This window comes from Mus musculus, chromosome 10 (assembly GCF_000001635.26).
Source record: "Mus musculus strain C57BL/6J chromosome 10, GRCm38.p6 C57BL/6J".
Lineage (NCBI taxonomy): Eukaryota > Metazoa > Chordata > Mammalia > Rodentia > Muridae > Mus > Mus musculus.
Genome location: NC_000076.6, coordinates 100,282,091 through 100,419,320, shown reverse-complemented (window position 1 = coordinate 100,419,320; position 137,230 = coordinate 100,282,091). Strand labels below are relative to the sequence as shown.

At 40.0% G+C, this 137,230-nt stretch overlaps 6 protein-coding genes and 9 pseudogenes across 6 annotated transcripts; 6 read left to right on the top strand and 9 right to left on the bottom strand.

Moving 5' to 3' along the window:
• On the top strand, positions 22,258-22,908 carry Gm4781 (predicted gene 4781; annotated as a pseudogene).
• Positions 36,761-37,674, top strand: Gm4312 (predicted gene 4312). The gene has a single exon (NM_001166636.1). The coding sequence runs from the start codon at positions 36,782-36,784 to the stop codon at positions 37,649-37,651; it is 870 nt and encodes a 289-aa protein (NP_001160108.1). The 5' UTR covers positions 36,761-36,781; the 3' UTR covers positions 37,652-37,674.
• Gm8723 (predicted gene 8723) lies at positions 41,995-42,637 on the top strand (annotated as a pseudogene).
• Gm4310 (predicted gene 4310) lies at positions 47,197-47,841 on the top strand (annotated as a pseudogene).
• On the bottom strand, positions 52,148-52,792 carry Gm4308 (predicted gene 4308; annotated as a pseudogene).
• On the bottom strand, positions 57,074-57,983 carry Gm4307 (predicted gene 4307). Its single transcript, NM_001166641.1, has one exon. It carries the CDS (start codon positions 57,963-57,965, stop codon positions 57,096-57,098), a length of 870 nt encoding a protein of 289 aa, NP_001160113.1. The 5' UTR covers positions 57,966-57,983; the 3' UTR covers positions 57,074-57,095.
• Positions 62,433-63,075, bottom strand: Gm8711 (predicted gene 8711; annotated as a pseudogene).
• Gm4305 (predicted gene 4305) lies at positions 67,319-68,228 on the bottom strand. The gene has a single exon (NM_001166639.1). The coding sequence runs from the start codon at positions 68,208-68,210 to the stop codon at positions 67,341-67,343; it is 870 nt and encodes a 289-aa protein (NP_001160111.1). The 5' UTR covers positions 68,211-68,228; the 3' UTR covers positions 67,319-67,340.
• A 4,211-nt stretch (positions 68,229-72,439) lies between these two features.
• On the bottom strand, positions 72,440-73,349 carry Gm4303 (predicted gene 4303). The gene has a single exon (NM_001166638.1). It carries the CDS (start codon positions 73,329-73,331, stop codon positions 72,462-72,464), a length of 870 nt encoding a protein of 289 aa, NP_001160110.1. The 5' UTR covers positions 73,332-73,349; the 3' UTR covers positions 72,440-72,461.
• A 4,209-nt stretch (positions 73,350-77,558) lies between these two features.
• Gm4302 (predicted gene 4302) lies at positions 77,559-78,485 on the bottom strand. The gene has a single exon (NM_001166634.1). The coding sequence runs from the start codon at positions 78,463-78,465 to the stop codon at positions 77,581-77,583; it is 885 nt and encodes a 294-aa protein (NP_001160106.1). The 5' UTR covers positions 78,466-78,485; the 3' UTR covers positions 77,559-77,580.
• Positions 78,486-82,731: 4,246 nt separating this feature from the next.
• On the bottom strand, positions 82,732-83,645 carry Gm4301 (predicted gene 4301). Its single transcript, NM_001166637.1, has one exon. It carries the CDS (start codon positions 83,622-83,624, stop codon positions 82,755-82,757), a length of 870 nt encoding a protein of 289 aa, NP_001160109.1. The 5' UTR covers positions 83,625-83,645; the 3' UTR covers positions 82,732-82,754.
• Positions 88,130-88,772, bottom strand: Gm8701 (predicted gene 8701; annotated as a pseudogene).
• On the bottom strand, positions 93,235-93,866 carry Gm4898 (predicted gene 4898; annotated as a pseudogene).
• On the top strand, positions 112,136-112,786 carry Gm9476 (predicted gene 9476; annotated as a pseudogene).
• On the top strand, positions 120,678-121,322 carry Gm8689 (predicted gene 8689; annotated as a pseudogene).

Genomic DNA, 137,230 nt, shown 5'->3' with positions numbered 1-137,230 from the left:
AATCACTATTTTATTTCCCCTTCTGAGTGAGATTCTAGTATCCTCCCTTGGGCCCTCCTTGTTATTTGGCTTCTTTGGTTCTGTAGATTGTAGCATGAGTATCATGTACTTTATGTGTAATGTCCACTTATCAGTGAGTACATACCATGCATGTCCTTTTGGGTCTGGGTTCCCTCGCTCAGGATGATATTTTCTAGTTCCATCCATTTGCCTGCAAATTTCATGATGTCCTTGTCTTTTAATAACTGAGTAGTAATACATTCTTACCCTTTTATTTTTATTCACATTTCTATTTCTCTCTCTCTCTCTCTCTCTCTCTCTCTCTCTCTCTCTCTCTCTCTCTCTCTCTCTCTCTCTCTCTCTCTCTCTCTCTCTCTCTCTCTCTGCCCCTATAGGTTCTTTGAGTCCATGTCATGTCTTTCAGTTTTATGTTTTTTATGAGATTCTTGAATGTGGACAAATGGTACTCTGCAACTATATCTGTCTCGTGTTCTTTTTCTTGGGGCTTTTCTCTTCTATTTGTTAATTTTGTCCTATTCTAGTGAGTGAGCTCTTGTTTTCTCTCATTATATTTAATTATCATCCCTTAAAAGCCTGTTTGTTTTCAAATGAGAGACAGAAAAAGGGGGATCCAAATGGAAATGAAAATGGGGAGGAACTGTGAAGAAAAAGAAGGGAAATCCTAATCTGGATATATTATATGAAGAAAAATCTATTTTCAGTTGAAGGAAAAATTTGTGAAAAGACAATTCGGAATAGCTAAAACAATCTTGAGAATTGACAAAACCTGGAGGCACTCTACTTTCTGCCTCCCAATTATAGTGCAAATCTGAAATCACCAAAATAGTAAAATAATGGTACAGAAGCAGATACGCAGATCAATGGGACAGAATGGAGAGGCAACACATACACACATGCGCACACACACACACACACACACACACACACACACACACACACACACACGGTCCAATACTCTGACAATGGCACCCTCTCCCTGGCTCTCCCTAAGCCTGATCATTAAGAAATGAAAATCTCTTCCATGAATGAAACCAAGAAGTCTGGAAATGCACCAGCAAAGAATGAAATTAATGCTAGTTTAATGATTTAGTGATTTAGGTTAATGGCAGTGAGCTCACCTAGCGTGTGTTCATTATCAAACACTGAGGAAAAAAAAGGAATCTGTTCATGGCACACACCACATACAACAATAACTTGAAATAGAGTAAAATATTAACTATAAAGCCTGAAGATTCTACAAGGTAGCATGGTATAAAAAAAAAAAAAAGATCCTTGGCACTAGTCTTGGCAAAGGGCACAAAAGTAAGAACAAAGCAATGTGACTAATCCTAGAATTCAATAGCAAAACATACAAAAATGCAATTTAAAATTAAGTAAAGGAACAGAAGAGACCCACTTTCAAAGAAAAGTATACAAATAGCCAAGACATTTATGAAAAGGTACTGACCATCATAAATCAACATGGCAGGTAAACAAAAACTAAATCACAACGAATCACACATGTTATTGTGGCCTTTTTAAAAATACAAAGAAACCAAGTCCTGGTGCTAGTTTGGAGAAAACAGACCCCTCTTATGTTGATACTAGGAATGTAAATTATCCAACCATTATTGAAATCAGTATGGAAGTTACTCGGAAAATTACAAATAGAGTTGCCATTCAACCTAGAAACCCTACTTTTTAGTATATGTCCTGTTGGAGTGACCTTTCTTCACCTTTTGTTAAGGTCTGACTGTATTCTCAATGGTTAATTCTGTACTTGTAAAGTGCTAAGTAGTGGCAGAATTGTGGTATTGTAATTTCTATGGCTTGTCACTGGGTTTTCTATTTGCAAAAGCTTGCCCTTCCAGATCTACCCAAAAGATGAAGGTCAGGCAGCCCTCAATGCCTTAGGCAACCAAGGGAATGGATCTGGCATTGCCTTACTGCTGATTGGTTATAATAAAGATCTGGCAGCCAATAGCTACTGCAGGAAGTAAGAGAGTAGAACTTCTGGGCATATGAGGACACAAGGGGAGGCAGAAGAATCAAAATAGATGTGGAAGGGAAGAGAAAGATGGCCAGCAGAGCAGAGCAGAAAGGTAAAGAGCTAGCCACACGGTAGGCCGCATGCCTGAAAGTCAGGTTAACTTAGAAGTCAGCTGAGAGTCTGTCCCAGCAAAAGGCCTAATGTTTAAACTATATAGAAGTCTTGTGTGTTTTAAACTGCAAGTGGGTCCATGCAATCCCCAGTAATAATATCCAAAGGAATTGGATTATAAGTGCGAAGAAATATCTACACTCTGATGCTAACTGAAGCAGTCTTTGTAATAACCAAAATAATGAAATCAGTCTAAGTGTCTGTCAACAGATAATGGTTTAAGAATGCATGATAAGTATACACAGAATGTTATTGAGCTGTCAAAATGAAAAAATAATATTGCTATTGACAAGAGCATGAATAAGCCTGGAGGGCATTCTGCTAACTGTGTCACCTAGAAATGTGTTGAAACAGAGAGTAAAACGGTGGTTTCCAGGGCTGAGAGCTAAGAGAGATGGGGAGATGTTGATGTTGGCCAAAGTATAATAATTCTGTTCTAAGGTAAGTTCCAGAGACCTAATATATACATGGTAAGTGTAATTAATGACACCTTAATAGATTACTAAGACTTGCTAAGAACATCAATCTAAACCGTTCTTGCCACAAAAAGTAACTCTATGAGTTAATGGATCTGTCAAGTAGGTTGATTATGGTAATCACCTTGTAATGTATGCATACTTTGTATTAGCACATTGTAGAAACTCACATATTTATAGTTTTTATTTGTCAATTAACTCCCCAATGAAACTGGGGAAAAATAAAAGATGAATTTTAAAAAGAAGGAGTGTTTCTCTGTGCCCTGGGGAAATATTCATGCTATCAGCCTGATTGGTTCCTTGTTGCTGTCATTGGGATATGCATAAGTAAGGTAGACTCTTGAAAAATGTCAATCACACTTTACAGCATGTATTTACCTTTTCAAGCAATATTATTTATTTTAAAGGAGTTTCTGTATGTGTAGCTTTCTGGAATTTTCAATAGTACTTGTTTGAAAAATGTATCTTTACTACTTGATCCTGTCAATATATTCAAATTACAAAAGAAAATGTGGTAAAATAAATAATGTATTTGTAACTCTCTGACAAAAAAATATTGCTTTATCATCTCTCTCCCTCTCATCTTTATGCCTGTACTATCGTTTATCATTTATTTACTTATTTACTTATATGTCTGGACACACATGCATATACACAGTTATACACTGTGAAGGTGACATTAGGAAGAGTGTGACGAGTGTTGAAAATGTTTTTTCATCTTGATAATTTCTTTTTTTGTTCCAGACTTAGAACTTAAATACATTTTCATTTGAACAAATGAACAGTACATTCATTTTTCCAAGGTTTCTTTGCAGGGTTTGACGTCCTTGGGGACCGAAGCAGATAGCAAAACAAAATACTGCGAATTTTTAGCCCTCGTCAAGGACTTTTTGGTGGAAGCTTGCCTGGAGGTCTGAAGACAGTCTCATGCACATGACTTTTTAGTCTACTGACAAAGATAAAGTGCCGCACCCGCAGTCTAGGTGTGTGGGAGGGGTCATTTGCAAAGCCATAGAAAGTAAAAGTTCATAATAATCCCCTTCTTCTGTAACATTAAAAAGCTTACCTGTTGGGTGTGGTGGCCCATATCTAAAATCCCCACACGTAGGATGAGGCAGAAGAATTGCAGTAACTTCAAGGCCCTCCAGACTACACAGTGAAGTCACATCACACTAAGGTGAAGAATGAGACTTGTCTCAGAACGGCAGAAGGCTGCGGTGGCTATAACTCTCCCTTTTTCCTTTCCCCTGGCATTCACAGAATCTTTCAACATGCCCAGGTAAGCTGGTGGATACCTCTGAGTGCAGTACTAGTAGAGATGCTTTTGAATACAGAAGAAAGATACCATAGACTCAAAGTAGGCTGCTCTCCAAAAGGAGCCTTAGAATCTAATTCCTCCTTTCTGTCTCTGGCATTATCCGTCTTCTGCTAGGGACTTTCAAGCTGTCTTTATACCACATACTAAGTAGAATATATTCATTTTACACAGTATGTACATATACATACATGTGTGTGTGCTAGAGCTGTATATGCATCCTGTTCAAAAATAACACAAGCAATGGTGCTTTCAAACACTGAACTCTTCAGGAATACAAGATATTATGGATACTAAGTTGTATTATTATCACATGATATGTTCTTGTGAAATATTAAATACTTGAAAGAACAGGAACAAAAAAAAGTTACACCTGGGGTTGGAGAGATGGCTCAGTGGTTAAGAGCACTGACTGCTCTTCTAGAGGTTCTGAGTTCAATTCCCAGCAACCACATGGTGGCTCACAATCATCTGTAATGGGCTCCAATGCACCCTTCTGATGTGTGTCTGAAGACAGCGACAGTGTACTCATACACATAAAATAAATAAACCATTAAAAAAGTTACACCTATGAAATAAGAATAATAATTTAATTTAAATATATTTTATTTTATTGACACAGGAAGTACATATAAATAACATATGGGGGAAACTGTGATATTTTAATACATGTATATTATGTAACAATAAGATGAAAGTTGCTAACATCTATCACCTATGACATTTATCAGTTCTTTGTATGGGAAACATTCAAAGACCTTTCTGCTAGCTCTTTTGAAATAGTCAAGTTATCTTTGTCAATCATGGTTCTGCTCTGTGCTATAAAATATTAGAAGCAAACACGGCTACACTTTACACATCCATTCATCAAGATCTACTATCTCCTGGTATGCAATGAACTTTTCAGATCATACATACATTTGAGAACATATAGCACTTGTCTTTTATTTGTTAGAATATAATATAACATGAATATCACTTAACAACATTCTCCCATTCACTCCATGTTGCTATCAATGATAGCATTTGATTATTTTCCCCATTGGTAGATTAGAAAGCCATAAAGTAATTGCTGCAAAATTGCTGAGAAAAACACTTATTACAAAGCATTCCTGATTCATACATTGAATGTCTGAATGAAATATATCAACTTATTTCTCCTTGGGTTTTGACAGATTGCTTCCTGGGACCTTCCTACACATTACACAAGGTTAATTCTATTCTTCCTCTCTTGATGAAGTACAATAATATTGCATATTTTAAATTTTATATGTTATCTTTATTTTGTATTACTATGTTGAAATATATAAGCATTCCTCATTTTCTTATTTCATAAAGTTTTCTATTTGTTAAAACCATTTTCACATTTTGGCTGAGAAAAATAACGTATCATAATTTCCCCACCGAAACAAATATAATCTTTTAATGTGTCTTTGAGTGTATGTGAATGGTATGTGTGAGTGTATGTATATGTGTGTCTATGAGTGCATGTGAGTGGTGTGTATGTGTGTGTGTGTGTGAAAGAGAGAGAGTGTATGTGAGTGTTGTCTGCTCATTGTGAATGTGTGATTGTGATTGTGTGTGTGTGTGTGTGTGTGTGTGTGTGTGATTAATGAGAATTACATTCAGGTGTCTTTTTCTGTCAATCTCAGCCTTATCACTGAACTTAACAACCTGTCATATGGCAAAAGGATTTTTAGAATCAAATAAACATCCAGTTTAAAATATACTGCACTTCACAAGCTGGGCAACCTTAGTTTGATCCCTGGAGTGCATAAGAAAGTGGAAGGAGAGGACTGACTCAGCATTGTTCTTGGACTTCTATGCACCACTATGGCATGCACACAAAGCCCTCCCACCCATACATGCAATAACACATGCATGTAAACTTACATGCTAATTGTTGAAACATGGTTCAAGAATGGTGTCATTTAAGGAGAATTCTGAGTGCTTGTGAGAAAACTCCAAGAAGACAAGAGTCTTGTGACCTTAATTTCCTCTAAACATGAAGTTGTTCTTGGATTATGTTTTTATTTTATTTTATTTTATTTTATTTTTTATTTTTAAAATTTTTATTAGATATATTCTTCATTTACATTTCAAATGCTATCCAAAATGTCCCCTATACCCTCCCCCCGCCCTGCTCCCCCACCCACCCACTCCCAATTCTTGGCCCTGGCATTCCCCTGTACTGGGGCATATAAAGTTTGCTAGACCAAGGGGCCTCTCTTCCCAATGATGGCTGACTAGGCCATCTTCTGCTACATATGCAGCTAGAGACAGGAGCTCTAGGGGTGCTGGTTAGTTCATATTGTTGTTCCACCTATAGGATTGCAGACCCCTTCAGCTCCTTGGGTGCTTTCTCTAGCTCCTCCATTGGGGGCCCTATGTTCCATCCTATAGATGACTGTGAGCATCCATTTCTGTATTTGCCAGGCACTGGCAAAGCCTCACAGGAGACAGCTATATCAGCGTCCTTTCAGCAAAATCTTGCTGGCATATGCAATTTTGTGCTTCTCCCCAGGCTTAGTGAATAGAAGTAAGTTTACTTCCAACTATTTTTACAACTGGCTCTTGCTGTTTGTCTCTATGGCTCTAGGGAAAAGCATGGCTTTGCTGTGTGGTGTGGCTTTCTTATGTATGACTTGCCCTTGTGATTATACACTTACTCATGTGACTCCCTTTAAATCTCAGAGAATATGTGATGCTCTGAATGAGTTGCTATTACATGGGAGTATAGTCTACCTCATTTATGGGCTCTACTCTTCCACATCCCACCACCAGTTAGAGCAGTAAGTAAGTAGTGCCTGAACAAAGACCAGAAGTCCACTACTAGATAAGAGAGTGGAGACCCTCAAAGAAGGAGAAGAAAATTGGGAAGGGGCATGTATCTGCCATTGCAGGTGGATCCACTGATAAATTATGGAGTCGTCAGATTATTTGTCTCTGGGCCATCAAGAACAAAGTCACTGAGGGTGGGGAAACAGTGAAAGTCACTGGAAAGACATCAAACCTCTAGCTAAAGGATAAACAGAGATAGTGACCATATCATTAGAAGTTGTCTGTCCGCCTGGGACCAAGTTAAGTCTCTATGCACCATAGCAGAAGATAGTCTCTGAAACATGCAGAACCATGTGTCACCTGAGAGCCTTTTTCTGGTGTTGCTTTGACCTGTGCATCTGCAGCGGATGCGTCTGAGCCCATGTATTGGTCTTAGGTTTCTCTTTCTCCTTTGCTTCAACTTGTAGCTTGAATGGATCCAGACCTATTTTCTTTACTAATGGCTCTGTGTTCATGACTGGACCTCAGGACTGTAATAAGACCAATTCACTCTTCTGAAGAAGGGACCACATTTAATTTTTTCTTGGGGATTTGGATCACTTCCCATTTTCACAGAACACCATGACTTTTATATTCCTACTAAAGGACCAATGTGGGTTTACATTCTATAAGAGACAAGAAGTATTAATCATATTGGGGTCTCTTCAAGCTATTCTCTTGATCTTTCTGATAATATAATAATATAACTAATAATACTGGACATAGTTTGGATCTCTATTCTTGGTGGCAGAGTATTATAATGCTTTCACTGTTCTAATGTTATTAATCATTATGTTTATTATTTGCTTGCTCATGGGATACTCATGCATCAAATGACAATTAGATTTATCTACAACATCTCAAATCAAAACCACCCTGGATATCCTGCTATTAAAAAAAAAATGTAAAGGGGGAGATGTCACAATATAATCCAAAAATGGAGTTGTGTGGGAATTCTGAAAGCTTGTGGGAAAACTCCAAGAGAACTTGGGATCTCAGTCTCTTCACAACACAGAACGGTTCTTGGAAAGTGTTTTTGTGTTCTTCCCAGGTACAGCAGATAAAAGTGAATTTGTTTTATTCATTACAGCTGGTTGTTGTTATTTATTTGTATGCCTCTATGGAGACCCGTGGTTTTGCCATGTGGAGCAGCTCACTTGTGTGTTGTTCACCTTGACTCCTGTGGTTCTTCTTAACTCCCAGAATTAAATCGCCCAACAATCTGAATAAATGTGCCCATGTTGTGAAACTTAAATCGACCTCATTTATTGGCTTTGAGAGGGCAAACCTACTCCATCTTGGGTCCAGACTCCAATTTAAAGGAAAAGAGCCTGAGAACTTGGCATGTAGCTGAAGCCAAGCTGCACCCAAGTACCAAGAACTACCCCATAGCATTTCCTAGCTACTCTCTAGCTACTTCCTCGAAACAACCAATCAAGATAAGTCTGATTGTTTCAGATGTTTTTGATTGTTCATGGTTTTGCTTCAGAACTGTTGCTTGCTTTGTTGTAAGGCACCTGTTGGCTTACAATACTCATACTCATTCAATTAGATGCCAGGCTGCTGGACACCCCCTTGCTTGCATGGCTTTCTTTCTTTCTTTCTTTCTTTCTTTCTTTCTTTCTTTCTTTCTTTCTTTCTTTCTTTCTTTCTTTCTTTCTTTCTTTCTTTCTTTCTTTCTTTCTTTCTTTCTTTCTTTCTCTCTCTCTCTCTCTCTTTCTCTCTCTCTTTCTTTCTCTTTCTTTCTCTCCTTCCTTCCTTCCTTTCTTCCTTCCTTTTCTTCCTTTCTTTCCTCTTTATTATTTTTATCGTGTTTTACAGTCCAATTGTTATTCCCCTCCTGTTCTGCCCTCCAACTGTTCCTCATCCCATTCCTCCTCCCCCTATCTCCAAAAGGATGTCCCACATCACCACCACCCCCACACACACACCACCAGATCTCCCCATTGCCTGAGGCCTCAAGTCTCTCAAGAGTTATGTCCATCTTCTCTCATTGAGGCCAGACCAGGTAGTTCTCTGCTGTATATGTGTCAAGGACCTTGGACAAGCTAGTGTATGCTGCCTGGTTGGGGGCTGAGTGTCTGAGAGATCTCAGGGGTCCATGTTTGTTGAGACTGCTGATCTTCCTATGGGGTTGCCCTCCTCTTCAACTTCTTCCAGCCTTTCCCTAATTCGACAACAGGGGTCCCTGGCTTCAGAGTAATGGTTGGGTGTAAATATCTGCTTCTGTCTCAGTCAGTTACTTGTTGGGCTTCTTGGAGGGCAGCCATACTAGGGTCCTGTCTGTAAGTAAATCACAGCATCAGTAATGGTGTCAGGCCTTGGAGCTTCCCCTTGAGATGAGTCCCAAATTGGGCAGGTCACTGGACCTCCTTTCCCTCAATCTCTTCTACATTTTTGTCCCTGCTGTTCTTTTAGACAGGAATAATTCTGGGTCAGAGTTTTTGACTGTGGAATGGCAACCTCATCGCTCCACTTGATGTCTTGTCTTTGTACTAGAGGTGGATTCCACAAGTTCCCTCTCCCCACTGTTGGGAATTTCATCTAAGGTCCCTCCCTTTGAGTCTTGAGATTCTCTCACCTCCCAGGTCTCTGGTATATTCTAGAAGGTCCCACCACCCATCGAGGTGGATCTCTACATCTGTTCCCATCTGCTTCAGGAGGAAGCTTCTCTGATTCTGATGATGGCTGAATAAGGCACTGATCTCTGACTTCAGCAGACTATCATTATCACTACATTTTTAAGACCAGTAGTATTTGGACTATCTAGTCTCTGATTTTTGGTTTCCCAAGCAGTGTTGGATATGGGATCCATCTCATGGAGTGGGCCTTAAGTCATACCAGGTATTGGTTGGGTTAATCCCATAATCTTTAGCCACATTGCCTGAACATACCAGGTAGGACACCCTTGTAAATCAAAAGGTTTGTGGCTCAGTTAATGTTTATGCTTTTCCTTTGGTAGCATCCCTTGGAGTATCCTGTTTTTCATTTTTCTCCCAAAACCATAAAAGTAGCTGGCTAAGAAACTTGACTGTTCCAGTTATTCTAAGAAATTATTTTATGCATTCAAACCTCCATGTCATTCTCCACGGGGACATTTATTAGAACACAAATGACAGTTTATTTCTTCAGGGGTTATCTGTAATGTCCTGGGGCCAATTACATAGCAATAATATCCCAGAGTGTTACAATTGGAATAGTATACAATAATAGTGATTTAATCCAAAGATGGATTTAGAAAGATAGAAACATTCAAAAACCTCTTAGGTTTTAAAAAATAGTTCATTTCAAAGTTTAGATGATGTCTTCAATATGATTTTTTATAATATTCTTTTTACTTTTATGTATTTCTCCAAAGTGCTTCAAGATAAAGAACTAATAGGATAAAATATTTCATGAATTGTTTTGTTTTTACTAATTGGTTATTTGGTTTAGCTTTTGTGGAGATATGGTTAGAATCTTTATTTCAGAGACAGTGTAAGATAAATGCTTATTCAAATATCCAACCAGAGAAGAATCGTTGAGCAAAAGTGCTTGCCATACAACCTGAGGATCTGGATCTAAGTCGGAATGACCAGAACTGACATAAAGCTAAGCATAGCTGTGAGGACCACTATTCCCAGTCCTCTGACAGTGAGATGGAAAGTGGAGACAGAAGAATCCTTGGGACCAAGATATCCTGCTGTATACAGTGGCAAAACAAGAGATGTTCTTTCATATAAATGAAAAGCAAGGTCTACTACCTCTGACCTCCACAAATCTACACATGTATACCTAACACACACACACACACACACACACACACACACACAAAGAGCCAGTAAAGTAAAATAAAATCCACAGGAGCCAGGAATGGTGTATACACTTGAAGTCCCAGCACTTAGGATAATGAGACAGGAACATCACTGCAAACTCAAGACCAGCCTGAACTACAAGGAAAGGTAAAACCAGCTTGGGCTACATAGCAAGACTATATAAAATAATTACATAAGTTTAAAAGAAAAGAAAAGTAAAATCACATGGAAGAAACCATGTATTATTTTCAAAAAGTGCATACCATGAAATGCATTGACAATAAATAATTCTTGTGCAATACTAAAAGATAGTCATTAAATAGCAAATGATATTTTAAAGGAATTATCTTTCATATTATATCTGAAAACTGCATAATAATGTTAAAAACATGTTCTAGCTTCTCTATGGACAAGATGAATTTCTTTTCAAGCAAAATCATCCTGGCCAAATGATAAAATCAGAAAATATTTCCAAGGCAAAATGTGAAAGAAAAAATTCTATTTTGATTCATGCCCATCTTTGTATCAGTCATGATTTCATTAAATTACAACTGTAAAGTGAATTGTCAGAGAATGACTTAGAGAGCTTTATAATGGTGGCATTAATATTCAGGGTACATTCATCAAAGCTATTTAGTTAGTATCATTGTCCTCTCCATTTAAGCCAGTGTTTCCTCAACCTTGATTTTCACTTATAGTAATTATTTACCTGAGTAGCTTTTTAGAAAAAAAAAATATCTCTGTCATCTCAGAAGTCTCTGAGTGTTTCCTGAACCCTATGATTTTCTGTTTGTTTGGTTTTTGTTTTGTTTTGTTTGGTTTGGTTTTGTTTGGTTTGGTTTGGTTTGGTTAGTATTTCTCATGGATATTCAGGAAAAGCTCAGTTAGTCTGAAGGAATAGCTGTGGTAATGGTAACTACACTAGAATGGCAAGGATCTCCTCTATCTGAAATATGGTGCTAAGTGTTTAGTATTCATGCAAATCTATACAATAATAAAAAAAAACTTTCTTTACATTAAAAAAAAAAAAACAAAACCCCTTCTCTCATAGATAGTACCAGGATTCAAATCCCAAGCCATTCTATTGCCATGACACCCCTGTGAGTGCATGCCTCCTTTTCCTCCTATAAAATGTCAGGCATGGTGACACACAGATGCAATCCAGTACTGGGGAGGGAGGAGGAGACAGGAGGGTTCCTGAGATTTGCTGGTCAGTCATATAAGTGCAATCACTGACCCTCGGATTAGTAGAAAGATTCGGTCTCATAAAACAAGGTAGATGGCTTGAAAGGAATGACACCAGAGGTTGGCCTCTGGGTTTTCACATATACACATATGTGCTGACATTCTTAATGACTATGTGTGTGCAAGTGCATGCACGTGCGCTCGCAAACACACACACACACAAAGGGAGAGGGAGAGGGAGAGGGAGAGGGAGGGAGAGAGAGAGAGAGAGAGAGAGAGAGAGAGAGAGAGAGAGAGAGAGAGAGAGAATACAACAACAACTAAACTAATCACTTTATGAATTGTGATATGCAACAACTATGGTGTTTTATTTTCATAAGACTGGGTCTCATTACATTATCCAGGTTGGCCATGAGTTCTTAATTCTGAGTAGCTGGGGTCATAGGAACATGACACTATTAATTCAATTTTATCACTGGCACTCCAGATTCACATTGCTTAGTTATTATAGTTTTAGAGTAATTTAGAAGTCAGATAGGACAAATCTTCCAACTGTAATAACTTCCTTTCTCAGGACTCTGCCGGATATTTTAGATTCTTTCATTTCCCTACATAGTTTAAAATTAGCTTGTCAATTTCTATAAAGAATCCCTTCTGAGACTGAGGTTCGGGAAAGATCACACCCTTGGCCTGCTCTAGCAGATGTAGATTCTGGTTTTTTGTGATGGGAGTAACCATTTAGTTATTAAGCATGACAGAGATTTGCTAAATCAAACTTCGACGAGAACCCAGCATATTTTCTTCATTGCTGTGCTTCATGCTCTCCAACACTATCAATGACAATGTTTTCTTCTGTGTGTGGCCCAGGCTGAAAAGATCAGTGTCATCCTGAATTAACTTTCTTCCATACCTAGCCAGTTTCATAACTTCCATCTAAATAAACACTAGGGAGAATTAAGCAAGAGAACTATAATAAATACATAACAAGCCTTTGTTTAAAAAGTGCCAAGAGTGAAAACTTTGTGTCTGGTGCTCACAATGATTGCTGTTTTCCTTTAAGTGATCTATACATTTGCAAGTTAGAGAACTTCTGAGCTGACCTTGCTCATGAGAAGCCTCCAGGACTCCCTGATTGACACTTTAATCACCATACAAACCTGTTAATACTCAGAAAGGATAAGAAAATCTCCAGTAACTCAGAGCTCTGGAAGCCCTGTGGTGCAATCATAAGATGCTGGAGGAGCTCAGAGCATCTATTTGTCATGAGCTTCTCTGAGTCATACTGTTTTGTTTGAAGATTGAGTCCATTTCTAAATAATTAGTAATAACTTTAGGTAAGTATAGGTGAAAAATTGTTCCAGATACACAATCTGTTCCAACATATTCTGTAACTTCCTACCAAAGATGAATAAAGGCATTGTACCCTTCAATGTACTAAAACATCTCTTGAAGAAAGTATGTTTAATTTCAGTCAGTGGATATTTAAATCTGAACGAAATCCTTAGAGGATTTTGAAAGTAAGATGCATATGGTGTATGACCTCAGAGACCGATGATAAACAGAACTTAGAATTTTTACAGCTTATAATTGTTATTTGTGGCAGTTGCTGGTGTCTTTCATAGTTACTTTACAGTGCAGGTGACTATATAGCCACTCTTTTGTAAGCCCATATTTAATGTGGTCGCTTGATTTTAGACACTGTATTAAATTCCAGGGATACACACATAAATAACAATACTGTCTAATGTCCTAAGGAATACCTAAGCTGGGTAGGAATATGTAACAATGACCAACTGTAACACTAAAGTTAGGCATAGGTGTGAACAAAATATTCTGAGAATTCATACTAGGAACTTGAAAACACAGAACACAGGATTTACTTGGAGAGAGACCAAGGTTTGAGGATGAAAAAGGAACAGAGAAAAAGAATATAAATACCTGAAGCTAAGGCAATTTTATGAAGTGTAACATCTCAGCTCTGTTACCACTGACTGGCTATTTTAGTAAATTGATCCTCTTAAATAAATCTATATTTGTGGGGGTTTATGCTAAATTGTAGTAATGTCTTTTCTAAATGTTTTATTTTAATATTTATTTTTTATATTCATTCTATCCAAACTACACTTTCCTCTCCATTTAGTACTCTCAGTCTTCCCCTACTTCCCCTCTCCCCTTGATATACTCCTTCTCAGTTTCCCTTAAAAAACAGACAAAAAAAAAAAACCAACAATAATAAAAACAAACTAGCACAAACCCTCCTATCAAGGCTGAAGTAATGACCCATTAGGAGACAAAGGTTCCAAGTACAGGTAAAAGGGTCAGAGACACCCTACTGGAATTGTTGGGAGTTGCATAAGATCACCAAGCTACACAGTCATAACGCATATGCAGAGGTCCTAGGTCAGACCCAGGCAGGGTAAACTGTAGTCATTTCTCTTGCTACTCATTCCATCTGCTTCGGTTAGGAAGTAAGAAATGCTTCACAATGATCAAGACACACCATCTCTCTTCATACCAGCTGTCAAAATCACTATACTTCTTATTCTCCTCACCTGACAACTGGAACAGGGACATTGAATGCAGGGTGCCCAGAAAGTGTTGCCCATGTCCCCAAAAATGTGTTACACTGAAGCACTCTTCTCAGAGGCCTCTGTTCCCCTGGTCAATTTGACTCAGGGGTGTTGTAGTCATTTCTTTGTATCTGTTGGATTACATAATTGCTATTTATTTATTTATGTATGGATTCAAATTCTATTTTTTTATTATTTTATTTATTTACATCCCAAATGTTACCACCCTCCTGGTCACCCCTCACAGATTTATTACCACCATCCTTTTTGCTTCTGAGAGAGTGGTACCCACACCCAGGTATCCCTCCACCCTGGGGTATCAAGTCTCTACAGGATTAGGCACATCCTCTACCACTGAAGCCAGGCAAGGAAGCCATCTGCTACATATGTGCCTGGGGACTTCAACTAGCTTATGTGGCTCAATCTCTTAACGCTTCCAGTGGTCCAGGTTAGTTGGCACTGTCTGTCTTTCTATGGGGATGCCATTCCAATATGTTCCTTTAATCCTTCCCCTACTTTTACTTCCATAGAAATCGCAGACCTCAGTCCAATGCTTGGCTGTGAGTATCAGCATCTGTCTCAGTTAGCTGCTGGTAAAGCCTCTCAGAGGACAGCCACTTTAGGCTCTTGTCTGAAAGCACAACATAGCATCAGACTATCTGATGTCAATGATTTTTCCACAGAAACTTACTGTGACAGGGAGGGACCCCTTACATGCAATACTGTACCAATATTTTCCTGAAGTATATAACTACAGTCATATATCCCTGCCATCATTGTTTAAGAAGCCAAGAAATAAACTCACACATGTATGGTCACTTGATCTTTGACAAAGTAGCAAAAACCATCCAGTGGAAAAAAAGACAGCATTTTCAACAAATGATGCTGGCTCAACTGACAGTTAGCATGTAGAAGAATGCAAATTGATCCATTCTCATCTCCTTGTACAAAGCTCAAGTCCAGGTGGGTCAAAGACCTCCACATAAAACCAGATACACTGAAACATATAGAGGAGAAAGTGGGGAAGAACCTCGAACATATGGGCACAAGGGAAAAATTCCTGAACAGAACACCAATGGCTTATGCTCTAAGAACAAGAATCAACAAATGGGACTTCATAAAATTGCAAAGCTTCTGTAAGACAAAGGAAGGACACTGTCAATAAGACAAAAAGGCAACTAACAGATTGGGAAAAAGATCTTTGTTATATTTTGATGATTTATAATGATGTTACCTGTTCTGTTTATGATTCACTGAAAGCATAGTTTCAGAGTTGTAATGCTTGGATGATTTTTTGTGCTTTACTGTGCCAAATGATTTTTGTTAGTATCTGTGATTGTTTCATTAGATGTAGTTTCTAAGAGATGTAATATTTGGTTTTTTAATGTATTAAATCCCCTGCTTGAGAGCTACAAAATACACTCAGATTAAAACTGCCTCTATGTTTGTTTCTGTTTGTCACCGTATCCTTATTCACCTAGGTTCAAGGACCCTCATTCCAGGGACTCCGATACCCAACTGGGGTGGTCAGTGGCACTTCAGCAATACCACTCCTGGGCATATACCCAGAAGATGCTCCAACTGGTAATAAGGACACATGCTCCACTATGTTCATAGCAGCCTTATTTATAATAGCCAGGAGCTGGAAAAAAACCCAGATGTCCCTCAACAGAGGAATGGATACAGAAAATGTGGAATATTTACACAATGGAGTACTACTCAGCTATTAAAAAACAATGAATTTATGAATTTCTTAGGCAAATGGATGGGTCTGGAAGATATCATCTTGAGTGAGGTAACCCAATCACAAAAGAACACACATGGTATACACACACACTGATAAGTGGATATTAGCCCAGAAACTCGGAATATACAAGATCCTATTCACAAACCACATGAAACTCAAGAAGAAAGAAGACCAAAGTGTGGATACTTCCATCCTTCTTAGAAGTGGGAACAAAACAACCATGGAAGAAGTTACAGAGACAAAGTGTGGAGTAGAGACTGAAGAAATGACCAACCAGAGACTGCTCCACCTGGGGATCCATCCCATATACAATCATCAAACCTAGACAGTATTGTGGATGCCAACAAGTGCTTGCTGACAGACACCTGATATAGCAGTTTCCTGAGAGGCTCTGCCAGACAAATACAGAAGTGGATGCTCACAGCCATCCATTGGACAGAGCACAAGGTCCCCAATGAAGGAGCTAGAGAGAGGACCTAAGGAGATGTTGGGAGCTTTTAAGACAACACAATTGTCCTGATCTCTAAATTGGGCCTCTCACCCTGAGAAGAAAAGGGGGTCAAAAGCTGGCCACCAACGCACCATTCTGAGAACAACCACAGAATGTTCTAGCCCTAAGTCAGTGCCAGATGTCCTGACCACACCCTGATACCACCAAGTTCCTGCTTCCCCGTGTAGCTGCCAAAAGAAAAATTTCCACTGCCCCACTCCTCCTGCTGAGAAGTGCTTGTACTTCCCCTTTTACTTGTGCATATCTACTGCCCCACCCCTCCTGCTGAGAAGTACTTCCCCTTTTGCTTGTGCATTTAAGCCTTGAGCCTTTCTGAATACAGTGACATCTTGATGCTTCTCAGACTGTTTACGTGTTGTTTCTCGCACTTGGTGTCCGTCCTTCTCTTTCCCCCATTTGGTTCTTAGGAGAAGGTCCCCTCGAGACCCTTGAATAACTGGACCTGCTGGAGGGGTCAAGGAGCTGAAGGGGTTTGCAACTTTATAGGGGGAACAACAATATGAACTAACCAGTACCCCCAGAGCTCCCAGGGACTAAACCATGGAGTAAAAAGTACACATGGTAGAACTCATGGCCCGAGCTGCATATGTAGCAGAGGATGGCCTAGTTGGACATCAATGGGAGGAGAGGCCCTTAGTCCTGTGAAGGCTCTTTGTCCCAGTGTAGTGGAATGCCAGGGCCAGGAAGCAGGAGTGAATGGGTTGGTGAGCAGAGGGGGAGGGGAAGGGGGTTTCCAGGAGGGGGAAAACAGGGAAAGAGGATAACATTAGAGATATAAATAAAAAATATATTAAAAAATGAATTAAAAAAAAGAAACCAAACCACAGTACACAAATGTAGTCAAAATAGAATAAAATAAAAACTAAGCCTCCAAAACTTGAAAATGTTATTACCAAAGGCAAATAATTCAGTAGATCAGTTGAGATTTAATAGGGATCTCTAAGAGATGATTATCAGTTTATTATCATACATTTTTCTGCTACTTTTTTCTTGTCTCTTAATGATTTTGTAGAAAATTAATGTATTCTCTGTGTTCACTGACAGTACTTTAAGTATAGGAAGTGCCTCTTGGAAGAAGTAAAATGCTCAACTTGTGTAAATATTTTTATTAGAATTCTAATGCCTTTGTAAGTTTATTAGCATACTTTAAAGCCACCTTTATTATAGAAAGCAGTAAGCTATTTAAAAGCACGATGTACATTATGAAATTTTCATATGATTAATAAAAATAGTTTTAAAAAGAAAACAGCAAAGAAGTTAAATTTTTATAATTTTATTGGTATTGCATTGAATTCATAAACAGCTGTTGGAAAATGGTCCTTTTTATAATAACAATTCTACCAAATATGAGCATGGGATATTTCCCGTTATTTCCTTCCTTCCTTCCTTCCTTCCTTCCTTCCTTCCTTCCTTCCTTCCTTCCTTCCTCCCTTCCTTCCTTCCTTCCTTCCTCACTCCCTCCCCTCCCTCCTCCCCTCCCTCCTTCCCTCTCTTTCTTTCTTTCTTTCTTTTGAGTTTTTTTCAATTTTTTATGAGATATTTTCTTCATTTACATTTCAAATGTTATCCTGAAAGTCCCCTATAACCTCCCCCCACCCTGCTCCTCTACCCACCCACTCCTACTTCTTGGCCCTGGCGTTCCCCTGTTCTGGGGCATATAAAGTTTGCAAGACCAAGAGGTCTCTCTTTCCAATGATGGCCGACTAGGCCATCTTCTGCTACATATGCAGCTAGAGACATGAGCTCCAGAAGTACTGGATAGTTTATATTGTTGTTCCACCTATAGGGTTGCAGACCCCTTCAGCTCCTTGTGTACTTTCTCTAGCTTCTCCATTGGGGGCCCTATGTTCCATCCTATAGATGACTGTGAGCATCTACTTCTGTATTTGCCAGGCCCCGGCATAGCCTCACAAGAGACATCTATATTAGGGTCCTTTCAGCATAATCTTGCTGGCATATGCAATAGTGTCTACATTTGGTGAGTGATTATGTGATAGATCCCTGGGTGAGGCAGTCTCTGGATGGTCCATCCTTTCATCTTAGCTCCAAACTCTTTCTCTGTAACTCCTTCCATGGGTATTTTGTTCCCTATTCTAAGGAGGAATGAAGTATCCACGCATTGGTCTTCCTTCTTCTTGATTTTCTTGTGTTCTGCAAATTGTATCTTGGGTATTCTAGGTTTCTGGGCTAATGTCCACTTATCAATGAGTGCATATCAAGTGACTTCTTTTGTGATTGGGTTACCTCACTCAGGATGATATCCTCCAGATCCATCCATTTGCTTAAGAATTTCATAAATTCATTGTTTTTAATACCTGAGTAGTACTCCTTTGTGTAAATGTACCATGTTTTCTGTACCCATTCCTCTGTTGAGGGACATTTGGGTCCTCTCCAGCTTCTGGCTATTATAAATAAGGCTGCTATGAACATAGTGGAGCATCTTCTGTGTATATGTCCAGGAGAGGTATAGCTGGATCTTCTGTTCAATTTTCTGAGGAACCGCCAGACTGATTTCCAGAGTGGTTGTACAAGCCTGCAATCCCACCAACAATGGAGGAGTGTTCCTCTTTCTCCACATCCTCGCCAGCATCTGCTGTCACCTGAAGTTTTGATCTTAGCCATTCTGACTGGTGTGAGGTGGAATCTCAGGTTTGTTTTGATTTGCATTTTCCTGATGATTAAGAATGTTGAACATTTTTTTCAGGTGTTTCTCAGCCATTCGTTATTCCTCAGGTGAGAATTCTTTGTTTAGCTCTGTACCCCATTTTTAATGGGGTTATTTGAACTTCTGGAGTTCAGCTTCTTGTGCTCTTTGTATATATTGGATATTAGTCCCCTATAAGATTTAGGATTGGTAAAAATCCTTTCCCAATCTGTTGGTGACCTTTTTGTCTTATCTTTTGCCTTACAGAGTCTTTGCAATTTTATGAGGTCCCATTTGTCAATTCTTGATCTTACAGTGCAAGCCATTACTATTCTGTTTAGGGATTTTTCCCCTGTGCCCATATCTTTGAGGCTTTTCCCTACTTTCTCCTCTATTAATTTCATTGTCTCTGGTCTTATGTGGAGGTCTTTGATCCACTTAGACTTCAGCTTTGTAAAAGGAGATAAGAATGGATCAATTCACATTCTTCTACATGATAACCGCCAGTTGTGCCAGCATTTGTTGAAAATGCTGTCTTTTTTTTTCCACTGGATGGTTTTTGCTCCCTTGTCAAAGATCAAGTAACCATAGGTGTGTGGGTCCATTTCTTGGTCTTCAATTCTATTCCATTGATCTACCTGTCTGTTGCTGTGCCAGTACCATGCAGTTTTTATCACAATTGCTCTGTAGTACAGCTTGAGTTCAGGCATGTGATTCCACCAGAGGTTCTTTAATTGTTGAGAATAGTTTTTGCTATCCTAGAATTTTGATATTCCAGATGAATTTGCAAATTGCCCTTTCTAACTCAGTGAAGAATTGAGTTGGAATTTTGATGGGGATTGCATTGAATCTGTAGATTGCTTTCAGGTGGAAATTACTATATTAATCCTGCCAATCCATGAGCATGGGAGATCGTTCCATCTTCTGAGATCTTCTTCAATTTCTTTCTTCAGAGACTTGAAGTTCTTGTCATACAGATCTTTCACTTCCTTAGTTAGAGTCACACAAAAGTATTTTATATTTTTTTGGGATTATTGTGAAGGGTGCTGTTTCACTAATTTCTTTATCATCCTGTTTATCCTTTGTGTAGAGAAAACCCACTGATTTGTTTGAATCAATTTTATATCCAGCTACTGCACTGAAGCTGTTTATCAGCTTTAGGAGTTCTCTGGTAGAATTTTTAGGGTCAATATATAAACTGTCATATCATCTGCAAATAGTGATATTTTGACTTCTTTCTTTACAATTTGTATCCCCTTGATCTCCTTTTGTTGTCAAATTGCTATGGCTAGGACTTCAAGTACTATATTGAATAGGTAGGGAGAAAGTGGGCAGCCTTGTCTAGTCCCTGATTTCAGTGAGATTGCTTCCAGCGTCTCTCCATTTAGTTTGATGTTGGCTATAGGTTTGCTGAATATTGCTTTTATTATGTTTAGGTATGGGCCTTGAATTCCTGATCTTTCCAAGACTTTTATCATGAAGGGGTGTTGGATTTTGTCAAATGCTTTCTCAGCCTCTAACGAGATGATCATGTGACTTTTGTCTTTGAGTTTGTTGGTATAATTGATTACGTTGATGGATTTCTGTATATTAAACCATTCCAGCATCCCTGGGATGAAGGATGGTCATGATGGATGATCATTTTTAAGTGTTTTTGGATTCAGTTTGCAAGAATTTTATTGAGTATTTTTGCAAAGATATTCATAAGGGAAGTTGGTCTGAAGATCTCTTTCTTTGTTGGTTTAGGTAACAGAGTAATTGTGGCTTCATAAAATGAATTGGGTAGAGTACCTACTGCTTCTATTTTGTGGAATAGTTTGAGGAGAGTTGGAAGTAGGTCTTCTTTGGAGGTCTAATAGGACTCTGCACTAAACCCATCTGGTCCTGGACTTTTTTTTTTTTTTTTTTTTTTTTTTTTTTTTGGTTTGGGAGACTATTAATGACTGTTTCTATTACTTTGGAGGAAATGGGATATTTAGACCATTAATCTGATCCTGATTTAACTTTGGTACCTGGTTTCTGTCTAGGAAGTTGTCCATTTCATCCAGGCTTTCCATTTTGTTGAGTATAGCCTTTTGTAGTAGGATCTGATGATGTTTGGGATTTCCTCAGGTTCTGTTGTTCTGTCTCCTTTTTCATTGCTGACTTTGTTATTTAGGATAATGTACCTGTGCCCTCTAGTTAGTCTGGCTAACGGTTTATCTATCCTGTTGATTTTCTCAAAGAACCAGCTCCTGGCTTGGTTGATTCTTTGATTAGTTCTTTTTGTTTCCACTTGGTTGATTTCAGGCCTGAGCTTAATTATTTCCTGCAGTCTACTCATCTTGGGTGAATTTGCTTCCTTTAGTTCTAGAGCTTCTAGGTGTGCTGTCAGTCTGATAGTGTATGTTCTCTCTAGTTTCTTTTTGGAGGCACCTAGGGCTATGAGTTTTCCTCTTAGGACTGCCTTCATTGTGTCCCATAAGTTTGGGTATGTTGTGGCTTCATTTTCATTAAACTCTAAAAAGTCTTAATTTCTTTCTGATTTCATCCTTGACCAAGGAATCATTGAGTAGAGTGTTGTTCAGTTTCCACGTGAATGTTGGCTTTCTATTATGTATGTTGTTATTGAATATCAGTCATAGTCCTTGGTGATCAGATAGGATGCATGGGATTCCCTTTTCATTTCTGATTGTGTTCATTTGGATCCTGGTTTTGCTCCTAACAATACTTGCATTCTTTTTAATGAAACTGTGGTGTTAAGGAACTGTGTTTGCATTGGAATCATTCTGAGTAGACCAGGATGGTATTTGACTAGTTCTCTTATTTGCAGTACGGTTAGAAGTTACAGCTACATATACCAGTTAAATTCAATCCTTTGTGGGTCTATATTGATCAAGTTCAAACTTCTTGTTTTTCCTAATCAGGTTCTCAGGATCTCTTCCTTATGCCTTAATGATGTAATATCCTGAAACGAAAGATGTAAATTTACATAAATTAAAATTTTGTTTTCAAATCAGGTACCTTGGATACAAGGGCAAATTCCATGACTACCATGGCAGACAAAATGGACATGTCATTGGAAGACATCATTAAGCTGAACAAGATGCAGCAAGGACATCGTGACAGGCCTGATTCCCGGGTGAAGCGAGGCACTGGGCCTAAGAGGTATCAGCCAGCTTTCACCCATGGTGGAAGGAACAGGCTGGCACCATACTGCAGACAAAAACAACTTCCAGACAAGTGGCAGCATGACCTATTCATTGGAGGCTTCAGGGGTCAAAACGACGTGGATACTGGTGGGAAGCTGTTCCTGTCAAATCTGCACTTCGGAGTGTCAGATGCTGATATTCAGCTACTCTTTGCTGAATTTGGAACGTTAAAAAAATCTGCTGTGCACTATGATCGCTGTGGACGAAGTTTAGGGACAGCACATGTGCACTTTGAAAGGAAAGCAGATGCCCTGAAGGCTATGAGAGAGTACAATGGCACCCCTTTGGATGGCCACCCTATGAACATCCACCTTGTCACCTCACAGTGTGATAGACAAGGAAGACCTGCACAAAGCAAAAATAGGGGCGGCATGACAAGAAACCCTGGCTCTGGAGTATTAAGTGGTGGAGGCACCAAAAGATGGACACTTGGAGGCAGCCAGAGAAGAGGGAGAGGCAGCAGCAGGAACTCAAACCTGCAGCAGCAGCAGCAGCAAGAGGAGCAGAAGCACCAGAAGCAGCAACAGCAGCAGCAACAGCAGCAGAAGCAGGGGCAGTATCACCAGCACCAGCAGCAGCTGCAGCATCAGGAGCAGCAGAAGGAGCAGAAGGAACAGTAGCAGCTATCTACAGAAGAGCTGGATGCCCACCTGGATGGACAATGGACAGATCATGGAAACAGAAACTAAACAGGGACACACTGAAACTAACAGAAGTGATGAAACAAATGGATCTGACAGATATCTACAGAACATTTTATCCTAAAACAAAAGGATATACCTTCTTCTCAGCACCTCATGGTACCTTCTCCAAAATTGACCACATAATAGGTCACAAAACAGGCCTCAACAGATTCAAAAATATTGAAATTGTCCCATGTATCCTATCAGATCACCATGCACTAAGTCTGATCTTCAATAACAAAAAAAAAAATAACAGAAAGCCAACACTCATGTGGAAACTGAACAACACTCTTCTCAATGATACCTTGGTCAAGGAAGGAATAAAGAAAGAAATTAAAGACTTTTTAGAGTTTAATGAAAATGAAGCCACAACGTACTCAAACCTTTGGGACACAATGAAAGCATTTCTAAGAGGGAAACTCATAGCTCTGAGTGCCTCCAAGAAGAAACGGGAGACAGCACATACTAGCAGCTTGACAACACATCTAAATGCTCTAGAAAAAAAGGAAGCAAATTCACCCAAGAGGAGTAGACGGCAGGAAATAATCAAACTCAGGGGTGAAATCAACCAAGTGGAAACAAGAAGAACTATTCAAAGAATTAACCAAACGAGGAGTTGGTTCTTTGAGAAAATCAACAAGATAGATAAACCCTTAGCTAGACTCACTAGAGGGCACAGGGACAAAATCCTAATTAACAAAGTCAGAAATGAAAAGGGAGACATAACAACAGATCCTGAAGAAATCCAAAACACCATCAGATCCTTCTACAAAAGGCTATACTCAACAAAACTGGAAAACCTGGACGAAATGGACAAATTTCTGGACAGATACCAGGTACCAAAGTTGAATCAGGATCAAGTTGACCTTCTAAACAGTCCCATATCCCCTAAAGAAATAGAAGCAGTTATAAATAGTCTCCCAGCCAAAAAAAAGCTCAGGACCAGACGGGTTTAGTGCAGAGTTCTATCAGACCTTCAAAGAAGATCTAATTCCAGTTCTGCACAAACTTTTTCACAAGATAGAAGTAGAAGGTACTCTACCCAACTCATTTTATGAAGCCATTATTACTCTGATACCTAAACCACAGAAAGATCCAACAAAGATAGAGAACTTCAGACCAATTTCTCTTATGAATATCGATGCAAAAATCCTCAATAAAATTCTCGCTAACCGAATCCAAGAACACATTAAAGCAATCATCCATCCTGACCAAGTAGGTTTTATTCCAGGGATGCAGGGATGGTTTAATATACGAAAATCCATCAATGTAATCCACTATATAAACAAACTCAAAAACAAAAACCACATGATCATCTCGTTAGATGCAGAAAAAGCATTTGACAAGATCCAACACCCATTCATGATAAAAGTTCTGGAAAGATCAGGAATTCAAGGCCCATACCTAAACATGATAAAAGCAATCTACAGCAAACCAGTAGCCAACATCAAAGTAAATGGAGAGAAGCTGGAAGCAATCCCACTAAAATCAGGGACTAGACAAGGCTGCCCACTTTCTCCCTACCTTTTCAACATAGTACTTGAAGTATTAGCCAGAGCAATTCGACAACAAAAGGAGATCAAGGGGATACAAATTGGAAAGGAGGAAGTCAAAATATCACTTTTTGCAGATGATATGATAGTATATATAAGTGACCCTAAAAATTCCACCAGAGAACTCCTAAACCTGATAAACAGCTTCGGTGAAGTACCTGGATATAAAATTAACTCAAACAAGTCAATGGCCTTTCTCTACACAAAGAATAAACAGGCTGAGAAAGAAATTAGGGAAACAACACCCTTCTCAATAGTCACAAATAATATAAAATATCTCGGCGTGACTCTAACTAAGGAAATGAAAGATCTGTATGATAAAAACTTCAAGTCTCTGAAGAAAGAAATTAAAGAAGATCTCAGAAGATGGAAGGATCTCCCATGCTCATGGATTGGCAGGATCAACATTGTAAAAATGGCTATCTTGCCAAAAGCAATCTACAGATTCAATGCAATCCCCATCAAAATTCCAACTCAATTCTTCAACGAATTAGAAGGAGCAATTTGCAAATTCATCTGGAATAACAAAAAAACCTAGGATAGCAAAAACTCTTCTCAAGGATAAAAGAACCTCTGGTGGAATCACCATGCCTGACCTAAAGCTTTACTACAGAGCAATTGTGGTAAAAACTGCATGGTACTGGTATAGAGACAGACAAGTAGACCAATGGAATAGAATTGAAGACCCAGAAATGAACCCACACACCTATGGTCACTTGATCTTCGACAAGGGAGCTAAAACCATCCAGTGGAAGAAAGACAGCATTTTCAACAATTGGTGCTGGCACAACTGGTTGTTTTCATGTAGAAGAATGCGAATCGATCCATACTTATCTCCTTGTACTAAGGTCAAATCTAAATGGATCAAAGAACTTCACATAAAACCAGAGACACTTAAACTTATAGAGGAGAAAGTGGGGAAAAGCCTTGAAGATATGGGCACAGGGGAAAAATTCCTGAACAGAACAGCAATGGCGTGTGCTGTAAGATCTAGAATTGACAAATGGGACCTAATGAAACTCCAAAGTTTCTGCAAGGCAAAAGACAACGTCAAGAAGAAAAAGAGACCACCAACAGATTGGGAAAGGATCTTTATCTATCCTAAATCAGATAGGGGACTAATATCCAACATATATAAAGAACTCAAGAAGGTGGACTTCAGAAAATCAAATAACCCCATTAAAAAATGGGGCTCAGAAGTGAACTAAGAATTCTCACCTGAGGAATACCGAATGGCAGAGAAGCACCTGAAAAAATGTTCAACATCCTTAATCATCAGGGAAATGCAAATCAAAACAACCCTGAGATTCCACCTCACACCCGTCAGAATGGCTAAGATCAAAAATTCAGGTGAAAGCAGATGCTGGCGAGGATGTGGAGAAAGAGGAACACTCCTCCATTGTTGATGGGATTGCAGGCTTGTACAACCACTCTGGAAATCAGTCTGGCGGTTCCTCAGAAAATTGGACATAGTACTACCGGAGGATCCAGCAATACCTCTCCTGGGCATATATACAGAAGATGCCCCAACTAGTAAGAAGGACACATGCTCCACTATGTTCATAGCAGCCTTATTTATAATAGCCAGAAGCTGGAAAGAACCCAGATGCCCCTCAACAGAGGAATGGATACAGAAAATGTGGTACATCTACACAATGGAGTACTACACAGCTATTAAAAAGAATGAATTTATGAAATTCCTAGCCAAATGGATGGACCTGGAGGGCATCATCCTGAGTGAGGTAACACATTCACAAAGGAACTCACACAATATGTACTCACTGATATGTGGATATTAGCTCAAAACCTAGGATACCCAAGATATAAGATACAATTTCCTAAACACATGAAACTCAAGAAAAATGAAGACTGAAGTGTGGACACTATGCCCCTCCTTAGAAGTGGGAACAAAACACCCTTGGAAGGAGTTACAGAGACAAAGTTTGGAGCTGAGATGAAAGGATGGACCATGTAGAGACTGCCATATCCAGGAATCAAACCCATAATCAGCATCCAAACGCTGACACCATTGCATACACTAGCAAGATTTTATTTAAAGGACCCAGATGTAGCTGTCTCTTGTGAGATTATGCCGGGGCCTAGCAAACACAGAAGTGGATGCTCACAGTCAGCTAATGGATGGATCACAGGGCTCCCAATGGAGGAGCTAGAGAAAGTACCCAAGGAGCTAAAGGGAACTGCAACCCTATAGGTGGATCAACATTATGAACTAACCAGTACCCCAGAGCTCTTTACTCTAGCTGCATATGTATCAAAAGATGGCCTAGTCGGCCATCACTGGAAAGAGAGGCCCATTGTACACGCAAACTTTATATGCCCCAGAACAGGGGAACGCCAGGGCCAAAAAGGGGGAGTGGGCGGGTAGGGGAGTGGGGGTGGGTGGGTATGGGGGACTTTTGGTATAGCATTGGAAATGTAAATGAGCTAAATACCTAATAATAAATGGAAAGAAAAAAATGGAAGCAGAGAAAAAAAATAAATAAAAAAAAAAAAAAGAAAATTTAGAAACTACAATTCCAAAATCTCCTAAGTTAAACTGATTTTGCTGAGTAGATTTCCAACCTTAAAACAATTCAGGTTTCCTGAATCCCTACCACCATGAGAGGTACAGAAAAGTAGAGAAAGTGAGAGTCCAATATAATGAGATGCTTAGGCAAAGATTATATGTGCCAGACTTAGACTCAAATAACTGTCAAATAGCTAATAAATTCCTCCAAGATAAAGGGTTTGCAAGTTCTTAAGAATTTAGTATTTTTGTTTTAAGAAATAAATGAGTTGTAGTTTAAAAAAAACAATCTCTAAACAGAGTCAACTATAACTACTAACTCCAGAGATTACCAGATGGCGAAAGGTAAACGTAGGAATCTTTCTAACAGGAACCAAGACCACTCACCATCATCAGAACCCAGCACTCCCACTTCGTCCAGTCCAGGACACCTCAACACACCCGAAAACCTAGACCTAGATTTAAAAGCATATCTCATGATGATGGTAGAGGACATCAAGAAGGACTTTAATAAATCACTTAAAGAAATACAGGAGAACACTGCTAAAGAGTTACAAGTCCTTAAAGAAAAACAGGAAAACACAATCAAACAGGTAGAAGTCCTTACAGAAAAAGAGGAAAAAACATACAAACAGGTGATGGAAATGAACAAAACCATACTAGACCTAAAAAGGGAAGTAGACACAATAAAGAAAACTCAAAGTGAGGCAACACTGGAGATAGAAACCCTAGGAAAGAAATCTGGAACCATAGATTTGAGCATCAGCAACAGAATACAAGAGATGGAAGAGAGAATCTCAGGTGCAGAAAATTCCATACAGTACATCGGCACAACAATCAAAGAAAATGGAAAATGCAAAAAGATCCTAACTCAAAATATCCAGGAAATCCAGGACACAATGAGAAGACCAAACCTACGGATAATAGGAGTGGATGAGAATGAAGATTTTCAACTCAAAGGACCAGCAAACATCTTCAACAAAATTATTGAAGAAAATTTCCCAAATCTAAAGAAAGAGATACCTATGAACATACAAGAAGCCTACAGAACTCCAAATAGACTGGACCAGAAAAGAAATTCCTCCCGACACATAATAATCAGAACAACAAATGCACTAAATAAAGATAGAATACTAAAAGCAGTAAGGGAAAAAGGTCAAGTAACATACAAAGGCAAGCCTATCAGAATTACACCAGATTTTTCACCAGAGACTATGAAAGCCAGAAGAGCCTGGACAGATGTTATACAGACACTAAGAGAACACAAATTCCAGCCCAGGCTACTATACCCAGCCAAACTCTCAATTACCATAGATGGAGAAACCAAAGTATTCCACGACAAAACCAAATTCACACATTATCTCTCCACGAATCTAGCCCTTCAAAGGATAATAACAGAAAAAAACCAATACAAGAACGGGAACAATGCCCTAGAAAAAACAGGAAGGTAATCCCTCAACAAACCTAAAAGAAGACAGCCACAAGAACAGAATGCCAACTTTAACAACAAAAATAACAGGAAGCAACAATTACTTTTCCTTAATATCTCTTAACATCAATGGTCTCAACTCCCCAATAAAAAGACATAGACTAACAAACTGGCTACACAAACAAGACCCAACATTTTGCTGCTTACAGGAAATACATCTCAGAGAAAAAGATAGACACTACCTCAGAATGAAAGGCTGGAAAACAATTTTCCAAGCAAATGGTATGAAGAAACAAGCTGGAGTAGCCATCCTAATATCTGATAAGATTGACTTCCAACCCAAAGTCATCAAAAAAGACAAGGAGGGGCACTTCGTTCTCATCAAAGGTAAAATCCTCCAAGAGGAACTCTCAATACTGAATATCTATGCTCCAAATGCAAGGGCAGCCACATTCATTAAAGACACTTTAGTAAAGCTCAAAGCACACATTGCACCTCACACAATAATAGTGGGAGACTTCAACATACCACTTTCACCAATGGACAGATCATGGAAACAGAAACTAAACAGGGACACACTGAAACTAACAGAAGTGATGAAACAAATGGATCTGACAGATATCTACAGAACATTTTATCCTAAAACAAAAGGATATACCTTCTTCTCAGCACCTCATGGTACCTTCTCCAAAATTGACCACATAATAGGTCACAAAACAGGCCTCAACAGATTCAAAAATATTGAAATTGTCCCATGTATCCTATCAGATCACCATGCACTAAGGATGCTCTTCAATAACAAAAAAAAAATAACAGAAAGCCAACACTCATGTGGAAACTGAACAACACTCTTCTCAATGATACCTTGGTCAAGGAAGGAATAAAGAAAGAAATTAAAGACTTTTTAGAGTTTAATGAAAATGAAGCCACAACGTACTCAAACCTTTGGGACACAATGAAAGCATTTCTAAGAGGGAAACTCATAGCTCTGAGTGCCTCCAAGAAGAAACGGGAGACAGCACATACTAGCAGCTTGACAACACATCTAAATGCTCTAGAAAAAAAGGAAGCAAATTCACCCAAGAGGAGTAGACGGCAGGAAATAATCAAACTCAGGGGTGAAATCAACCAAGTGGAAACAAGAAGAACTATTCAAAGAATTAACCAAACGAGGAGTTGGTTCTTTGAGAAAATCAACAAGATAGATAAACCCTTAGCTAGACTCACTAGAGGGCACAGGGACAAAATCCTAATTAACAAAGTCAGAAATGAAAAGGGAGACATAACAACAGATCCTGAAGAAATCCAAAACACCATCAGATCCTTCTACAAAAGGCTATACTCAACAAAACTGGAAAACCTGGACGAAATGGACAAATTTCTGGACAGATACCAGGTACCAAAGTTGAATCAGGATCAAGTTGACCTTCTAAACAGTCCCATATCCCCTAAAGAAATAGAAGCAGTTATAAATAGTCTCCCAGCCAAAAAAAAGCTCAGGACCAGACGGGTTTAGTGCAGAGTTCTATCAGACCTTCAAAGAAGATCTAATTCCAGTTCTGCACAAACTTTTTCACAAGATAGAAGTAGAAGGTACTCTACCCAACTCATTTTATGAAGCCACTATTACTCTGATACCTAAACCACAGAAAGATCCAACAAAGATAGAGAACTTCAGACCAATTTCTCTTATGAATATCGATGCAAAAATCCTCAATAAAATTCTCGCTAACCGAATCCAAGAACACATTAAAGCAATCATCCATCCTGACCAAGTAGGTTTTATTCCAGGGATGCAGGGATGGTTTAATATACGAAAATCCATCAATGTAATCCACTATATAAACAAACTCAAAAACAAAAACCACATGATCATCTCGTTAGATGCAGAAAAAGCATTTGACAAGATCCAACACCCATTCATGATAAAAGTTCTGGAAAGATCAGGAATTCAAGGCCCATACCTAAACATGATAAAAGCAATCTACAGCAAACCAGTAGCCAACATCAAAGTAAATGGAGAGAAGCTGGAAGCAATCCCACTAAAATCAGGGACTAGACAAGGCTGCCCACTTTCTCCCTACCTTTTCAACATAGTACTTGAAGTATTAGCCAGAGCAATTCGACAACAAAAGGAGATCAAGGGGATACAAATTGGAAAGGAGGAAGTCAAAATATCACTTTTTGCAGATGATATGATAGTATATATAAGTGACCCTAAAAATTCCACCAGAGAACTCCTAAACCTGATAAACAGCTTCGGTGAAGTACCTGGATATAAAATTAACTCAAACAAGTCAATGGCCTTTCTCTACACAAAGAATAAACAGGCTGAGAAAGAAATTAGGGAAACAACACCCTTCTCAATAGTCACAAATAATATAAAATATCTCGGCGTGACTCTAACTAAGGAAATGAAAGATCTGTATGATAAAAACTTCAAGTCTCTGAAGAAAGAAATTAAAGAAGATCTCAGAAGATGGAAGGATCTCCCATGCTCATGGATTGGCAGGATCAACATTGTAAAAATGGCTATCTTGCCAAAAGCAATCTACAGATTCAATGCAATCCCCATCAAAATTCCAACTCAATTCTTCAACGAATTAGAAGGAGCAATTTGCAAATTCATCTGGAATAACAAAAAACCTAGGATAGCAAAAACTCTTCTCAAGGATAAAAGAACCTCTGGTGGAATCACCGTGCCTGACCTAAAGCTTTACTACAGAGCAATTGTGATAAAAACTGCATGGTACTGGTATAGAGACAGACAAGTAGACCAATGGAATAGAATTGAAGACCCAGAAATGAACCCACACACCTATGGTCACTTGATCTTCGACAAGGGAGCTAAAACCATCCAGTGGAAGAAAGACAGCATCTTCAACAATTGGTGCTGGCACAACTGGTTTTTATCATGTAGAAGAATGCAAATCGATCCATACTTATCTCCTTGTATTAAGGTCAAATCTAAGTGGATCAAGGAACTTCACTTAAAACCAGAGACACTGAAACTTATAGAGGAGAAAGTGGGGAAAAGCCTTGAAGATATGGGCACAGGGGAAAAATTCCTGAACAGAACAGCAATGGCTTGTGCTGTAAGATCGAGTATTGACAAATGGGACCTAATGAAACTCCAAAGTTTCTGCAAGGTAAAAGACACTGTCAATAAGACAAAAAGACCACCAACAGATTGGGAAAGGATCTTTACCTATCCTAAATCAGATAGGGGACTAATATCCAACATATATAAAGAACTCAACCATTGCATACACTAGCAAGATTTTATTTAAAGGACCCAGATGTAGCTGTCTCTTGTGAGACTATGCCGGGGCCTAGCAAACACAGAAGTGGATGCTCACAGTCAGCTAATGGATGGATCATAGGGCTCCCAATGGAGGAGCTAGAGAAAGTACCCAAGGAGCTAAAGGGATCTGCAACCCTATAGGTGGAACAACATTATGAACTAACCAGTACCCCAGAGCTCTGGACTCTAGCTGCATATATATCAAAAGATGGCCTAGTCGGCCATCACTGGAAAGAGAGGCCCATTGGACTTGCAAACTTTATATGCCCCAGTACAGGGGAACACCAGGGCCAAAAAGGGGGAGAGGGTGGGCAGGGGAGTGGGGGTGGGTGGATATGGGTGACTTTTGGTATAGCATTGGAAATGTAAATGAGCTAAATACCTAATAAAAAATGAAAAAAATAGCTAAATAGAATAGTAGCATGAATAAATCATGAGCATATAAAGATACATGTATCAATTCACAGAAAATAATAATAAATATAATTAAATTTCTAAAAAAAAAAAAAAGAACTCAAGAATGTGGACTTCAGAAAATCAAATAACCCCATTAAAAAATGGGCTCAGAACTGAACTAAGAATTCTCACCTGAGGAATACCGAATGGCAGAGAAGCACCTGAAAAAATGTTCAACATCCTTAATCATCAGGGAAATGCAAATCAAAACAACCCTGAGATTCCACCTCACACCAGTCAGAATGGCTAAGATCAAAAATGCAGGTGACAGCAGATGCTGGCGTGGATGTGGAGAAAGAGGAACACTCCTCCATTGTTGGTGGGATTGCAGGCTCGTACAACCACTCTGGAAATCAGTCTGGCGGTTCCTCAGAAAATTGGACATAGTACTACCGGAGGATCCAGCAATACCTCTCCTGGGCATATATCCAGAAGATGCCCCAACTGGTAAGAAGGACACATGCTCCACTATGTTCATAGCAGCCTTATTTATAATAGCCAAAAGCTGGAAAGAACCCAGATGCCCCTCAACAGATGAATGGATACAGAAAATGTGGTACATCTACACAATGGAGTACTACACAGCTATTAAAAAGAATGAATTTATGAAATTCCTAGCCAAATGGATGGACCTGGAGGGCATCATCCTGAGTGGGGTAACACATTCACAAAGGAACTCACACAATATGTACTCACTGATATGTGGATATTAGCTCAAAACCTAGTATACCCAAGATATAAGATACAATTTCCTAAACACATGAAACTCAAGAAAAATGAAGACTGAAGTGTGGACACTATGCCCCTCCTTAGAAGTGGGAACAAAACACCCTTGGAAGGAGTTACAGAGACAAAGTTTGGAGCTGAGATGAAAGGATGGACCATGTAGAGACTGCCATATCCAGGGATCCACCCCATAATCAGCATCCAAACGCTGACACCATTGCATACACTAGCAAGATTTTATCGAAAGGACCCAGATGCAGCTGTCTCTTGTGAGACTATGCTGGGGCCTAGCAAACACAGAAGTGGATGCTCACAGTCAGCTAATGGATGGATCACAGGGCTCCCAATGGAGGAGCTAGAGAAAGTACCCAAGGAGCTAAAGGGATCTGCAACCCTATAGGTGGAACAACATTTTGAACTAACCAGTACCCCAGAGCTCTTGACTCTAGCTGCATATGTATCAAAAGATGGCCTAGTCGGCCATCACTGGAAAGAGAGGCCCATTGGACACGCAAATTTTATATGCCCCAGTACAGGGAAACGCCAGGGCCAAAAACTGGGAGTGGGTGGATAGGGGAGTGGGGGTGGGTGGGTATGGGGGACTTTTAGTATAGCATTGGAAATGTAAATGAGCTAAATACCTAATTAAAAAAAAAAAGAAGGACTCTCAATATTGAAAACATCTATGCTCCAAATGCAAGGGGACCCACATTCATAAAAGCAACTTTACTGAAGCTAATAGCTCACATTTCAAGTCAAACAATAGTTGTGTGGGACTTCAACACCCAACTTTCATCAATGGACAGATCAGGGAAACACAAACTAAACAGAGACACACAGTGAAAATAACAGAAGTTATGGACCAAATTGATTTAACAGACATCTATACAACATTTCATGCGAAATCAAAGGAATATGCCTTCTCGCTGGCACCTCATGGTATCTTCTCCAGAACTGACCGTACACTTGGCCACAACACAGAACTCAAAAGAAAGAAGATTGAAATAATCCCATGCTTCTATCAGATCACTACTGAACAAGGTTGTTCTTCCATAGCAACAAAAACACAGAAAGCAAACATACACATGGAAGGTGAACAATGCTCTATGATAACTCAATCATAACTTGGTAAAGGAAGACATAAAAGACATTTTAGAATTTAATGAGAATGCAGGTACAACATCCCCAAACTTATGGGACATAATGAAAGTAGGGTAAGAGGAAAACTCATAGCTCTGTGTGCCTCCCAAAAGAAAGCAGAGAGAGCATACAGTAGCAGCTTAACAGCACACCTGAAAGCTCTAGAACAAAAAGAACCAAATAAACCCAGGAGGAGGAGAAGGCAGGAAATAATCAAACTCAGGGCTGAAACCAACCAAGTCAACACAAACAGAACTCTATGAAGAATCCACAAAACTGGGAGCTGGTTCTTTGAGAAAATCTACACGATACAGAAAGTGTTAGCCAGACTAACCTGAGGGCACAGAGACAGGATGCAAATGAACACAATCAGAAATGAAAAGGTAATCCCACGCATCCTATCTGATCACCATGGACTAAGGCTGATCTTCCATAACAACATACAGAATAGAAAGCCAACATTCACGTGGAAACTGAACAACACTCTACTCAATGATTCCTTGGTCAAGGATGAAATCAGAAAGAAATTAAAGACTTTTTAGAGTTTAATGAGAATGAAGCCACAACATACCCAAACTTATGGGACACAATGAAGGCAGTCCTAAGAGGAAAACTCATAGCCCTGAGTGCCTCCACAAAGAAACTAGAGAGAACATACCCTAGCAGACTTACAGCACACCCAGAAGCTCTAGAACTAAAGGAAGCAAGTTCACCCAAGAGGAGTAGACTGCAGGAAATAATTAAGCTCAGGGCTGAAATCAACCAAGTGGAAACAAAAAGAACTATTCAAAGAATCAACCAAGCCAGGAGCTGGTTCTTTGAGAAAATCAACAAGATAGATAAACCCTTACCCAGATTAACTAGAAGGCACGGGGACAGTATTCTCAGTGTGTCTCAGTGGCAGAATACTTGCTTGGCACATGTGCAGCCCTGGGTTAGATGCCCAGGAAAAAACACAGTTAACAGTTGTCTGTCTGTGTGAATCCCCTTTAAAGGACCCTCTATGTTACCCTGTCTGTCACAGTCATTAAATCCTGTCAATTGTGACCATTTGTTGGCTTTGACTTTTGTTCAATTGTTGTTTTCTTTATTTTTGTTTTTATTATCTACTGGGAGGAGATTAGAAATGGTTTACTGGGGTGATTAGGTGTCAAAACCTTTCATTTAAGCCCTTGGAAGGCAGAGGCAGGCAGATCTCTCAATTGGAGGACATCTCTGCTCTACAGAGTTTCAAGGACAGAGATCTCGAAAAAAAAATTTTTTTTTTTTTTGGAGATTTAATCATGTTAAGAAGGATGATCTGAAGTCATTTTAAAATAAAACATTTAGTCTGATGATTGGGTATTACACTGAATTAGCCACAGTCTTTTCTTCTGGCATCTGTTACAGTTGTAAACATTGCTTTCTTTAGTATTCTGTCTCTTTAAGGATTGTAATTCTTTGTGGTGTGAAAACAGATTCAATTATCATAGATAGTAGGCTTATCCAGGGAGGGGGAGGTCCTTATAAAAGGAGTCTGGAGAGGCTTGGACAGCACACTTGAGAGAGCTGAGGCAAGCTACAAAGAGAACCGTCTGCCCTGAGGCAGAAGGCTTGACAGACAGGTGAGTGAACCACACCAACTAGTCTCAAGGAGCCCAATGTCTCCTAAGAGAGTTCCAGGTCTTCAGAGCTATGAAATAGTTCTTTCCCAAGACATAAACTTAAAACTCAACTCTAAATACATTTGATTTTAAATAATCCAGTTTTTAAAATTGGGTGGTCGTTTTCATTCTAATTATGTTTGTTAAAATTTGTTAACTTCTGGTAAAATATAGAGATAGTGTCATTTATCTATGAAGTCCAGAACTTACAAGGCAATGCTGGGCACTTTAGAGCTGACTGTGTGTACCAGGCTATCATGGAAGTTGGAAAGATCCTCCTGCCTCTGCCTCTGCCTCTGCCTCTGCCTCTGCCTCTGCCTCTGCCTCTGCCTCTGCCTCTGCCTCTTGAGGGCTGGGATCAAAAGCATTTGTTTTTATTTTAGTGTATTTTGTTTGTGACAATAACCACTATGTAGAAATGGACAAACAGGTTATATTTTATATTCTGTTCAAGTTCTTTCTGATGTGTTTGGCATTGTCTTTGTACAGCAGACAGGTAGAGCTCAAAAAATCTTTCATGGGTAAATTCTCTCCTCTGACTCTGGCACACAGAGACTGGGCTCAGGTCACTGGTTTTGCTCCTAACAATAATTTCATTTTTTTTTAATGAAATTGTGGTGTTAAGGAACTGTGTTTGCATTGGAATCATTCTGAGTAGACCAGGATGGTATTTGACTAGTTCTCTCATTTGCAATACGGTTAGAAGTTACAGCTACATATACCAGTTAAATTCAATCCTTTGTGGGTCTATAGTGATCAAGTTCAAACTTCTTGTTTTTCCTACTCAGGTTCTCAGGATCTCTTCCTTATGTCCTAATGATGCAATATGCTAAAAGGAAAGATGTAATTTTACATAAAATAAATTTTGTTTTCAAATCAGGTACCTTGGATACAAGGGCAAATTCCATGACTACCATGGCTGACAAAATGGACATGTCATTGGAAGACATCCTTAAGCTGAACAAGATGCAGCAAGGACGTCTTGACAGGCCTGATTCCCGGGTGAAGCGAGGCACTGGGCCTAAGAGGTATCGGCCAGCTTTCACCCATGATGGAAGGAACAGGCTGGCACCATACTGCAGACCAAAACAACTTCCAGACAAGTGGCAGCATGACCTATTCATTGGAGGCTTCAGGGGTCAAAACCACGTGGATACTGGTGGGAAGCTGTTCCTGTCAAATCTGCACTTCGGAGTGTCAGATGCTGATATTCAGCTACTCTTTGCTGAATTTGGAACGTTGAAAAAATCTGCTGTGCACTATGATCGCTGTGGACGAAGTTTAGGGACAGCACATGTGCACTTTGAAAGGAAAGCAGATGCCCTGAAGGCTATGAGAGAGTACAATGGCGCCCCTTTGGATGGCCGCCCTATGAACATCCACCTTGTCACCTCACAGATTGATAGACAAGGAAGACCTGCACTAAACAGTGATAAGGGCGGCATGACAAGAAACCCTGGCTCTGGAGTATTAAGTGGTGGAGGCAACAAGAGATGGACACTTGGAGGCAGCCAGGGAAGAGGGAGAGGCACCAGCAGGAACTCAAAACTGCAGCAGCAGCAGCAGCAGCAGCAGCAGCAGCAGCAGCAGCAGCAGCAGCAAGAGGAGCAGAAGCACCAGAAGCAGCAACAGCAGAAGCAGCAGCAACAGCAGCAGAAGCAGGGACAGAATCACCAGCACCAGCAGCAGCAGAAGGAGAAGGAACTGCAGCAGCTATCTGTAGAGGAGCTGGACGCCCAGCTGGATGCTTATCAGGAAATGATGGACACCAGCTAAACAACTGAGCAAAGCTGCACAACAACGGGACCCAGAGGCTGGTCTCTGATGCCTAGACTGAGGGTTGGCTACTGGACCATGAACACAATGGTGGATTCCTCCTTTGCTTCTTTTGCTTTTCTCCTGTTTTAAAACCCCATGTAAAGTTCTTTCTTTCTCTCCTTTCTTTTATTTACATTCAGAAATACACTTGTTTTGTACTGAGTTATTTTGTGGGTAAATTGTAGTTTTTGCTTTGGTGAAGTAGGCATTTTCACCTTTGCCCTAATAAAATTGTGTGTGAAATAAACAAGTATTCTAGAGTCATAAAGTCTATTCTAGACGTCGTTGATGACTGATTTTTGTGGAGAATGAGTAACTCTCACACATTTTGGGTCTCTCTGTGTCTCTTTGGGTCTATAGACGAAATTTTCCCTAACCTAATGACAGAGATTTGCCCTGAACACAAAAAAGGCCTACAGAACTCCAAATAGTTTGGACCAGAAAAGAAATTCCTTCTGTCACATAATAATCAAAACACTAAATGTATAAAACAAATCAAAACAAAAAACAAAACAAAACAAAAAAAAAACAAAAACAGTTAGGGAAAAATTCAAGTGAGATAAGTAATCAGACCTATCAGAATTACACCAGACTTCTCACCAGAGACTATGAAAGCTAGAAGGTCTTGGTTAGATCTCATTCAGATCCTAAGAGAACATAAATGCTGGCACAGACTAATAGACACATAAAAACTCTCAATGAGCATAGATGAAGAAACAAAAATATTCCATGACAAAATCAAATTTGCACAGTATCTTTCTACTAATCCAGTCCTGCAAAGGTTAATACATAAAAAATGCCAACACAAGGAGGGAAACTACACCCTAGAAAAAGCAAGAAAGTAATCTTCTTCCAACAAACCCAAAAGAAGATCGCCAGACAAACATAAAACTAACATCAATGATAGATAACAGGAAGCACAAATCACTATTCCTTAATATCTCTTAACATCAATGTCCTCATTTCCACAATACAGAGACATAGACTATCAGACTGGATACTTACAGGGCTAAGCATTTTATAGCATATAGGAAACAAATGTCCGTGCCAGACACTTCCTCTGAGTAAAGGGCTGGAAAACAGTTTTCCAAGCAAATGGTCCCAAGAATGAAGCTGGGGTAGCCATTCTAATATCTGATAAAGTTGACTGTTAGTCAAAAGTCATCAAAAATATCAGGAAAGACACTTCATATTCATCAATTTAAAAAATCTACCAAGAAGGACTCTCAATATTGAAAACATCTATGCTCCAAATGCAAGGGGACCCACATTCATAAAAGCAACTTTACTGAAGCTAATAGCTCACATTTCAAGTCAAACAATAGTTGTGTGGGACTTCAACACCCAACTTTCATCAATGGACAGATCAGGGAAACACAAACTAAACAGAGACACACAGTGAAAATAACAGAAGTTATGGACCAAATTGATTTAACAGACATCTATACAACATTTCATGCGAAATCAAAGGAATATGCCTTCTCGCTGGCACCTCATGGTATCTTCTCCAGAACTGACCGTACACTTGGCCACAACACAGAACTCAAAAGAAAGAAGATTGAAATAATCCCATGCTTCTATCAGATCACTACTGAACAAGGTTGTTCTTCAATAGCAACAAAAACACAGAAAGCAAACATACACATGGAAGGTGAACAATGCTCTATGATAACTCAATCATAACTTGGTAAAGGAAGACATAAAAGACATTTTAGAATTTAATGAGAATGCAGGTACAACATCCCCAAACTTATGGGACATAATGAAAGTAGGGTAAGAGGAAAACTCATAGCTCTGTGTGCCTCCCAAAAGAAAGCAGAGAGAGCATACAGTAGCAGCTTAACAGCACACCTGAAAGCTCTAGAACAAAAAGAACCAAATAAACCCAGGAGGAGGAGAAGGCAGGAAATAATCAAACTCAGGGCTGAAACCAACCAAGTCAACACAAACAGAACTCTATGAAGAATCCACAAAACTGGGAGCTGGTTCTTTGAGAAAATCTACACGATACAGAAAGTGTTAGCCAGACTAACCTGAGGGCACAGAGACAGGATGCAAATGAACACAATCAGAAATGAAAAGGTAATCCCACGCATCCTATCTGATCACCATGGACTAAGGCTGATCTTCCATAACAACATACAGAATAGAAAGCCAACATTCACGTGGAAACTGAACAACACTCTACTCAATGATTCCTTGGTCAAGGATGAAATCAGAAAGAAATTAAAGACTTTTTAGAGTTTAATGAGAATGAAGCCACAACATACCCAAACTTATGGGACACAATGAAGGCAGTCCTAAGAGGAAAACTCATAGCCCTGAGTGCCTCCACAAAGAAACTAGAGAGAACATACCCTAGCAGACTTACAGCACACCCAGAAGCTCTAGAACTAAAGGAAGCAAGTTCACCCAAGAGGAGTAGACTGCAGGAAATAATTAAGCTCAGGGGTGAAATCAACCAAGTGGAAACAAAAAGAACTATTCAAAGAATCAACCAAGCCAGGAGGTGGTTCTTTGAGAAAATCAACAAGATAGATAAACCCTTACCCAGATTAACTAGAAGGCAAGGGGACAGTATTCTCAGTGTGTCTCAGTGGCAGAATACTTGCTTGGCACATGTGCAGCCCTGGGTTAGATGCCCAGGAAAAAACACAGTTAACAGTTGTCTGTCTGTGTGAATCCCCTTTAAAGGACCCTCTATGTTACCCTGTCTGTCACAGTCATTAAATCCTGTCAATTGTGACCATTTGTTGGCTTTGACTTTTGTTCAATTGTTGTTTTCTTTATTTTTGTTTTTATTATCTACTGGGAGGAGATTAGAAATGGTTTACTGGGTGATTAGGTGTCAAAACCTTTCATTTAAGCCCTTGGAAGGCAGAGGCAGGCAGATCTCTCAATTGGAGGACATCTCTGCTCTACAGAGTTTCAAGGACAGAGATCTCGAAAAAAAAATTTTTTTTTTTGGAGATTTAATCATGTTAAGAGGGATGATCTGAAGTCATTTTAAAATAAAACATTTAGTCTGATGATTGGGTATTACACTGAATTAGCCACAGCCTTTTCTTCTGGCATCTGTTACAGTTGTAAACATTGCTTTCTTTAGTATTCTGTCTCTTTAAGGATTGTAATTCTTTGTGGTGTGAAAACAGATTCAGTTATCATAGATAGTAGGCTTATCTAGGGAGGGGGAGGTCCTTATAAAAGGAGTCTGGAGAGGCTTGGACAGCACACTTGAGAGAGCTGAGGCAAGCTACAAAGAGAACTGTCTGCCCTGAGACAGAAGGCTTGACAGACAGGTGAGTGAACCACACCAACTAGTCTCAAGGAGCCCAATGTCTCCTAAGAGAGTTCCAGGTCTTCAGAGCTATGAAATAGTTCTTTCCCAAGACATAAACTTAAAACTCAACTCTAAATACATTTGATTTTAAATAATCCAGTTTTTGAAATTGGGTGGTAGTTTTCATTCTAATTATGTTTGTTAAAATTTGTTAACTTCTGGTAAAATATAGAGATAGCGTCATTTATCTCTGAAGTCCAGAACTTACAAGGCAATGCTGGGCACTTTAGAGCTGACTGTGTGTACCAGGCTATCATGGAAGTTGGAAAGATCCTCCTGCCTCTGCCTCTGCCTCTGCCTCTGCCTCTGCCTCTGCCTCTGCCTCTGCCTCTGCCTCTGCCTCTGCCTCTGCCTCTGCCTCTGCCTCTGCCTCTGCCTCTGCCTCTGCCTCTTGAGGGCTGGGATCAAAAGCATTTGTTTTTATTTTAGTGTATTTTGTTTGTGACAATAACCACTATGTAGAAATGGACAAACAGGTTATATTTTATATTCTGTTCAAGTTCTTTCTGATGTGTTTGGCATTGTCTTTGTACAGCAAACAGGTAGAGCTCAAAAAATCTTTCATGGGTAAATTCTCTCCTCTGACTCTGGCACACAGAGACTGGGCTCAGGTCACTGGTTTTGCTCCTAACAATAATTTCATTTTTTTTTAATGAAATTGTGGTGTTAAGGAACTGTGTTTGCATTGGAATCATTCTGAGTAGACCAGGATGGTATTTGACTAGTTCTCTCATTTGCAATACGGTTAGAAGTTACAGCTACATATACCAGTTAAATTCAATCCTTTGTGGGTCTATAGTGATCAAGTTCAAACTTCTTGTTTTTCCTAATCAGGTTCTCAGGATCTCTTCCTTATGTCCTAATGATGCAATATGCTAAAAGGAAAGATGTAATTTTACATAAAATAAATTTTGTTTTCAAATCAGGTACCTTGGATACAAGGGCAAATTCCATGACTACCATGGCTGACAAAATGGACATGTTTGGAAGACATCATTAAGCTGAACAAGATGCAGCAAGGACTTCGTGACAGGCCTGATTCCCGGGTGAAGCGAGGCACTGGGCCTAAGAGATATCGGCCAGCTTTCACCCATGGTGGAAGGAACAGGCTGGCACCATACTGCAGACCAAAACAACTTCCAGACAAGTGGCAGCATGACCTATTCATTGGAGGCTTCAGGGGTCAAAACCATGAGGATACTGGTGGGAAGCTGTTCCTGTCAAATCTGCACATTGGAGTGTCAGATGCTGATATTCAGCTACTCTTTGCTGAATTTGGAACGTTGAAAAAATCTGCTGTGCACTATGATCGCTGTGGACGAAGTTTAGGGACAGCACATGTGCACTTTGAAAGGAAAGCAGATGCCCTGAAGGCTATGAGAGAGTACAATGGCGCCCCTTTGGATGGCCGCCCTATGAACATCCACCTTGTCACCTCACAGATTGATAGACAAGGAAGACCTGCACAAAACAGTGATAGGGGCGGCATGACAAGAAACCCTGGCTCTGGAGTATTAGGTGGTGGAGGCACCAAGAGATGGACACTTGGAGGCAGCCAGGGAAGCGGGAGAGGCACCAGCAGGAACTCAAAACTGCAGCAGCAGCAGCAGCAGCAGCAGCAGCAGGAGCCAGAGGAGCAGAAGCACCAGAAGCAGCAACAGCAGAAGCAGCAGCAACAGCAGCAGAAGCAGGGACAGAATCACCAGCACCAGCAGCAGCAGAAGGAGCAGCAGCAGCAACAGCAGCAGAAGGAACTGCAGCAGCTATCTGTAGAGGAGCTGGACGCCCAGCTGGATTATTATCAGGATATGATGGACACCAGCTAAACAACTGAGCAAAGCTGCCCAACAACGGGACCCAGAGGCTGGTCTCTGATGCCTAGACTGAGGGTTGGCTACTGGACCATGAACACAATGGTGGATTCCTCCTTTGCTTCTTTTGCTTTTCTCCTGTTTTAAAACCCCATGTAAAGTTCTTTCTTTCTCTCCTTCTTTCTTTTATTTACATTCAGAAATACACTTGTTTTGTACTGAGTTATTTTGTGGATAAATTGTAGTTTTTGCTTTGGTGAAGTAGGCATTTTCACCTTTGCCCTAATAAAATTGTGTGTGAAATAAACAAGTATTCTAGAGTCATAAAGTCTATTCTAGACGTCGTTGATGACTGATTTTTGTGGAGAATGAGTAACTCTCACACATTTTGGGTCTCTCTGTGTCTCTTTGGGTCTATAGAAGAAATTTTCCCTAACCTAATGACAGAGATTTGCCCTGAACACAAAAAAGGCCTACAGAACTCTAAATAGTTTGGACCAGAAAAGAAATTCCTTCTGTCACATAATAATCAAAACACTAAATGTATAAAACAAATCAAAACAAACAAACAAAAAAAACCAGAAACAGTTAGGGAAAAATTCAAGTGAGATAAGTAATCAGACCTATCAGAATTACACCAGACTTCTCACCAGTGACTATGAGAGCTAGAAGGTCTTGGTTAGATCTCATACAGATCCTAAGAGAACATAAATGCTGGCACAGACTAATAGACACATAAAAACTCTCAATGAGCATAGATGAAGAAACAAAAATATTCCATGACAAAATCAAATTTGCACAGTATCTTTCTACTAACCCAGTCCTGCAAAAGTTAATACATAAAAAAATGCCAACACAAGGAGGGAAACTACACCCTAGAAAAAGCAAGAAAGTAATCTTCTTCCAACAAACCCAAAAGAAGATAGCCAGACAAACATAAAACTAACATCAATGATAGATAACAGGAAGCACAAATCACTATTCCTTAATATCTCTTAACATCAATGTCCTCAATTCCACAATACAGAGACATAGACTATCAGACTGGATACTTACAGGGCTAAGCATTTTATAGCATATAGGAAACAAATGTCCGTGCCAGACACTTCCTCTGAGTAAAGGGCTGGAAAACAGTTTTCCAAGCAAATGGTCCCAAGAATGAAGCTGGGGTAGCCATTCTAATATCTGATAAAGTTGACTGTTAGTCAAAAGTCATCAAAAATATCAGGAAAGACACTTCATATTCATCAATTTAAAAAATCTACCAAGAAGGACTCTCAATATTGAAAACATCTATGCTCCAAATGCAAGGGGACCCACATTCATAAAAGCAACTTTACTGAAGCTAATAGCTCACATTTCAAGTCAAACAATAGTTGTGTGGGACTTCAACACCCAACTTTCATCAATGGACAGATCAGGGAAACACAAACTAAACAGAGACACACAGTGAAAATAACAGAAGTTATGGACCAAATTGATTTAACAGACATCTATACAACATTTCATGCGAAATCAAAGGAATATGCCTTCTCGCTGGCACCTCATGGTATCTTCTCCAGAACTGACCGTACACTTGGCCACAACACAGAACTCAAAAGAAAGAAGATTGAAATAATCCCATGCTTCTATCAGATCACTACTGAACAAGGTTGTTCTTCAATAGCAACAAAAACACAGAAAGCAAACATACACATGGAAGGTGAACAATGCTCTATGATAACTCAATCATAACTTGGTAAAGGAAGACATAAAAGACATTTTAGAATTTAATGAGAATGCAGGTACAACATCCCCAAACTTATGGGACATAATGAAAGTAGGGTAAGAGGAAAACTCATAGCTCTGTGTGCCTCCCAAAAGAAAGCAGAGAGAGCATACAGTAGCAGCTTAACAGCACACCTGAAAGCTCTAGAACAAAAAGAACCAAATAACCCCAGGAGGAGGAGAAGGCAGGAAATAATCAAACTCAGGGCTGAAACCAACCAAGTCAACACAAACAGAACTCTATGAAGAATCCACAAAACTGGGAGCTGGTTCTTTGAGAAAATCTACACGATACAGAAAGTGTTAGCCAGACTAACCTGAGGGCACAGAGACAGGATGCAAATGAACACAATCAGAAATGAAAAGGTAATCCCACGCATCCTATCTGATCACCATGGACTAAGGCTGATCTTCCATAACAACATACAGAATAGAAAGCCAACATTCACGTGGAAACTGAACAACACTCTACTCAATGATTCCTTGGTCAAGGATGAAATCAGAAAGAAATTAAAGACTTTTTAGAGTTTAATGAGAATGAAGCCACAACATACCCAAACTTATGGGACACAATGAAGGCAGTCCTAAGAGGAAAACTCATAGCCCTGAGTGCCTCCACAAAGAAACTAGAGAGAACATACCCTAGCAGACTTACAGCACACCCAGAAGCTCTAGAACTAAAGGAAGCAAGTTCACCCAAGAGGAGTAGACTGCAGGAAATAATTAAGCTCAGGGGTGAAATCAACCAAGTGGAAACAAAAAGAACTATTCAAAGAATCAACCAAGCCAGGAGGTGGTTCTTTGAGAAAATCAACAAGATAGATAAACCCTTACCCAGATTAACTAGAAGGCAAGGGGACAGTATTCTCAGTGTGTCTCAGTGGCAGAATACTTGCTTGGCACATGTGCAGCCCTGGGTTAGATGCCCAGGAAAAAACACAGTTAACAGTTGTCTGTCTGTGTGAATCCCCTTTAAAGGACCCTCTATGTTACCCTGTCTGTCACAGTCATTAAATCCTGTCAATTGTGACCATTTGTTGGCTTTGACTTTTGTTCAATTGTTGTTTTCTTTATTTTTGTTTTTATTATCTACTGGGAGGAGATTAGAAATGGTTTACTGGGTGATTAGGTGTCAAAACCTTTCATTTAAGCCCTTGGAAGGCAGAGGCAGGCAGATCTCTCAATTGGAGGACATCTCTGCTCTACAGAGTTTCAAGGACAGAGATCTCGAAAAAAAAATTTTTTTTTTTGGAGATTTAATCATGTTAAGAGGGATGATCTGAAGTCATTTTAAAATAAAACATTTAGTCTGATGATTGGGTATTACACTGAATTAGCCACAGCCTTTTCTTCTGGCATCTGTTACAGTTGTAAACATTGCTTTCTTTAGTATTCTGTCTCTTTAAGGATTGTAATTCTTTGTGGTGTGAAAACAGATTCAGTTATCATAGATAGTAGGCTTATCTAGGGAGGGGGAGGTCCTTATAAAAGGAGTCTGGAGAGGCTTGGACAGCACACTTGAGAGAGCTGAGGCAAGCTACAAAGAGAACTGTCTGCCCTGAGACAGAAGGCTTGACAGACAGGTGAGTGAACCACACCAACTAGTCTCAAGGAGCCCAATGTCTCCTAAGAGAGTTCCAGGTCTTCAGAGCTATGAAATAGTTCTTTCCCAAGACATAAACTTAAAACTCAACTCTAAATACATTTGATTTTAAATAATCCAGTTTTTGAAATTGGGTGGTAGTTTTCATTCTAATTATGTTTGTTAAAATTTGTTAACTTCTGGTAAAATATAGAGATAGCGTCATTTATCTCTGAAGTCCAGAACTTACAAGGCAATGCTGGGCACTTTAGAGCTGACTGTGTGTACCAGGCTATCATGGAAGTTGGAAAGATCCTCCTGCCTCTGCCTCTGCCTCTGCCTCTGCCTCTGCCTCTGCCTCTGCCTCTGCCTCTGCCTCTGCCTCTGCCTCTGCCTCTGCCTCTGCCTCTGCCTCTGCCTCTGCCTCTGCCTCTTGAGGGCTGGGATCAAAAGCATTTGTTTTTATTTTAGTGTATTTTGTTTGTGACAATAACCACTATGTAGAAATGGACAAACAGGTTATATTTTATATTCTGTTCAAGTTCTTTCTGATGTGTTTGGCATTGTCTTTGTACAGCAAACAGGTAGAGCTCAAAAAATCTTTCATGGGTAAATTCTCTCCTCTGACTCTGGCACACAGAGACTGGGCTCAGGTCACTGGTTTTGCTCCTAACAATAATTTCATTTTTTTTTAATGAAATTGTGGTGTTAAGGAACTGTGTTTGCATTGGAATCATTCTGAGTAGACCAGGATGGTATTTGACTAGTTCTCTCATTTGCAATACGGTTAGAAGTTACAGCTACATATACCAGTTAAATTCAATCCTTTGTGGGTCTATAGTGATCAAGTTCAAACTTCTTGTTTTTCCTAATCAGGTTCTCAGGATCTCTTCCTTATGTCCTAATGATGCAATATGCTAAAAGGAAAGATGTAATTTTACATAAAATAAATTTTGTTTTCAAATCAGGTACCTTGGATACAAGGGCAAATTCCATGACTACCATGGCTGACAAAATGGACATGTCATTGGAAGACATCATTAAGCTGAACAAGATGCAGCAAGGACGTCGTGACAGGCCTGATTCCCGGGTGAAGCGAGGCACTGGGCCTAAGAGGTATCGGCCAGCTTTCACCCATGGTGGAAGGAACAGGCTGGCACCATACTGCAGACCAAAACAACTTCCAGACAAGTGGCAGCATGACCTATTCATTGGAGGCTTCAGGGGTCAAAACCACGTGGATACTGGTGGGAAGCTGTTCCTGTCAAATCTGCACTTCGGAGTGTCAGATGCTGATATTCAGCTACTCTTTGCTGAATTTGGAACGTTGAAAAAATCTGCTGTGCACTATGATCGCTGTGGACGAAGTTTAGGGACAGCACATGTGCACTTTGAAAGGAAAGCAGATGCCCTGAAGGCTATGAGAGAGTGCAATGGCACCCCTTTGGATGGCTGACCTATGAACATCTACCTTGTCACCTCACAGATTGATAGACAAGGAAGACCTGCACAAAACAGTGATAGGGGCGGCATGACAAGAAACCCTGGCTCTGGAGTATTAGGTGGTGGAGGCACCAAGAGATGGACACTTGGAGGCAACCAGGGAAGATGGAGAGGCACCAGCAGGAACTCAAAACTGCAGCAGCAGCAGCAGCAGCAGCAGCAGCAGCAGCAGCAGCAACAGCAGCAAGAAGAGCAGAAGCACCAGAAGCAGTAACAGCAAAAGCAGCAGCAACAGCAGCAGAAGCAGGGACAGAATCATCAGCACCAGCAGCACCAGAAGGAGCAGCAACAGCAACAGCATCAGAAGGAACTGCAGCAGCTATATGTAGAGGAGCTGGACGCCCAGCTGGATGCTTATCAGGAAATGATGGACACCAGCTAAACAAATGAGAAAAGCTGCACAAGAAAGGCAATACCAAACACATCAGAAAGAACTTGAACAGAATATAAAATATAACCAGTTTGTCCATTTCTACATAGTGGTTATTGTCACAAACAAAATACACTAAAATAAAAACAAATGCTTTTGATCCCAGCCCTCAAGAGGCAGAGGCAGAGGCAGAGGCAGAGGCAGGAGGATCTTTCCAACTTCCATGATAGCCTGGTACACACAGTCAGCTCTAAAGTGCCGAGCATTGCCTTGTAAGTTCTGGACTTCAGAGATAAATGACGCTATCTCTATATTTTACCAGAAGTTAACAAATTTTAACAAACAGAATTAGAATGAAAACGACCACCCAATTTCAAAAACTGGATTATTTAAAATCAAATGTATTTAGAGTTGAGTTTTAAGTTTATGCCTTAAGAAAGAAGTATTTCATAGCTCTGAAGACCTGGAACTCTCTTAGGAGACATTGGGCTCCTTGAGACTAGTTGGTTTGGTTCACTCACCTGTCTGTCAAGCCTTCTGTCTCAGGGCAGACAGAGCTCTTTGCAGCTTGCCTCAGCTCTCTCAAGTGTGCTGTCCAAGCCTCTCCAGACTCCTTTTATAAGGACCTCCCCCTCCCTAGATAAGCCTACTATCTATGATAACGGAATCTGTTTTCACACCACAAAGAATTACAATCCTTAAAGAGACAGAATACTAAAGAAAGCAATGTTTACAACTGTAACAGATGCCAGAAGAAAAGACTGTGGCTAATTCAGTGTAATACCCAATCATCAGACTAAATGTTTTATTTTAAAATGACTTCAGATCATCCCTCTTAACATGATTAAATCTCCAAAAAAAAAAAAAATTTTTTTTTCGAGATATCTGTCCTTGAAACTCTGTAGAGCAGAGATGTCCTCCAACTGAGAGATCTGCCTGCCTCCGCCTCCCAAGGGCTTCAATGAAAGCTTTTGACACCTAATCACCCAGTAAACCATTGCTGATCTCCTCCCAGTAGATAATAAAAACAAAAATAAAGAAAACAACAATTGAACAAGAGTCAAAGCCAACAAATGGTCACAATTGACAGGATTTAATGACTGCGACAGACAGGGTAACATAGAGGGTCCTTTAAAGGGGATTCACACAGACAGACAACTGTTAACTGTGTTTTTTCCTGGGCATCTAACCCAGGGCTGCACATGTGCCAAGCAAGTATTCTGCCACTGAGACACACTGAGAATACTGTCCCCTTGCCTTCTAGTTAATCTGGGTAAGGGTTTATCTATCTTGTTGATTTTCTCAAAGAACCAGCTCCTGGCTTGGTTGATTCTTTGAATAGTTCTTTTTGTTTCCACTTGGTTGATTTCAGCCCTGAGCTTAATTATTTCCTGCAGTCTACTCCTCTTGGGTGAACTTGCTTCCTTTAGTTCTAGAGCTTCTGGGTGTGCTGTGAGTCGGCTAGGGTATGTTCTCTCTAGTTTCTTTGTGGAGGCACTCAGGGCTATGAGTTTTCCTCTTAGGACTGTCTTCATTGTGTCCCATAAGTTTGGGTATGTTGTGGCTTCATTCTCATTAAACTCTAAAAAGCCTTTAATTTCTTTCTGATTTCATCCTTGACCAAGGAATCATTGAGTAGAGTGTTGTTCAGTTTCCACGTGAATGTTGGCTTTCTATTCTGTATGTTGTTATGGAAGATCAGCCTTAGTCCATGGTGATCAGATAGGATGCGTGGGATTACCTTTTCATTTCTGATTGTGTTCATTTGCATCCTGTCTCTGTGCCCTCAGGTTAGTCTGGCTAACACTATCTGTATTGTGTAGATTTTCTCAAAGAACCAGCTCCCAGTTTTGTGGATTCTTCATAGAGTTCTGTTGGTGTTGACTTGGTTGGTTTCTGCCCTGAGTTTGATTATTTCCTGCCTTCTCCTCCTCCTGGGTTTATTTGGTTCTTTTTGTTCTAGAGCTTTCAGGTGTGCTGTTAAGCTGCTACTGTATGCTCTCTCTGCTTTCTTTTGGGAGGCACACAGAGCTATGAGTTTTCCTCTTACCCTACTTTCATTATGTCCCATAAGTTTGGGGATGTTGTACCTGCATTCTCATTAAATTCTAAAATGTCTTTTATGTCTTCCTTTACCAAGTTATGATTGAGTTATCATAGAGCATTGTTCACCTTCCATGTGTATGTTTGCTTTCTGTGTTTTTGTTGCTATTGAAGAACAACCTTGTTCAGTAGTGATCTGATAGAAGCATGGGATTATTTCAATCTTCTTTCTTTTGAGTTCTGTGTTGTGGCCAAGTGTACGGTCAGTTCTGGAGAAGATACCATGAGGTGCCAGCGAGAAGGCATATTCCTTTGATTTCGCATGAAATGTTGTATAGATGTCTGTTAAATCAATTTGGTCCATAACTTCTGTTATTTTCACTGTGTGTCTCTGTTTAGTTTGTGTTTCCCTGATCTGTCCATTGATGAAAGTTGGGTGTTGAAGTCCCACACAACTATTGTTTGACTTGAAATGTGAGCTATTAGCTTCAGTAAAGTTGCTTTTATGAATGTGGGTCCCCTTGCATTTGGAGCATAGATGTTTTCAATATTGAGAGTCCTTCTTGGTAGATTTTTTAAATTGATGAATATGAAGTGTCTTTCCTGATATTTTTGATGACTTTTGACTAACAGTCAACTTTATCAGATATTAGAATGGCTACCCCAGCTTCATTCTTGGGACCATTTGCTTGGAAAACTGTTTTCCAGCCCTTTACTCAGAGGAAGTGTCTGGCACGGACATTTGTTTCCTATATGCTATAAAATGCTTAGCCCTGTAAGTATCCAGTCTGATAGTCTATGTCTCTGTATTGTGGAAATGAGGACATTGATGTTAAGAGATATTAAGGAATAGTGATTTGTGCTTCCTGTTATCTATCATTGATGTTAGTTTTATGTTTGTCTGGCGATCTTCTTTTGGGTTTGTTGGAAGAAGATTACTTTCTTGCTTTTTCTAGGGTGTAGTTTCCCTCCTTGTGTTGGCATTTTTTATGTATTAACCTTTGCAGGACTGGATTAGTATAAAGATACTGTGCAAATTTGATTTTGTCATGGAATATTTTTGTTTCTTCATCTATGCTCATTGAGAGTTTTTATGTGTCTATTAGTCTGTGCCAGCATTTATGTTCTCTTAGGATCTGAATGAGATCTAACCAAGACCTTCTAGCTTTCATAGTCTCTGGTGAGAAGTCTGGTGTAATTCTGATAGGTCTGATTACTTATCTCACTTGAATTTTTCCCTAACTGTTTTTGTTTTTTTTTTGTTTTGTTTTGTTTTTTGTTTTGATTTGTTTTATACATTTAGTGTTTTGATTATTATGTGACAGAAGGAATTTCTTTTCTGGTCCAAACTATTTGGAGTTCTGTAGGCCTTTTTTGTGTTCAGGGCAAATCTCTGTCATTAGGTTAGGGAAAATTTCCTCTATAGACCCAAAGAGACACAGAGAGACCCAAAATGTGTGAGAGTTACTCATTCTCCACAAAAATCAGTCATCAACGACGTCTAGAATAGACTTTATGACTCTAGAATACTTGTTTATTTCACACACAATTTTATTAGGGCAAAGGTGAAAATGCCTACTTCACCAAAGCAAAAACTACAATTTACCCACAAAATAACTCAGTACAAAACAAGTGTATTTCTGAATGTAAATAAAAGAAAGGAGAGAAAGAAAGAACTTTACATGGGGTTTTAAAACAGGAGAAAAGCAAAAGAAGCAAAGGAGGAATCCACCATTGTGTTCATGGTCCAGTAGCCAACCCTCAGTCTAGGCATCAGAGACCAGCCTCTGGGTCCCGTTGTTGTGCAGCTTTGCTCAGTTGTTTAGCTGGTGTCCATCATTTCCTGATAAGCATCCAGCTGGGCGTCCAGCTCCTCTACAGATAGCTGCTGCAGTTCCTTCTCCTTCTGCTGCTGCTGGTGCTGGTGATTCTGTCCCTGCTTCTGCTGCTGTTGCTGCTGCTTCTGCTGTTGCTGCTTCTGGTGCTTCTGCTCCTCTTGCTGCTGCTGCTGCTGCTGCTGCTGCTGCTGCTGCTGCTGCTGCTGCTGCAGTTTTGAGTTCCTGCTGGTGCCTCTCCCTCTTCCCTGGCTGCCTCCAAGTGTCCATCTCTTGTTGCCTCCACCACTTAATACTCCAGAGCCAGGGTTTCTTGTCATGCCGCCCTTATCACTGTTTAGTGCAGGTCTTCCTTGTCTATCAATCTGTGAGGTGACAAGGTGGATGTTCATAGGGCGGCCATCCAAAGGGGCGCCATTGTACTCTCTCATAGCCTTCAGGGCATCTGCTTTCCTTTCAAAGTGCACATGTGCTGTCCCTAAACTTCGTCCACAGCGATCATAGTGCACAGCAGATTTTTTCAACGTTCCAAATTCAGCAAAGAGTAGCTGAATATCAGCATCTGACACTCCGAAGTGCAGATTTGACAGGAACAGCTTCCCACCAGTATCCACGTGGTTTTGACCCCTGAAGCCTCCAATGAATAGGTCATGCTGCCACTTGTCTGGAAGTTGTTTTGGTCTGCAGTATGGTGCCAGCCTGTTCCTTCCATCATGGGTGAAAGCTGGCCGATACCTCTTAGGCCCAGTGCCTCGCTTCACCCGGGAATCAGGCCTGTCAAGACGTCCTTGCTGCATCTTGTTCAGCTTAAGGATGTCTTCCAATGACATGTCCATTTTGTCAGCCATGGTAGTCATGGAATTTGCCCTTGTATCCAAGGTACCTGATTTGAAAACAAAATTTATTTTATGTAAAATTACATCTTTCCTTTTAGCATATTGCATCATTAGGACATAAGGAAGAGATCCTGAGAACCTGAGTAGGAAAAACAAGAAGTTTGAACTTGATCACTATAGACCCACAAAGGATTGAATTTAACTGGTATATGTAGCTGTAACTTCTAACCGTATTGCAAATGAGAGAACTAGTCAAATACCATCCTGGTCTACTCAGAATGATTCCAATGCAAACACAGTTCCTTAACACCACAATTTCATTAAAAAAAAATGAAATTATTGTTAGGAGCAAAACCAGTGACCTGAGCCCAGTCTCTGTGTGCCAGAGTCAGAGGAGAGAATTTACCCATGAAAGATTTTTTGAGCTCTACCTGTCTGCTGTACAAAGACAATGCCAAACACATCAGAAAGAACTTGAACAGAATATAAAATATAACCTGTTTGTCCATTTCTACATAGTGGTTATTGTCACAAACAAAATACACTAAAATAAAAACAAATGCTTTTGATCCCAGCCCTCAAGAGGCAGAGGCAGAGGCAGAGGCAGAGGCAGAGGCAGAGGCAGAGGCAGAGGCAGAGGCAGAGGCAGGAGGATCTTTCCAACTTCCATGATAGCCTGGTACACACAGTCAGCTCTAAAGTGCCCAGCATTGCCTTGTAAGTTCTGGACTTCATAGATAAATGACACTATCTCTATATTTTACCAGAAGTTAACAAATTTTAACAAACATAATTAGAATGAAAACGACCACCCAATTTTAAAAACTGGATTATTTAAAATCAAATGTATTTAGAGTTGAGTTTTAAGTTTATGTCTTGGGAAAGAACTATTTCATAGCTCTGAAGACCTGGAACTCTCTTAGGAGACATTGGGCTCCTTGAGACTAGTTGGTGTGGTTCACTCACCTGTCTGTCAAGCCTTCTGCCTCAGGGCAGACGGTTCTCTTTGTAGCTTGCCTCAGCTCTCTCAAGTGTGCTGTCCAAGCCTCTCCAGACTCCTTTTATAAGGACCTCCCCCTCCCTGGATAAGCCTACTATCTATGATAATTGAATCTGTTTTCACACCACAAAGAATTACAATCCTTAAAGAGACAGAATACTAAAGAAAGCAATGTTTACAACTGTAACAGATGCCAGAAGAAAAGACTGTGGCTAATTCAGTGTAATACCCAATCATCAGACTAAATGTTTTATTTTAAAATGACTTCAGATCATCCTTCTTAACATGATTAAATCTCCAAAAAAAAAAAAAATTTTTTTTTCGAGATCTCTGTCCTTGAAACTCTGTAGAGCAGAGATGTCCTCCAATTGAGAGATCTGCCTGCCTCTGCCTTCCAAGGGCTTAAATGAAAGGTTTTGACACCTAATCACCCAGTAAACCATTTCTAATCTCCTCCCAGTAGATAATAAAAACAAAAATAAAGAAAACAACAATTGAACAAAAGTCAAAGCCAACAAATGGTCACAATTGACAGGATTTAATGACTGTGACAGACAGGGTAACATAGAGGGTCCTTTAAAGGGGATTCACACAGACAGACAACTGTTAACTGTGTTTTTTCCTGGGCATCTAACCCAGGGCTGCACATGTGCCAAGCAAGTATTCTGCCACTGAGACACACTGAGAATACTGTCCCCGTGCCTTCTAGTTAATCTGGGTAAGGGTTTATCTATCTTGTTGATTTTCTCAAAGAACCAGCTCCTGGCTTGGTTGATTCTTTGAATAGTTCTTTTTGTTTCCACTTGGTTGATTTCAGCCCTGAGCTTAATTATTTCCTGCAGTCTACTCCTCTTGGGTGAACTTGCTTCCTTTAGTTCTAGAGCTTCTGGGTGTGCTGTAAGTCTGCTAGGGTATGTTCTCTCTAGTTTCTTTGTGGAGGCACTCAGGGCTATGAGTTTTCCTCTTAGGACTGCCTTCATTGTGTCCCATAAGTTTGGGTATGTTGTGGCTTCATTCTCATTAAACTCTAAAAAGTCTTTAATTTCTTTCTGATTTCATCCTTGACCAAGGAATCATTGAGTAGAGTGTTGTTCAGTTTCCACGTGAATGTTGGCTTTCTATTCTGTATGTTGTTATGGAAGATCAGCCTTAGTCCATGGTGATCAGATAGGATGCGTGGGATTACCTTTTCATTTCTGATTGTGTTCATTTGCATCCTGTCTCTGTGCCCTCAGGTTAGTCTGGCTAACACTTTCTGTATCGTGTAGATTTTCTCAAAGAACCAGCTCCCAGTTTTGTGGATTCTTCATAGAGTTCTGTTTGTGTTGACTTGGTTGGTTTCAGCCCTGAGTTTGATTATTTCCTGCCTTCTCCTCCTCCTGGGTTTATTTGGTTCTTTTTGTTCTAGAGCTTTCAGGTGTGCTGTTAAGCTGCTACTGTATGCTCTCTCTGCTTTCTTTTGGGAGGCACACAGAGCTATGAGTTTTCCTCTTACCCTACTTTCATTATGTCCCATAAGTTTGGGGATGTTGTACCTGCATTCTCATTAAATTCTAAAATGTCTTTTATGTCTTCCTTTACCAAGTTATGATTGAGTTATCATAGAGCATTGTTCACCTTCCATGTGTATGTTTGCTTTCTGTGTTTTTGTTGCTATTGAAGAACAACCTTGTTCAGTAGTGATCTGATAGAAGCATGGGATTATTTCAATCTTCTTTCTTTTGAGTTCTGTGTTGTGGCCAAGTGTACGGTCAGTTCTGGAGAAGATACCATGAGGTGCCAGCGAGAAGGCATATTCCTTTGATTTCGCATGAAATGTTGTATAGATGTCTGTTAAATCAATTTGGTCCATAACTTCTGTTATTTTCACTGTGTGTCTCTGTTTAGTTTGTGTTTCCCTGATCTGTCCATTGATGAAAGTTGGGTGTTGAAGTCCCACACAACTATTGTTTGACTTGAAATGTGAGCTATTAGCTTCAGTAAAGTTGCTTTTATGAATGTGGGTCCCCTTGCATTTGGAGCATAGATGTTTTCAATATTGAGAGTCCTTCTTGGTAGATTTTTTAAATTGATGAATATGAAGTGTCTTTCCTGATATTTTTGATGACTTTTGACTAACAGTCAACTTTATCAGATATTAGAATGGCTACCCCAGCTTCATTCTTGGGACCATTTGCTTGGAAAACTGTTTTCCAGCCCTTTACTCAGAGGAAGTGTCTGGCACGGACATTTGTTTCCTATATGCTATAAAATGCTTAGCCCTGTAAGTATCCAGTCTGATAGTCTATGTCTCTGTATTGTGGAATTGAGGACATTGATGTTAAGAGATATTAAGGAATAGTGATTTGTGCTTCCTGTTATCTATCATTGATGTTAGTTTTATGTTTGTCTGGCGATCTTCTTTTGGGTTTGTTGGAAGAAGATTACTTTCTTGCTTTTTCTAGGGTGAAGTTTCCCTCCTTGTGTTGGCATTTTTTATGTATTAACCTTTGCAGGACTGGATTAGTAGAAAGATACTGTGCAAATTTGATTTTGTCATGGAATATTTTTGTTTCTTCATCTATGCTCATTGAGAGTTTTTATGTGTCTATTAGTCTGTGCCAGCATTTATGTTCTCTTAGGATCTGTATGAGATCTAACCAAGACCTTCTAGCTTTCATAGTCTCTGGTGAGAAGTCTGGTGTAATTCTGATAGGTCTGATTACTTATCTCACTTGAATTTTTCCCTAACTGTTTCTGTTTTTTTTTGTTGTTTTGTTTTGTTTTTTGTTTTGATTTGTTTTATACATTTAGTGTTTTGATTATTATGTGACAGAAGGAATTTCTTTTCTGGTCCAAACTATTTAGAGTTCTGTAGGCCTTTTTTGTGTTCAGGGCAAATCTCTGTCATTAGGTTAGGGAAAATTTCTTCTATAGACCCAAAGAGACACAGAGAGACCCAAAATGTGTGAGAGTTACTCATTCTCCACAAAAATCAGTCATCAACGACGTCTAGAATAGACTTTATGACTCTAGAATACTTGTTTATTTCACACACAATTTTATTAGGGCAAAGGTGAAAATGCCTACTTCACCAAAGCAAAAACTACAATTTATCCACAAAATAACTCAGTACAAAACAAGTGTATTTCTGAATGTAAATAAAAGAAAGAAGGAGAGAAAGAAAGAACTTTACATGGGGTTTTAAAACAGGAGAAAAGCAAAAGAAGCAAAGGAGGAATCCACCATTGTGTTCATGGTCCAGTAGCCAACCCTCAGTCTAGGCATCAGAGACCAGCCTCTGGGTCCCGTTGTTGGGCAGCTTTGCTCAGTTGTTTAGCTGGTGTCCATCATATCCTGATAATAATCCAGCTGGGCGTCCAGCTCCTCTACAGATAGCTGCTGCAGTTCCTTCTGCTGCTGTTGCTGCTGCTGCTCCTTCTGCTGCTGCTGGTGCTGGTGATTCTGTCCCTGCTTCTGCTGCTGTTGCTGCTGCTTCTGCTGTTGCTGCTTCTGGTGCTTCTGCTCCTCTTGCTGCTGCTGCTGCTGCTGCTGCTGCTGCAGTTTTGAGTTCCTGCTGGTGCCTCTCCCGCTTCCCTGGCTGCCTCCAAGTGTCCATCTCTTGGTGCCTCCACCACTTAATACTCCAGAGCCAGGGTTTCTTGTCATGCCACCCTTATCACTGTTTAGTGCAGGTCTTCCTTGTCTATCAATCTGTGAAGTGACAAGGTGGATGTTCATAGGGCGGCCATCCAAAGGGGCGCCATTGTACTCTCTCATAGCCTTCAGGGCATCTGCTTTCCTTTCAAAGTGCACATGTGCTGTCCCTAAACTTCGTCCACAGCGATCATAGTGCACAGCAGATTTTTTCAACGTTCCAAATTCAGCAAAGAGTAGCTGAATATCAGCATCTGACACTCCGAAGTGCAGATTTGACAGGAACAGCTTCCCACCAGTATCCACGTGGTTTTGACCCCTGAAGCCTCCAATGAATAGGTCATGCTGCCACTTGTCTGGAAGTTGTTTTGGTCTGCAGTATGGTGCCAGCCTGTTCCTTCCACCATGGGTGAAAGCTGGCCGATACCTCTTAGGCCCAGTGCCTCGCTTCACCCGGGAATCAGGCCTGTCACGACGTCCTTGCTGCATCTTGTTCAGCTTAATGATGTCTTCCAATGACATGTCCATTTTGTCAGCCATGGTAGTCATGGAATTTGCCCTTGTATCCAAGGTACCTGATTTGAAAACAAAATTTATTTTATGTAAAATTACATCTTTCCTTTTAGCATATTGCATCATTAGGACATAAGGAAGAGATCCTGAGAACCTGATTAGGAAAAACAAGAAGTTTGAACTTGATCACTATAGACCCACAAAGGAATGAATTTAACTGGTATATATAGCTGTAACTTCTAACCGTATTGCAAAAGAGAGAGCTAGTCAAATACCATCCTGGTCTACTCAGAATGATTCCAATGTAAACCCTGTTCCTTAACACCACAATTTCATTTAAAAAAAATGAAATTATTGTTAGGAGCAAAACCAGTGACCTGAGCCCAGTCTCTGTGTGCCAGAGTCAGAGGAGAGAATTTAACCGTGCAAGTTTTTTTGAGCTCTACCTGTCTGCTGTAGAAAGACAATACCAAACACATCAGAAAGAACTTGAACAAAATATAAAATATAACAAGTATGTCCTTTTCTACATAGTGGTTATTGTCACAAACAAAATACACTAAAATAAAAACAAATGCTTTTGATCCCAGCCCTCAAGAGGCAGAGGCAGAGGCAGAGGCAGGAGGATGTTTCCAACTTCCATGATAGCCTGGTACACACAGTCAGCTCTAAAGTGCCCAGCATTGCCTTGTAAGTTCTGGACTTCAGAGATAAATGACGCTATCTCTATATTTTACCAGAAGTTAACAAATTTTAACAAACAGAATTAGAATGAAAACGACCACCCAATTTCAAAAACTGGATTATTTAAAATCAAATGTATTTAGAGTTGAGTTTTAAGTTTATGTCTTGGGAAAGAACTATTTCATAGCTCTGAAGACCTGGAACTCTCTTAGGAGACATTGGGCTCCTTGAGACTAGTTGGTGTGGTTCACTCACCTGTCTGTCAAGCCTTCTGTCTCAGGGCAGACGGTTCTCTTTGTAGCTTGCCTCAGCTCTCTCAAGTGTGCTGTCCAAGCCTCTCCAGACTCCTTTTATAAGGACCTCCCCCTGCCTAGATAAGCCTACTATCTATGATAATTGAATCTGTTTTCACACCACAAAGAATTACAATCCTTAAAGAGACAGAATACTAAAGAAAGCAATGTTTACAACTGTAACAGATGCCAGAAGAAAAGACTGTGGCTAATTCAGTGTAATACCCAATCATCAGACTAAATGTTTTATTTTAAAATGACTTCAGATCATCCCTCTTAACATGATTAAATCTCCAAAAAAAAAAAAATTTTTTTTTCGAGATCTCTGTCCTTGAAACTCTGTAGAGCAGAGATGTCCTCCAATTGAGAGATCTGCCTGCCTCTGCCTTCCAAGGGCTTAAATGAAAGGTTTTGACACCTAATCACCCAGTAAACCATTTCTAATCTCCTCCCAGTAGATAATAAAAACAAAAATAAAGAAAACAACAATTGAACAAAAGTCAAAGCCAACAAATGGTCACAATTGACAGGATTTAATGACAGGGACAGACAGGGTAACATAGAGGGTCCTTTAAAGGGGATTCACACAGACAGACAACTGTTAACTGTGTTTTTTCCTGGGCATCTAACCCAGGGCTGCACATGTGCCAAGCAAGTATTCTGCCACTGAGACACACTGAGAATACTGTCCCCTTGCCTTCTAGTTAATCTGGGTAAGGGTTTATCTATCTTGTTGATTTTCTCAAAGAACCAGCTCCTGGCTTGGTTGATTCTTTGAATAGTTCTTTTTGTTTCCACTTGGTTGATTTCAGCCCTGAGCTTAATTATTTCCTGCAGTCTACTCCTCTTGGGTGAACTTGCTTCCTTTAGTTCTAGAGCTTCTGGGTGTGCTGTGAGTCGGCTAGGGTATGTTCTCTCTAGTTTCTTTGTGGAGGCACTCAGGGCTATGAGTTTTCCTCTTAGGACTGTCTTCATTGTGTCCCATAAGTTTGGGTATGTTGTGGCTTCATTCTCATTAAACTCTAAAAAGCCTTTAATTTCTTTCTGATTTCATCCTTGACCAAGGAATCATTGAGTAGAGTGTTGTTCAGTTTCCACGTGAATGTTGGCTTTCTATTCTGTATGTTGTTATGGAAGATCAGCCTTAGTCCATGGTGATCAGATAGGATGCGTGGGATTACCTTTTCATTTCTGATTGTGTTCATTTGCATCCTGTCTCTGTGCCCTCAGGTTAGTCTGGCTAACACTTTCTGTATCGTGTAGATTTTCTCAAAGAACCAGCTCCCAGTTTTGTGGATTCTTCATAGAGTTCTGTTTGTGTTGACTTGGTTGGTTTCAGCCCTGAGTTTGATTATTTCCTGCCTTCTCCTCCTCCTGGGTTTATTTGGTTCTTTTTGTTCTAGAGCTTTCAGGTGTGCTGTTAAGCTGCTACTGTATGCTCTCTCTGCTTTCTTTTGGGAGGCACACAGAGCTATGAGTTTTCCTCTTACCCTACTTTCATTATGTCCCATAAGTTTGGGGATGTTGTACCTGCATTCTCATTAAATTCTAAAATGTCTTTTATGTCTTCCTTTACCAAGTTATGATTGAGTTATCATAGAGCATTGTTCACCTTCCATGTGTATGTTTGCTTTCTGTGTTTTTGTTGCTATTGAAGAACAACCTTGTTCAGTAGTGATCTGATAGAAGCATGGGATTATTTCAATCTTCTTTCTTTTGAGTTCTGTGTTGTGGCCAAGTGTACGGTCAGTTCTGGAGAAGATACCATGAGGTGCCAGCGAGAAGGCATATTCCTTTGATTTCGCATGAAATGTTGTATAGATGTCTGTTAAATCAATTTGGTCCATAACTTCTGTTATTTTCACTGTGTGTCTCTGTTTAGTTTGTGTTTCCCTGATCTGTCCATTGATGAAAGTTGGGTGTTGAAGTCCCACACAACTATTGTTTGACTTGAAATGTGAGCTATTAGCTTCAGTAAAGTTGCTTTTATGAATGTGGGTCCCCTTGCATTTGGAGCATAGATGTTTTCAATATTGAGAGTCCTTCTTGGTAGATTTTTTAAATTGATGAATATGAAGTGTCTTTCCTGATATTTTTGATGACTTTTGACTAACAGTCAACTTTATCAGATATTAGAATGGCTACCCCAGCTTCATTCTTGGGACCATTTGCTTGGAAAACTGTTTTCCAGCCCTTTACTCAGAGGAAGTGTCTGGCACGGACATTTGTTTCCTATATGCTATAAAATGCTTAGCCCTGTAAGTATCCAGTCTGATAGTCTATGTCTCTGTATTGTGGAATTGAGGACATTGATGTTAAGAGATATTAAGGAATAGTGATTTGTGCTTCCTGTTATCTATCATTGATGTTAGTTTTATGTTTGTCTGGCTATCTTCTTTTGGGTTTGTTGGAAGAAGATTACTTTCTTGCTTTTTCTAGGGTGTAGTTTCCCTCCTTGTGTTGGCATTTTTTTATGTATTAAGTTTTGCAGGACTGGATTAGTAGAAAGATACTGTGCAAATTTGATTTTGTCATGGAATATTTTTGTTTCTTCATCTATGCTCATTGAGAGTTTTTATGTGTCTATTAGTCTGTGCCAGCATTTATGTTCTCTTAGGATCTGTATGAGATCTAACCAAGACCTTCTAGCTCTCATAGTCACTGGTGAGAAGTCTGGTGTAATTCTGATAGGTCTGATTACTTATCTCACTTGAATTTTTCCCTAACTGTTTCTGTTTTTTTTGTTTGTTTGTTTTGATTTGTTTTATACATTTAGTGTTTTGATTATTATGTGACAGAAGGAATTTCTTTTCTGGTCCAAACTATTTGGAGTTCTGTAGGCCTTTTTTGTGTTCAGGGCAAATCTCTGTCATTAGGTTAGGGAAAATTTCCTCTATAGACCCAAAGAGACACAGAGGGACCCAAAATGTGTGAGAGTTACTCATTCTCCACAAAAATCAGTCATCAACGACGTCTAGAATAGACTTTATGACTCTAGAATACTTGTTTATTTCACACACAATTTTATTAGGGCAAAGGTGAAAATGCCTACTTCACCAAAGCAAAAACTACTATTTATCCACAAAATAACTCAGTACAAAACAAGTGTATTTCTGAATGTAAATAAAAGAAAGAAGGAGAGAAAGAAAGAACTTTACATGGGGTTTTAAAACAGGAGAAAAGCAAAAGAAGCAAAGGAGGAATCCATCATTGTGTTCATGGTCCAGTAGCCAACCCTCAGTCTAGGCATCACAGACCAGCCTCTGGGTCCTGTTCTTGTGCAGCTTTTCTCATTTGTTTAGCTGGTGTCCATCATATCCTGATAAGCATCCAGCTGGGCGTCCAGCTCCTCTACAGATAGCTGCTGCAGTTCCTTCTGCTGCTGTTGCTGTTGCTGCTCCTTCTGCTGCTGCTGGTGCTGATGATTCTGTCCCTGCTTCTGCTGCTGTTGCTGCTGCTTCTGCTGTTGCTGCTTCTGGTGCTTCTGCTCCTCTGGCTCCTGCTGCTGCTGCTGCTGCTGCTGCTGCTGCTGCTGCAGTTTTGAGTTCCTGCTGGTGCCTCTCCCGCTTCCCTGGCTGCCTCCAAGTGTCCATCTCTTGGTGCCTCCACCACCTAATACTCCAGAGCCAGGGTTTCTTGTCATGCCGCCCCTATCACTGTTTTGTGCAGGTCTTCCTTGTCTATCAATCTGTGAGGTGACAAGGTGGATGTTCATAGGGCGGCCATCCAAAGGGGCGCCATTGTACTCTCTCATAGCCTTCAGGGCATCTGCTTTCCTTTCAAAGTGCACATGTGCTGTCCCTAAACTTCGTCCACAGCGATCATAGTGCACAGCAGATTTTTTCAACGTTCCAAATTCAGCAAAGAGTAGCTGAATATCAGCATCTGACACTCCAATGTGCAGATTTGACAGGAACAGCTTCCCACCAGTATCCTCATGGTTTTGACCCCTGAAGCCTCCAATGAATAGGTCATGCTGCCACTTGTCTGGAAGTTGTTTTGGTCTGCAGTATGGTGCCAGCCTGTTCCTTCCACCATGGGTGAAAGCTGGCCGATATCTCTTAGGCCCAGTGCCTCGCTTCACCCGGGAATCAGGCCTGTCACGAAGTCCTTGCTGCATCTTGTTCAGCTTAATGATGTCTTCCAAACATGTCCATTTTGTCAGCCATGGTAGTCATGGAATTTGCCCTTGTATCCAAGGTACCTGATTTGAAAACAAAATTTATTTTATGTAAAATTACATCTTTCCTTTTAGCATATTGCATCATTAGGACATAAGGAAGAGATCCTGAGAACCTGATTAGGAAAAACAAGAAGTTTGAACTTGATCACTATAGACCAACAAAGGATTGAATTTAACTGGTATATATAGCTGTAACTTCTAACCGTATTGCAAATGAGAGAGCTAGACAAATACCATCCTGGTCTACTCAGAATGATTCCAATGCAAACACAGTTCCTTAACACCACAATTTCATTAAAAAAAAATGAAATTATTGTTATGAGCAAAACCAGTGACCTGAGCCCAGTCTCTGTGTGCCAGAGTCAGAGGAGAGAATTTACCCATGCAAGTTTTTTGAGCTCTATCTGTCTGCTGTAGAAAGACAATACCAAACACATCAGAAAGAACTTGAACAGAATATAAAATATAACCAGTTTGTCCATTTCTACATAGTGGTTATTGTCACAAACAAAATACACTAAAATAAGAACAAATGCTTTTGATCCCAGCCCTCAAGAGGCAGAGGCAGAGGCAGAGGCAGAGGCAGGAGGATCTTTCCAACTTCCATGATAGCCTGGTACACACAGTCAGCTCTAAAGTGCCCAGCATTGCCTTGTAAGTTCTGGACTTCAGAGATAAATGACGCTATCTCTATATTTTACCAGAAGTTAACAAATTTTAACAAACAGAATTAGAATGAAAAGGACCACCCAATTTCAAAAACTGGATTATTTAAAATCAAATGTGTTTAGAGTTGAGTTTTAAGTTTATGTCTTGGGAAAGAACTATTTCATAGCTCTGAAGACATGGAACTCTCTTAGGAGACATTGGGCTCCTTGAGACTAATTGGTGTGGTTCACTCACCTGTCTGTCAAGCCTTCTGTCTCAGGGCAGACAGTTCTCTTTGTAGCTTGCCTCAGCTCTCTCAAGTGTGCTGTCCAAGCCTCTCCAGACTCCTTTTATAAGGACCTCCCCCTCCCTAGATAAGCCTACTATCTATGATAATTGAATCTGTTTTCACACCACAAAGAATTACAATCCTTAAAGAGACAGAATACTAAAGAAAGCAATGTTTACAACTGTAACAGATGCCAGAAGAAAAGACTGTGGCTAATTCAGTGTAATACCCAATCATCAGACTAAATGTTTTATTTTAAAGTGACTTCCGATCATCCCTCTTAACATGATTAAATCTCCAAAAAAAAAAAAATTTTTTTTTCGAGATCTCTGTCCTTGAAACTCTGTAGAGCAGAGATGTCCTCCAATTAAGAGATCTGCCTGCCTCTGCCTCCCAAGGGCTTCAATGAAAGGTTTTGACACCTAATCACCCAGTAAACCATTGCTGATCTCCTCCCAGTAGATAATAAAAACAAAAATAAAGAAAACAACAATTGAACAAAAGTCAAAGCCAACAAATGGTCACAATTGACAGGATTTAATGACAGGGACAGACAGGGTAACATAGAGGGTCCTTTAAAGGGGATTCACACAGACAGACAACTGTTAACTGTGTTTTTTCCTGGGCATCTAACCCAGGGCTGCACATGTGCCAAGCAAGTATTCTGCCACTGAGACACACTGAGAATACTGTCCCCTTGCCTTCTAGTTAATCTGGGTAAGGGTTTATCTATCTTGTTGATTTTCTCAAAGAACCAGCTCCTGGCTTGGTTGATTCTTTGAATAGTTCTTTTTGTTTCCACTTGGTTGATTTCAGCCCTGAGCTTAATTATTTCCTGCAGTCTACTCCTCTTGGGTGAACTTGCTTCCTTTAGTTCTAGAGCTTCTGGGTGTGCTGTGAGTCGGCTAGGGTATGTTCTCTCTAGTTTCTTTGTGGAGGCACTCAGGGCTATGAGTTTTCCTCTTAGGACTGTCTTCATTGTGTCCCATAAGTTTGGGTATGTTGTGGCTTCATTCTCATTAAACTCTAAAAAGCCTTTAATTTCTTTCTGATTTCATCCTTGACCAAGGAATCATTGAGTAGAGTGTTGTTCAGTTTCCACGTGAATGTTGGCTTTCTATTCTGTATGTTGTTATGGAAGATCAGCCTTAGTCCATGGTGATCAGATAGGATGCGTGGGATTACCTTTTCATTTCTGATTGTGTTCATTTGCATCCTGTCTCTGTGCCCTCAGGTTAGTCTGGCTAACACTTTCTGTATCGTGTAGATTTTCTCAAAGAACCAGCTCCCAGTTTTGTGGATTCTTCATAGAGTTCTGTTGGTGTTGACTTGGTTGGTTTCCGCCCTGAGTTTGATTATTTCCTGCCTTCTCCTCCTCCTGGGTTTATTTGGTTCTTTTTGTTCTAGAGCTTTCAGGTGTGCTGTTAAGCTGCTACTGTATGCTCTCTCTGCTTTCTTTTGGGAGGCACACAGAGCTATGAGTTTTCCTCTTACCCTACTTTCATTATGTCCCATAAGTTTGGGGATGTTGTACCTGCATTCTCATTAAATTCTAAAATGTCTTTTATGTCTTCCTTTACCAAGTTATGATTGAGTTATCATAGAGCATTGTTCACCTTCCATGTGTATGTTTGCTTTCTGTGTTTTTGTTGCTATTGAAGAACAACCTTGTTCAGTAGTGATCTGATAGAAGCATGGGATTATTTCAATCTTCTTTCTTTTGAGTTCTGTGTTGTGGCCAAGTGTACGGTCAGTTCTGGAGAAGATACCATGAGGTGCCAGCGAGAAGGCATATTCCTTTGATTTCGCATGAAATGTTGTATAGATGTCTGTTAAATCAATTTGGTCCATAACTTCTGTTATTTTCACTGTGTGTCTCTGTTTAGTTTGTGTTTCCCTGATCTGTCCATTGATGAAAGTTGGGTGTTGAAGTCCCACACAACTATTGTTTGACTTGAAATGTGAGCTATTAGCTTCAGTAAAGTTGCTTTTATGAATGTGGGTCCCCTTGCATTTGGAGCATAGATGTTTTCAATATTGAGAGTCCTTCTTGGTAGATTTTTTAAATTGATGAATATGAAGTGTCTTTCCTGATATTTTTGATGACTTTTGACTAACAGTCAACTTTATCAGATATTAGAATGGCTACCCCAGCTTCATTCTTGGGACCATTTGCTTGGAAAACTGTTTTCCAGCCCTTTACTCAGAGGAAGTGTCTGGCACGGACATTTGTTTCCTATATGCTATAAAATGCTTAGCCCTGTAAGTATCCAGTCTGATAGTCTATGTCTCTGTATTGTGGAATTGAGGACATTGATGTTAAGAGATATTAAGGAATAGTGATTTGTGCTTCCTGTTATCTATCATTGATGTTAGTTTTATGTTTGTCTGGCGATCTTCTTTTGGGTTTGTTGGAAGAAGATTACTTTCTTGCTTTTTCTAGGGTGAAGTTTCCCTCCTTGTGTTGGCATTTTTTATGTATTAACCTTTGCAGGACTGGATTAGTAGAAAGATACTGTGCAAATTTGATTTTGTCATGGAATATTTTTGTTTCTTCATCTATGCTCATTGAGAGTTTTTATGTGTCTATTAGTCTGTGCCAGCATTTATGTTCTCTTAGGATCTGTATGAGATCTAACCAAGACCTTCTAGCTTTCATAGTCTCTGGTGAGAAGTCTGGTGTAATTCTGATAGGTCTGATTACTTATCTCACTTGAATTTTTCCCTAACTGTTTCTGTTTTTTTTTGTTGTTTTGTTTTGTTTTTTGTTTTGATTTGTTTTATACATTTAGTGTTTTGATTATTATGTGACAGAAGGAATTTCTTTTCTGGTCCAAACTATTTAGAGTTCTGTAGGCCTTTTTTGTGTTCAGGGCAAATCTCTGTCATTAGGTTAGGGAAAATTTCTTCTATAGACCCAAAGAGACACAGAGAGACCCAAAATGTGTGAGAGTTACTCATTCTCCACAAAAATCAGTCATCAACGACGTCTAGAATAGACTTTATGACTCTAGAATACTTGTTTATTTCACACACAATTTTATTAGGGCAAAGGTGAAAATGCCTACTTCACCAAAGCAAAAACTACAATTTATCCACAAAATAACTCAGTACAAAACAAGTGTATTTCTGAATGTAAATAAAAGAAAGAAGGAGAGAAAGAAAGAACTTTACATGGGGTTTTAAAACAGGAGAAAAGCAAAAGAAGCAAAGGAGGAATCCACCATTGTGTTCATGGTCCAGTAGCCAACCCTCAGTCTAGGCATCAGAGACCAGCCTCTGGGTCCCGTTGTTGGGCAGCTTTGCTCAGTTGTTTAGCTGGTGTCCATCATATCCTGATAATAATCCAGCTGGGCGTCCAGCTCCTCTACAGATAGCTGCTGCAGTTCCTTCTGCTGCTGTTGCTGCTGCTGCTCCTTCTGCTGCTGCTGGTGCTGGTGATTCTGTCCCTGCTTCTGCTGCTGTTGCTGCTGCTTCTGCTGTTGCTGCTTCTGGTGCTTCTGCTCCTCTTGCTGCTGCTGCTGCTGCTGCTGCTGCTGCAGTTTTGAGTTCCTGCTGGTGCCTCTCCCGCTTCCCTGGCTGCCTCCAAGTGTCCATCTCTTGGTGCCTCCACCACTTAATACTCCAGAGCCAGGGTTTCTTGTCATGCCACCCTTATCACTGTTTAGTGCAGGTCTTCCTTGTCTATCAATCTGTGAAGTGACAAGGTGGATGTTCATAGGGCGGCCATCCAAAGGGGCGCCATTGTACTCTCTCATAGCCTTCAGGGCATCTGCTTTCCTTTCAAAGTGCACATGTGCTGTCCCTAAACTTCGTCCACAGCGATCATAGTGCACAGCAGATTTTTTCAACGTTCCAAATTCAGCAAAGAGTAGCTGAATATCAGCATCTGACACTCCGAAGTGCAGATTTGACAGGAACAGCTTCCCACCAGTATCCACGTGGTTTTGACCCCTGAAGCCTCCAATGAATAGGTCATGCTGCCACTTGTCTGGAAGTTGTTTTGGTCTGCAGTATGGTGCCAGCCTGTTCCTTCCACCATGGGTGAAAGCTGGCCGATACCTCTTAGGCCCAGTGCCTCGCTTCACCCGGGAATCAGGCCTGTCACGACGTCCTTGCTGCATCTTGTTCAGCTTAATGATGTCTTCCAATGACATGTCCATTTTGTCAGCCATGGTAGTCATGGAATTTGCCCTTGTATCCAAGGTACCTGATTTGAAAACAAAATTTATTTTATGTAAAATTACATCTTTCCTTTTAGCATATTGCATCATTAGGACATAAGGAAGAGATCCTGAGAACCTGATTAGGAAAAACAAGAAGTTTGAACTTGATCACTATAGACCCACAAAGGAATGAATTTAACTGGTATATATAGCTGTAACTTCTAACCGTATTGCAAAAGAGAGAGCTAGTCAAATACCATCCTGGTCTACTCAGAATGATTCCAATGTAAACCCTGTTCCTTAACACCACAATTTCATTTAAAAAAAATGAAATTATTGTTAGGAGCAAAACCAGTGACCTGAGCCCAGTCTCTGTGTGCCAGAGTCAGAGGAGAGAATTTAACCGTGCAAGTTTTTTTGAGCTCTACCTGTCTGCTGTAGAAAGACAATACCAAACACATCAGAAAGAACTTGAACAAAATATAAAATATAACAAGTATGTCCTTTTCTACATAGTGGTTATTGTCACAAACAAAATACACTAAAATAAAAACAAATGCTTTTGATCCCAGCCCTCAAGAGGCAGAGGCAGAGGCAGAGGCAGGAGGATGTTTCCAACTTCCATGATAGCCTGGTACACACAGTCAGCTCTAAAGTGCCCAGCATTGCCTTGTAAGTTCTGGACTTCAGAGATAAATGACGCTATCTCTATATTTTACCAGAAGTTAACAAATTTTAACAAACAGAATTAGAATGAAAACGACCACCCAATTTCAAAAACTGGATTATTTAAAATCAAATGTATTTAGAGTTGAGTTTTAAGTTTATGTCTTGGGAAAGAACTATTTCATAGCTCTGAAGACCTGGAACTCTCTTAGGAGACATTGGGCTCCTTGAGACTAGTTGGTGTGGTTCACTCACCTGTCTGTCAAGCCTTCTGTCTCAGGGCAGACGGTTCTCTTTGTAGCTTGCCTCAGCTCTCTCAAGTGTGCTGTCCAAGCCTCTCCAGACTCCTTTTATAAGGACCTCCCCCTGCCTAGATAAGCCTACTATCTATGATAATTGAATCTGTTTTCACACCACAAAGAATTACAATCCTTAAAGAGACAGAATACTAAAGAAAGCAATGTTTACAACTGTAACAGATGCCAGAAGAAAAGACTGTGGCTAATTCAGTGTAATACCCAATCATCAGACTAAATGTTTTATTTTAAAATGACTTCAGATCATCCCTCTTAACATGATTAAATCTCCAAAAAAAAAAAAATTTTTTTTTCGAGATCTCTGTCCTTGAAACTCTGTAGAGCAGAGATGTCCTCCAATTGAGAGATCTGCCTGCCTCTGCCTTCCAAGGGCTTAAATGAAAGGTTTTGACACCTAATCACCCAGTAAACCATTTCTAATCTCCTCCCAGTAGATAATAAAAACAAAAATAAAGAAAACAACAATTGAACAAAAGTCAAAGCCAACAAATGGTCACAATTGACAGGATTTAATGACTGTGACAGACAGGGTAACATAGAGGGTCCTTTAAAGGGGATTCACACAGACAGACAACTGTTAACTGTGTTTTTTCCTGGGCATCTAACCCAGGGCTTCACATGTGCCAAGCAAGTATTCTGCCACTGAGACACACTGAGAATACTGTCCCCTTGCCTTCTAGTTAATCTGGGTAAGGGTTTATCTATCTTGTTGATTTTCTCAAAGAACCAGCTCCTGGCTTGGTTGATTCTTTGAATAGTTCTTTTTGTTTCCACTTGGTTGATTTCAGCCCTGAGCTTAATTATTTCCTGCAGTCTACTCCTCTTGGGTGAACTTGCTTCCTTTAGTTCTAGAGCTTCTGGGTGTGCTGTAAGTCTGCTAGGGTATGTTCTCTCTAGTTTCTTTGTGGAGGCACTCAGGGCTATGAGTTTTCCTCTTAGGACTGCCTTCATTGTGTCCCATAAGTTTGGGTATGTTGTGGCTTCATTCTCATTAAACTCTAAAAAGTCTTTAATTTCTTTCTGATTTCATCCTTGACCAAGGAATCATTGAGTAGAGTGTTGTTCAGTTTCCACGTGAATGTTGGCTTTCTATTCTGTATGTTGTTATGGAAGATCAGCCTTAGTCCATGGTGATCAGATAGGATGCGTGGGATTACCTTTTCATTTCTGATTGTGTTCATTTGCATCCTGTCTCTGTGCCCTCAGGTTAGTCTGGCTAACACTTTCTGTATCGTGTAGATTTTCTCAAAGAACCAGCTCCCAGTTTTGTGGATTCTTCATAGAGTTCTGTTGGTGTTGACTTGGTTGGTTTCCGCCCTGAGTTTGATTATTTCCTGCCTTCTCCTCCTCCTGGGTTTATTTGGTTCTTTTTGTTCTAGAGCTTTCAGGTGTGCTGTTAAGCTGCTACTGTATGCTCTCTCTGCTTTCTTTTGGGAGGCACACAGAGCTATGAGTTTTCCTCTTACCCTACTTTCATTATGTCCCATAAGTTTGGGGATGTTGTACCTGCATTCTCATTAAATTCTAAAATGTCTTTTATGTCTTCCTTTACCAAGTTATGATTGAGTTATCATAGAGCATTGTTCACCTTCCATGTGTATGTTTGCTTTCTGTGTTTTTGTTGCTATTGAAGAACAACCTTGTTCAGTAGTGATCTGATAGAAGCATGGGATTATTTCAATCTTCTTTCTTTTGAGTTCTGTGTTGTGGCCAAGTGTACGGTCAGTTCTGGAGAAGATACCATGAGGTGCCAGCGAGAAGGCATATTCCTTTGATTTCGCATGAAATGTTGTATAGATGTCTGTTAAATCAATTTGGTCCATAACTTCTGTTATTTTCACTGTGTGTCTCTGTTTAGTTTGTGTTTCCCTGATCTGTCCATTGATGAAAGTTGGGTGTTGAAGTCCCACACAACTATTGTTTGACTTGAAATGTGAGCTATTAGCTTCAGTAAAGTTGCTTTTATGAATGTGGGTCCCCTTGCATTTGGAGCATAGATGTTTTCAATATTGAGAGTCCTTCTTGGTAGATTTTTTAAATTGATGAATATGAAGTGTCTTTCCTGATATTTTTGATGACTTTTGACTAACAGTCAACTTTATCAGATATTAGAATGGCTACCCCAGCTTCATTCTTGGGACCATTTGCTTGGAAAACTGTTTTCCAGCCCTTTACTCAGAGGAAGTGTCTGGCACGGACATTTGTTTCCTATATGCTATAAAATGCTTAGCCCTGTAAGTATCCAGTCTGATAGTCTATGTCTCTGTATTGTGGAATTGAGGACATTGATGTTAAGAGATATTAAGGAATAGTGATTTGTGCTTCCTGTTATCTATCATTGATGTTAGTTTTATGTTTGTCTGGCGATCTTCTTTTGGGTTTGTTGGAAGAAGATTACTTTCTTGCTTTTTCTAGGGTGAAGTTTCCCTCCTTGTGTTGGCATTTTTTATGTATTAACCTTTGCAGGACTGGATTAGTAGAAAGATACTGTGCAAATTTGATTTTGTCATGGAATATTTTTGTTTCTTCATCTATACTCATTGAGAGTTTTTATGTGTCTATTAGTCTGTGCCAGCATTTATGTTCTCTTAGGATCTGTATGAGATCTAACCAAGACCTTCTAGCTTTCATAGTCTCTGGTGAGAAGTCTGGTGTAATTCTGATAGGTCTGATTACTTATCTCACTTGAATTTTTCCCTAACTGTTTTTGTTTTTTTTTGTTGTTTTGTTTTGTTTTTTGTTTTGATTTGTTTTATACATTTAGTGTTTTGATTATTATGTGACAGAAGGAATTTCTTTTCTGGTCCAAACTATTTAGAGTTCTGTAGGCCTTTTTTGTGTTCAGGGCAAATCTCTGTCATTAGGTTAGGGAAAATTTCTTCTATAGACCCAAAGAGACACAGAGAGACCCAAAATGTGTGAGAGTTACTCATTCTCCACAAAAATCAGTCATCAACGACGTCTAGAATAGACTTTATGACTCTAGAATACTTGTTTATTTCACACACAATTTTATTAGGGCAAAGGTGAAAATGCCTACTTCACCAAAGCAAAAACTACAATTTATCCACAAAATAACTCAGTACAAAACAAGTGTATTTCTGAATGTAAATAAAAGAAAGAAGGAGAGAAAGAAAGAACTTTACATGGGGTTTTAAAACAGGAGAAAAGCAAAAGAAGCAAAGGAGGAATCCACCATTGTGTTCATGGTCCAGTAGCCAACCCTCAGTCTAGGCATCAGAGACCAGCCTCTGGGTCCCGTTGTTGGGCAGCTTTGCTCAGTTGTTTAGCTGGTGTCCATCATATCCTGATAATAATCCAGCTGGGCGTCCAGCTCCTCTACAGATAGCTGCTGCAGTTCCTTCTGCTGCTGTTGCTGCTGCTGCTCCTTCTGCTGCTGCTGGTGCTGGTGATTCTGTCCCTGCTTCTGCTGCTGTTGCTGCTGCTTCTGCTGTTGCTGCTTCTGGTGCTTCTGCTCCTCTTGCTGCTGCTGCTGCTGCTGCTGCTGCTGCAGTTTTGAGTTCCTGCTGGTGCCTCTCCCGCTTCCCTGGCTGCCTCCAAGTGTCCATCTCTTGGTGCCTCCACCACTTAATACTCCAGAGCCAGGGTTTCTTGTCATGCCACCCTTATCACTGTTTAGTGCAGGTCTTCCTTGTCTATCAATCTGTGAAGTGACAAGGTGGATGTTCATAGGGCGGCCATCCAAAGGGGCGCCATTGTACTCTCTCATAGCCTTCAGGGCATCTGCTTTCCTTTCAAAGTGCACATGTGCTGTCCCTAAACTTCGTCCACAGCGATCATAGTGCACAGCAGATTTTTTCAACGTTCCAAATTCAGCAAAGAGTAGCTGAATATCAGCATCTGACACTCCGAAGTGCAGATTTGACAGGAACAGCTTCCCACCAGTATCCACGTGGTTTTGACCCCTGAAGCCTCCAATGAATAGGTCATGCTGCCACTTGTCTGGAAGTTGTTTTGGTCTGCAGTATGGTGCCAGCCTGTTCCTTCCACCATGGGTGAAAGCTGGCCGATACCTCTTAGGCCCAGTGCCTCGCTTCACCCGGGAATCAGGCCTGTCACGACGTCCTTGCTGCATCTTGTTCAGCTTAATGATGTCTTCCAATGACATGTCCATTTTGTCAGCCATGGTAGTCATGGAATTTGCCCTTGTATCCAAGGTACCTGATTTGAAAACAAAATTTATTTTATGTAAAATTACATCTTTCCTTTTAGCATATTGCATCATTAGGACATAAGGAAGAGATCCTGAGAACCTGATTAGGAAAAACAAGAAGTTTGAACTTGATCACTATAGACCCACAAAGGAATGAATTTAACTGGTATATATAGCTGTAACTTCTAACCGTATTGCAAAAGAGAGAGCTAGTCAAATACCATCCTGGTCTACTCAGAATGATTCCAATGTAAACCCTGTTCCTTAACACCACAATTTCATTTAAAAAAAATGAAATTATTGTTAGGAGCAAAACCAGTGACCTGAGCCCAGTCTCTGTGTGCCAGAGTCAGAGGAGAGAATTTAACCGTGCAAGTTTTTTTGAGCTCTACCTGTCTGCTGTAGAAAGACAATACCAAACACATCAGAAAGAACTTGAACAAAATATAAAATATAACAAGTATGTCCTTTTCTACATAGTGGTTATTGTCACAAACAAAATACACTAAAATAAAAACAAATGCTTTTGATCCCAGCCCTCAAGAGGCAGAGGCAGAGGCAGAGGCAGGAGGATGTTTCCAACTTCCATGATAGCCTGGTACACACAGTCAGCTCTAAAGTGCCCAGCATTGCCTTGTAAGTTCTGGACTTCAGAGATAAATGACGCTATCTCTATATTTTACCAGAAGTTAACAAATTTTAACAAACAGAATTAGAATGAAAACGACCACCCAATTTCAAAAACTGGATTATTTAAAATCAAATGTATTTAGAGTTGAGTTTTAAGTTTATGTCTTGGGAAAGAACTATTTCATAGCTCTGAAGACCTGGAACTCTCTTAGGAGACATTGGGCTCCTTGAGACTAGTTGGTGTGGTTCACTCACCTGTCTGTCAAGCCTTCTGTCTCAGGGCAGACGGTTCTCTTTGTAGCTTGCCTCAGCTCTCTCAAGTGTGCTGTCCAAGCCTCTCCAGACTCCTTTTATAAGGACCTCCCCCTGCCTAGATAAGCCTACTATCTATGATAATTGAATCTGTTTTCACACCACAAAGAATTACAATCCTTAAAGAGACAGAATACTAAAGAAAGCAATGTTTACAACTGTAACAGATGCCAGAAGAAAAGACTGTGGCTAATTCAGTGTAATACCCAATCATCAGACTAAATGTTTTATTTTAAAATGACTTCAGATCATCCCTCTTAACATGATTAAATCTCCAAAAAAAAAAATTTTTTTTTCGAGATCTCTGTCCTTGAAACTCTGTAGAGCAGAGATGTCCTCCAATTGAGAGATCTGCCTGCCTCTGCCTTCCAAGGGCTTAAATGAAAGGTTTTGACACCTAATCACCCAGTAAACCATTTCTAATCTCCTCCCAGTAGATAATAAAAACAAAAATAAAGAAAACAACAATTGAACAAAAGTCAAAGCCAACAAATGGTCACAATTGACAGGATTTAATGACTGTGACAGACAGGGTAACATAGAGGGTCCTTTAAAGGGGATTCACACAGACAGACAACTGTTAACTGTGTTTTTTCCTGGGCATCTAACCCAGGGCTGCACATGTGCCAAGCAAGTATTCTGCCACTGAGACACACTGAGAATACTGTCCCCTTGCCTTCTAGTTAATCTGGGTAAGGGTTTATCTATCTTGTTGATTTTCTCAAAGAACCAGCTCCTGGCTTGGTTGATTCTTTGAATAGTTCTTTTTGTTTCCACTTGGTTGATTTCAGCCCTGAGCTTAATTATTTCCTGCAGTCTACTCCTCTTGGGTGAACTTGCTTCCTTTAGTTCTAGAGCTTCTGGGTGTGCTGTAAGTCTGCTAGGGTATGTTCTCTCTAGTTTCTTTGTGGAGGCACTCAGGGCTATGAGTTTTCCTCTTAGGACTGCCTTCATTGTGTCCCATAAGTTTGGGTATGTTGTGGCTTCATTCTCATTAAACTCTAAAAAGTCTTTAATTTCTTTCTGATTTCATCCTTGACCAAGGAATCATTGAGTAGAGTGTTGTTCAGTTTCCACGTGAATGTTGGCTTTCTATTCTGTATGTTGTTATGGAAGATCAGCCTTAGTCCATGGTGATCAGATAGGATGCGTGGGATTACCTTTTCATTTCTGATTGTGTTCATTTGCATCCTGTCTCTGTGCCCTCAGGTTAGTCTGGCTAACACTTTCTGTATCGTGTAGATTTTCTCAAAGAACCAGCTCCCAGTTTTGTGGATTCTTCATAGAGTTCTGTTGGTGTTGACTTGGTTGGTTTCCGCCCTGAGTTTGATTATTTCCTGCCTTCTCCTCCTCCTGGGTTTATTTGGTTCTTTTTGTTCTAGAGCTTTCAGGTGTGCTGTTAAGCTGCTACTGTATGCTCTCTCTGCTTTCTTTTGGGAGGCACACAGAGCTATGAGTTTTCCTCTTACCCTACTTTCATTATGTCCCATAAGTTTGGGGATGTTGTACCTGCATTCTCATTAAATTCTAAAATGTCTTTTATGTCTTCCTTTACCAAGTTATGATTGAGTTATCATAGAGCATTGTTCACCTTCCATGTGTATGTTTGCTTTCTGTGTTTTTGTTGCTATTGAAGAACAACCTTGTTCAGTAGTGATCTGATAGAAGCATGGGATTATTTCAATCTTCTTTCTTTTGAGTTCTGTGTTGTGGCCAAGTGTACGGTCAGTTCTGGAGAAGATACCATGAGGTGCCAGCGAGAAGGCATATTCCTTTGATTTCGCATGAAATGTTGTATAGATGTCTGTTAAATCAATTTGGTCCATAACTTCTGTTATTTTCACTGTGTGTCTCTGTTTAGTTTGTGTTTCCCTGATCTGTCCATTGATGAAAGTTGGGTGTTGAAGTCCCACACAACTATTGTTTGACTTGAAATGTGAGCTATTAGCTTCAGTAAAGTTGCTTTTATGAATGTGGGTCCCCTTGCATTTGGAGCATAGATGTTTTCAATATTGAGAGTCCTTCTTGGTAGATTTTTTAAATTGATGAATATGAAGTGTCTTTCCTGATATTTTTGATGACTTTTGACTAACAGTCAACTTTATCAGATATTAGAATGGCTACCCCAGCTTCATTCTTGGGACCATTTGCTTGGAAAACTGTTTTCCAGCCCTTTACTCAGAGGAAGTGTCTGGCACGGACATTTGTTTCCTATATGCTATAAAATGCTTAGCCCTGTAAGTATCCAGTCTGATAGTCTATGTCTCTGTATTGTGGAATTGAGGACATTGATGTTAAGAGATATTAAGGAATAGTGATTTGTGCTTCCTGTTATCTATCATTGATGTTAGTTTTATGTTTGTCTGGCGATCTTCTTTTGGGTTTGTTGGAAGAAGATTACTTTCTTGCTTTTTCTAGGGTGAAGTTTCCCTCCTTGTGTTGGCATTTTTTATGTATTAACCTTTGCAGGACTGGATTAGTAGAAAGATACTGTGCAAATTTGATTTTGTCATGGAATATTTTTGTTTCTTCATCTATACTCATTGAGAGTTTTTATGTGTCTATTAGTCTGTGCCAGCATTTATGTTCTCTTAGGATCTGTATGAGATCTAACCAAGACCTTCTAGCTTTCATAGTCTCTGGTGAGAAGTCTGGTGTAATTCTGATAGGTCTGATTACTTATCTCACTTGAATTTTTCCCTAACTGTTTTTGTTTTTTTTTGTTGTTTTGTTTTGTTTTTTGTTTTGATTTGTTTTATACATTTAGTGTTTTGATTATTATGTGACAGAAGGAATTTCTTTTCTGGTCCAAACTATTTAGAGTTCTGTAGGCCTTTTTTGTGTTCAGGGCAAATCTCTGTCATTAGGTTAGGGAAAATTTCTTCTATAGACCCAAAGAGACACAGAGAGACCCAAAATGTGTGAGAGTTACTCATTCTCCACAAAAATCAGTCATCAACGACGTCTAGAATAGACTTTATGACTCTAGAATACTTGTTTATTTCACACACAATTTTATTAGGGCAAAGGTGAAAATGCCTACTTCACCAAAGCAAAAACTACAATTTATCCACAAAATAACTCAGTACAAAACAAGTGTATTTCTGAATGTAAATAAAAGAAAGAAGGAGAGAAAGAAAGAACTTTACATGGGGTTTTAAAACAGGAGAAAAGCAAAAGAAGCAAAGGAGGAATCCACCATTGTGTTCATGGTCCAGTAGCCAACCCTCAGTCTAGGCATCAGAGACCAGCCTCTGGGTCCCGTTGTTGGGCAGCTTTGCTCAGTTGTTTAGCTGGTGTCCATCATATCCTGATAATAATCCAGCTGGGCGTCCAGCTCCTCTACAGATAGCTGCTGCAGTTCCTTCTGCTGCTGTTGCTGCTGCTGCTCCTTCTGCTGCTGCTGGTGCTGGTGATTCTGTCCCTGCTTCTGCTGCTGTTGCTGCTGCTTCTGCTGTTGCTGCTTCTGGTGCTTCTGCTCCTCTTGCTGCTGCTGCTGCTGCTGCTGCTGCTGCTGCTGCTGCTGCTGCAGTTTTGAGTTCCTGCTGGTGCCTCTCCCGCTTCCCTGGCTGCCTCCAAGTGTCCATCTCTTGGTGCCTCCACCACTTAATACTCCAGAGCCAGGGTTTCTTGTCATGCCACCCTTATCACTGTTTAGTGCAGGTCTTCCTTGTCTATCAATCTGTGAAGTGACAAGGTGGATGTTCATAGGGCGGCCATCCAAAGGGGCGCCATTGTACTCTCTCATAGCCTTCAGGGCATCTGCTTTCCTTTCAAAGTGCACATGTGCTGTCCCTAAACTTCGTCCACAGCGATCATAGTGCACAGCAGATTTTTTCAACGTTCCAAATTCAGCAAAGAGTAGCTGAATATCAGCATCTGACACTCCGAAGTGCAGATTTGACAGGAACAGCTTCCCACCAGTATCCACGTGGTTTTGACCCCTGAAGCCTCCAATGAATAGGTCATGCTGCCACTTGTCTGGAAGTTGTTTTGGTCTGCAGTATGGTGCCAGCCTGTTCCTTCCACCATGGGTGAAAGCTGGCCGATACCTCTTAGGCCCAGTGCCTCGCTTCACCCGGGAATCAGGCCTGTCACGACGTCCTTGCTGCATCTTGTTCAGCTTAATGATGTCTTCCAATGACATGTCCATTTTGTCAGCCATGGTAGTCATGGAATTTGCCCTTGTATCCAAGGTACCTGATTTGAAAACAAAATTTATTTTATGTAAAATTACATCTTTCCTTTTAGCATATTGCATCATTAGGACATAAGGAAGAGATCCTGAGAACCTGATTAGGAAAAACAAGAAGTTTGAACTTGATCACTATAGACCCACAAAGGAATGAATTTAACTGGTATATATAGCTGTAACTTCTAACCGTATTGCAAAAGAGAGAGCTAGTCAAATACCATCCTGGTCTACTCAGAATGATTCCAATGCAAACACAGTTCCTTAACACCACAATTTCATTAAAAAAAAATGAAATTATTGTTAGGAGCAAAACCAGTGACCTGAGCCCAGTCTCTGTGTGCCAGAGTCAGAGGAGAGAATTTACCCATGAAAGATTTTTTGAGCTCTACCTGTCTGCTGTACAAAGACAATGCCAAACACATCAGAAAGAACTTGAACAGAATATAAAATATAACCTGTTTGTCCATTTCTACATAGTGGTTATTGTCACAAACAAAATACACTAAAATAAAAACAAATGCTTTTGATCCCAGCCCTCAAGAGGCAGAGGCAGAGGCAGAGGCAGAGGCAGAGGCAGAGGCAGAGGCAGAGGCAGAGGCAGAGGCAGGAGGATCTTTCCAACTTCCATGATAGCCTGGTACACACAGTCAGCTCTAAAGTGCCCAGCATTGCCTTGTAAGTTCTGGACTTCATAGATAAATGACACTATCTCTATATTTTACCAGAAGTTAACAAATTTTAACAAACATAATTAGAATGAAAACGACCACCCAATTTTAAAAACTGGATTATTTAAAATCAAATGTATTTAGAGTTGAGTTTTAAGTTTATGTCTTGGGAAAGAACTATTTCATAGCTCTGAAGACCTGGAACTCTCTTAGGAGACATTGGGCTCCTTGAGACTAGTTGGTGTGGTTCACTCACCTGTCTGTCAAGCCTTCTGCCTCAGGGCAGACGGTTCTCTTTGTAGCTTGCCTCAGCTCTCTCAAGTGTGCTGTCCAAGCCTCTCCAGACTCCTTTTATAAGGACCTCCCCCTCCCTGGATAAGCCTACTATCTATGATAATTGAATCTGTTTTCACACCACAAAGAATTACAATCCTTAAAGAGACAGAATACTAAAGAAAGCAATGTTTACAACTGTAACAGATGCCAGAAGAAAAGACTGTGGCTAATTCAGTGTAATACCCAATCATCAGACTAAATGTTTTATTTTAAAATGACTTCAGATCATCCTTCTTAACATGATTAAATCTCCAAAAAAAAAAAAAATTTTTTTTTCGAGATCTCTGTCCTTGAAACTCTGTAGAGCAGAGATGTCCTCCAATTGAGAGATCTGCCTGCCTCTGCCTTCCAAGGGCTTAAATGAAAGGTTTTGACACCTAATCACCCAGTAAACCATTTCTAATCTCCTCCCAGTAGATAATAAAAACAAAAATAAAGAAAACAACAATTGAACAAAAGTCAAAGCCAACAAATGGTCACAATTGACAGGATTTAATGACTGTGACAGACAGGGTAACATAGAGGGTCCTTTAAAGGGGATTCACACAGACAGACAACTGTTAACTGTGTTTTTTCCTGGGCATCTAACCCAGGGCTGCACATGTGCCAAGCAAGTATTCTGCCACTGAGACACACTGAGAATACTGTCCCCGTGCCTTCTAGTTAATCTGGGTAAGGGTTTATCTATCTTGTTGATTTTCTCAAAGAACCAGCTCCTGGCTTGGTTGATTCTTTGAATAGTTCTTTTTGTTTCCACTTGGTTGATTTCAGCCCTGAGCTTAATTATTTCCTGCAGTCTACTCCTCTTGGGTGAACTTGCTTCCTTTAGTTCTAGAGCTTCTGGGTGTGCTGTAAGTCTGCTAGGGTATGTTCTCTCTAGTTTCTTTGTGGAGGCACTCAGGGCTATGAGTTTTCCTCTTAGGACTGCCTTCATTGTGTCCCATAAGTTTGGGTATGTTGTGGCTTCATTCTCATTAAACTCTAAAAAGTCTTTAATTTCTTTCTGATTTCATCCTTGACCAAGGAATCATTGAGTAGAGTGTTGTTCAGTTTCCACGTGAATGTTGGCTTTCTATTCTGTATGTTGTTATGGAAGATCAGCCTTAGTCCATGGTGATCAGATAGGATGCGTGGGATTACCTTTTCATTTCTGATTGTGTTCATTTGCATCCTGTCTCTGTGCCCTCAGGTTAGTCTGGCTAACACTTTCTGTATCGTGTAGATTTTCTCAAAGAACCAGCTCCCAGTTTTGTGGATTCTTCATAGAGTTCTGTTGGTGTTGACTTGGTTGGTTTCCGCCCTGAGTTTGATTATTTCCTGCCTTCTCCTCCTCCTGGGTTTATTTGGTTCTTTTTGTTCTAGAGCTTTCAGGTGTGCTGTTAAGCTGCTACTGTATGCTCTCTCTGCTTTCTTTTGGGAGGCACACAGAGCTATGAGTTTTCCTCTTACCCTACTTTCATTATGTCCCATAAGTTTGGGGATGTTGTACCTGCATTCTCATTAAATTCTAAAATGTCTTTTATGTCTTCCTTTACCAAGTTATGATTGAGTTATCATAGAGCATTGTTCACCTTCCATGTGTATGTTTGCTTTCTGTGTTTTTGTTGCTATTGAAGAACAACCTTGTTCAGTAGTGATCTGATAGAAGCATGGGATTATTTCAATCTTCTTTCTTTTGAGTTCTGTGTTGTGGCCAAGTGTACGGTCAGTTCTGGAGAAGATACCATGAGGTGCCAGCGAGAAGGCATATTCCTTTGATTTCGCATGAAATGTTGTATAGATGTCTGTTAAATCAATTTGGTCCATAACTTCTGTTATTTTCACTGTGTGTCTCTGTTTAGTTTGTGTTTCCCTGATCTGTCCATTGATGAAAGTTGGGTGTTGAAGTCCCACACAACTATTGTTTGACTTGAAATGTGAGCTATTAGCTTCAGTAAAGTTGCTTTTATGAATGTGGGTCCCCTTGCATTTGGAGCATAGATGTTTTCAATATTGAGAGTCCTTCTTGGTAGATTTTTTAAATTGATGAATATGAAGTGTCTTTCCTGATATTTTTGATGACTTTTGACTAACAGTCAACTTTATCAGATATTAGAATGGCTACCCCAGCTTCATTCTTGGGACCATTTGCTTGGAAAACTGTTTTCCAGCCCTTTACTCAGAGGAAGTGTCTGGCACGGACATTTGTTTCCTATATGCTATAAAATGCTTAGCCCTGTAAGTATCCAGTCTGATAGTCTATGTCTCTGTATTGTGGAAATGAGGACATTGATGTTAAGAGATATTAAGGAATAGTGATTTGTGCTTCCTGTTATCTATCATTGATGTTAGTTTTATGTTTGTCTGGCGATCTTCTTTTGGGTTTGTTGGAAGAAGATTACTTTCTTGCTTTTTCTAGGGTGTAGTTTCCCTCCTTGTGTTGGCATTTTTTATGTATTAACCTTTGCAGGACTGGATTAGTATAAAGATACTGTGCAAATTTGATTTTGTCATGGAATATTTTTGTTTCTTCATCTATGCTCATTGAGAGTTTTTATGTGTCTATTAGTCTGTGCCAGCATTTATGTTCTCTTAGGATCTGAATGAGATCTAACCAAGACCTTCTAGCTTTCATAGTCTCTGGTGAGAAGTCTGGTGTAATTCTGATAGGTCTGATTACTTATCTCACTTGAATTTTTCCCTAACTGTTTTTGTTTTTTTTTTGTTTTGTTTTGTTTTTTGTTTTGATTTGTTTTATACATTTAGTGTTTTGATTATTATGTGACAGAAGGAATTTCTTTTCTGGTCCAAACTATTTGGAGTTCTGTAGGCCTTTTTTGTGTTCAGGGCAAATCTCTGTCATTAGGTTAGGGAAAATTTCCTCTATAGACCCAAAGAGACACAGAGAGACCCAAAATGTGTGAGAGTTACTCATTCTCCACAAAAATCAGTCATCAACGACGTCTAGAATAGACTTTATGACTCTAGAATACTTGTTTATTTCACACACAATTTTATTAGGGCAAAGGTGAAAATGCCTACTTCACCAAAGCAAAAACTACAATTTACCCACAAAATAACTCAGTACAAAACAAGTGTATTTCTGAATGTAAATAAAAGAAAGGAGAGAAAGAAAGAACTTTACATGGGGTTTTAAAACAGGAGAAAAGCAAAAGAAGCAAAGGAGGAATCCACCATTGTGTTCATGGTCCAGTAGCCAACCCTCAGTCTAGGCATCAGAGACCAGCCTCTGGGTCCCGTTGTTGTGCAGCTTTGCTCAGTTGTTTAGCTGGTGTCCATCATTTCCTGATAAGCATCCAGCTGGGCGTCCAGCTCCTCTACAGATAGCTGCTGCAGTTCCTTCTCCTTCTGCTGCTGCTGGTGCTGGTGATTCTGTCCCTGCTTCTGCTGCTGTTGCTGCTGCTTCTGCTGTTGCTGCTTCTGGTGCTTCTGCTCCTCTTGCTGCTGCTGCTGCTGCTGCTGCTGCTGCTGCTGCTGCTGCTGCTGCTGCAGTTTTGAGTTCCTGCTGGTGCCTCTCCCTCTTCCCTGGCTGCCTCCAAGTGTCCATCTCTTGTTGCCTCCACCACTTAATACTCCAGAGCCAGGGTTTCTTGTCATGCCGCCCTTATCACTGTTTAGTGCAGGTCTTCCTTGTCTATCAATCTGTGAGGTGACAAGGTGGATGTTCATAGGGCGGCCATCCAAAGGGGCGCCATTGTACTCTCTCATAGCCTTCAGGGCATCTGCTTTCCTTTCAAAGTGCACATGTGCTGTCCCTAAACTTCGTCCACAGCGATCATAGTGCACAGCAGATTTTTTCAACGTTCCAAATTCAGCAAAGAGTAGCTGAATATCAGCATCTGACACTCCGAAGTGCAGATTTGACAGGAACAGCTTCCCACCAGTATCCACGTGGTTTTGACCCCTGAAGCCTCCAATGAATAGGTCATGCTGCCACTTGTCTGGAAGTTGTTTTGGTCTGCAGTATGGTGCCAGCCTGTTCCTTCCATCATGGGTGAAAGCTGGCCGATACCTCTTAGGCCCAGTGCCTCGCTTCACCCGGGAATCAGGCCTGTCAAGACGTCCTTGCTGCATCTTGTTCAGCTTAAGGATGTCTTCCAATGACATGTCCATTTTGTCAGCCATGGTAGTCATGGAATTTGCCCTTGTATCCAAGGTACCTGATTTGAAAACAAAATTTATTTTATGTAAAATTACATCTTTCCTTTTAGCATATTGCATCATTAGGACATAAGGAAGAGATCCTGAGAACCTGAGTAGGAAAAACAAGAAGTTTGAACTTGATCACTATAGACCCACAAAGGATTGAATTTAACTGGTATATGTAGCTGTAACTTCTAACCGTATTGCAAATGAGAGAACTAGTCAAATACCATCCTGGTCTACTCAGAATGATTCCAATGCAAACACAGTTCCTTAACACCACAATTTCATTAAAAAAAAATGAAATTATTGTTAGGAGCAAAACCAGTGACCTGAGCCCAGTCTCTGTGTGCCAGAGTCAGAGGAGAGAATTTACCCATGAAAGATTTTTTGAGCTCTACCTGTCTGCTGTACAAAGACAATGCCAAACACATCAGAAAGAACTTGAACAGAATATAAAATATAACCTGTTTGTCCATTTCTACATAGTGGTTATTGTCACAAACAAAATACACTAAAATAAAAACAAATGCTTTTGATCCCAGCCCTCAAGAGGCAGAGGCAGAGGCAGAGGCAGAGGCAGAGGCAGAGGCAGAGGCAGAGGCAGAGGCAGAGGCAGGAGGATCTTTCCAACTTCCATGATAGCCTGGTACACACAGTCAGCTCTAAAGTGCCCAGCATTGCCTTGTAAGTTCTGGACTTCATAGATAAATGACACTATCTCTATATTTTACCAGAAGTTAACAAATTTTAACAAACATAATTAGAATGAAAACGACCACCCAATTTTAAAAACTGGATTATTTAAAATCAAATGTATTTAGAGTTGAGTTTTAAGTTTATGTCTTGGGAAAGAACTATTTCATAGCTCTGAAGACCTGGAACTCTCTTAGGAGACATTGGGCTCCTTGAGACTAGTTGGTGTGGTTCACTCACCTGTCTGTCAAGCCTTCTGCCTCAGGGCAGACGGTTCTCTTTGTAGCTTGCCTCAGCTCTCTCAAGTGTGCTGTCCAAGCCTCTCCAGACTCCTTTTATAAGGACCTCCCCCTCCCTGGATAAGCCTACTATCTATGATAATTGAATCTGTTTTCACACCACAAAGAATTACAATCCTTAAAGAGACAGAATACTAAAGAAAGCAATGTTTACAACTGTAACAGATGCCAGAAGAAAAGACTGTGGCTAATTCAGTGTAATACCCAATCATCAGACTAAATGTTTTATTTTAAAATGACTTCAGATCATCCTTCTTAACATGATTAAATCTCCAAAAAAAAAAAAAATTTTTTTTTCGAGATCTCTGTCCTTGAAACTCTGTAGAGCAGAGATGTCCTCCAATTGAGAGATCTGCCTGCCTCTGCCTTCCAAGGGCTTAAATGAAAGGTTTTGACACCTAATCACCCAGTAAACCATTTCTAATCTCCTCCCAGTAGATAATAAAAACAAAAATAAAGAAAACAACAATTGAACAAAAGTCAAAGCCAACAAATGGTCACAATTGACAGGATTTAATGACTGTGACAGACAGGGTAACATAGAGGGTCCTTTAAAGGGGATTCACACAGACAGACAACTGTTAACTGTGTTTTTTCCTGGGCATCTAACCCAGGGCTGCACATGTGCCAAGCAAGTATTCTGCCACTGAGACACACTGAGAATACTGTCCCCGTGCCTTCTAGTTAATCTGGGTAAGGGTTTATCTATCTTGTTGATTTTCTCAAAGAACCAGCTCCTGGCTTGGTTGATTCTTTGAATAGTTCTTTTTGTTTCCACTTGGTTGATTTCAGCCCTGAGCTTAATTATTTCCTGCAGTCTACTCCTCTTGGGTGAACTTGCTTCCTTTAGTTCTAGAGCTTCTGGGTGTGCTGTAAGTCTGCTAGGGTATGTTCTCTCTAGTTTCTTTGTGGAGGCACTCAGGGCTATGAGTTTTCCTCTTAGGACTGCCTTCATTGTGTCCCATAAGTTTGGGTATGTTGTGGCTTCATTCTCATTAAACTCTAAAAAGTCTTTAATTTCTTTCTGATTTCATCCTTGACCAAGGAATCATTGAGTAGAGTGTTGTTCAGTTTCCACGTGAATGTTGGCTTTCTATTCTGTATGTTGTTATGGAAGATCAGCCTTAGTCCATGGTGATCAGATAGGATGCGTGGGATTACCTTTTCATTTCTGATTGTGTTCATTTGCATCCTGTCTCTGTGCCCTCAGGTTAGTCTGGCTAACACTTTCTGTATCGTGTAGATTTTCTCAAAGAACCAGCTCCCAGTTTTGTGGATTCTTCATAGAGTTCTGTTGGTGTTGACTTGGTTGGTTTCCGCCCTGAGTTTGATTATTTCCTGCCTTCTCCTCCTCCTGGGTTTATTTGGTTCTTTTTGTTCTAGAGCTTTCAGGTGTGCTGTTAAGCTGCTACTGTATGCTCTCTCTGCTTTCTTTTGGGAGGCACACAGAGCTATGAGTTTTCCTCTTACCCTACTTTCATTATGTCCCATAAGTTTGGGGATGTTGTACCTGCATTCTCATTAAATTCTAAAATGTCTTTTATGTCTTCCTTTACCAAGTTATGATTGAGTTATCATAGAGCATTGTTCACCTTCCATGTGTATGTTTGCTTTCTGTGTTTTTGTTGCTATTGAAGAACAACCTTGTTCAGTAGTGATCTGATAGAAGCATGGGATTATTTCAATCTTCTTTCTTTTGAGTTCTGTGTTGTGGCCAAGTGTACGGTCAGTTCTGGAGAAGATACCATGAGGTGCCAGCGAGAAGGCATATTCCTTTGATTTCGCATGAAATGTTGTATAGATGTCTGTTAAATCAATTTGGTCCATAACTTCTGTTATTTTCACTGTGTGTCTCTGTTTAGTTTGTGTTTCCCTGATCTGTCCATTGATGAAAGTTGGGTGTTGAAGTCCCACACAACTATTGTTTGACTTGAAATGTGAGCTATTAGCTTCAGTAAAGTTGCTTTTATGAATGTGGGTCCCCTTGCATTTGGAGCATAGATGTTTTCAATATTGAGAGTCCTTCTTGGTAGATTTTTTAAATTGATGAATATGAAGTGTCTTTCCTGATATTTTTGATGACTTTTGACTAACAGTCAACTTTATCAGATATTAGAATGGCTACCCCAGCTTCATTCTTGGGACCATTTGCTTGGAAAACTGTTTTCCAGCCCTTTACTCAGAGGAAGTGTCTGGCACGGACATTTGTTTCCTATATGCTATAAAATGCTTAGCCCTGTAAGTATCCAGTCTGATAGTCTATGTCTCTGTATTGTGGAATTGAGGACATTGATGTTAAGAGATATTAAGGAATAGTGATTTGTGCTTCCTGTTATCTATCATTGATGTTAGTTTTATGTTTGTCTGGCTATCTTCTTTTGGGTTTGTTGGAAGAAGATTACTTTCTTGCTTTTTCTAGGGTGTAGTTTCCCTCCTTGTGTTGGCATTTTTTTATGTATTAACTTTTGCAGGACTGGGTTAGTAGAAAGATACTGTGCAAATTTGATTTTGTCATGGAATATTTTTGTTTCTTCATCTATGCTCATTGAGAGTTTTTATGTGTCTATTAGTCTGTGCCAGCATTTATGTTCTCTTAGGATCTGTATGAGATCTAACCAAGACCTTCTAGCTCTCATAGTCACTGGTGAGAAGTCTGGTGTAATTCTGATAGGTCTGATTACTTATCTCACTTGAATTTTTCCCTAACTGTTTCTGGTTTTTTTTGTTTGTTTGTTTTGATTTGTTTTATACATTTAGTGTTTTGATTATTATGTGACAGAAGGAATTTCTTTTCTGGTCCAAACTATTTAGAGTTCTGTAGGCCTTTTTTGTGTTCAGGGCAAATCTCTGTCATTAGGTTAGGGAAAATTTCTTCTATAGACCCAAAGAGACACAGAGAGACCCAAAATGTGTGAGAGTTACTCATTCTCCACAAAAATCAGTCATCAACGACGTCTAGAATAGACTTTATGACTCTAGAATACTTGTTTATTTCACACACAATTTTATTAGGGCAAAGGTGAAAATGCCTACTTCACCAAAGCAAAAACTACAATTTATCCACAAAATAACTCAGTACAAAACAAGTGTATTTCTGAATGTAAATAAAAGAAAGAAGGAGAGAAAGAAAGAACTTTACATGGGGTTTTAAAACAGGAGAAAAGCAAAAGAAGCAAAGGAGGAATCCACCATTGTGTTCATGGTCCAGTAGCCAACCCTCAGTCTAGGCATCAGAGACCAGCCTCTGGGTCCCGTTGTTGGGCAGCTTTGCTCAGTTGTTTAGCTGGTGTCCATCATATCCTGATAATAATCCAGCTGGGCGTCCAGCTCCTCTACAGATAGCTGCTGCAGTTCCTTCTGCTGCTGTTGCTGCTGCTGCTCCTTCTGCTGCTGCTGGTGCTGGTGATTCTGTCCCTGCTTCTGCTGCTGTTGCTGCTGCTTCTGCTGTTGCTGCTTCTGGTGCTTCTGCTCCTCTGGCTCCTGCTGCTGCTGCTGCTGCTGCTGCTGCTGCAGTTTTGAGTTCCTGCTGGTGCCTCTCCCGCTTCCCTGGCTGCCTCCAAGTGTCCATCTCTTGGTGCCTCCACCACCTAATACTCCAGAGCCAGGGTTTCTTGTCATGCCGCCCCTATCACTGTTTTGTGCAGGTCTTCCTTGTCTATCAATCTGTGAGGTGACAAGGTGGATGTTCATAGGGCGGCCATCCAAAGGGGCGCCATTGTACTCTCTCATAGCCTTCAGGGCATCTGCTTTCCTTTCAAAGTGCACATGTGCTGTCCCTAAACTTCGTCCACAGCGATCATAGTGCACAGCAGATTTTTTCAACGTTCCAAATTCAGCAAAGAGTAGCTGAATATCAGCATCTGACACTCCAATGTGCAGATTTGACAGGAACAGCTTCCCACCAGTATCCTCATGGTTTTGACCCCTGAAGCCTCCAATGAATAGGTCATGCTGCCACTTGTCTGGAAGTTGTTTTGGTCTGCAGTATGGTGCCAGCCTGTTCCTTCCACCATGGGTGAAAGCTGGCCGATATCTCTTAGGCCCAGTGCCTCGCTTCACCCGGGAATCAGGCCTGTCACGAAGTCCTTGCTGCATCTTGTTCAGCTTAATGATGTCTTCCAAACATGTCCATTTTGTCAGCCATGGTAGTCATGGAATTTGCCCTTGTATCCAAGGTACCTGATTTGAAAACAAAATTTATTTTATGTAAAATTACATCTTTCCTTTTAGCATATTGCATCATTAGGACATAAGGAAGAGATCCTGAGAACCTGATTAGGAAAAACAAGAAGTTTGAACTTGATCACTATAGACCAACAAAGGATTGAATTTAACTGGTATATATAGCTGTAACTTCTAACCGTATTGCAAATGAGAGAGCTAGACAAATACCATCCTGGTCTACTCAGAATGATTCCAATGCAAACACAGTTCCTTAACACCACAATTTCATTAAAAAAAAATGAAATTATTGTTATGAGCAAAACCAGTGACCTGAGCCCAGTCTCTGTGTGCCAGAGTCAGAGGAGAGAATTTACCCATGCAAGTTTTTTGAGCTCTATCTGTCTGCTGTAGAAAGACAATACCAAACACATCAGAAAGAACTTGAACAGAATATAAAATATAACCAGTTTGTCCATTTCTACATAGTGGTTATTGTCACAAACAAAATACACTAAAATAAGAACAAATGCTTTTGATCCCAGCCCTCAAGAGGCAGAGGCAGAGGCAGAGGCAGAGGCAGGAGGATCTTTCCAACTTCCATGATAGCCTGGTACACACAGTCAGCTCTAAAGTGCCCAGCATTGCCTTGTAAGTTCTGGACTTCAGAGATAAATGACGCTATCTCTATATTTTACCAGAAGTTAACAAATTTTAACAAACAGAATTAGAATGAAAAGGACCACCCAATTTCAAAAACTGGATTATTTAAAATCAAATGTGTTTAGAGTTGAGTTTTAAGTTTATGTCTTGGGAAAGAACTATTTCATAGCTCTGAAGACATGGAACTCTCTTAGGAGACATTGGGCTCCTTGAGACTAATTGGTGTGGTTCACTCACCTGTCTGTCAAGCCTTCTGTCTCAGGGCAGACAGTTCTCTTTGTAGCTTGCCTCAGCTCTCTCAAGTGTGCTGTCCAAGCCTCTCCAGACTCCTTTTATAAGGACCTCCCCCTCCCTAGATAAGCCTACTATCTATGATAATTGAATCTGTTTTCACACCACAAAGAATTACAATCCTTAAAGAGACAGAATACTAAAGAAAGCAATGTTTACAACTGTAACAGATGCCAGAAGAAAAGACTGTGGCTAATTCAGTGTAATACCCAATCATCAGACTAAATGTTTTATTTTAAAGTGACTTCCGATCATCCCTCTTAACATGATTAAATCTCCAAAAAAAAAAAAATTTTTTTTTCGAGATCTCTGTCCTTGAAACTCTGTAGAGCAGAGATGTCCTCCAATTAAGAGATCTGCCTGCCTCTGCCTCCCAAGGGCTTCAATGAAAGGTTTTGACACCTAATCACCCAGTAAACCATTGCTGATCTCCTCCCAGTAGATAATAAAAACAAAAATAAAGAAAACAACAATTGAACAAAAGTCAAAGCCAACAAATGGTCACAATTGACAGGATTTAATGACAGGGACAGACAGGGTAACATAGAGGGTCCTTTAAAGGGGATTCACACAGACAGACAACTGTTAACTGTGTTTTTTCCTGGGCATCTAACCCAGGGCTGCACATGTGCCAAGCAAGTATTCTGCCACTGAGACACACTGAGAATACTGTCCCCTTGCCTTCTAGTTAATCTGGGTAAGGGTTTATCTATCTTGTTGATTTTCTCAAAGAACCAGCTCCTGGCTTGGTTGATTCTTTGAATAGTTCTTTTTGTTTCCACTTGGTTGATTTCAGCCCTGAGCTTAATTATTTCCTGCAGTCTACTCCTCTTGGGTGAACTTGCTTCCTTTAGTTCTAGAGCTTCTGGGTGTGCTGTGAGTCGGCTAGGGTATGTTCTCTCTAGTTTCTTTGTGGAGGCACTCAGGGCTATGAGTTTTCCTCTTAGGACTGTCTTCATTGTGTCCCATAAGTTTGGGTATGTTGTGGCTTCATTCTCATTAAACTCTAAAAAGCCTTTAATTTCTTTCTGATTTCATCCTTGACCAAGGAATCATTGAGTAGAGTGTTGTTCAGTTTCCACGTGAATGTTGGCTTTCTATTCTGTATGTTGTTATGGAAGATCAGCCTTAGTCCATGGTGATCAGATAGGATGCGTGGGATTACCTTTTCATTTCTGATTGTGTTCATTTGCATCCTGTCTCTGTGCCCTCAGGTTAGTCTGGCTAACACTTTCTGTATCGTGTAGATTTTCTCAAAGAACCAGCTCCCAGTTTTGTGGATTCTTCATAGAGTTCTGTTGGTGTTGACTTGGTTGGTTTCCGCCCTGAGTTTGATTATTTCCTGCCTTCTCCTCCTCCTGGGTTTATTTGGTTCTTTTTGTTCTAGAGCTTTCAGGTGTGCTGTTAAGCTGCTACTGTATGCTCTCTCTGCTTTCTTTTGGGAGGCACACAGAGCTATGAGTTTTCCTCTTACCCTACTTTCATTATGTCCCATAAGTTTGGGGATGTTGTACCTGCATTCTCATTAAATTCTAAAATGTCTTTTATGTCTTCCTTTACCAAGTTATGATTGAGTTATCATAGAGCATTGTTCACCTTCCATGTGTATGTTTGCTTTCTGTGTTTTTGTTGCTATTGAAGAACAACCTTGTTCAGTAGTGATCTGATAGAAGCATGGGATTATTTCAATCTTCTTTCTTTTGAGTTCTGTGTTGTGGCCAAGTGTACGGTCAGTTCTGGAGAAGATACCATGAGGTGCCAGCGAGAAGGCATATTCCTTTGATTTCGCATGAAATGTTGTATAGATGTCTGTTAAATCAATTTGGTCCATAACTTCTGTTATTTTCACTGTGTGTCTCTGTTTAGTTTGTGTTTCCCTGATCTGTCCATTGATGAAAGTTGGGTGTTGAAGTCCCACACAACTATTGTTTGACTTGAAATGTGAGCTATTAGCTTCAGTAAAGTTGCTTTTATGAATGTGGGTCCCCTTGCATTTGGAGCATAGATGTTTTCAATATTGAGAGTCCTTCTTGGTAGATTTTTTAAATTGATGAATATGAAGTGTCTTTCCTGATATTTTTGATGACTTTTGACTAACAGTCAACTTTATCAGATATTAGAATGGCTACCCCAGCTTCATTCTTGGGACCATTTGCTTGGAAAACTGTTTTCCAGCCCTTTACTCAGAGGAAGTGTCTGGCACGGACATTTGTTTCCTATATGCTATAAAATGCTTAGCCCTGTAAGTATCCAGTCTGATAGTCTATGTCTCTGTATTGTGGAATTGAGGACATTGATGTTAAGAGATATTAAGGAATAGTGATTTGTGCTTCCTGTTATCTATCATTGATGTTAGTTTTATGTTTGTCTGGCTATCTTCTTTTGGGTTTGTTGGAAGAAGATTACTTTCTTGCTTTTTCTAGGGTGTAGTTTCCCTCCTTGTGTTGGCATTTTTTTATGTATTAACTTTTGCAGGACTGGGTTAGTAGAAAGATACTGTGCAAATTTGATTTTGTCATGGAATATTTTTGTTTCTTCATCTATGCTCATTGAGAGTTTTTATGTGTCTATTAGTCTGTGCCAGCATTTATGTTCTCTTAGGATCTGTATGAGATCTAACCAAGACCTTCTAGCTCTCATAGTCACTGGTGAGAAGTCTGGTGTAATTCTGATAGGTCTGATTACTTATCTCACTTGAATTTTTCCCTAACTGTTTCTGGTTTTTTTTGTTTGTTTGTTTTGATTTGTTTTATACATTTAGTGTTTTGATTATTATGTGACAGAAGGAATTTCTTTTCTGGTCCAAACTATTTAGAGTTCTGTAGGCCTTTTTTGTGTTCAGGGCAAATCTCTGTCATTAGGTTAGGGAAAATTTCTTCTATAGACCCAAAGAGACACAGAGAGACCCAAAATGTGTGAGAGTTACTCATTCTCCACAAAAATCAGTCATCAAGGATGTCTAGAATAGACTTTAAGACTCTAGAATACTTGTTTATTTCACACACAATTTTATTAGGGCAAAGGTGAAAATGCCTACTTCACCAAAGCAAAAACTACTATTTATCCCACAAAATAACTCAGTACAAAACAAGTGTATTTCAGAATGTAAATAAAAGAAAGAAGGAGAGAAAGAAAGAACTTTACATGGGGTTTTAAAACAGGAGAAAAGCAAAAGAAGCAAAGGAGGAATCCATCATTGTGTTCATGGTCCAGTAGCCAACCCTCAGTCTAGGCATCACAGACCAGCCTCTGGGTCCCGTTCTTGTGCAGCTTAGCTCAGTTGCTTAGCTGGTGTCCATCATTTCCTGATAATCATCCAGCTGGGCGTCCAGCTCCTCTGCATATAGCAGCTGCTGCTCCTTCTGCTGCTGCTGCTGCTGCTGCTGCTCCTGTTGTTGCTGCTGCTGCTGCTGCTGCTGCTGCTGCTGCTGCTACTGCTGCTATTGCTTTTGCTCCTATTGCTGCTGCTGCTGTTGTTGCTGCTGCTGTTGCTGCATTTTTGAACTTCTGCTGCTAGCTCTCCCTCTTCCCTAGCTGCCTCCAAGTGTCCATCTATTGGTGCCTCCACCACTTAATACTCCAGAGCCAGGGTTTCTTGTCATGCCGCCCCTATTTTTGCTTTGTGTATGTCTTCCTTGTCTATCAATCTGTGTTGTGGCAAGCTGGATGTTCATATGTAGGCCATCCAAAGAGGTGCCATTGTAATCTCTCATAGCCTTCAGGGCTTCTGCTTTCCTTTCAAAGTGCACATGTGCTGCCCCTGTACATCTTCCACTGTGATCATAGTGCACAGAAGAATTTTTCAACGATCCAAATTCAGCAAAGAGTACCTGAATATCAGCATCTGACACTCTGAACTTCAGATTTGACATGAAAAACTTTCCACCAGTATCCTCGTGGTTTTGACCCATGTAATCTCCAATAAATAGGTCATGCTGCCACTTGTCTGGAAGTTGTTTTTGTCTGCAGTATGGTGCCAGCCTGTTCCTTCCACCATGGGTGAAAGCTGGCTCTTAGGCCCAATGCCTCGATTCACCTGGGAATCAGGTCAGTCATGATGTCCTTGCTGGATCTTGTTCAGCTTAAGGATGTCTTCCAATGACATGTCCACTTTTTCAGCCATGGTATTCATGGAATTTGCCCTTGTATCCAAGGTACCTGATTTGAAAACAAAATTTATTTTATGTAAAATTACATCTTTCCTTTTAGCATATTGCATCATTAAGGCATAAGGAAGAGATCCTGAGAACTTAATTAGGAAAAATAAGAAGTTTCAACTTGATCAGTGTAGACCCACAAAGGATTGAATTTAACTGGTATATATAGCTGTAACTTCTAACCGTATTGCAAATGAGAGAGCTAGTCAAATACCATCCTGGTCTACTCAGAATGATTCCAATGCAAACACAGTTCCTTAACACCACAATTTCATTAAAAAAAAATGAAATTATTGTTAGGAGCAAAACCAGTGACCTGAGCCCAGTCTCTGTGTGCCAGAGTCAGAGGAGAGAATTCACCCATGCAAGTCTTTTTACCTCTACCTGTCTGCTCTAGAAACATAATACCAAACACACCTGAAAGAACTTGAATAGAATGTAAAATATAACCATTTTGTCCAGGTCTACATAGGGGTTATGGTCACAAACAAAATGCACTAAAATAAAAACAAATGTTTTTAATCCCCACCCTCAAAAGGAGAGGCAGGAGGATCTTTCCAACTTCCATGATAGCCTGGTACACACAGCCAGCTCTAAAGGGCTGCCTTGTAAGTCCTTGACTTCAGAGATAAATGATGCTATCTCTATATTTTACCAGAAGTTAAAAATTTTGTACAAACATAATTAGAATGAAAATGACCAACCAATTTCAACAACTGGATTATTTAAAATCAAATGTATTTAGAGTTGAGTGTTATGTTTATGTCTTGAGAAAGAACTATTTCATAGCTCTGAAGACCTGGAACTCTCTTAGGAGACATTGGGCTCCTTGAGACTAGTTGGTGTGTTTCACTCACCTCTCAGTCAAGCCTTCTTTCTCAGGGCAGACTGCTCTCTTTGTAGCTTGCCTCTGCTCTCACAAGTGTGCTATCCAAGCCTCTCCAGACTCCTTTCATAAGGACCTCCCTCTCCCTAGATAAGTCTACTATCTATGATAATTTAATCTGTTTTCACACCACTTTAACTAAGGTAAAGTTTCTTTTATGAATGCGGGTACCCTTGCATTTGGACCATAGATGTTCAATATTGAGAGACCTTTTTGGTAGATTTTTCCTTTGATGAGTATGAAGTGTCTTTCCTGATATTCTTGATGACCTTTTACTAAAGGTCGATTTTTCAGATATTAGATTGGTTACCCCAGCTTCGTTCTTGGGACCATTTGCTTGAAAACTGTTTTCCAGGGTTTTACATTGAGGTAGTGTCTGTATGTGTCCTAGATATTTGTTTCTTATATGCAATGAATCCCTGCTTGGGTCATATAGTTATCCGGTCCGTTAGTCTATGTGTCTGTATTGTGGAATTGAGTACATTGATGTTAAGAGATATTAAGAAATAGTGATTTTTGCTTCCCGTTATTGTTGATGTTATTTTTATGTTGTGTGATTATCTTCTTTTGGTTTTGTTGAAAGAAAGCTACTTTCTTGCTTTTTCTAGTGTGTAGTTGCCATCCTTCTGTTGACATTTTTCAAATATGAACCTTTGCAGGCCTGGATTTGCGAAAAGATACTGTGTAAATTTGATTTTGTCATGGAATATTTTATTTTCTTCATCTATGGTAATTGAGAGTTTTTCTGTGTATAGTATCCTGGGCTCGGATTTATATTCTTTTATACTCTGTATGAGATCTAGCCAGGACCTTTCATAATATCTGGTGAGAGTCTCGTATAATTTTGATAGGTCTGCCTTCTTATGTTATTTGACGTTTTTCCCTGACTGCATTTTTTGTTTTGTACATTTAGTGTTTTGATTATTGTGTGACAGGCGAAATTTCTTTTCTGGACGAAACTATTTGGAGTTCTGTAGGCCTTTTTTATGTTCATGGCGGGTCTCTTTCATTGTGTTAGGGAACTATTCTTCTATAAACCCAAAGAGACACAGACAGACCCAAACTGGGTGAGAGTTACTCATTCTCCATCAAAATCAGTCATCAGCAACATCTTATTACTTTATGACTCTAGAATACTTGTTTATTTCTACACACAATTTTGGAATTTAAAGAGAATGAAGGTACATCATACCTAAACTTATGGGACATAATGAAGCTTTGCTAAGATTAAATCCCATAGCTATTAGTGTCTCCAAAATGAAAGTGAAAGGAGCATACACTAACAGCTTAACAGCACACCTGAAAGCTCTAGAAATAAAAGAACCAAATAAACCCAAGAGTAGGAGAAGGCAGGAAATAATCAAACTCAGGGCTAAAACGAACCAAGTCAAAACAAAAAGAACTATACAAAGAATCCACAAAACCAGCAGCTGGTTCTTTGAGAAATTTAACACGGTAAATAAAGTAATACTCAGACTTACAGAGTGCACAGAGACAGGATCCAAATTAACAAAATCAGAAATGAAGAGGGAGATAGAACAGCAGAAATTGAGACAAGTCAAAAATTTTCAGATCCTACTACAAAAGCCTATACTCAACACAACTTGAAAATGTAGATGAAATGGATAATTTTCTAGACAGATACCAAATACCAAAGTTAAAGAATTCAGATAAACCATGTAAACAACCCCATAAATCATAAAGAAATAGAAGCAGTCACTAAATGTCTCCCAACCACAAAAAGACCAGATTGCGTACTCTTCAAATTATTCAACAAAATAGAAAGAGAATGTACCCTACTTAATTTATTTAATAAAGCCACAATTGTTCTGATACCAAAAGCAAATAGACCTAACAAAGAAAGAGAATTGAGACCAATTTTCCTTTTGAATATCGATTCAAAAGTACTCAACAAAATTACCAACTGAATCCAAAATCCTCAAATGGCTCATTCATCACAATCAAGTAGCCTTCATCCCAGGGATGCAGGGATGGTTCAACATACACGAATATATCAATATAATCTACTACATAAACAAACTGAAAGAAAAAATATATATGATCATCTCATGAGATGCTGATAAAGCATTTGAAAAAATTCAACATGACAAAAGTCTTGGAGATATCAGGAATTGAAGGCACATGCCTTAACATAGTAACAGTAACATACAGCAAACCAATAGCCAACATCAACCTAAATGGAGAGAAACTTGAAAAAAATCCCAGTAAAATCAGGGACTAGACAAGGCTGTGCACACTCACCCTTCCTATTCAATATAATAGTTGAAGTCCAAGCCAGAGAAATTAGACAAGAAAGGGATGTCAAAGGGATACAAGTTGGAAGGGATACAAGGAAGAAGTCAAACTATCACTATTTGCAGATGATATGAGAATATACAAATTGACTCCAAAATTCCACCAGAGAACTACTAAACCTGATAAACAACTTCAGCAAAGTAGATGGATTTAAATTAGCTCAAACAAATCAGTGGCCTTCCTCTACATAAAAAAAAATAAGCAGGCTGAGAAAGATATTATGGAAATACCACCCTTCACTATAGTCACAAATAATATAAAATACCTTGGTGCGACTCTAACTAAGCAAGTGAAAGATCTGTATAAGAACTTCAAGTCTCTTAAGGCAGAAATCGAAGGATAAATCAGAAGATGGAAAGATCTCCCATTCTCATGGATTGACAAGATTAATATAGTAAAAATAGCTGAATCGCCCGGAACCTGAGACTGCGGTAAATAGGGAAGCAAACTACCCGGGCCTGACCTGGGGCACAAGTCCCTTCCGCACCACTCGAGCACCGGGGTACCTTGCCAGCAGAGTTGCCTGACACCCGCAAGGGCCCACACAGGATTCCCCACAGGATCCTAAGACCTCTAGTGAGTGGAACACAACTTCTGCCAGGAGGCAGGTTCGAACACCAGATATCTGGGTACCTTCCCTGCAAGAAGAGAGCTTGCCTGCAAAGAATACTCTGCCCACTCAAACTAAGGAGAGAGCTAGCCTCCCAGGTCTGCTTATAGAGGCTAACAGAGTCACCTGAAGAACAAGCTCTTACCAGAGACAACTATAACAGCCAGCTTCAGAGATTACCAGATGGGGAAAGGCAAACGTAAGAATCCTACTAACAAAAATCAAGACCACTCACCATCATCAGAACGCAGCACTCCTACCCCACCTAGTCCTGGGCACCCCAACACAACCGAAAATCTAGACCCAGATTTAAAAACATTTCTCATGATGATGATAGAGGACATCAAGAAGGACTTTCATAAGTCACTTAAAGAATTACAGGAGAGCACTGCTAAAGAGTTACGGGCCCTTAAAGAAAAGCAGGAAAACACAACCAAACAGGTAGAAGTCCTTAAAGAAAAACAGGAAAACACATCCAAACAGGTGATGGAAATGAACAAAACCATACTAGAACTAAAAAGGGAAGTAGACACAATAAAGAAAACCAAAAGAGAGGTAACACTGGAGATAGAAACCCTAGGAAAGAGATCTGGAACCATAGATGCGAGCATCAGCAACAGAATACAAGAAATGGAAGAGAGAATCTCAGGTGCAGAAGACTCCATAGAGAACATCGACACAACAGTCAAAGAAAATACAAAATGCAAAAGGATCCTAACTCAAAATATCCAGGAAATCCAGGACACAATGAGAAGACCAAACCTACGGATAATAGGAGTTGATGAGAATGAAGATTTTCAACTTAAAGGGCCAGCTAATATCTTCAACAAAATAATAGAAGAAAACTTCCCAAACATAAAAAAAGAGATGCCCATGATCATACAAGAAGCCGACAGAACTCCAAATAGACTGGACCAGAAAAGAAATTCCTCCCGACACATAATAATCAGAACAACAAATGCACTAAATAAAGATAGAATATTAAAAGCAGTAAGGGAGAAAGGTCAAGTAACATATAAAGGAAGGCCTATCAGAATTACACCAGACTTTTCGCCAGAGACTATGAAAGCCAGAAGAGCCTGGACAGATGTTATACAGACACTAAGAGAACACAAATTCCAGCCCAGGCTACTATACCCAGCCAAACTCTCAATTACCATAGATGGAGAAACCAAAGTATTCCACGACAAAACCAAATTCACACATTATCTCTCCATGAATCCAGCCCTTCAAAGGTTAATAACAGAAAAAAACCAATACAAGAACGGGAACAATGCCCTAGAAAAAACAAGAAGGTAATCCCTCAACAAACCTAAAAGAAGACAGCCACAAGAACAGAATGCCAACTTTAACAACAAAAATAACAGGAAGCAACAATTACTTTTCCTTAATATCTCTTAACATCAATGGTCTCAACTCCCCAATAAAAAGACATAGACTAACAAACTGGCTACACAAACAGGACCCAACATTTTGCTGTTTACAGGAGACACATCTCAGAGAAAAAGATAGACACTACCTCAGAATAAAAGGCTGGAAAACAATTTTCCAAGCAAATGGTATGAAGAAACAAGCTGGAGTAGCCATCCTAATATCTGATAAGATTGACTTCCAACCCAAAGTCATCAAAAAAGACAAGGAGGGGCACTTCGTTCTCATCAAAGATAAAATCCTCCAAAAGGAACTCTCAATTCTGAATATCTATGCTCCAAATACAAGGGCAGCCACATTCATTAAAGAAACTTTAGTAAAGCTCAAAGCACACATTGCACCTCACACAATAATAGTGGGAGACTTCAACACACCACTTTCACCAATGGACAGATCATGGAAACAGAAACTAAACAGGGACACACTGAAACTAACAGAAGTGATGAAACAAATGGATCTGACAGATATCTACAGAACATTTGATCCTAAAACAAAAGGATATACCTTCTTCTCAGCACCTCATGGTACCTTCTCCAAAATTGACCACATAATAGGTCACAAAACAGGCCTCAACAGATTCAAAAATATTGAAATTGTCCCATGTATCCTATCAGATCACCATGCACTAAGGCTGATCTTCAATAACAAAAAAAATAACAGAAAGCCAACACTCACGTGGAAACTGAACAACACTCTTCTCAATGATACCTTGGTCAAGGAAGGAATAAAGAAAGAAATTAAAGACTTTTTAGAGTTTAATGAAAATGAAGCCACAACGTACCCAAACCTTTGGGACATAATGAAAGCATTTCTAAGAGGGAAACTCATAGCTCTGAGTGCCTCCAAGAAGAAACGGGAGACAGCACATACTAGCAGCTTGACAACACATCTAAAAGCTCTAGAAAAAAAGGAAGCAAATTCACCCAAGAGGAGTAGACGGCAGGAAATAATCAAACTCAGGGGTGAAATCAACCAAGTGGAAACAAGAAGAACTATTCAAAGAATTAACCAAACAAGGAGTTGGTTCTTTGAGAAAATCAACAAGATAGATAAACCCTTAGCTAGACTCACTAGAGGGCACAGAGACAAAATCCTAATTAACAAAATCAGAACTGAAAAGGGAGACATAACAACAGATCCTGAAGAAATCCAAAACACCACCAGATCCTTCTACAAAAGGCTATACTCAACAAAACTGGAAAACCTGGACGAAATGGACAAATTTCTGGACAGATACCAGGTACCAAAGTTGAATCAGGATCAAGTTGACCTTCTAAACAGTCCCATATCCCCTAAAGAAATAGAAGCAGTTATAAATAGTCTCCCAGCCAAAAAAAGCCCAGGACCAGACGGGTTTAGTGCAGAATTCTATCAGACCTTCAAAGAAGATCTAATTCCAGTTCTGCACAAACTTTTTCACAAGATAGAAGTAGAAGGTACTCTACCCAACTCATTTTATGAAGCCACTATTACTCTGATACCTAAATCACAGAAAGATCCAACAAACATAGAGAACTTCCGACCAATTTCTCTTATGAATATCGATGCAAAAATCCTCAATAAAATTCTCAGTAACCGAATCCAAGAACACATTAAAGCAATCATCCATCCTGACCTAGTAGGTTTTATTCCAGGGATTCAGGGATGGTTTAATATACAAAAATCCATCAACGTAATCCATTATTCAAACAAACTCAAAGACAAAAACCACATGATCATTTCGTTAGATGCGGAAAAAGCATTGGACAAGATCCAACACCCATTCATGATAAAAGTCTTGGAAAGATCAGGAATTCAAGGCCCATACCTAAACATGATAAAAGCAATCTACAGCAAACCAGTAGCCAACATCAAAGTAAATGGAGAGAAGCTGGAAACAATCCCACTAAAATCAGGGACTAGACAAGGCTGCCCACTTTCTCCCTACCTTTTCAACATAGTACTTGAAGTATTAGCCAGAGCAATTCGACAACAAAAGGAGATCAAGGGGATACAAATTGGAAAAGAGGAAGTCAAAATATCACTTTTTGCAGATGATATGATAGTATATATAAGGGACCCTAAAAATTCCACCAGAGAACTCCTAATCCTGATAAACAGCTTTGGTGAAGTAGCTGGATATAAAATTAACTCAAACAAGTCAATGGCCTTTCTCTACACAAAGAATAAACAGGCTGAGAAAGAAATTAGGGAAACAACACCATTCACAAGTCACAAATAATATAAAACACCTTGGTGTGACTCTAAGGAAGTGAAAGATCTGTATGATAAGAACTTCAAGTCTCTGAAGAAAGAAATTAAAGAAGATCTTAGAAGATGGAAAGATCTCCCATGCTCATGGATCGGCAGGATCAATATAGTAAAAATGGCTATCTTGCCAAAAGCAATCTACAGATTCAATGCAATCCCCATCAAAATTCCAACTCAATTCTTCAGCGAATTAGAAAGCGCAATCTGCAAATTCATCTGGAATAACAAAAAACCTAGGATACCAAAAACTTCTCTCAAGGATAAAAGAACCTCTGGTGGAATCACCATGCCTGACCTAAAGCTTTACTACAGAGCAATTGTGATAAAAACTGCATGGTACTGGTATAGAGACAGACAAGTAGACCAATGGAATAGAATTGAAGACCCAGAAATGAACCGACATACCTATGGTCACTTGATCTTTGACAAGGGAGCTAAAACCATCCAGTGGAAGAAAGACAGCATTTTCAACAATTGGTGCTGGCACAACTGGTTGTTATCATGTAGAAGAATGCGAATCAATCCATACCTATCTCCTTGTACTAAGGTCAAATCTAAGTGGATCAAGGAACTTCACATAAAACCAGAGACCCTGAAATTTATAGAGGAGAAAGTGGGGGAAAGCCTTGAAGATATGGGCATAGGGGAAAAATTCCTGAACGTAACAGCAATGGCTTGTGCTGTAAGATCCAGAATTGACAAATGGGACCTAATGAAACTCCAAAATTTCTGCAAGGCAAAAGACACCGTCAATAAGATAAAAAGACCACCAACAGATTGGAAAAGGATCTTTACCTATCCTAAATCAGATAGGGGACTAATATCCAACATATATAAAGAACTCAAGAAGGTGGACTTCAGAAAATCAAATAACCCCATTAAAAAATGGGGCTCAGAACTGAACAAAGAATTCTCACCTGAGGAATACCGAATGGCAGAGAAGCACCTGAAAAAACGTTCAACATCCTTAATCATCAGGGAAATGCAAATCAAAACAACCCTGAGATTCCACCTCACACTAGTCAGAATGACTAAGATCAAAAATTCAGGTGACAGCAGATGCTGGCAAGGATGTGGAGAAAGAGGAACACTCCTCCATTGTTGGTGGGATTGCAGGCTTTTACAACCACTCTGGAAATCAGTCTGGAGGTTCCTCAGAAAATTGGACATAGTACTACCGGAGGATCCCGCAATACCTCTCCTGGGCATATATGCAGAAGATGCCCCAACTGGTAAGTAGGACACATGCTCCACTATGTTCATAGCAGCCTTATTTATAATAGCCAGAAGCTGGAAAGAACCCAGATGCCCCTCAACAGAGGAATGGATACAGAAAATATGGTACATCTACACAATGGAGTACTACTCAGCTATTAAAAAGAATGAATTTATGAAATTCCTAGCCAAATGCCTGGAGGGCATCATCCTGAGTGAGGTAACACAATCACAAAAGAACTCAAATGATTTGTACTCACTGATAAGTGGATTTTAGCCCAGAAACTTGGTATACCTGAGATGTAAGATACAATTTGCAAAACACATGAAACTGAAGAACAAATACCAAAGTGTGGACACTTTGCCCCTTCTTAGAATTGGGAACAATCACCCATGGAAGGAGTTACAGAGACAAAGTTTGGAGCTGAGACAAAAGGATGGACCATCTAGAGACTGCCATACCCAGGGATCCAACCCATAATCAGCCTCCAAACGATGACACCATTGCATACACTAGCAACAGTTTGCTGAAAGGACCCTGATATAGCTGTCCCTTGTGAGATTAGGCCGGGGCCTAGCAAACACATAAGTGGATGCTCACAGTCAGCTAATGGATGGATCACAGGGCTCCCAATGGAGGAGCTAGAGAAAGTACCCAAGGAGCTAAAGGGATCTGCAACCCTATAGGTGGAACAACATTATGAACTAACCAGTACCCCGGAGCTCTTGACTCTAGCTGCATATGTATCAAAAGATGGCCTAGTCAGCCGTCACTGGAAAGAGAGGCCCATTGGACACGCAAACTTTATATGCCCCAGTACAGGGGAACGCCAGGGCCAAAAAGGGGGAGTGGGTGGGTAGGGGAGTGGGGGTGGGTGGGTATGGGGGACTTTTGGTATAGCATTGGAAATGTAAATGAGCTAAATACCTAATAAAAAATGGAAATAAATAGTCATTATGCTCAAAGCAATCTACAGATTCAATTCAATCCTCATTAAAATTCCAAATCAATTGTTCACAGACTTAGAAAGAACAATTAGCAAAGTCATCTGGAAAGATAAAAAACAAACAAACAAAAAAACTAGAATAGCAAAAGCTATTCTCAACTATATACGCATTTCTTGTGGAATCACCATCCCTAACCTCAAGCTGTACTATAGAGCAATTGTGATTAAGAAAAAAAACAAAAACAAACAAAAAAATGCATTGTATTGGACAATGACAGGCAGGTAGATTAAGGAAATAGAATTGAAGACCCAGAAAAGAACCCACAAACGTATGGTTACTTGATCTTTGACAAAGGAGCTAAAACCAACCAGTGGAAAAAAGACAGCATTTTCAATGAATGGTGGTGGCTTTACTGGCAGTTAGTAAGTAGAAGAATGCAAATCGATCCATTCTTATCTTCTTGTACAAAATCAAGTCCAAGTGTATTAAGGACCTCCACATAAAACCAAATACACTTACACTTATAGAGGAGAAAGTTGGGAAGAGACTCGAACATATGGGCACGGGAGAAATATTCCTGAACAGAACACCAATGGCTTGTACTGTAAGATCAAGGATCAAAAAGAAGGAACCACATAAAATTGCAAAGTTTCTGGAAGGCAAAAAACACTGTCAATAAGACAAAAAAAAAAAAAAGCAACCAACAGGTTTGTAAAAGATCTTTAACAATCCTACATCCTGTACAGGGCTAATATCCAACATATAAAAGAACTCAAAAAGTTAGACTCCAGAGAACCCTATTTAAAAATGGGGTACAATGCTAAAAAATGAGTTCGCAACAGAGGAATACAATATGGCTGAGAAGACCCTAAAAAATGTTCAACATCCTTAGTCATCAGGGAAATGCCAAACAAAACAACCCTGAGCTTCCACCTCACACCTGTCAGAATGGATAAGATCAAAAACTCAGTTGATAGCAGATGCTGGAGAGGTTGTGGAGTAAGAGGAACACTCATCCAGCCTGATGATGCTGATGGGATTGCAAGCTGGTACAACCAATCTGGAAATCAGTTTGGCAGTTCTTCAGAAAATTGGAGATAGTACTACCTGACGACCCACCAGTATTACTCCTGGAAATATACCCAGAAAATGCTCCAGTATGTAATAAGGACACAGTCTCCACTATGTTCATTGCATCCTTATTATAATAGCCAGGAGCTGGAAAGAACCCAGATGTCCCTCAGGAGAGGAATGGATACAGAAAATGTGGTACTTTTACAGAATGGAGTACTACCCAGCTCTTTTTTTTTTTTAACAGCCACAGAGGTAATTCATGTTTATTTAAACATTATGTACAGTATCCAAGGTGAAGATATCATGATGAATGTCCTCAATGGAGTTTGATTCAGCCTTAAAGAAAAATAGAATTAAATTGTTTGCAGGAAAATGGGTACAATTGAAGGTCACCATTCAAAGCAAATGAGTCAGATTCAAACACAAATATTCAATATTTTCTCTTACTTCTGGATCTAGATTCTATATAGATTTTTTAAATTTATTTTTTATTACATATTTTCCTCAATTACATTTCCAATGCTATCCCAAAAGTCCCCCATACCCTCCCCCCCACTTCCCTACCCACTCATTCCCATTTTTTTTTTTTTTTTGGTCCTGGCATTCCCCTGTACTGGGGCATATACAGTTTGCGTGTCCAATGGGCCTCTCTTTCCAGTGATGGCCGACTAGGCCATCTTTTGATACATATGCAGCTAGAGTCAAGAGCTCCGAGGTACTGGTTAGTTCATAATGTTGTTCCACCTATAGTACCCAGCTCTTAAGAACAATAAATTTGGGCTGCAGAGATGGCTCAGTGGGTAAGAGCACTGACTACTCTTCTAAAGGTTCTGAGTTCAAATCCCAGCAACCACATGGTGGCTCATAACCACCTTTAATGATATCTGACGCACTCATCTGGTGTGTTGAAGACAACTACAGTGTACTCATTTATAATAATGAATAACTCTTTAAAAAATAGGAATAAATTCTTGAAACTCTAAGGCAAATGGGTGGAACTATAAAATATCATCCTGAGTGAGGTAACCCATTCAGAAATGTACACACATGGTATGCACTTTCTGATGAGTAGATATTAGCCCAGGAGCTTGGAATTTCCAAGATACCATCACAGACCAAGTGAAGATGACAAGTGGGAGGGGCTATTCCAGTGCCTGACAAATACAGAGATTGATGCGCTCAGCCAACCAATGGACTGAGCACAGGGTCCCCAATGGAGAACCTTGAGAAAGGACCAAAGGATCCGTTGTAGCTCACAGTCTCATAGGAGAAACAACAATATGAACCAAGCAGTACCTCAAGAGCCCCTAAGGGACTAAACCACTGACCACAGAGCACACATGAAGTGACCCATGGCTCTAGCTGCATATGCAGCAGAGAATGACCTCGTCAGTCATCAATGGGAGGAGAGGCCCTTAGTCCTGGAAGGCTCATTGTCTCAGTGTAGGGGAATGTCAGGACAGTTAAGTGGGAGTAGGTGGGTTCATGATCAGGGAAATGGGGATGGGATAGGTTTTCAGAGATGAAACCAAGAAATAAAATATTAATTTAAAAAAGAGAAAATATCAAAGCACATCAAAAGAATCTTATTTTTTCACTCCATTATAAAATTGGTGTGTCTTGTAATGGGAAATTTTTATACTCTAGATTTTGCTCCTTCCCTGGAAGATTATCCAGACCTCCCTTCCCTTACAACATGCCAAGTTCCCAGACAGAAGTACGCATTCCTGTGCGGGGTTCCAAAGGCACCCAAAGGGAACATTTACTTATTATACCTTGTCAATAGATAATACATTTCTTATGTATATTAGCATCATATTTGGAAACGCTCTTAGGCTTTATATCCTTATATCATTTTCTTGTGTGTTTTTTGTTTGTTTGTTATTTAGAGATGGGGGTCTCACAAGGTAATCCTAGTTAGCCAAGAAATCACTATGTAGTGTAGGTTGGCCTCAAACTCTTAGGATCTGCCTGCCTCTGCCCTTGACTCAATTCCTAGCATCATGAAGTAATTTATAATAGCTTAAAATTTTAATATAACTCAAAGTTGATCTAGCACTACCAAATGACTGGACACAGACTCTTACCCTCATCTACCCAGCAGAGCACCTGGCATGTGGTAAATTCTGGAACAACCCATGCCTGCCTCAGTAGTTCAGTATTCACTATCTATTATTTTGATGTTTTTTATTAGTTCAAGCTACTTGCAATGTCTTTTATTCATTTATTTTTTTGATACATTCTCATGTTTAGGGTTAGGTCATACATATAGTTAGAAATGTGGCTGAAATGATTCTTTTTCCTCCTTAAAGCTGTTCAGGAGATACTTCATGGTTTTTCTCATTATTGAATTACTGGCTTTGGCAATCTTGTTAAGATTGTTACTACCAAATCATTATTATCAGAGATAATTGTTCTTCTTTGTCATTAAGAATTGTCTCTGGGGTAGTACTTTAGGATTATGGAACTATCGAGCTGATCATAGATTTGAGGTCAGTTTGGTCTACAGATCAAGTTCAAGAACACCAGGAGCTTCACTGAGAAAACTTGTCTTTGGAGTGCAAAAAAAAAAAAAAAAAAAAAAAAAAATTCTAGTAAAGAATAAGGCTGAATATGGCTGTGCCCACCTTTAATCTTAGAGGTCAAGAGGAAGAGGCAGGCAAATTTTGGTGAGTTTGAGGCCCATGAAAACAACATAGTGATACCCTGTATCAAAAGAGAGAGAGAGAGAGAGAGAGAGAGAGAGAGAGAGAAGGAAAGGAAACAGATTTTTAAAAATGAAAGGAAGGAAGAAAGAGAACAAAAGAGAGATCTCGAATATAAAATGTTAAAAAGGATAAAAAAATGTTGGCATAGTCAAAATATTGTTATGTGTCTATATTCCTAGCTGCTCTGAGGGCTGCAAGGTGTACATGGTGACACAGAATTTTTTTTAAATATTTTTATTAGGTATTTTCCTCAATTACATTTCCAATGCTATCCCATAAGTCCCCCAAACCCTCCACCCCACTCCACTAACTACCCACTCCCACTTTTTGGCCCTGGCGTTCCCCTGTACTGGGGCATATAAAGTTTGCATGTCCAATGGGCCTCTCTTTCCAGTGATGGCCGACAAGGCCATCTTTTGTTACTTATGCAGCTAGAGTCAAGAGCTCAGGGGTACTGGTTAGTTCATAATGTTGTTGCACCTACAGGGTTGCAGATGTCTTTAGCTCCTTGGATACTTTCTCTAGCTCCTCCATTGGGGGCCCTGTGATCCATCCAATAACTGACTGTGAGCATCCACTTATATGTTTGCTAGGCCCCGGCATAATCTCACAAGAGACAGCTATATCAGGGTCCTTTCAGCAAACTGTTGCTAGTGTATGCAATGGTGTCATCGTTTGGAGGCTGATTATGGGTTGGATTCCTGGATATGGCAGTCTCTAGATGGTCCATCCTTTTGTCTCAGCTCCAAACTTTGTCTCTGTAACTCCTTCCATGGGTGATTGTTCCCAATTCTAAGAAGGGGCAAAGTGTCCACACTTTGGTATTTGTTCTTCTTCAGTTTCATGTGTTTTGCAAATTGTATCTTATATCTCGGGTATACTAAGTTTCTGGGCTAAAATCCACTTATCAGTGAGTACAAATCATTTGAGTTCTTTTGTGACTGTGTTACCTCACTCAGGATGATGCCCTCCAGGTCCATCCATTTGGCTAGGAATTTCATAAATTCTTTCTAATAGCTGAGTAGTACTCCATTGTGTAAATGTACCACAATTTTTGTATCCATTCCTCGGTTGAGGGGCATCTGAGTTCTTTCCAGCTTCTGGCTATTATAAATAAGGCTGCTATGAACATAGTGGAGCATGTGACCTTCTTACCAGTTGGAACATCTTCTGGATATATGCCCAGGAGAGGTATTGCGGGATCCTCCAGTAGTACTATGTCCAATTTTCTGAGGAACCACCAGACTGATTTCCAGAGTGGTTGTACAAGCTTGCAATCCCACCAACAAGAAGGAGTGTTCCTCTTTCTCCACATCCTTGCCAACATCTGCTGTCACCTGAATTTTTGATCTTAGCCATTCTTACTGGTGTGAGGTGGAATCTCAGGGTTGTTTTGATTTGCATTTCTCTGATGATTAAGGATGTTGAACATTTTTTCAGGTGCTTCTCAGCCATTCAGGATTCCTCAGGTGAGAATTCTTTGTTTAGCTCTGATCCCCATTTTTTAAATGGGATTATTTTATTTTCTGGAGTCCACCTTCTTGAGTTCTTTATATATATATTGGATATTAGTCCCCTATCCGATTTAGGATAGGTAAAGATTCTTTCCAATCTGTTGGTGACCTTTTTGTCTTATTGAAGGTGTCTTTTGCCTTACAGAAGCTTTGCAGTTTCATGAGGTTCCATTTGTCAATTCTCGATCATACAGCACAAGCCATTGCTGTCCTATGCAGGAATTTATCCCCTGTGCCCATATCTTCGAGGCTTTTCCCCATTTTCTGCTCTGTAAGTTTCAGTGTCTCTGGTTTTATGTGGAGTTCCTCAATCCACTTAGATTTGACCTTAGTACAAGGAGATAGGAAGGGATCAATTCGCATTCTTCTACATGATAACCATGAGTTGTGCCAGCACCATTTGTTAAAAATGCTGTCTTTTTTCCACTGGATGGTTTTGACTCTCTTGTTGAAGATCAAGTGACCATGTGTGTGGGTTCATTTCTGGGTGTTCAGTTCCAGGCCATCTGGGTTACACACTGAAGACCATCTCAAACACAGAGCAAATAAACAACATTTAGGGGGCTAAGACAATCTAATAATCGCTTAGCCCAGAAGTTTGTGACCAGAACACAGCCCTCACCCCATCTCTGAAAACAAACAGATGTCTATGGGGATAAAGTGACCATGATGTCTATTCTTGGTTGTCAATGTGATTACATCTGGAATACATGAAGAGCTAAAAAGAGAAGGCACACCTGTTTGGGATTTTAGATTAATGTGACATGAGAAGATCCACCTCTAATCAAATCTTGGAGAAGGAAGGCAGGCACACACACACCTTTAATCTGAACCTTGCCGAAGGAGGCCCCACCTCTAATCTGTGCCACACCTTCTTCTGGACACCTACATAAAGACATGCAAGAGGCAGTATTTGCTCATTGTCTGCTTGCTAGCAAATCCATTCTTTCCCTGGAATCCCAACATCTCTACGTAAGACCAGTTGAGACCTCCAGCCTTGTAGACTGAGTGGATTGTGGATTCATGGATTTTCCATCCATAGAAAACCATTGGAAGAGCCAGACCACAACTTGTAAGTCATTTAAATAAATTTTCTTTGTATAGGTAGAGATTCATTCTGTAAGTTCTGCTTCTCTAGAGAACCCTGGCTAATATAGTGGTGATGGTTTTCATTTTGAAGATTTAGAGGACAGATAATTCTTTCAAAAATATTTTTCTGAATTTGGCAGAGCAGCCCAAAGGTTTTATCTGAGGACTCAGTGGAGGGAGGCAGCACACCTATGATTCTTAGAGAGGCCAGGCTGGGCTATGAATCAAGTTCTAGGCTTCATAAAGTGACAAGGTCTTAAAGGGAAACAAAACAAAGAAAACAAAATGTTCTCTGTCATCTCCACCATAAAAGATAAATCAGAATGGGGCTCAATGAGATTCATTCTAAAGGAGTTGATGGTTGAGCCTAAAAATGACTTAAACACTAAGTCCCTGTACCTCACAGCCTTCCTGTTTTTAATATAATATGCATACATTTTATTCTCCTTCTTATCATTCTTCTCAAAGGACTCCCACTGTGTCTCAGTAGCAGAGTAATTGCTTGGCACAAGTGCAGCCCTGGGTTAGATGACCAGCAAGAAACCTGGCAGTTGTCTGATTGTGTGAATCCCCTTTAAAGGACACTCTTGGTTGCCCTGTCTGTTGCAGTCATAGAATCCTGTAAATTGTTACCATTTTATGGCTTTGATTTAAGTAGAATTGTTGTTTTCTTTATTTTTGTTTTTATCTACTGGGAGAGGTTTAGAAATGGTTTACTGAGTGATTAGGTGTCAATACCTGTCATCTAAGTCATTGGGAGGCAGAGGCAGGGGAATCTCTTAATTGGAGGCCAACTCTGCTCTACAGAGTTTTCAAGGACAGATATCCAAAGAAAACCAAACCAAACCAAACCAAACCAAACCAAAAAAACAAAAAAACAAAAACAAAAAAGAAAGAAAGAAAGAAAGAAAGAAAAGAAAGAAAGAAAAGAAAGAAAAAAATACAACAGATTTAATCATGTTAAGAGGGATAAACTCAAGTCATTAAAAAAAAAAAAGAAGGTCTAGTCTGATTATTGGGGTATTAACACTGAATTAGCCACAGTCTTTTTTCTGATATCTATTACAGTTGTAAACTTTGCTTTCTTTAGTATTCTGTCTCTTTAAGGATTGTAAATTATTTGTGGTGTGAAAACAGATTCAATTATCATAGATAGTAGGCTTATCTAGGGAGGGGGAGGTCCTTATAAAAGGAGTCTGGAGAGGCTTGGACAGCACACTGGAGAGAGCTGAGGCAAGCTACAAAGAGAACCATCTGCCCTGAGACAGAAGGCTTGAGAGAGAGGTGAGTGAAACACACCAAGTAGTCTCAAGGAGCCCAATGTCTCCTAAGAGAGTTCCAGGTCTTCACAGCTATAAAATAGTTCTTTCCCCAGACTGAATCATAACACTCAACTCTAAATACGTTTAATTTTAAATAATCCAGTTTTTGAAATTGGGTGGTCATTTTCATTCTAATTATGTTTGTTAAAATTTTTTAACTTCTGGTAAAGTATAGAGATAGCGTCATTTATTTCTAAAGTCCAGGACTTACAAGGCAGCCCTGGACAGTTTAGAGCTGGCTGTGTGTATCAAGCTATCGTGGAAGTTGAAAAGATCCTCCTGCCTCTGCTTCTTGAGGGCTGGGATTAAAAGCATTTGTTTTTATTTTAGTATATTTTGTTTGTGACCATAACCCCTATGTAGACCTGGACAAACGGGTTATATTTTATTTTCTATTCTAAGTTTTCTATTTTTAAGTTCTTTCTGATGTGTTTGGTATTGTGTTCTACAGCAGACAGGTAGAGGTCAAAAGACTTTCATGGGTGAATTCTCTCCTAAGACTCTGGCACACGGAGACTGGGATCAGGTCACTGGTTTTGCTCCTAACAATACTTGCATTTTTTTTTAAACTGTGGTGTTAAGAAACTGTGTTTGCATTGGAATCATTCTGAGTAGACCAGGATGGTATTTGACTAGTTCTCTCATTTGCAATACAGTTAGAAGTTACAGCTACATATACCAGTTAAATTCAATCCTTTGTGGGTATATACTGATCAAATTCAAACTTCTTGTTTTTCCTAATCAAGTTCTCAGGATCTCTTCCTTATGCCTCAATGATGCAATATGCTGAAATGAAAGATGTAATTTTACATAAATTAAATTTTTTTTTCAAATCAGGTACCTTGGATCCAAGGCCAAATTCCATGACTACCATGGCTGACAAAATGGACATGTCATTGGAAGACATCATTAAGCTGAACAAGATGCAGCAAGGACGTCATGGCAGGCCTGATTACCGGATGAATCGAGGCACTGGGCCTAAGAGGTATCGGGCAGCTTTCACCCATGGTGGAAGGAACAGGCTGGCACCATACTGCAGACCAAAACAACTTCCAGACAAGTGGCAGCATGACCTATTCATTGGAGGCTTCAGGGGTCAAAACCACGTGGATACTGGTGGGAAGCTGTTCCTGTCAAATCTGCACTTCGGAGTGTCAGATGCTGATATTCAGCTACTCTTTGCTGAATTTGGAACGTTGAAAAAATCTGCTGTGCACTATGATCGCTGTGGACGAAGTTTAGGGACAGCACATGTGCACTTTGAAAGGAAAGCAGATGCCCTGAAGGCTATGAGAGAGTACAATGGTGCCTCTTTGGATGGCCGTCCTATGAACATCCAGCTTGTCACCTCACAGACTGATAAACAATCAAGACCTGCACAATGCAGAAACAGGGGCGGCATGAGAAGAAACCCTGGCTTTGGAGGAATTGGTGCCAGAGTTTCCAGGAGAGGGAAACTTGGATGCAGCCAGGGAAGAGGGAAAGGCACCAGCAGGAACTCAAAGCAGCAGCAGCAGAAGGAGCAGCAGGAGGAGCAGCAGCAGCAGCAGCAGCAGCAGCAGCAAGTACTCAAAGCAGCAGCAGCAGCAGCAGCAGCAGCAGCTGTAGAAACTCAAAGCAGTAGCAGCTGTAGCAGGAGAAGCAGCACGAGCAGTAGCAAAAGCAGCAGCAGCAGCAGCAGCAGCAGGAGCAGAGACAGGAGCAGCAGAAACAGTAGGAGCAGCAGGAGCAACAGTACCAGCAGCAGGAGCAGCAGCAACAGCAGCAGCAGGAGCAGAAGCAGCAGGAGCAGAAGCAACAGCAGCAGCAACAGGAGCAACAGGAGCATCAGCAGGAGCATCAGCAGCAGGAACATCAGCAAGAGCACCAGCACCACCCGCAGCAGGAGCAACAGGAGCAGCAGCAGAAGAAGCAGCATTATCAGCAGCAGGACCAGGAGCAGCAGCAGCAGCAACAGGAGCAGCAGCAGCAGGAGAACCAGCAGCAGCAACAGGAGCAGCAGCAACAGCAGAAGCAACAGGAGGAGCAGCAGGAGCAGTAACAGCAGGAACATCAGCAGGAGCAGCAGGAACAACAGGAGCAGCAGCAGCAGCAGCAGGAGCAGCAACAGCAACATGAGCAGCAGCAGGTGCAGCAGCAGCAGCAACAGCAACCAGAGCAGCAGCATGAGCAGCAGCAGCATGAGCAGCAGCAGCAAAAATATCAGCAGGAGCAACAGGAGCAGCAGCAGGACCAGGAGCAGGACCAGGAGCAGCAGCAGCAGCAACAGGAGCAGGAGCAGCAGGAGCAACAGGAGAAGCAGCAGGAGCAGCAGCAGCAGCAACAGGAGCAGCAGCAGCAGCAACAGGAGCAGCAGGAGCAGCAGCAGTAGCAACAGGAGCAGCAGTAACAGGAGCAGCAGGAGCAGCAGGTCCAGCAGCAGCAGCAGCAGGAGGAACAGTGGTAACAACAGCAGCAGCAGCAACCAGAGCAGCAACAGGAGCAGCAGCAGCAACAGGAGCAGCAGCAGCAGTAACAGGAGCAGCAGGAGCAGCAGTAGTAGCAACAGGAGCAGCAGCAACAGGAGCAGCAGGAGCAGCAGGTCCAGCAGCAGCAGCAACAGCAACAGGAGCAGCAGCAACAGCAGAAGCAACAGGAGCAGCAGGAGGAACAGTGGTAACAACAGCAGCAGCAGCAACCAGAGCAGCAGCAGGAGCAGCAGCAACAGGAGCAGCAGGTCCAGCAGGTCCAGCAGGTCCAGCAGCAGCAGCAACAGGAGCAGCAGCAACAGCAGAAGCAACAGGAGGAGCAGGAGGAACAGTGGTAACAACAGCAGCAGCAGCAACCAGAGCAGCAGCAGGAGCAGCAGGAGGAACAGTGGTAACAACAGCAGCAGCAGCAACCAGAGCAGCAGCAGGAGCAGCAGCAACAGGAGCAGCAGGTCCAGCAGGTCCAGCAGCAGCAGCAACAGGAGCAGCAGCAACAGTAGAAGCAACAGGGGGAGCAGGAGGAACAGTGGTAACAACAGCAGCAGCAGCAACCAGAGCAGCAGCAGGAGCAGCAGGAGGAACAGTGGTAACAACAGCAGCAGCAGCAACCAGAGCAGCAGCAGGAGCAGCAGCAACAGGAGCAGCAGGTCCAGCAGGTCCAGCAGCAGCAGCAACAGGAGCAGCAGCAACAGCAGAAGCAACAGGGGGAGCAGGAGGAACAGTGGTAACAACAGCAGCAGCAGCAACCAGAGCAGCAGCAGGAGCAGCAGGAGGAACAGTGGTAACAACAGCAGCAGCAGCAACCAGAGCAGCAGCAGGAGCAGCAGCAACAGGAGCAGCAGGTCCAGCAGGTCCAGCAGCAGCAGCAACAGGAGCAGCAGCAACACAGAAGCAACAGGGGGAGCAGGAGGAACAGTGGTAACAACAGCAGCAGCAGCAACCAGAGCAGCAGCAGGAGCAGCAGGAGGAACAGTGGTAACAACAGCAGCAGCAGCAACCAGAGCAGCAGCAGGAGCAGCAGCAACAGGAGCAGCAGGTCCAGCAGGTCCAGCAGCAGCAGCAACAGGAGCAGCAGCAACAGCAGAAGCAACAGGAGCAGCAGGAGGAACAGTGGTAACAACAGCAGCAGCAGCAACCAGAGCGGCAGCAGGAGCAGCAGCAACAGGAGCAGCAGGTCCAGCAGGTCCAGCAGCAGCAGCAACAGGAGCAGCAGCAACAGCAGAAGCAACAGGAGGAGCAGGAGGAACAGTGGTAACAACAGCAGCAGCAGCAACCAGAGCAGCAGCAGGAGCAGCAGCAGGAGCAGCAGCAACCAGAGCAGCAGCAGGAGGAGCAGCAGCATGAGCAGCAGGAGCAGGAGCAGCAAAAATATCAGCAGGAGCAATAGAAGCAGCAGCAGAAGAAGCAGCAGGAGCAGCAGCAGGAGCAGCAACAGCAACAGCAACAGCAACCTGAGCAGCAGCAGGTGCAGCAGCAGCAGCAACCAGAGCAGCAGCATGAGCAGCAGCAGCATGAGCAGCAGTAGCAAAAATATCAGCAGAAGCAACAGGAGCAGCAGCAGAAGAAGCAGCAGGAGCAGCAGCAGGACCAGGAGCAACAGCAGGAGCAGCAGCAGCAGCAACCAGAGCAGCAGAAAGAGCAGAATCAACAGGAGGAGCAGCAGGAGCAGTGGTAACAGCAGCAGCAGCAGCAGCAGCAACCAGAGCAGCAGGAGGAGCAGCAGCAGGAACAGCAACAGCAGCAGCAGCAGCAGCAGGTGCAGCAGCAGAAGTAGCAGCAGCAGCAGCAGGACCAGGAGCAGCAGGAGCAGCAGGTCCAGCAGCAGCAGCAACAGGAGCAGCAGCAACAGCAGAAGCAACAGGAGGAGCAGGAGGAACAGTGGTAACAACAGCAGCAGCAGCAACCAGAGCAGCAGCAGAAGCAGCAGCAGAAGCAGCAGCAGAAGCAGCAGGAGCAGCAGGAGCAACCTGAGGAGCAGCAGGTGCAGCAGCAACCAGAGCAGCAGCATGAGCAGCAGGAGCAGGAGCAGCAACAGCAAACTGAGCAGCAGCAGGTGCAGCAGGTGCAGCAGCAACCAGAGCAGCAGCAGGAGCAGCAACAGCAACGTGAGCAGCAGCAGGAGCAACAGCAGCATGAGCAGCAGCAGCAAAAATATCAGCAGGAGCAACAGGAGCAGCAGCAGCAGAAGCAGCAGGAGCAGCAGCAGGACCAGGAGCAGCAGCAGCAACAGGAGCAGCAGCAGCAACAGGAGCAGCAGCAACAGCAGAAGCAACAGGAGGAGCAGCAGGAGCAGTGGTAACAACAGCAGCAGGAGCAACAGGAGAAACAGCAGGAGCAGCAACATCAACCTGAGCAGCAGCAGGTGCTGCAGCAGCAACCAGAGCAGCAGCAGCAGCAGGAGCAGCAGAAGCAACAGGAGCAGCAAGAGCAGCAGGAGCAGCAACAGCAACCTGAGCAGCAGCAGCAGCAGGAACAACCAGAGCAGCAGCAGGAGCAGCAGCAACAGGAGCAGCAGGAGCAGCAGCAGCAGCAGCAACAAAAATATCAGCAGGAGCAACAGGAGCAGCAGCAGGAGCAGCAGCAGAAGAAGCAGTAGGAGCAGCAGGACCAACTGGAGCAGGAGCAACAGCATCAGGAACAGCAGAAGCAGCAGATATCTGAAGAGGATCTGGATGTCCATCTGGACACATATCAGGAAATTATGGACACCAGCTAAACAACTGAGCAAACCTGCACAAGAACAGGACCCAGAGCCTGGTCTGTGATGCCTAGACCGAGGGTTGGCTACTGGACCAAGAACACAATGGTAGATTCCTCCTTTACTTCTTTTTCTTTTAATTTCTCCTGCTTTAAAGCACCATGTAAAGTTGTTTCTTTCTCTCTTTTTTTCTTTTATTTACATTCTGAAATACACCTATTTTGTACTGAGATATTTTGTGAATAAATTGTAGTTTTTACTTTTGTGAAGTTGGCATTTTCACTTTGCCCTAATAAAATTGTGTGTAGAAATAAACAAGTATTCTAGAATCATAAATTAATAAGACGTCGTTGGTGACTGATTTTTGTGGAGAATGAGTAACTCTCACACATTTTGGGTCGCTCTGGGACTCTTTGGGTCTATAGAAGAAATTTTCACTAACCTAATGAAAGAGATCCACCATGAACAAAAAAAAGGCTTACAGAACTCCAAATAGATTGAACCAGAAGAGAAATTCATCCTGTCACATAAGAATCAAACACTAAATGTATAAAACTAAACAAAACAAACAAAAACAGTTAGGGAAAAGTTCAACTAAAATAAGTAATCTGACCTATCAGAATTACACCAGACTTCTCACCAGAGACTATGAAAGCTAGAAGGTCTTGGTTAGATCTCATACAGATCCTAAGAGAACATAAATGCTGGCATAGAATAATAGACACATAAAAACTCTCAAAGAGCATAGATGAAGAAACAAAAATATTCCATGACAAAATCAAATTTGCACAGTATCTTTCTACTAATCCAGTCCTGCAAAGGTTAATACATAAAAAATGCCAACACAAGGAGGGAAACTACACCCTAGAAAAAGCAAGAACGTAATCTTCTTCCAACAAACCCAAAAGAAGATAGCCAGACGAACATAAAACTAACATCAATGATAGATAACAGGAAGCAGAAATCACTATTCCTTAATATCTCTTAACATCAATGTCCTCAATTCCACAATACAGAGACATAGACTATCCGACTGGATACTTACAGGGCATTTTATATTTTATAGCGTATAGGAAACAAATGTCCGTGCCAGACACTTCCTCTGAGTAAAGGGCTGGAAAACAGTTTTCCAAGCAAATGGTCCCAAGAATGAAGCTGGGGTAGCCATTCTAATATCTGATAAAGTTGACTGTAAGTCAAAAGTCATCAAAAATATCAGAAAACACACTTCATACTCATCAATGGAAAAATCTACCAAGAAGGACTCTCAATATTGAAAACATCTATGCTCCAAATGCAAGGGGACCCACATTCATAAAAGCAACTTTACTGAAGCTAATAGCTCACATTTCAAGTCAAACAATAGTTGTGTGGGACTTCAACACCCAAATTTCATCAATGGACAGATCAGGGAAACACAAACTAAACAGAGACACACAGTGAAAATAACAGAAGTTATGGACCAAATTGATTTAACAGACATCTATACAACATTTCATGCTAAATAAAAGGAATATGCCTTCTCGCTGGCACCTCATGGTATCTTCTCCAAACTGACCGTTCACTTTGCAACAAAACAGAACTCAAAAGAAAGAAGATTGAAATAATACCAATGCTTATATCAGATTACTACTGAACAAGGTTGTTCTTCAATAGCAACAAAAACACAGAAAGCAAACATACACATGGAAGGTGAACAATGCTCTATGATAACTCAATCAAAGCTTGGAAAAGGAAGACATAAAAGACATTTTAGAATTTAATGAGAATGCAGGTACAACATCCCCAAACTTATTGGACATAATGAAAGTAGGGTAAGAGGAAAACTCATAGCTCTGTGTGCCTCCCAAAAGAAAGCAGAGAGGGCATACAGTAGCAGCTTAACAGCACACCTGAAAGCTCTAGAACAAAAAGAACCAAATAAACCCAGGAGGAGGAGAAGGCAGGAAATAATCAAACTCAGGGCAGAAACCAACCAAGTCAACACAAAAAGAACTATATGAAGAATCCACAAAACTGGGAGCTGGTTCTTTGAGAAAATCTAAATGTTACAGAAAGTGTTAGCCAGACTAACCTGAGGGCACAGAGACAGGATGCAAATGAACACAACCAGAAATGAAAAGGTAATCCCACGCATCCTATCTGGTCACCACTGACTAAGGCTGATCTTCCACAACAACATACAGAATAGAAAGCCAACATTCACGTGGAAACTGAACAACACTCTACTCAATGATTCCTTGGCCAAGGATGAAATAAGAAAGAAATTAAAGATTTTTTAGAGTTTAATGAAAATGAAGCCACAACTTACCCAAACTTATGGGACACAATGAAGGCAGTCCTTAGAGGAAAACTCATAGCCTTGAGTGCCTCCACAATGAAACTAGAAAGAACATAGCCTAGCAGACTTACAGCACACCCAGAAGCTCTAGAACTAAAGGAAGCAAGTTCACCCAAGAGGAGTAGACTGCAGGAAATAATTAAGCTCAGGGCTGAAATCAACCAAGTGGAAACAAAAAGAACTATTCAAAGAATCAACAAAGCCAGGAGCTGGTTCTTTGAGAAAATCAACAAGATAGATAAACATTACCCACATTAACTAGAGGGCACAAGGACAGTATTCTCAGTGTGTCACAGTGGCAGAATACTTGCTTGGCACATGTGCAGCCCTGAGTTAGATGCCCAGGAAAAAACACAGTTAACAGTTGTCTGTCTGTGTGAATCCCCTTTAAAGGACCCTCTATGTTACCCTGTCTGTTGCAGTCATAAAATCCTGTCAATTGTGACCATTTGTTGGCTTTGACTTTTGATCAATTGTTGTTTTCTTTATTTTTGTTTTTATTATCTACTGGGAGGAGATTAGAAATGGTTTACTGAGTGATTAGGTGTCAAAACCTTTCATTTAAGCCCTTGGGAGGCAGAGGCACGCAGATCTCTCAATTGGAGGACATCTCTGCTCTACAGAGTTTCAAGGACAGATATCACGAAAAAAAATTTTTTTTTTGGAGATTTAATCATGTTAAGAGGGATGATCTGAAGTCATTTTAAAATAAAACATTTAGTGATGACTGGGTATTACACTGAATTAGACACAGCCTTTTCTTCTTGCATCTGTTACAGTTGTAAACATTGCTTTCTTTAGTATTCTGTCTCTTTAAGGATTGTAAATTATTTGTGGTGTGAAAACAGATTCAATTATCATAGATAGTAGGCTTATCTAGGGAGGGGGAGGTCCTTATAAAAGGAGTCTGGAGAGGCTTGGACAGCACACTTGAGAGAGCTGAAGCAAGCTACAAAGAGAACCGTCTGCCCTGAGACAGAAGGCTTGACAGACAGGTGAGTGAACCACACCAACTAGTCTCAAGGAGCCCAATGTCTCCTAAGAGAGTTCCAGGTCTTCAGAGCTATGAAATAGTTCTTTCCCAAGACATAAACTTAAAACTCAACTCTAAATACATTTGATTTTAAATAATCCAGTTTTTGAAATTGGGTAGTCCTTTTCATTCTAATTCTGTTTGTTAAAATTTGTTAACTTCTGGTAAAATATAGAGATAGCGTCATTTATCTCTGAAGTCCAGAACTTACAAGGCAATGCTGGGCACTTTAGAGCTGACTGTGTGTACCAGGCTATCATGGAAGTTGGAAAGATCCTCCTGCCTCTGCCTCTGCCTCTGCCTCTTGAAGGCTGGGATCAAAAGCATTTGTTTTTATTTTAGTGTATTTTGTTTGTGACAATAACCACTATGTAGAAATGGACAAACAGGTTATATTTTATATTCTGTTCAAGTTCTTTCTGATGTGTTTGGCATTGTCTTTCTACAGCAGACAGGTAGAGCTCAAAAAAACTTGCATGGGTAAATTCTCTCCTCTGACTCTGGCACACAGAGACTGGGCTCAGGTCACTGGTTTTGCTCCTAACAATAATTTCATTTTTTTTTAATGAAATTGTGGTGTTAAGGAACTGTGTTTGCATTGGAATCATTCTGAGTAGACCAGGATGGTATTTGACTAGCTCTCTCATTTGCAATATGGTTAGAAGTTACAGCTATATATACCAGTTAAATTCAATCCTTTGTGGGTCTATTGTGATCAAGTTCAAACTTGTTGTTTTTCCTAATCAGGTTCTCAGGATCTCTTCCTTATGTCCTAATTATGCAATATGCTGAAAGGAAAGATGTAATTTTACATAAAATAAATTTTGTTTTCAAATCAGGTACCTTGGATACAAGGGCAAATTCCATGACTACCATGGCTGACAAAATGGACATGTCATTGGAAGACATCATTAAGCTGAACAAGATGCAGCAAAAACGTCGTGACAGGCCTGATTCCCGGGTGAAGCGAGGCACTGGGCCTAAGAGGTATCGACCAGCTTTCACCCATGGTGGAAGGAACAGGCTGGCACCATACTGCAGACCAAAACAACTTCCAGACAAGTGGCAGCATGACCTATTCATTGGAGGCTTCAGGGGTCAAAACCACGTGGATACTGGTGGGAAGCTGTTCCTGTCAAATCTGCACTTCGGAGTGTCAGATGCTGATATTCAGCTACTCTTTGCTGAATTTGGAACGTTGAAAAAATCTGCTGTGCACTATGATCGCTGTGGACGAAGTTTAGGGACAGCACATGTGCACTTTGAAAGGAAAGCAGATGCCCTGAAGGCTATGAGAGAGTACAATGGCGCCCCTTTGGATGGCCGCCCTATGAACATCCACCTTGTCACCTCACAGATTGATAGACAAGGAAGACCTGCACAAAGTAGAAATAGGGGCAGCATTATAAGAAACTCTGGCTCTGGAAGGTTTAGTGGTTGAGGCTCCAGGAGAGGGACACTTGGAGGCAGCCATGGAAGAGGAAGAGGCACCAGCAAGAACTCACAGCAACAGGAGCAGCAGCAGCAGCAGGAGCAGCAGGAGCAGCAGGAGCAGCAGGAGCAGCAGGAGGAACAGCAGTAGCAGGATCAGCAACAGCAGCAGCAAGAGCAGCAGCAGGAGGTTCAGGATTAGCAGGAGCAGCAACAGCAGCAGCAGCAGCAGCAGGAGGTTCAGGATTAGCAGGAGCAGCAACAGCAGCAGCAGCAGCAGCAGCAGCAGTAGAAAAACAGCAGCAGCACCTATCTGCAGAGGACCTGGACGCCCAGCTGGATGCTTACTTGGAAATGATTGACACCAGCTAAACAACTGAGCAAAGCTGTAAAAGAAGGCGACCCAGAGCCTTGTCTCTGATGCCTAGACTGAGAATTGGCTACTGGACCATGCAGACGATGGTGGATTCCTTTTTTGTTTCTTTTTATTTTCTCCTGTTTTAAACCCCATGTAAAGTTCTTTCTTTCTCTCTCTCTCTCACTCTTACTCTTTCCTGTTTTTTTTGTTTTTTTTTTTTAATTCTAAAATATACCTATTTTGAACTGAGTTGTTTTGTGGGTAAATTGTAGTGGTTGCTTTTGTGAAGGTGGCATTTTCACCTTTGCCATAATAAAAATATGTTTAGAAATAAACAAGTATTCTAGAATCATAAAGTAATAAGACATCATTGATGACTGATTTTTGTATATATGTGTATATATATATGTTTTTTATTTATATGCATATATATATATATATATATATATATATATATATATATATATATATAATTTTACTGGAATAGCTTCTAAAGTGTATGCTAGTTAGTCCAAAATATCTGTGTATAAATAGAAGGTCCACGAATTCAGAAGTTGTTCAATCCATTAGGCTAGATGTTTCCATTAATCTTCTGTATATGCCAGAATTCTTAAAAGTGGGCCCTAATTCCAGTGAAGAATATACTTATTACCTAAGGTAAGGGCAAGTATGGAGAAAGAGGAGACTTCCTCTCTTGTGTTCTTTGTATAGAGTCATAGAAGATCTCGTCCAGATTGAAAAAAGTCTTCCACCTTTAAATTATTTAAGAAAAAAGATCCCTCACAAGCATGCATAGTTGTTTGAGTTTCAGTTGATTCCAGACATACTCAAGTTGACAACCAAAAATAGCTAACACTATAACCATGAATTAACTTGCATGGGATTTAAATACCTGTAAGAACCCAAAACATATTAGAAACAAGGTAACTCTGAAGAACATTATGGAAGAATATCATCTATATTATTATTTCAGGATTCTTAGGCGCTGGAATTTTTCAGAAGCCTGAAGGCATTATTTATTTACTGGTTACCTTTCAACTCAATAAACACAAAACAACAAAAATAAATGACTTGTAAGTCAAGGAAATAAAAGTCTATATGAACAAGTTTGGAAAAATAATAATTTGAGATATTTAGGAGCACAAAAAGTAGTATTTTAGATATAACTGATCAATAAAAATTCTTCTTAAGATTCCTGGGATGGGGTCAAAGATAAGTGAGGATGTTTCATAGACAACATTTTTTTTTTCTGGAAATAGGGCAAAGTATAGAAGAACTTCATGATACAAAATATTAGTAACCACTTGAATATTCATGACAAAACCTGATAGAGACATTCTAATCTGTTTGATCTTCAGTTATTCTTTTTCCTTAAGACAATCTTGCAAACAGATGGTTGGTCTTCGTGAGTTTTGCAATGCAGAGTGTAACTGTGACTCTCTTTCAAAATGCAAAGTAGATTTTCACTAAATGTGTTAGTCAAATGCTTCACTTGCAAGCACAGCCTTACTAAATTAAAGACAACTAAACTCACCTAAACCATTCCACCTGTTTTTTTTTCTTGCTCACTACGTATATAATGCTGCCCAATTTATAGGATGCAATTGATGTTTAAACTATTTCATTAGTATCTTTTTCTTATAGATATTCCCATGATGGCATCACTTAATTAATGGAAGTCAGCTAATTTTGTTAAAAATACTCTGTTTTCCTAACTGAAAAAATTCTACTTCAATCTTTATATTGTCTCAATATTAAATATAAGATAACAAAAGGCCAATATGTTAACAGAATTTGAAATTTGAATCATCGTTCAACAATCTTTTGCTTTTCCAATCATTCTCTTTTATAATTCATTTGTCAGCAGTTAATATGTAATATTTGCCATTCTTTTATGACTATTCTTAATATGCCAGTCAATTAAATGATTATTGATGAAAAAATATTTTAAAACAGAACTATTCTGTAGACTTCTTTTTTTCATGTCACTGCCCTCCAACTATATATGTAAATGTTTAATGTTAAGAACACATCTTTCTACAGAGTCCTATTGCATGCATACATGTTTCCATTTCCATCTTTTTATCCCCAAATGTTCTATACCTTAGAAACACATTGTAAAGCAGTCTAAAACCCTATTATAAGAGTTCTACTTTTAAATATATATACTTAGTATATAGGTCGCAGTATCATGTAAATTACTTTTATCGTTTTCTCAAACTTATTTTTAACCCCACTGTTAATATAATTTTATTAAGAGTCGACTTTAAAAGAAAAATTATATTAAGTCGACTCTCATGGCAACTGGAGCCCTCTTCTATTCCGAGAGAGCTGTAGTTCTCTCTATGCCTCTCTGTATCTCTGCTTATCTCTGTCTCTGTCTCTTTTTGTCTGTCTGTCTATCAGTCTGTCTCTCTTCCTCTCCCCACACTTGCTGTGTTCATCTACAATCGCCCTTCCTGATAGCCATAGACTGTGTCCCTGCTCGGCTGCTAATCTTATTTGTTAGAACACTAACATGTGCGGATTTGTTGCTGTTTCTTGTCTGTTTCAAAAACACAGGATTGGGGAAATAATGTGTCATTAAATTACCTCAGAGGAAGAAAATGTGAAGTTTGAGCAACTGACTTTGTTAAAATTATTATTAAATTATTATTAACTAAATGGAATTGAAAAGGTCTTGGCACTCAAAAATCTCTACCCAAATATTTCTTTAAAGATAATTTCAGAAAACTCAACTAATATTAACATTTCTTATATTTTCTGCAATAAAGCATATGCTGCTGATTTTGTGCATCTCATTTGATCACAAACTGTGAGTGACATATTTCACTGATCTATTACTGGGTTTTTACGTTCTTGGGTCATACAAATGAGGACACATGGTGACTTCATGGATCTTGTATAGACGTACTTCGTAAGGGTATAACAATGATTCTGTACTTTCTTAAGGAGCACAAAAGCCAACTCTATTGTTGAAAGCTGCCTTATTGGAGACTCAAGGAGCAAATAAAATGTACCATGTTTGAGTTTATGACTAGTGCATTTCAAGAGCAACAGGAAACCTCACGGGGTATTCCTGAACCTAAGAGACAGATCTGCATTGAGCAATAGGGAAAACATAGTGAGATTTTTTTCAGAGACCTGTGTTGCTTTGAACTCCCTGCCTGAACAGGAGCTTACATAGACTCATACTTGAAAGTATCTGTGCAACTTGCCATGATTTCCTACCTTACCACTGGCCCAAAGCAATGAAGTTAATCAGTCATAGACCAAATTTTTCAAAAGGATATCATCCAATCTTTTAAGCTGATCATCTCAGGTAGTTTGCCATAGTGACAGAGAGCTGCCTGACTTTTTGTTAAACTTAGTTTCTTTTGACATTATTTTTAACATATTCACTTGGGTATTCCTCTGTACATATTTTTTTGGTCAACCTTTCAAAAGATTATTTTGTACCTCTCTACCATCTATCTCCCATACATTGGCATCTAGTCCTCCTAACCTCTAGTAGAGGTAGAACTTCCAATGGGCTTCTCTTATTTCCAGAAGCCTTTGACATTCAGTGTAGCAGTCTCCAATTTTACCTATTACTAAGAAATCAATCGGGCACCTGGTTTTGAGTCTCTCAAAACGAACTGGATGTTTTAACATGCATATAGAAAACACAGCCTACAATGTAATTTCATAATTCCTATCATTAAAAACTAACAATATATTTGTACATTTTTGGTCAAAAGAAAAAATATATAGCATATCTTAGATTCTGTTTGGCATTTTGAGCATTCAACCTGTTAATCGAATTTTAGTTAATAGTCTATCCTCAGTCTGAGAGACAGACTCCTATTACTCTCCGGTGTTATTTTCTTCTTTATAATGAACTTGCCCTTTTACTTAATTACAGGTCCATCCTTTAGCCTATTGAATTCACTGTCCTGGAGCTTCTTAGCCACTTCACTACTTTCTGTATTGAATGTGGATCTGTGGAATGTCCTTTGTAGTACTCTTGTTAATATACTAGCAAATTCCTAGCCTCCTCCCCAAGCTGGCTTCATTCTTGTTGAGCTATTAGTAGAGCTTATCAAAATTCAACAACCATGAAAGCTCTGTAACCACAGGTTTATTGTGGCAGCAACCCATGGCTGACCCATTGCACAGGTGCTCCACTGTGCTAAAGTCTCTTCCCATCTCTTTCAAGTGCCACCATCAACCTTCAATCAGCCTGTAGCAGATGCTGCATGTAAAAATGAGAATGGACACTCTTCCTGTATGATGAATAGCAGACCCTGATTTTCATTTTGTTTTGCATCATAACATGCATATGCTATAAAATATAAAATTAGAAACTTTACTCATACCCTCTGTTAGTCTCTACACTGTCCAACTAAAAGATGGGACTTCATCCACAGCATTTTTTTAATTAGGTATTTTCCTCATTTACATTTCCAATGCTATCCTAAAAGTCCCCCATACCCACCCCCCAATCCCCTACCCACCCACTCCCCCTTTTTGGCCCTGGCATTCCCCTGTCCTGGGGCATATAAAGTTTGCAAGTCCAAAGGGCCTCTCTTTCCAGTGATGGCTGACTAGGCCATCTTTTGATACATGTGCAGCTAGAGACAAGAGCTCCGGGGTACTGGTTAGTTCATAATGTTGTTCCACCTATAGGGCTGCAGTTCCCTTTAGCTCCTTGGGTACTTTCTCTAGCTCCTCCATTGGGGGCCATGTGACCCATCCAATAGCTGACTGTGAGCATCCACTTCTGTGTTTGCTAGGCCCTGGCATAGTCTCACAAGAGACAGCTATATCAGGGTCCTTTCAGCAAAATCTTGCTAGTGTATGCAATGGTGTCAGCGTTTGGAAGCTGATTATGGGATGGGTCCCTGGATATGGCAATCACTAGATGGTCCATCCTTTTGTCACAGCTCCAAATTTTGTCTCTGTAACTCCTTCCATGGGTGTTTTGTTCCCATTTCTAGGAAGGGGCAAAGTGTCCACAAAGAAGACACAAAGAAAGTGTCTTCGTCCTTCTTGGAAACAAGTATCATAAATACCTCAACTTCTCTTCACAAAATGATAAGAGGCCTAGATTTGGTATCTATTCTCCTTTTGTAAAACAGTTCTTTACACCCCTTTGTGTCTCAGCTAAACCTTTGCTTCAAGCTCTATGCTCCCCCATAATATCATTCTCTTATTCACATGGTCTTGTTCTTGGGCGTCTCTCTCTCTCTCCTTCACTTGACAGAGATCCTTCCGTTCAGCCAATAAATATGACAGTGTGCCTTTAATTCTTCAAAATCAAATCTGTCCTTTCAACTGTTCTTTCTTTCACCGATTTCACCTACCTAGTACTTCCACCCACAGGAGATGGCTTTTCTTGAGAGTCTTTCTTTGGAGTCTCTCAAATAGCTCATGAATGGATGAATGGATGGATTCCTTTCTTTATTTTGCAGACAGTCTTTCACAGCCACCAGCCTTATCATTCCTTTTTTTTTTTTTTTTGAACACAGTCTTTGTGTTGACTCTTTGCATTATCATTTTCTGTTTCTCAAGTCCTGAGCTCCATTTCCCACTGTCCTGCCTCTTCACAGTCATCATACTCCTTTGAAGAGAGCTCCTGTCTCCTCAGGTTTGCATCAAACCCTTGTCATTAGTCCATTCATTCTTCTTTAACTCAATGCCTACAAGTTATACTACCAAATAGAAGAACTCTTTATGCTCAAAATAACCTTACAAAATTCTTCTCTTCTATTTGTCTCCCATTCTTCTGCACAAACATAGTTCCTAAAGTCAGTACATCTGATTTATCCTTGACTGTTTACTTCATCACCCACTACGTCACAATTCCCATTCTCTTCTCTGATGCAATATGCTAACATTGCTCATCATAACCATTTTCATCTGCATTAATCTCTTGCCATTAAAATAGACTTTTATTATTTTTTTATTCTTTCCTGTAGCTGGGATCAATCTTACACTAGTATTTATTTTCTACAGAAAATGTGAATTTGCAAAGAGTGTTTGCTCCTAGGATAATGGTTTGTTTCGCTTTTATTCTTTTAAAACAACTGAGGTTCATACCATATTTTAGATCAAAGGATCTCCTATTCGTGTTGAAGAGATCTGGGCAGATAAAAGAGCACATGTTTGAATATCAAAGAGTATTTGTGTTTCATTTCAATGCCGTGACTTTTGGTTTGTGGGAACATGAGTCATGCAAAATATCCTAATTTCAATTCCCCCAAATGAGTCTACATTCATTTCCTCACAGAGTTATTGTTCTAAATGATAGAATAAAACTGGTGTGTTGTGTGCAGCCATAATTCAATCACATGTGAAGTATTGTTTTTGTTAGATTTTATTATTGTATACTTAACTAGTATTAAGAAATCTAAATGTACTTTAATCTTAAGCCATGTCATAAGAGCAATACTTTATGGCTTGGTTGTTTATTGTTATTGCTTTTGCTTTGGGGAAAAAAAAAGGAGCTTTGATTTTTAGCTGCACCTTGAAAATTATTCTATCTAAATGTGCTCGTGTCTCTTTTAATTGATTTTTTTCTCTATAGTGTAATAAACATTGAAAACATGCAGGATTTGATTTCTTTAATTGAATCATTAATTTTTACTAACATTCTCCACTATTGTTCACCTAGATTTTGCTGTGTAGTGCTTTGTCTTTAGCTAAATCTCGTAGTTTTGTATGTTTGTTGGCTATTCTTCAGGGTCTAGGTCCTTCATCGTTGACATATTATGTTTTTATCATGCTTTCCAGCATTCTGCAAAAGCTTAGGAAGTTGTATCACTGGCTTAATCTTCTGCAATATCTTTGCTGGCCTTTGATTCTCCTTCAGACTTTGCCACAGAGTGTTCTGCTCTTATTGCCCATTAGTGTCTTGTTGGCTCACTGTGGTTTGTCCTTCAGCTTTCCAAGTTTAGCATATGAAGCAGTGGGTTCCGCTTTTAAACTCTATATGCCATTAAATTTCTTTTGCGAAGTCCCCCTTTTAATTTCTTATTGCTTTTAATGAATTATTTTATAGACTCGAGCTTTCTTTCACTCCTCTGTTTTCTAGTCCTGCTAATATTTCTTGCATTTTATTAGAAATGTCTACTTATCTCTTAACTCCTAAAATATATTGTCTTCTAGGTTCTTTTCAACAACGCTTATTTCCTCTTAACTTTTTTTTTTGGATATTTTCTTTATTTACATTTTAAATGTTATCCCCTTTCTCCATTCCCCCCCCCAGAAGTCCCCTATCTCATCTACCCTCCCCCTGTTTCTATGAGGGTGTTCCAACACACACACATCCCACTCCTCCTTCCACACCCTGGCATTCCCCTATACTGGGGCATCAAGCCTTCACAGAACCAAGGGCCTCTCCTCCCATTGATACCCAACAAAGCCATCCTCTGCTACATATGTGGCTGAAGTCATGGGTCCCTCCATGTGTAGTCCTTGGTTGGTGGTTTAGTCCCTGGGAACTCTGGGGAGTCTGGTTGGTGATGTTTTCCCTTTCCATTGCTGAATGGCTTTCTTTGTCTTAGCTAGACATTGTTGAATGAAACCAAATCTTTTCAGATTTGCATTTTTTCAGCAATCAAATTGCATAGAATGCCTCTGATTCAATTATTTCTTCATTATATAATGGCTAAGCATCTATTCCAAATCTTTTGCTACAGAGTTTGACATAAGCAGTTTCTGAATCAATTCTCTATTTTATTGTTTAGCTATGCCTATCCAGGCTATGTGCCATATAAGTTGCTACTTATCCCACAAAAGAATTTATAATTTATTATCAACATTAAGGTATATAAACTAATGAAATTCCTGGTATATTCTCACTGGAATTTCTTCCAGCTTCCAACTCTTGCCATAGTGTTTTGCTTGCTGAAAATACTCTTTATTAGAGACTAATGATTCATTCCTAAATTTCTAGTTGACTTTCTGGAATTTGTCCTCTGATTATGTAAATAAAAAACAAACATGGCCATCAGACAAAATAAAATGAAATGACATTATTCTGGTTGTCCAAAAATGAAAGACATAATTGAACAGACAGCTGTTTAATATTCTATTAACTACCAAAGTTAAATATTCAGTCATTGAACCTAGAGTGTGACAGGTGCATAGAATAATGTTTGCTTATGAAATTAGACATGACATTTTCTTCAGTACATTTTTCTTTCTAATCGCAATAACTCATATTTAACAAAAGATTTTTGCCAATGTCTGACTTTACCTGGTCTATAGACCTCAATTTTTAATGCTGTTTTGCAGCATTCTATCTCTCACCATCTTCATGAATATTAGTTGGAAGTAAGATAAAAGTCACTGGAAATGAAACAAATGATGTTTAAATGAAAAAGTCTAGATAAAGCAGTTTTTGCTTTATCTCTGCCTCCTTCTCTTTCTCCTCCTCTTCTTCCTCCTCTTCTTTGTTTGCTTTTTTGTTTGTTGTTTGTTTGTTTGTTTGAGATAGAGTCTTACTATATAGATCTTGATGCCCTCTAACTCACTGTGTAGACCAGGCTGGCTTTGAATACACAGATATCTAGCAGCTTCTACCTCCCTGGTGCTGGGAACAAAAGTGTGTGCACACAGGATTTATTGGCCTATTTCATTCAAATTCACAAAGACATTTTTTTTTACCATAGGTCAGTCAAACAATTCTTAAAATGTTCCATTCAAAGAATGTTTTAACATTAGCTGAATTTCCTGGGATCTTTTTAGTGATATTATGACACACGATTGCCAAAAGTTACACTGTAGAAATAGCAGAGGAGAAAAAAAATGCAGCAGAAATTGGACAGCATTCAGTATCTTCAAGCTTCTGATATTTTTCCTTTAGAAGAGTACTTTAACTTTGGAAATGATTAGGAAACTAAGGAATGCAATCTGGGCATCTACCCTGAGTAGCACTTTGCAGGTGTCCTCATCTGTCTTGCCCTACCAAAACCCTTGAAAGAGACAGGATCAGTATTGAATTCTCATTACTGCAGATCAACACGAATCTGAGAAATTTTACATGAATTGTCAAAGTCAATGATTTTGCATGTGAGCTACATTTTCAGCCAAAGATGTAGGTGACTTCTAAGACACTAGTTTTCCATCATGAACAGATGAGTGCTTAATACATTAAAACTACTCACACACTTATGTTCTGTGCATTTTTAAAGATAATTTCTTAGGACATAAAATTATTGACAATAAATTCGTCACATTAAAGGTGATATTTCAGATGCCTCTTGCTTTACCTTTGTTGGAAACAAAGTGGTAAAGCCAATAACCACAATACTTTTGAAATATCCTTGTACTCTCTCATAATGCATGTAAACTGTTTAAAAATTAAAATGGTTGAGTTATCATTTCCTGCTTATTATATAATAATCCACTATTTGGAAATACTTGTTTTGATAGCTTAAAGACATTATTAATAATTTTGGGAAAACAGAGGCTTCCGGGTAGAAGCCATTTAAAGGAAATTAAGTTTATAGGCCTATCTTTATTCTCTGCAAAGTCGAAGGATACCATCTCTTGTTATAAAAGTCAACAGTGATAGCTGGAAACAGAAGGATAGGTCACTGTGTTCTGCTGAAAGGAGGAGGGGTCAAGTAGAATCGGTATAGAGGTAGCACATGAACTGAAGTCACCATGAGTAACAGACTCCAAAGACACTTGAGCAGACACAGGCTATTTGTGGTCCAGATAGAATTTATGGGAATAAGCTGAGGAGAGGAATAATTCCAGGAATTATGTCTCAAAATGGGACAAGGGGGGGGGCAAGAAGGATAGAGTCCAGTGAAGAAATAAACAGAGCCTCAGTATAAATAGACATAGATTTAAGCCAGCTGGATAAATCAGACACAGTCCTGTCTTCCCATCATAAGGGCTCAGAGCTGCAAAAATGAAGCATCCCTGGGTAGTACAGCCTGGAATAGAGAAAGCTATATCCCCTCTTCCTCCCCGTGATCCTCTGTTACCAGGACACACATACATATAGGTAAGCAAATTGTTCAGGACTGTCCTTTCCTGATTTTGAGAGATGGATGACCACAGAACAGGCAGGTTGAGAGTCTGGCCTTTATCTTCTTGGTTCGAATAGTTTCACAAGAACTTTCCAGGTAGAGCAGCATTCATTTACATATGATTCACGGAATCCTCCTATTTGAGTATTTTGCCTTGAGAAGAAACTCTAATCTGTAAAGGCTTAACAAATATGGTTTAAATCCGAGATGGATTTGCTATTTGGATGCTCAGTCCCCAGGTGATACTGCTTAGGACGAAACCTTTACGATGTGAACTCTTGTCGGAGGAAATATATTAGTGGGGGGGGGAGATTTGAGAATTTCACCCCACTTTCACTTTAACCTCTCTGCTTCCTACACGTAGATGAGAAGGAGATCTCTCAGCAATTGTTGTTCTGAGTTTGCTCTCAATTTCCAAGGGCTGCAACACGTTAATACAAAGCCAGGGCTTCACAACAGAAATCCATTCTCCACAAGTTCTGGGAACTAAGTGTCTTGTATTAAATTCAGGTGTGACAATGCTATGCTAACCTCTGTCCTCACCTCTGCTGAGGGCCCACAGTTACAATCACTGCCTGTATCTTTATGCCCATCATGATTGCTGCAATCTTATTTCTGAGTTTGTCATGTTCACAAGCCGTAGAGATATCATTCATCTTCGGGGCATCCTTTCCTATGCAGTGCCATCCACAACAACTTCATGTTCATAAGTCCCATTTTACACTAAGTTGCTTATTTCACTGGGTAGATCCCAAAGATTGTATAAAGATCACAGCAACAGCTGTGTTAACAGTGCTGCTCCCACCGTTGATGTTTTCTTTTGACTTTTTTTCAGCACTCTGACTTTATTTGGTTTTAATATTTCAACTATAATTAATTCCCTTTTTGTGTTACTGATGGCCTCAGTGGTGAGTGTTTGTCAGTGCTAAGTGTTGAGTATAGAGCTAGCCCTCTGTACTAGGAAACTTGATGGGCTAAACATTTTCCTCCCAGGTAGTCGCAGGGATGTTTTTGCAAATACTAGTCATTTTCTCCCTTTTATTGAAAACAGTTTTTTTTGCATATAATATATTCTGATTAATTTCCCCTTCACTAAAACCTCCAAGACCCTCCATACCTCTCCACCATATCAAATCCACATCTACTTTGTCTCTCTCAGACAGGCATAATCCCAGCACATGGAGGCAGAGACAGGAGGATCTCAGATTTCAAGGCCAGTCTAGTCTACAGAGAAAGTTTCAGGATAGCCAGGGCTACACACAGAGCCTTGTCTTGAAATAACAAACAGAATAAGAAGAGCCAAACTCACAAAGACTGATGCAGTATGCACAGAGCCTGCATTGGTCTGCACGAGATGTCAGTGCTGAGAGAACTGGACAAAAGCTCCCATCCCATCTGATTGGGTTTAAGATCCACACCATGAAATAGAACCCATCCCTGACACTGCCCATGTGGCCAAGTACCTGTGAGCAGATAGGTCAGGGACCTAGGGGAAGATCAAATACTACTATTCTGCTAAAAGAACTTAGCAATAAAGTGACGAATAAGGGCATTCTTCTGTACTCATAGATCAACCAACAAACAGAACAATAAAATAAAATAAAATAAAATAAAAACAGTCAAAGTGATATAGGGCAAAAGCAAACAAACAGAAGAAAAAGAACCAAAGAGAAAGCACAAGAAACAAATATAGACACAGACACAGAAATACCACACATGGAAGGAAACACACACACACACACACACACACACAGGGAGAGAGAGAGAGAGAGAGAGAGAGAGAGAGAGAGAGAGAGAGAGAGAGAGAGAGAGAGAGAGAGAGAGAATTCATTTTGTGTTGGCATTTTCCTACTGGGCATGGGACATACCCTTATGAGGGTCTATCTTCAGTGATGAGACTCCATTGAAGAACACTAATTTTTCATTTGCAAAGGCTTATCAGTTGGAATAGCTTCTAAGTTAGGAATAGGGGCTAACTATCCACTTCTCTCAGCGCTAGGATCACATCTGTTACAGACCAGTGTGGGCTCTGTGCATGCTGCTTCAGTCTTTGTTAGTTTGCATGTGTGATGCTCCTGCTGCGTGTAGAGTGCCTTGTTTCCTGGGTGTGCTCTGTCTTGCTGGTCCTTACAATCATTTCACCTCCTCTTCCACAGGGCTCTCTGTGCCCTGAGGAGAGGGATATGACAGAAACATCCCATTTAGGACTAAGTGGTCCAAGATCTCTTGCTTCCTGCATATTATCTGACTGTGGATCTGCAGGAGGAAGCTTTTCTGACAATGACTGAGTCAAGTACTGATCTATGAGTATACAGAATGTGTTTAGGAGTCATTTTATTGCTCTGTTCCTTTAGCAGAATAGTAGTATTTGGTTTCCCCTAGGTATCCGACCTATCTAGTTGCAGGTTCTTGGCCACGGGGCAGTGTCAGGAATTCATTCCATTTCATGTTGTGCTGTAGGTGTTCTGTTCAGAAAGTCTTTTCCTATGGCAATTAATTCAAGGCTATCCCCCACTTTCTTTTCTGTCAAATTCATTGTATTTGGTCTTATGTTGAGTTTTCCTTTCTTTTTTTTTTTTTAAATCAATTTGGAATTGAGTTTTGTGTAGGGTGATCAGTGTGTATCTATTGGCATTCTTTTACATGTAGTCACCTAGTTTGATGCCTACTATTTGTTGAAGATGCCATCTTTCATTCAGTGTGTATTTACAGCTTTTCTATCAAAATCAGGTATGGGTAAGTGGGCGGACTTATGGCTAGGTATTCAACTCAATTCCATTACGAATATGCATGTTTTGTGCCAAAATTAAGTTTTTATTACTATAACCACACATAAAAATTATAATCAGGGATGTTGATATTTCTAACAGCTCTTTTATTAATCAGGATTGTTTTAGCTCTATTAGTTATTTTCTTTTTTTCTCTTTTTTTTCTTTTTTTTTCTTTTTTTTTGTATTTTCACATGAAGCTGATAATTGTCCTTTCATGATCTCTGAAAAATTATGTTGGACGTTCGATAGGGAATGCATTAAATCTGTAGACTGCGTTTAGCAGAATGTCTATTTTTAATATATCACATCCATCCAAATCATGAGGGAAGTTTCCATCTTATGTTATCTTCTTCACTTTATTTCTTCAATGTCTAGAAGTTTTTATCTTTTAAGTTTTTTTTTCACTTGCTTGGTTAAAGTTACCCCAAGATATTTCATATTATTTGAGGGTATTGTGAAGGGTATGTTTCTCTGATTCCTTTCTCAACGTTGGTCATCTGTATGTAGAAAAGCTACCAATCATTGTAAGTTAATTTTGTATCCTGCTGCTTTGCTGAAGGTGTTTAGCTGTTGTAGGAGTTTCCTGGTGGAATTGTTAGGTTCCTTGTGTAAACAATCATATCATCTGCAGAAAAGAACCACCAAGGAGCTGATTCCAATGCGTTCTCACTAGGATCCTTTTATTCAAGTTCAAGCTATGGCTCACTGCTGACTCTGACGAAGGAGAATGGAAACGTGAAGCTCCGAACCATTTCAAGCAAGCATTTTTAGAGGTAAGCAACAAGCAAGGGGATTTCTAGCCTGGCACACATTCGATTGAGGTGGGGTTATATTATGGAATTTTGTTGCCCTTTAAAATAATTGGCTGGTCCTAGGAGCTAAACCATAAACTTAACTTCTGCTTTCCACCTGATGGGTTAGGAAGTGAAGTGCCAGGGGCAGGCTTGTAAGCTGGAGGTGCAGGTTTGTTGGGGAGTAACCTGAAGACTGGTGCTAGACTCAGGTTTGTTGGGGAGTAACCTGGAGACTGGTGCTAAAGAGTTCAACCTTAGGTCAGATTCTCTAAGATGCACTCTGAATCCAAGATCTGGTTTCTCACTCTGCCTTCTTCCTTTCCAGTTTGTATACCTTTGATCTCCTTCAGTTCTAAAGAGAGGTAAGTTAGGAGGGGAAGGTCTATATGATGGACTGGAGATGGGGGCAGGGAGTGAAGGGAAGCCTCATAAGTAGTCCCAGAGCTAGGGAGGAGACTGGGAGATTGAATTTGAAAAAAGTTAAGATCTGCCATTAGCCTGTTTCCCTTGTCAGAGTGACAATGTACTCATTTGTAATAGTAGAAGACCTGATCAGTCTTGGATCAGTTATCTTACAGAGTTTGTGATACTTGTGTTCAACAAAAATCAGAGATCAAAACATTTTACAACTGAAATTTGTTAGAAACAGTAATTTATAGTACAGGGCACATTTAAACATACCCAATATATGAAAATTCCAAAGTTTTCTTTTATTTTTCATTTTTGAGAGGATCTCACGTCCTCCTCCCCCTACATGCTTTACAGCGGAAGATGACTTTGACTCTGATCTTCCTGACTCCACATCCTGAGTGCCAGTTGTCATTACAAAGCATATACAATTGCACCCGCTTTTCTTTCTCCACTAACAAGAGAAAATGATCCCAATTTCATTCTTCCGAATAGTCCTAATATGTACAAGCCAATATTGACTTTAATTTTTCACTTCTTCAAGAACATATGATTTCACCAAGTCTACTAGTGAACACACCCATGTAAGTCAACTTCATAAAATTTACTTTTGTGTGTGTGTGTGTGTGAGTTTGTAGGGTTAAAATTATTCTAGTGTTTGAGAAATTTCTTTGCCTGCCAAACCCTACAAATATTTTGAAACTATGGCGCACGTGCACACACACACACACACCAGCAGAATTTCTGTATTCAAACTGGTTAAAATTACTTAAAATGACATTGTATCATGTCTCTCTCCCTATATAAGCACATCCTTGATCCCCTCAGCATTTGCACTGTGAGGTAAACAATTGTTTATTTATTATACATGTGACTGCAGTTACAATGTCATAATCATTTATCTTTGTAGTGGCCTCTATATATTATTTCTAAGAAGTGGGAACTTTACAGAATTGAGAGAATTCTTTTTTTTTTTTTTTTTTGGCATGAGCTACTGCCAGATGGATTTTCATAGAAGTGATATTCTTTTGACAGCCCAACTAACTGTTTAAGGAAGTGTTGCATGCTCTTCATACTAGCCCACAAAGCACATAGCAGATTTTTGTTTCTGTATAGTCTTATATGATGCACACTATCTCATATTTCAAATATTGTATTTGTGACTGCTTTACTTCTGATCATAAAATATAATTTCATGCTCTTGTTGATCTTTAATACACTATTTTTACTCATTTTTTATTTTAGTAATTTTGTTACTGAATTTTTTTCCAGAAAACCATATTCATGAAAGAAATTGTCTAGTTCCTAGAATTTTTACACTTCTCAAAGAACAGAACATATTAGGTACAATCTCTACTCTGTAAAGGAAAGAAGCACAAAAACAGCTTATAAAAATCCACCAACTATTTTAGGACAGGAACAAGAACTTGTAGTTATTTCTAACAAGTTATTTCTAGTTGGGCTCTAGGGATGAATAAAAAGTTTTCTGAGAAATCTCTGCAAGTCCACATTTATAGCATCTACTTGACATGGAGAGTCTTGAATATGAAAATATAAAAACTGGTCTGGGGCAGTGAACTGATTGGTTACACTGAGGCTGTTGTTAATAGCACAGTATGTTGACTGATAAGCTTGTT

Coding starts and splice junctions, on each gene's coding strand:
- Gm4312 (NM_001166636.1), top strand. CDS start 36,782: ATGACTACCATGGCTGACAAAATGGACATGTCATTGGAAGACATCCTT.
- Gm4307 (NM_001166641.1), bottom strand. CDS start 57,965: ATGACTACCATGGCTGACAAAATGGACATGTCATTGGAAGACATCATT.
- Gm4305 (NM_001166639.1), bottom strand. CDS start 68,210: ATGACTACCATGGCTGACAAAATGGACATGTCATTGGAAGACATCATT.
- Gm4303 (NM_001166638.1), bottom strand. CDS start 73,331: ATGACTACCATGGCTGACAAAATGGACATGTCATTGGAAGACATCATT.
- Gm4302 (NM_001166634.1), bottom strand. CDS start 78,465: ATGACTACCATGGCTGACAAAATGGACATGTCATTGGAAGACATCATT.
- Gm4301 (NM_001166637.1), bottom strand. CDS start 83,624: ATGACTACCATGGCTGACAAAATGGACATGTCATTGGAAGACATCCTT.